This window comes from Gossypium hirsutum, chromosome A08 (genome assembly GCF_007990345.1).
Source record: "Gossypium hirsutum isolate 1008001.06 chromosome A08, Gossypium_hirsutum_v2.1, whole genome shotgun sequence".
NCBI lineage: Eukaryota > Viridiplantae > Streptophyta > Magnoliopsida > Malvales > Malvaceae > Gossypium > Gossypium hirsutum.
Genome location: NC_053431.1, coordinates 62,813,838 through 62,958,016, shown reverse-complemented (window position 1 = coordinate 62,958,016; position 144,179 = coordinate 62,813,838). Strand labels below are relative to the sequence as shown.

At 33.7% G+C, this 144,179-nt stretch overlaps 7 protein-coding genes and 1 non-coding gene across 13 annotated transcripts; 5 read left to right on the top strand and 3 right to left on the bottom strand.

The window, feature by feature from the left end:
- Positions 1–35,883: 35,883 nt before the first annotated feature.
- LOC107907962 (short-chain dehydrogenase TIC 32, chloroplastic) lies at positions 35,884–38,447 on the top strand. The gene is made up of 6 exons (XM_016835276.2): positions 35,884–36,051; positions 36,312–36,543; positions 36,982–37,060; positions 37,405–37,489; positions 37,998–38,053; positions 38,140–38,447. Exons 1-6 carry the CDS (start codon positions 35,946–35,948, stop codon positions 38,314–38,316), a joined length of 735 nt encoding a protein of 244 aa, XP_016690765.1. The 5' UTR covers positions 35,884–35,945; the 3' UTR covers positions 38,317–38,447.
- A 9,529-nt stretch (positions 38,448–47,976) lies between these two features.
- LOC107908036 (BAHD acyltransferase DCR) lies at positions 47,977–50,272 on the bottom strand. The gene is made up of 2 exons (XM_016835333.2): positions 49,658–50,272; positions 47,977–49,009 (listed from the first exon to the last, which is right to left on the bottom strand). Exons 1-2 carry the CDS (start codon positions 50,105–50,107, stop codon positions 48,134–48,136), a joined length of 1,326 nt encoding a protein of 441 aa, XP_016690822.1. The 5' UTR covers positions 50,108–50,272; the 3' UTR covers positions 47,977–48,133.
- Positions 50,273–63,780: 13,508 nt separating this feature from the next.
- LOC107908112 (rRNA 2'-O-methyltransferase fibrillarin 1) lies at positions 63,781–66,613 on the top strand. Of its 2 annotated transcripts, XM_041074453.1 has the most exons (7): positions 63,781–63,962; positions 64,101–64,405; positions 64,598–64,693; positions 64,811–64,888; positions 64,983–65,159; positions 66,072–66,140; positions 66,232–66,613. In XM_041074453.1, the coding sequence occupies exons 1-7, from the start codon at positions 63,947–63,949 to the stop codon at positions 66,409–66,411; spliced, it is 921 nt and encodes a 306-aa protein (XP_040930387.1). In that variant the 5' UTR covers positions 63,781–63,946; the 3' UTR covers positions 66,412–66,613. The 2 variants fall into 2 exon arrangements, with proteins under 2 accessions (XP_040930387.1, XP_016690892.2); XM_016835403.2 differs by lacking the exon at positions 64,811–64,888.
- LOC121205467 (small nucleolar RNA snoR60) lies at positions 65,434–65,506 on the top strand. The gene has a single exon (XR_005900544.1). It is a non-coding gene; the product is annotated as a small nucleolar RNA snoR60 (small nucleolar RNA).
- A 1,348-nt stretch (positions 66,614–67,961) lies between the features above and the next one.
- LOC107908222 (deubiquitinase DESI2) lies at positions 67,962–71,742 on the top strand. Its single transcript, XM_016835487.2, has 4 exons — positions 67,962–68,576; positions 69,725–69,986; positions 70,581–70,648; positions 71,100–71,742. Exons 1-4 carry the CDS (start codon positions 68,442–68,444, stop codon positions 71,304–71,306), a joined length of 672 nt encoding a protein of 223 aa, XP_016690976.1. The 5' UTR covers positions 67,962–68,441; the 3' UTR covers positions 71,307–71,742.
- A 13,833-nt stretch (positions 71,743–85,575) lies between these two features.
- Positions 85,576–88,236, bottom strand: LOC107908333 (uncharacterized). Of its 4 annotated transcripts, none has more exons than XM_041074452.1 (3): positions 87,601–87,745; positions 87,310–87,418; positions 85,576–86,830 (listed from the first exon to the last, which is right to left on the bottom strand). In XM_041074452.1, exon 3 carries the CDS (start codon positions 86,416–86,418, stop codon positions 85,858–85,860), a length of 561 nt encoding a protein of 186 aa, XP_040930386.1. In that variant the 5' UTR covers positions 86,419–86,830; positions 87,310–87,418; positions 87,601–87,745; the 3' UTR covers positions 85,576–85,857. The 4 variants fall into 4 exon arrangements, with proteins under 4 accessions (XP_040930386.1, XP_040930385.1, XP_016691038.1 ...); XM_041074451.1 differs by having other exon boundaries at positions 87,333–87,418; XM_016835549.2 differs by lacking the exon at positions 87,310–87,418 and having other exon boundaries at positions 87,601–88,236.
- A 169-nt stretch (positions 88,237–88,405) lies between these two features.
- LOC107908590 (putative septum site-determining protein minD homolog, chloroplastic) lies at positions 88,406–91,639 on the top strand. 2 transcript variants are annotated; one of them, XR_005899474.1, is made up of 3 exons: positions 88,406–89,553; positions 89,887–90,563; positions 91,016–91,639. XR_005899474.1 is itself a non-coding variant. In XM_016835842.2 (2 exons), exon 1 carries the CDS (start codon positions 88,520–88,522, stop codon positions 89,504–89,506), a length of 987 nt encoding a protein of 328 aa, XP_016691331.1. In that variant the 5' UTR covers positions 88,406–88,519; the 3' UTR covers positions 89,507–89,553; positions 89,887–91,639. The 2 variants fall into 2 exon arrangements, 1 of the variants encoding a protein (XP_016691331.1); XM_016835842.2 differs by having other exon boundaries at positions 89,887–91,639.
- Positions 91,640–92,155: 516 nt separating this feature from the next.
- LOC107911609 (uncharacterized) lies at positions 92,156–95,651 on the bottom strand. Its single transcript, XM_016839836.1, has 9 exons — positions 95,603–95,651; positions 94,777–94,933; positions 94,470–94,533; positions 94,234–94,365; positions 93,901–94,152; positions 93,512–93,817; positions 93,273–93,439; positions 92,454–92,919; positions 92,156–92,344 (listed from the first exon to the last, which is right to left on the bottom strand). Exons 1-9 carry the CDS (start codon positions 95,649–95,651, stop codon positions 92,156–92,158), a joined length of 1,782 nt encoding a protein of 593 aa, XP_016695325.1.
- Positions 95,652–144,179: the final 48,528 nt, after the last annotated feature.

The following is a 144,179-nucleotide window of genomic DNA, read 5'->3' as shown; positions in this document are numbered from 1 at the left end:
GAGTAAGGGGTGTTACAAAATATCCACCTTTACTAATCGAGAATATGCCTCAAAGCTTCCAAAAAATCTATTTTTTCCAACAAAATTCTCCCAAATTCTAGTTCTAGAAATTTAGGTTTTTAATTGACAAGATTAATCAAGAAATTGAAGGAAAAAAAGACCTTACACAATCTAATTGAAAGATGCAACAATGGCAATTTCTTGCCAATGTTGGAATTGATCTTGGAGGTTCAAGATTTCAAATTTGGGGCCAATTCAATTGGGGAAAAATGGTAGCAATATGATAGAGAAGATGATGCAAAATCTTGTGGCAAAAAAAAATATAAATATAAATAAACTAGGTGTTATGGGCGATGGCAACAATGGAGGAAGAAAGAAAAATTAAAGATCAAAGAAGAGAAGAGAGGGGAGGAACGACTAGGGTGAGTAAAAATGGAATAAAATCTTATTATTTTGTGTAAAATTAACATTTATACCTAGGGTTACAAGGGTATGGATGGCACACACATTAAAAATAAGGGATTTTGTAAAAATTTTAATTATTTTACATGGAAAGGATTTGAACTTGGGACATTAATTTAATATTTATGCTTCCCCATTTATCAATTAACCATTGGGTTATTACCTTATTTTTTAAATAATTTTGTAATATTTATTTAAAAAACAATGTGTGTCACATTCTAGGGTTTGATGCAAAATTTGCAAAATAATAAAAATGGTGCGAGAGAAGGGATTTGAACTTGGGTTACAAGGAACGTTTCACTAACACTTATCCAACAAATCAATAGTCGTTTATTTCCTAAAGATGCATACATAATCTCAAATTTTAGGGCATGACCACTCTCTCTCAATTCAAAACCCAATTCTACTAACCCCCGATTTTTGGGATGTTACACAAACATGGATATTTTTTTATCATATCAATCATTCAATATAATATAGAGCTATATCTGAGCCTAAATTGAGCTTATGTGAGCTCTAAAATGAACCTAAGAACAAATAGGCATCAAATTTCAATATTTTCAAAAGTTAAAGACAAACATGCAGAACAGGGGTCACATGGTCGTGTGCCACACCTGTGTAACTCTCTATGACTATGTGGACCAAAAGGTTACTATTCTAAAAAACATACATGATCTACCTTAATTTGATATGGTAAATTAGGCTTTGCGATACACTTGAGGAGCTTATTCTCAAGAAAAGTAGAGTCTTTTCCCTAGTTTTTCGTAGTTTTTTAGATTTTAAGTTAATAAGTGTAAATGCCTTATTTTTGCTCATTTTAAAACCCAAATTGGCCAATAGTGTCATTGGGGTCCTAATGTAGGTTGAATGATGTAAGGACATATTAGAGGGTGAAATCAAGTGAAATTGGCACCAAAAGAAAGGCTATTGCGATATTCAAACCTTGGAATCATGATACCTCCAACAAACCTCAGATTCAAGATCACCCTTCAGTGGTATCACAATAAGCACTTTGCGTATCGTGATATCCATTTGCCAAGAAGCACCCCAAGTTCAAGACTGTCTGAGCTATTGCGATATCACATTCCTTGTATTGCAATACTGATATCGTGTGGGGATAAAAATTAACAAAAAAGGTAGTCTTTATCCACCCGAAGCACCAATCATTGAAGGCTCATTCAACGGTATTTTGGGCAAAGAATTAGGTCAGAATAGCTACTATATCAGCCAAAATTTGGTTTAGGGAAAAGAAAAGCCACATTAGCTTAGTTTAGGTTTTGTTTTCTCTAGGTTTTAACTTAGCTTTACTTTCTCCTTTTCTAAGGTTTCTTATTTTCATTTCCTTAGCTATAGATTTAACATTTCTTTTCAACTTTTCTTCTTGTTTTTGTTGTTCTTAGTGTTAGTTAAGTTAGTTATCATTGTAGCTTAGGTTTATTTTAACTTTTAGTCCCTGTACCTTGGTTTAAGAGATTTTTAAATTTAGTTTAATGTATTTCAATTTCTTTTACTTTGCACTTGTTAAAGTTTGTTCCTTTTATGTTTACTACTTTAGATTTCTTAGTGAATGCTTCTCTTTATATGACTTTTAAGTTTTCTATAATAAAAATCCCAACTTTTAACTTTTTCTTAAGTTTTTCTTTAATGGCTTCATTACTTTTCATTTTCAATTTTATTATCTTTTCAGCAGGACTAGCTAAACCTTTAAGGAAGTTAGTTAACGAAGATGTGTTGTGCTGATTTTTGGATAAAGGACCTAATTGTAATAAATTGGACTAATTTGAATGAACTTAAAAACTTAGGATTGACAACCCTAAAGGAACATCAATGCAAGTGAGATCGAGAGATTTTGTTGGGCACCAATTCATTAGTCTCAGGTTAACCGGTGAGATAGTGAGATAATTTAGATTAATTTGTCTGACTTGGTAAAATGGAGATCGATAGGAAAAATAGAGCTATTTTGGGAGTTTAAGCGATTTGGATCGCTTATTTTAAGATTAGTGAATGACATCAAGATCAACCAACCAATGTTTCTTATTCAATTGTTAATTTCTTAGTTTCGCACGTTTTACAATTAAGTCCTTATTGGCTAGGTAGTAAATTAGTTTAGTTTCTCTTGAATTTATGAATTTCCATAAGTTAGACTCTTTATTTCGCACACACGTTATTTTGAAATTATTCAATTGACAATTCTCTTAGGTTTGATTCTTGGAATACTCTAGTATTCCATTGTAACACCACAAATATTACAACTTACTTGTCACACTTGCAGTAAAGCCGTACTTTTTACATTTTATTTTAATTCCCGAGTGTCGATTCATATCTCTCTTTTTCTTCACGAGAATAGAGAGAGAAAGAAGCGATCAACACACGAACGTGCCTACAGCCCATGCCCCTCGCATAACCATGTGGCCACTTTAGTCCCTTTTTAAAGTCATTCAAACTTGAACGTTTTGGTGCATATTTAAACACACTTTTACCTGCATTAATACAAGGCAAAACATGTAAAATTCATTCACCTAAACTTGTGCCTTAAACAACTAACCAATATGCCTTAATGGTACCATTTCACAACAAAAGTTTTTTAATCATTGTAAACCATTCAAGCATGAGTTTCAATCAAAAATTATCATCTAAAATCAACCATGATACAATCAAATACTAACCATTCAATACCATTTTCATATACCAAAACTTATACTACTATTTCACATTCAAATCCAAACAAACCCATCAATCAAAACATGTTATGTCAACCTACGAGACAATAAAACTTACCCATTTACTAGTCTCAAACATGGATTACAACAATGCAAATTCCATTATGTCTTTCATAACATTTTAGCACATACAAACCACAATCAACTTGGTCATTATACATCTATTATCTCGAGTAAGTCACATTTAAATTTGGTTATTCGCTTGCACATACATATCTCATAGTAATACCAAAACATCCAACATCACTAACATCATTAAACCAATATCATGAATATCCAAGATAACTAAACAAAAATACAACCCTATATGCATGCCACATAACTGAGTCCGAAACAAATAAAAGACTTTTGAATCAAAGGCTGGATAGTGTGAGCTTCAAGTTGATCCGATCAACGCATTCCACAAAATGCCAACTACAAAAACAAAAACAAAAAATGCCAACTACAGAAACAAAAACAGAAAATGTGTAACCTTCCAAACCTGGCCTAGACATTATGGCTAGATTGAGAAGGCTACATTAGCCACAGAAATGGCTAAGCTAACTTACATTACTTTTGAAACCTTAAATAAACTCATTTTAGAGAAAACCATAGTTTTACTTCAAGTTAGCTTAAAAGCATTCAATCATTAGGTTTTATTTTATTGTTGATAGTGTTGTTTTAGAAAAACCCTTTGCTTGTCGCTCTACTTTAAAAAAAACTCAATTTTAAACTAATTCAGTAGAAAAACCATTTTTCAAGTCATTTTGGAAACTTAGTTGCCTTATCAATTTGTTTTTCAAAAATGAATCATTTGCGATGTAGCGGAAACTAGGGAACAATATCAAATTTTACTTAAGCCCGATATCATACATTATCCAGTTATTATGCTTGAGTAATCCATGCATGCAAAAATCCCAGAAGAAAAGTTATCAAGCCACAGACCAGAAGCCACTAAAAATTACAAACCAAAACCATTAACGACTGATTAATACTTATAAAAAATATTTCGAGGACTAAGGTGATTCTCCGAATGCTAAGTCTAGTCCTAATTTCGAGGTTTACCTAAAAAGTTAAACACTGTTAAGGGTGAACTTATGAAAAGCTCAGTTTGAGTCAAACAATTATTTAAACAAACATAAATGTTGAATACAGTGAAACAGATTAGCTTTAACAGAAGAAAACAGAACCATCATAGGAATTTCATATCGTTACATAACCATTATCAAATTGATGTCAAACGGTGTATGAGCATAGGTCATCATTCATTTGAGTGACAATCATTCATTTCGATACCATTCAATGTGACAAAATACAATATGTAGCATAAATCAATGACATTCGAATATGTCGTACACATGATGCAATGCAAAAAGGTTCCTACCCATACCATCCGCTACGCACCATGAGTTCTCCAGAATCCATCATCCGAACTCCAAAACATTATGGGCTTAAGCCCGTTGTGGTTAAAACCACCAATAACAATATGCAGAAAATTCTGCCAGTAAAAATACAGACAAGCTGCCAGTAAAAATGCAATAAATTGACATTCCCCTCTGTGCTTCAGGTGTAGTGCATTGACTATGAATAATGCAAACTTAATATGCCGCTGGTACTCCACAGAACTCCCCCGTCAACCACAAAATCTCAAACCAATGCATATGCAATATGTCACACAATCTCATACATAATCATATCTCAATACTTTTCAAATTCATTTGACATGCTCAGCATGTCCTCAATAATCACATACTTTCAAAGAAAGGAAACAGTGTTCCAATTTTCAAATTACCATTAAGATGCTATCTATCAATATCATTCAATTCACATACTTTACGAATTTTATTGTGCACCAATAGCAACCTCACGTATATATATCATAGTAAATATTTCATGTATCTAAATCATGCATAAAAAAATATCTCAATATTTCATACCATTCTATTAAACATTCTCATATCACTTAATATAAATATGCATAACAATCTCAATTACACATTCATACAGTCAAACTAGCAATTTTGCCAACACGTCAATCTTTTAAGGCTCGAAACGTACCGGTTTGGCCACTCACAAAACTAATATTTTAGCTACTATGCCAAGCCAATAAGCAATATAATTATCAAATATAACATAAAATTTATCATTATCAAACAAGTTTTACAAGTTTAGGACCCACACCTTATTTTTCGCTTCCTCGCAGCACACTAGGGAATCTTCCAATTTTCCTTAATAATTCCTTAAATGAACCTAAACCAAAATTCAGTATATATTCAATCAATTTACCATTAAACCATCACCAAAACACCCACTTATGAATTCAAACCAATCGTTAAAATTATAACTATTTTATGAATCCAAACTAGTTAGATTCCTTACACTGTATCGATGCAAACCATGTGTACAATCGTTCTTTGCCTTTACGGATGATTTGGGGTATTTGGGTCAGCACCTAATTCAATAATATACTTTAAAATCAGTAGGTAATTAATGATTAAATTCCTTCATTTAATCAATTCAAAACCTTTACCCAAAAACTATGTCGAAGTAACAAACTAGTTACCCTTAATTACACTTACGCTTCACGATTTGTGGGATCTGAGTGGCTAATCAATCAAGAACATTTTTCCCTAATTGAAATTGGTTTAAAATATGATTAAAAGGGTTCAAGAACTCAAATTAATGCTCTAAAAATCTAGCAAGAACCAAGAAACAAAACAGCCCCTTTTCTTGCCCATAGGTGGACGCACCATCGCCCACAGTAGCCAAAATTGGGGCTGAATTTTAAAACGTTTGAGATTTCATTAAAATATGGAAATATACCTTTGAAATGATTTAAAATCCACCAAATTCCATATCTAGAAATTTATGTTTTTAGTTGTAACAGCTCGGTTTAGGGCCTAGCCGGAATAGTGGTCTCGGAACCACAAATCTGAATTTAGAAAAAAAAATTATTTTATTATTATTTTTATGTTATAGCATGTTTTTAATAGTGCATGAAAAATTTGGTGCAGTAATTTTAGCGTTTGTGAGCTTAATTGAGAAAAAAAGTACTAAATCGCATAAAATGTAAAAGTCCTAAATTGATAGCTAAAGGTGTCAAATTGCTATGAATCATAAATTGAGAGATTTTAAAGAGAAATTAGGCCAATAAATAGGTGATTTCTGGCCATAAGACAAGGAAATCAAGATAGTCAAATAGTTGGTGGAGTTGGTGACTTATTTTATCCAAAAAGAAATAAAATAAAAGAAAGATAATATCATTCTATTTCCCCATTTTCTTTTCCACCGATTTTCAACAATTGATGGGGGTTTGAAAGCTTAAAAATTTCAGCTATTTGACTCACAAGTAAGCGATTTTAATGCTTTCTTGAATATTTTTATACTTTTGAGACCCTTGAAACACGGGCTTTCAAATGAGGGTAATATTTTGCGAAATGATTAAGAGTTTAGGGTTTTCCCATGAAAGGATTTTTTATGGTAGCTAAGTTTTTATGAAAGAAAAATGAGTCTTGGGTGTCTTACAAATAACTTTTGTGAAAGGTGTTAGCATGAAGACACCTAAAAGGACTATTTTGCACAAGTTGTAAAATAGATGATAAATATGTGAAATAGTGGGAATTTGGAGTTGCTATTAGGCTTAAGATATAAAGAAATTAGATAAAATTCGATTTTCGAGCCTAGGGGTAAAATGGTTATTTTGTCAAAATCGAGGGGGAGAATGATCATTTTACCAAAGATGTGAATTGTCGATTGCTTAATTCTATTTAGTGACTAAATAAGTACATTTTGCTATTACCAAGTCTGAATCTAGATCGAGGGAAAACCAAGCAAATCGACTAAACCTTCTAGTCCCTACATTTTGAAATTCGAGGTAAGTTGTATGTAAATAATATAATTACATTGATAATATATGTGTTTGAATTGTATCGAAATTATTATAGCATAATTTGCTTGATTGTGGAAATGAGAAAATGTGATAAGAATAGAGATAGTAGAATTCCCGTGGGAACCTTAGGAAATAAATCGGATATTCATGCCATGATGATTGGGTCACTTGTGTAAACTAGTGTAAGACCATGTCTGGGACATGGCATCGGCATTGAGACGAGTGCTAGTGTAAGACATGTCTGGACATGCATCGGCCTCTAGATGTAAGCCAGTGTAAGACATGTCTAGGACATGCATCGACTATGAAACGATAGTCAATTTAAGACCATGTCTGGGACATGGCTTCGACTTGAGATATGAGCCAGTGTAAGACCGTGTCTGGGACACGGCATCGGCACCTTACCCTATGTTTGAGGCTATGGAATATCTGATGGCATTCCGAATGGTTCAACGATGAAAGTTCTGATTTCTAGTTAATGAGGAAAGTATAACCGTGTTGTGAGTGATACAGGTACATATTTGGTATGTATAAAATGTGAGCCACATTATATGCTATATGATGTGTATTGAATATTGATGAGTAAGTTTTGCTTATGCCTACTTGTGTATTGTGATACTTGTTTATGAATGGAAAGGTATTGTTGTATAATTATTTATATGCAACTTACTAAGCTTTATGCTTACTTCCTCTCATTTCCTTCTTCTTATAGTGTCTCCTATCTAGCTCAAGGATCAACGGAAGTCAGAGATATCGATTACACTATCAATCGAAGCATTCGATATAGTTTGATTTGTATTTTTGAATATGGCATGTATAGGAAACTAGACTTGTGTTTTGTGTTGTTATTAATTTGGCCAAATGTGTTGGCTTGGGATAAACTCCCCATTTTGTATTAAGCCTTGAATGATGGCTAATATTCATTTTGATATATGCAAATGGTGTTATGTTCGTGGATAAGAAGAATGCACAAATGAAATGTTGTTTATTGTGGCTGATTTTATTGCATGAAATAGTCTTGTACTGGTTTTGGTCGTTTTTGTGTAGGTTGTGTAAGTAAGGGTGGCAAAGAGGCTTGGTAAATAGCCTGATTTTGTCCACACGAGTAGACACACGGGCGTGTGTCTAGCACACGGCCAGCACCATGGGCGTGTTGTCCAGCCATGTGTCCCCTGCACATAAAAATTTCAAGTCAGTATGCATGATAGTAAACATACGGGCAGGGACATGGCCATGTGTCTCAGCCGTGTGAAGGGCACGATCTAGCACACGGGTGTGTGTCTCTGCCGTGTGACCCTTAAGAAATGCTGAGGTCAGAAATAGAATGTCTAGGTTTTTGCACACGGGCTAGGACACGGGCGTGTCATGGCCGTGTGAAGGACACAGGCCATGGATACGGGTGTGTGCCAGGCCGTGAAAACTCCTGCAGGTGTGCATTTGAAATTAATTCCACACGGGTGGAGGACACGGGCGTGTCCTTGTATTGCCTAGGCTGTGTGAGCTACACGGGCTAACCACACGACCATGTCAAATTGATCACACGGGCGTGTTGCCCCTTTCACACGGGCATGTTGTCCCTTCCACATGGGCGTGTGCCCCTGTGTCAAGTGTCTTTTTTCTAAAGTTGACTAAAGAACCCAAGTTGTTTTCGAATGATTTTCGATGGGTGTTTTGGGTCTCGTAGGCCCATATTAAAGACGTGTTGATAAGCTTGAGAAAGTTTTAAATTTGTCTAAGTCTTGGAGACTCGGAATTGGTAGTAAGAACGAGTTTAAGTTAGGTAATGCCTTGTACTATGTCCCAGCGTAGGATACGGGTATGGGGTGTTACATTAGTGAATAAGATTAATTAAGAAATTGAAGACAGAAGAGATCTTACCAAAGCTAGTCGAGAGAAACGGCAATGACACTTTCTTGGCAAAGTTTGGGGTCGATCTTGGAGTTCAAGATTTTAGATTTTGGGCTGATTTTAATCAGAAAAATTACAGCAATATGGTGGAGAATATGATTACAAATCTTATGGCAACAAGAAAAAGAAAAGAAAGATATGGTAAAACTAGGTGTAGGTGACGACAACAATGGAGGAAAGGAAAAAAAAATTAAAATCAAAGAGAAGGAGAGGAGAAGAGGAACGGCTAGGGCAATGAGGAGGAGGGTTAAAGGCTGATTATTAGTGAAAATTTAATATTTATACCTAGGTTAACTAGGCTTGGATGGCCCACACATTAAAACAAGGGGTTTTTGTCAAAAAATTTAATTATTTGCGTGGGAAGGGAATTGGAGTTAAAACCTTAAAGATAAATACACTAATGTTTAATCATCAAACCAATAACTCATTCTTGATATAATTTGAAATACTTATTTTAGAAAACAAGGCATGTCACATGCTAGGGTTTAAGGCAAAATTTACAAAATAATAGAAATTGTGAGAGAGAAGGGATTTGAACTTGGGTTTCAAGGAAACTTTCACTAACACTAAACGAACAAACCAATACCTCATTTATTTCCTAAAAATGCAAAGATAAATTTCAAAAATTAAAGCATGACCACTCTCTCTCGATTCACAAACCCGATTCTACTAACCCTTGATTTTTGGGATGTTACAAAATGAAACTGAGTAAGCGATGTTACATTTTTCGCCCCTTTAACGATTTCCATCCCCGAAAATCTCACCATAAGAGTGGTCTAACTTTCATATAGATTCTTCTATCCCATATTTGATAAGGAACTTTTACTCATGATGTACTTTTGATACTAGCTCTTTAATCATTCATACTGAAATTATAAGCGATTCTTCGCTATACGACACATTAATTGAACCTTGCTCTCAATCCACTTAAAGAGAACAAGCATACTAAGAAATCTGACAATCTAAGAGATACATGATTCCATTGATCCGTTAGGCGAGAATTCAACACGTACCGAAATGATTTGCAGATTTCATCAAACATTTATGAACAGGCCACAAAATATTTTTCTCTTTCAAATGTAAGAATAATCCGAATAACACTCTATGTATTCAAACACAAGGATCAGAAATGTCGAGTTCCAAACTCGAGTACCACTACATTGCTCTTGTGAGTTTTCTCGCAAACTCTCTGTATAAACTCTGGATTTTCTACCCAAGCACTTGTAATCACATTTTTCTTTACTCCAAGATCATACAATAACTATCTCATCATCTTTTAACAACCCTAACCATCTATGCTATCAAATACTCAGATCTGGCTATAATATTGGATACGTTGAGTTATTAAACTACCTTTTTTTGTTTTATAATGCATCATAAACCATTTAACAATATATCGCTAAAAATCTAGAAGTCTCTGCCCAATGCAGACTAAACTAGTTCTAAGGCTTCGGTTAACAATGTTCTCGTCTATTTAAAGCTTTACTAACATGCTATAAACCTTTCGACTTTCACAAGACAAAAATTTTATCATTCAAAGTAGCTTTAAATCATATCAGAATCTGCTAGGAAATATACACTTTTCATTCAGACTAACCGTCTTTTATCCGTAAAGAAATGAAATTTTATTCCCAGACATGAATAACTCATTTCATCTTTCAAACAATAACCATTACCAATTAAACCACCAAGTCGGTCTTGATCATCAATAAATGATATTTCAAGAAATCTTTCCCTTCTAGTCGATAAAACAATTTAACAAGTAATCATCCAAAATTCACTTATCATGCTAATCAAAAGACCACTTTAAGTACGTTAACTCATAATAACATAAATATCCCGACTAAAACCATTAACTTGATTAACTTACTTGAGAAAAGAAATATAGGTACTAGAATCATTCATGTTGCTATAATCAAACCAAAACGTGGTCATAATTGACACAGTCATTAGGCCAAAAAACCCACTTTAGAGTACGGAATAAAGATGACAAGAAATCCAAAATAAGTAAATCCAAAATAGAGGAATCCAAGATACCATACCATTCAGATCCACTGGAAACAGATGCAGCAAGGACAATATAATTTTCTTCATATATACATCGAATAGAGCATCAATTTGAAAGGAAAAAAATCATAATATCATGTGCATTTCCTCATAAAATTCTAATAAATGGAATGTAATAGAGTACCAAAGAGAAATAGAGTAATACCGATTCTAACTCAATCAGACTGACAATGTTTTCGTCTCATATCGAGATTTGAAAACATTCTAATATAACAAAATTTATAAGGTAAATAGTGCAATAACACTTTCGAGAACAAAAGGACTCATAGAGTGCTTCAAGAGAGACAATTATAATTTGCTCACTGTAATTATCACATTTAGATATCTTACATCTCGAATATTATTCCTCCAACTATCTCATACTAGCTCCACATTTACGTATCAACCCATTTTAATCTCTGATCATATTTGTAATCGTTCTACCACTAAACCCCGTGGTCTCATACTTGTGAGCTTATTCAACTCTAATCCCATAAAATCCTTTACCGAAACACCACTCTAGTAAGGGGTGGGGTCGTAAGGTCCCTAACTCATCTCTCATACGCATATGCATATCATATAATGCTATGTCATCATCATAGTAGCATTTTCACAAACATAGATAAGTGTACTACAATCTAAGCTCTCATCCAGCACATCATCATATACATATCATTATAGTCATATAACTCGATTCAATCAATTTAGCACATTTATTCAAACAAGCATACACGAACATTCGTTCTATCAATAAGGGTGGTGAGTTACTCAAATACATACATTCACTCAAGCAAATCAGTTATATACATCATAAGGCTATCAATTAAACAGAGACAAACTCATTACAATATATCCCTTTATCTCCCTCATGGATATCATTGCAATCCATCAACATTCAATGTCCAATCGGGACAATGACATTTTTATCCTTAACATGACATTATAAACCTTTATTCATACCTTTATGAAATTCTTTTTATCACATTCACTTAATCAAACAAGTCAAGTGCACAATATCATATGAACATCAAACAAGCATAGGTACTCATCGTAACATGAACTTTCATCTCACATGTTATCACATATATCATGAACTTTTATTCATAATTTTCTGAATCCAGGCTTATCATGAGAATCGACTAAACCATAGCTCTGATACCACTAAATGTAACACCCCCTTACCCATGACCGACGTCGGGATAGGATACAACGCATTATCGGACTTAAACACAAACAATCATGCAAACCGGGCCATAAAATTTCTTCCAATTCAAAATCATTCATAAACGTGTATATATCCCCTTATTTAGGTCTACGAAATCCAAAACATACTTTAGAAAAGGTTTGGGACTAAGTTGAGAACTTTGGAAAGTTCTAGGAAAACTTAGAAATTTTTCTCATGAAATAGGGCCACACGCCCGTGTAGACACAGGGGCACGCCCGTGTGCCATCAACACGCCCGTGTCCTCAGGCCGTGTAACTCCCTGTTTATGATGTCAGCAAATAAATTGAACTACACGATCAAGCCAGACACTCGTGTGCTAGGCCGTGGCATCCACACGGCTGAGACACATAGCCATGTCTCTGCCCATGTGGCCAACACTTAGGCTATTTTCCAAGCCTTTTATTGCACTTAATCTCTTTCATACTTAAACATATCATAAACACATGTTATAACATCATTTCAATGGTCAATCATTCTTTAATAAAACCCAATTAAAGCATTTGCATGTTGTCATACATGTGTTTTTCAATTTCTCATGTTACACCAAGTTAGACATTCCAATTCATGCTCAATAGCCTTGTCATATTGATAACCACTTTTACGAATTAACCACAACATTTTACCCAACACTCAATCTCTACCCATTCGGCAAATGTTCATGTTCAATCATTATCAATTTATTACCATGTCACGCATTTATTCCATAGCTATGACCACTTCGAATGGTCCTAAGGCATTCATTATGCACATATGCCATACACTTCTCATTCATAGTAATCTAGCAAAATCACATAACCACATCTCACGACATTAACACATAGCATGGATGAATAGGCTTACAAGCCATAACCATTATAAGCCACATCTCATGGCTATATACAATGAATCAACATAAGCCAATACATTTGGCTAATCATAACAACATCTAACATAAAAACTAAGTCCTTATACATGCCACTCACTTGCAGATATTAAGACTCATCAATACTCCAAAGGTGGTAGCTTGATAGTGTGATGCTAGCTCCGACGATCTCTAACCCCGAGCCGACCTAACAACACTAAAGAAAATGGAGAGGAGGGAGTAAGCTTAAAGCTTATTAAATTCGCATGAAAAAATAATAAGCATTGCATTAACATGCTATTTTTTAATTTCTCTCTATTTATTCAAAGTCCAATTATGTTGTTTTCTCGAGTCATAGTCACTAAATTATTTATATCCAGGGATACGGGACTCCATATTGAGAAATGTTAAATTTCCCAGAAACTAGACTCATATATATTCTTATCATGAAATTTTTAAAATTTTTGGTCCAACCAAATAAGTACAGTTTATTCTTTAAACTCTCCCCTATTTTGCTATCTAGCAGTTCTGACCTTTTGTGACAGTCCTAATTCGACCCTAGTCGGAATGTGGTTTCGGGGCCACAAGACCGAGTCCCAAAATTTATTTAAAATTTGGTTGCATATCCTCTATGTGTATTAGTGCATGTGTGAAAATTTGATGTTTTAATTTAGACTTATGAATGTGAATTTCATGTGATTGACTTAGTTGAGAACTTAAGAAAATATGATAGGGGAATATGTAAGGATCAAATAATAACAAAGTGAGGAAACTTGGGTTTGCATGTCAAATTGCCCAAAAACACAAGTAGTGGCCGGCCAAGCCATGATGCCCCATCCACTAGGTTGAATTTCAATGCAATTCTTTTATTAGTTAACAATTAAATAAATTAAAGAAAGGAATTAAAAAGAAAAGATGAATAAAATAAGGAAGGAAGAGGGAGTATTCATCTTCTTTCTTTTTTTTTTTTTGCAATTGCCGTGAGTTAGGAGAAGGAAGGAAAAAATGCTCTAGACATTCGGCCAACTCAAAAGGGGTTGATTAAGGTAGGATTTATGTTACTTTTACTAAATTCTTGTGAAAATCTAGTTAGTAGCCAATGGCTTATTACAACCCATATGTTAATTTTCTACCTAAAGGGGTACTTAGATGGCATATGGTTAGGAAAAGGTAAATGCTAAGAGTATGGTGCTTTTGATGTTGTGAATGGAAGTAGTGGAAAAGTGAAAGAAAATTTATGTAGAAATGTGGTATATGTGGATTTATAGGATGTTACAAATAGATGTGAAGCCATGCTAGATTAGGAAAAATTCGGTCAAGTGTTCTTGAGATGAAATTTTGTGTTTAGATGAATTAAAGATGATAGTATAGTTGATATCATATATATATGCATATTCGGCCATCAAATTAAGAGCATAGGTGATGTTGAGTCTAAGTTTTGCACATTCAGCTATATATATATATAAATGTATGCCCATTCGTGATATTACTTTTGGATTATATATATAATCGACTAAAAATGAGTAATTAGCAAGGGTGGTTGCCGAATGTCCAATTATATATATATATGCATGTGTGATTGGATTATTGATAGTAGGGTGATAGCATATGGTTATTAGCCGAATAGCTCAAAAACATATGGTAGGAAGATAAGAATTAGTCATGTATCTCCTATGATATGAAATCATTAATATTTTGATATAAATATTTAGCAAGACGGTTAAACTAGTTAATTTATTGATTAAGCTCAAGAAGTTAAAGGAGGAGAATCAAGCAAAGGCAAAGGAAATAACATCAAGTAGCCGAGTTGGAACCGTTTTACCCAACACAAGGTAAGTTATTAAGCATATATTTTGTATTGATTTAAATAATCATAATACTTATGTACTTATGCCGAATGGAATGATATATAAATGCATGTAGTGACAAAATTATCGAGTGTAAAAAGAAGTGAGATGTATTGAGTTGTTGATTTCGGCACTAAGTGTACGGGTATAAACATTTACGATAATGAGATTGGCACTAAGTGTGCGAGTTTAATTGTATAGCACTAAGTGTGCGAGTTTGATTATTAAGCACTAAGTGTGCGGACTTACTATATATTTTCGAATAATTATTAACGTTAAGTGTGCGACTTTATCGAGTAGATCATGGACAGCGGAATGAGTAGATACTTTGAGTTCATGAGGAATAGACGTTATGTTTATATTTGGAACTGAGCTTGGTAAGTCTTGAACCTATGTGGTGATTATATTTGAAGTTAGGAACATAAGATTATTGTGGAATAGATGAAATGCTATTATTAGTATAATCTAAACAAAAATAAAATGATGTGTGGAAATGCATCGAATATCATACGAGATGTCAATGGAGGCTTGGCTAGTTGAGAGCATGTAATGATAAATGTGCGTGAAATTATAGCATAGTCGGTATGGATGGAGTACCTAATCTTGCATTATTTGTTTTCTTTTATGATACTTTATAAATGGACGGCAGTGTAATGCTTATGACTTACTGAGTTATATACTCATTTGGTGTGTTTATTTGTCACTTATTTAGGTTCCTTTGATCCATTTTTGTGTGCTCGGGACCATCGTCGAAGTCATCACACCAGCTTGCAACTTTTTGGTATCTTCTTCTTAGTTGGTCTAAGAGAACATTTCGGCATGTATGGGCTATTATGTTTTGTTTGAGCTTTGGTATGTATACTTTTAGCCATGCGAAAATGGCATAAATGTTAAGTTGGATTTGGTCTTATGATACTTAGTTATAAGTAATAGTTAAAGTCTATTTGATTATTATGCCGTTTGTCATGGCTAATCATTTACGGTGTTACACTCATGATATGGTTATTGAGTAGTAAGGAAATGTTTGGTAATGATTAGCCTTTGGTATGGCTAGTCATGATCATACTTGGGGATATGTATGTTAAATTACTCTAATAGGTAAAATTTACTCTAATAATAGATGCAAACAGCAGTAGTGATGTGAAATTGAAAAATCACTAAAAATAGTAGAAATGGAATTAAATAATGAATAAATTATTTAATCGAAGCTGGATGTTCCTATTTTCATATGGAAGAAACGAAACAACCATATGAGCTATATTTTAGGAGATGTTTAAATTTTTGTGAAACAGAGCCAGAGCGATTTCTGGATCCCCTATTCTGACTTTGGAAATTCACCATAAATTTTGTAGAGATAATTAGAAGTCATCCTTTATATTTGCAGATTCATTATTGAGTCTTGTTTCATTAGAGACAAGCGGCATAGGCATTGAAGCCCTGTGTAGGGAGATATCTAAGTCGTAATGCTCAGAGGTCAGAGTAGTCAAACCCTGAAATAGGGGATACTTTAACAAATAAACTGTACTAATTGGCCCAACCAAAAATTCTAAAAAAAATTTATTAGATATATATATGAGTCTAGTTTCAGGAAAAATTTACAAAATTTGATTTCAAGTTTCAGAACTCAAGATACGAATTTTTAAGTGACTATAATGCAAATTGACAGCTTGTCTGGGAGTTTTAAAATAAATTGTTTGAGCTGTATAAATGATGAATTAAGCCCGATAACACCTCGTATTCGACCCCGGTGACGGACACGGTTTCGGGGTGTTACACCTTCTTTTACTAAAAATCAATTATCTCATAGTACGAACTCAGACGATGCTACCGTCTATTTACATTGAAAATAGACTGATTAAGGACTTAGTAATATCAATTATAGCTCATAATTATTTTTGTAAAATTTCTAGTTATTTTCCCAAGTCAGGATAGGGGATTCCAAACTCATTCTGACTCTACCTCACATGAATTCAAATATCTCGAAATGTGAGATTCTTATGCTTACAAAGTTTCCTTTATACAAAACTAGACTTATTAAGCTTTAATTCTACATCTTATTCAGCCTTTAATTCAACTTTCACAATTTTTGGTGGATTTTCAAAGTAGGACTACTGCTACTGTCCAAACTATTTTAGTGCAGCAAAAAAATTATTCATATATGAATCACTCATTCATTTGCATTCTTATCACAAGTTCATTTCATTTCACAGTCAAACATCTGTTCATGGGTTTCGAGTACGTACCTGTGCTATCATTTAGCACAACACTCATCCAAACATGACAATTCATATGCATCATAATAGTATCATATAATATGAATGATGTATCATGGCGAGGACTCTTTATTTCATTTCTCATATCAAACTCGTTGAATTTCTCAGAATCTCAATGGATATCAAATTTATCGTCAAGTCATGTAAGTGATCATTTCAAGTACGCACTCCCGTGAACCTCACTCATTACGGTGGGATTACCAGTCCAGGCTAAATCCCCGTATCATAACTCACAGAGTGTTGTCGGGATTACCAATCCAAGTTAAATCTCTTACGATGACATACACTCTCATAAGTTCAGATCTGAATTACTAGTCCAGTCTAAATTCAGTCCTTAATCGAATTAGCCGTCCGGGCTAAATCCTTAATGCACCCATATTCTTCGGGAGGCTCGATCACTTAAGGAACACCCTTCCGAGCTAGATCCTTTTTATACTGAGATCAACGGATTACCCTCCGGGCTAAATCCTTTTCTGCAACACATGCTGGATCTCATGTCATGTAAACAATGATTTATCCATCGGATATCATTTTTTATTCAACCGGGATTTTCTCTTTTCATCAAGTTTATCAATGTCTCATAATATCATTCATGTTTCCATGGTAACAATTAACATATAATACATGAAACATCAAGACACATAATACATAGTAGAAATGAAATATTTACATTTCACATAATATCAAAGCATTAGAGATATCATACAATGTCACATTAATTATGTACTTACTAATCATGTATCATTATTCTCTTGAATTTCATGCATCATCGTTTCATATCATATTTTCACATCACAAACTCATTCCATCATCTTTCAATGTATTCACTCATTCCATTCATACAACGACAATAAGGCATTTTTAATTTAAACAAGCATTGCATTATTATTGACACACGAACTTACCTCGATTCCGAGTAAGGCTAATTATTTTGAATTAGTCCTTAACCTCGTTCAACCTCGTTCTAAGCCCGAATCTTGTTTTCTTGATCTAACATTATAAATATAGCTCATTTATTACTCACATTATTCAAGTGGGTCCATAAACCATACTTTTACACATTTGTATTTTGACCCCTAAACTTTCCCTTATTTACACTTTGGCCCCTAGGCTCGTAAAATGATTTTTATTCGATTTCCTTGCATTTTAAGTCTAGTCGAATCATTTTAATAACTATAGCAGCCCCCAATTTCCACTAAATCACCCTTTTATGACTAATTTTATAACCTTAGCAAAACGGTCCTTTCGGACATTTTAATCGAAAATCACTTAGTAAAAGTCGTTCCTCTAACCATAAACATGCATAATCTACCATTAAACCTCAAAACACCAGCATGTCACTCATGAGTAAATTTTTAAACATAAACCCTAGCTCAAAATAATGGTAGAAATAGGTAAATCGGGTTACCGGGACTTCAAAAATGTAAAGAACATTAAAAACGAGGCTTGGGATCACTTACAAATGAGCTTGGAAGCTTGAACCAAACCCTAGCCATGGCTTACATGGTATTTTCAGCTAGATGAAGAAGATGGGCATGAATTTTGGCCTATTTTCCCTTTTTATTATTGTAATTACTAAAAGACCAAAATGCCCCTAACTTAAAAATATTCTATTTCACCCATTTCATGTCTATTTTTGTCCAAAAAATTAACCAATGGTCTAATTACCATACAAGGGCATCCAATATAAAATTTCATATCAATTGGGCACCTCTAGCATGTAGAACTCAACTTTTGCACTTTTTACAATTTAGTCCTTTTGACCAAATTGAATGCCCAAACGTCAAAATTTTTGAATGAGATTTTCACGAAATCTAGAACATAAAAATATAATAAGAATGAGTTTTCTTATGTCGGATTTGGGGTCCCGAAACCACTATTTCAATTAGGCCCTATTTTAGGATGTTACAGATGTATTCAACGAGAAATAACTAGGTGTAATTGAATATGACTATGTGATGAATAAGTGAAGGTTCATGTGTGTAAACTTATGAGAAATGTACTCGATATGTGATCAAACTTTGGTAAGATTGATATGGAGTAAGTGTTACAATGAAAGTTACTACAAAGAAAACATGAAAGAGTGAAATTTAGTAATAAAACAGTTTTGGACAGCAGTAGTTGTGTGACTTTGAAAAATCACCAAAAATGGTGGAAATCGAATTAGAAGTTGAACAAGATATGAAATAAAATACTATTGAGTCTATTTTCATATAAAGGAAATGATGTAAGCAAAATAAATTTATATTATGAGATATTTGAATTTTCGTGAGACAGAGTCGGAATGATTTTGGAATCCCCTGTTCTGATTTGGGAAAATCATTAAAATTTGTACAAAAATAATTATGGGTTATAGTTTATATGCTAAAAATCCTTAATGAGTATATTTTTTAAAGAAACAAATGGGAACATTATCCAAATCTTGTATGAATAGATAATTAATTTTTAATGCAGAGGGGTCGAAACTGTCGAACAGCAAAACAAGGGTGACTTTAAAGAATAAACTGTACTTATTTGGAGTCTAGTTTCTGAGAAAATTAGCAGTTCTCAATTTGGAGTCCCGTAGCTCCAGATATAAATAATTTAGTGATCGTGACTCGAGAAAACAGCTTAACTAGACTTTGAATAAGTAGAGAAAAATTGAAAAATAGCATGTTAATACATTGCTTATTATTTTTCATGCGAGCTTACTAAGCGTAAAGCTTACTCCCTCCTTTCCATTTCTTTTAGTGTTGTCAGATCGGGTCGGGGTTGGAGATCATCAGAGGCAGCATCACACTATCAAGCTAATACCTTTGGAGTATTGATACATATGTTAGAAATATCAAGTGAGTGGCATGTATAGGGACCTAGTTCTATGACATGTGTTATTATGATTTGGCTAAATGTATTGGCCTATATCGAGCTATTGTATATGGCCATGAGAGGTGGCTTATATTGATTATGGTTTGTAAATCTAGCTAATCATGTTACGTTTTAATGCATATGATGTGATGATATAATATGTTTGTTTGTCATGCATGGTTGGTAATATGTCATGTGTGTTGAATGCATGTTTTATGACCAATCAAGATGGTCATGACCATGAATTAAACGTGTAATATGGTAATAAGATGATAGTGCCTTGAACATGGATGTTTGATGTATAAGTTAGTAACCATAGTTTAATGGTATAAGTGATTAATGAGATGACAAGGTCAAATGAATGTGTAATAATATGGCTAGACTAGTTTATCATGAGTAGGTGGAAAATATGTATAATGACGAGCTAATGTTGAATGTGTCTTAATAGAGGGTGTTTAATCACTAAAATGATGCCATGAGTTGTGAGTTTGATGTGTATCAGGTTGTAAGGGTTTATGGGAAACATGAAGGCTTGGCAAATAGCCTAAGTGTTAGCCACACAGGCAGAGACACGGCCATCTGTCCCAGCCGTGTGGAAGACACGGCCTAGCACATAGGCGTGTGGCCTGTGTAACACCCCTCACCTGTATCCGGCACCGGGATAGGGTTCGAGGCATTACCGAAACTTTTCACGTAAAACATGCTGACTCGACTCACTAGGTTTAGCTCCGAAATGGAACTTACAAGCATTCACATCTCGTCCATTTAATAGGCCTCCAAAGCCTTAAATATACAGAGAGATGATTCGGGTTAGGACCGGGAACGTTCCATAACTTTAGAAAATTTTCCTTATTTAGAAGTGTTACACGCCCGTACATGAGGGGCCGTATGATCACCCACGCCCGTGTGGTCTGAGGCATGTCCATGCCTTTAACCCATGGGCAACACTGACTTTTAGACACAGCCAAGGCACACACCCGTGGGCTCACCCTGTATCTAAAACTTGAGCATTATGTAAATTAACACGGCCCAAACACATGCCTGTGTGTCCTACCCGTGTGCTAATTTGACTTAAAGTTTTAGGTGCAAGGGACACACGACCATACCACACGCCCATGAGGATAGGCCGTGTGTCACATACGGCATAAACACACGCCCGTGCATTTAACCATGTGGACTTTAATAGGCTATTTACCAAGCCTTTAATCACCCCCTTTCTACTTCTTTTTCTTAAAAGATACCAAATTCAAAGTAAAACATGATTAAACACTTGTAAATGATCTTGATGAAATTAATTGTATGGAAACCTCATATCATTGGTTTCATTCAAAAGGGTTATTTCCCATCTAGTATTTATGGGTTCTTATGTTATTGTAACACATTCAAAACTTGGCTCATTTTTGAACTCATTGCCACTTGAAGCAACCCATCATAATGGAGCATAAACATGCATATAAAGGCAGGTCATAGCCTACTTTCAAATATGCCAATTTCCATGGCCTTGTACAAAAAGATGAATGCATCTTTACATGCCTTCATTTGGCAATTCAAATGACTCATATGACAAAATACTCAAAGCCCTATACATGCCATTAACAAAATAGAAGTGTCATTATACCAAAGCTTGACTAGTTGATAGTGTGTTGACTCTCCAATCGTCTTCCAATCTTTATGAGTCCTCGAGCTCTGTAAAATAGGGAAAAAAGAGGGGGTAAGCATTTTCATGCTTAGTAAGCTCAAATAACCGAAAAGTAAACTTATCGAGTAATTAGCATACATCCATACTTAATTCATGAAATCATCCATTATGAAATGATTTCCTATCACATGCACTCAATCAATGAGTTAGTCACATAATCATGTATCATATAATCTAACTAGATGAGCTCATCATTCAACATTTCATTTATATATGTATATCCCATGTTAATGTCGTTAAGTTTCTAGGAAATCTCGATGCAATACCCATTATCCATCAATTCATAAGAATGATCATTCCATATATGCACTCCCGCGAACCTCACATCATATAGCAGGATTACCAGTCTAGGCTAAATCCCACATATCATAGCTCGTAAGATGATGTCGAGATTACCAGTCCAGGCTAAATCTCTTATAGCGACAACACCATTAATGAGCTCGGATCTGAATTACCAGTCCAGGCTAAATTCAGACCCTAATCAGATTACCCGTCCAGGCTAAATCTGTAATGCATATATATTCTTTGGGAGGCTCGATCATTCAAGAAACACCCGTCCAGGCTAGATCCTTTTCATAATTGAGATCAACGGATTACCCGTCCGGGCTAAATCCTTACTGCAACACATGCAGGATCTCGTTACACATATCAATCAGGGTTTATCCATCGAATCCCCTTTATCAACCTCAACCGAGATGATTATCAACAAGTCATTACCAAAGATGCATTTCATGCATCTTCATACTATCAATAAATGAAAATTTCATACATTCATAAATCATACAATTATGCATATTAGGGGTTTACTTTAAGTTATCCGAACTTACCTGGTATTCTTTTCGGGATTGTGTTTCGGTTATTCCGAAACCTTACCTCCGAAACTTGTTCCTCGGGGTCTATCACAGCAAAATTAACTCATTAATACCCCACATAATACATTTCAAGTTTAACATCCACCCCCGATCCAATTGACCATTTTGCCCCTAACCTTTGACATTTTGACAATTTAGTCCCTAAGCTCGTATAATGAAACACATGCAATTTCTATCTTACCCAAGCTAACCGAACATTTTTTCTCTCTTATGGAAACCCACATTTTTCATTATCTTCCCCATTTCTACCACACATTTACCTCTTTTGTAAAATAGTCCCTATAAGGGTTTCTCATGAAAACCAACTTAGAAAAGATGTTTAACACACATTAATCTTTCATATTCCTCCATAATCCATCAAAATACCAATAAATCATGCATGGATAAATTTTTTAACATAAACTCTAGCATAAAATATGGGTAGAAATAGGAAGAGCAAGCTACCGGGATTTCAAAAATACAAAGAACATGAAAAACGGGGCTTGGGAGCACTTACTATTTAGCTTGGAAAGCTTGAAAACCCTAGCTATGGTGACCTTTGAAATTCAGATGGATGAAGGAGAAAATGAGCTGATTTTGGTTCATTTTTCCCATTTTATTTCATTAAAAAGCCTAATGACCAAAATGCCCTTATGCCCTTTCTTAAAATTTCCTCCATGCAAGCCTATTTTTGTCCAAAAATTTAGAATTTAGGAAAATTACTACCCAAGACCTACTAATTCATAATCTAAAGCAATTTCATACAAATTCCTTCTAGAATCCAAGTTTTACAATTTATTCAATTTAGTCCCTAATTTCCAATTGGACACCTTATGCTTAGAATTTCTTCATGAAACTTTAACACATGCATATACTCATATTCTAGGCCTCATAATAATCATAAAATAAATATTTTGGTGTCATATTTGTGGTCCCGAAACCACTATTCCTACTAGGCCCTATTTCGGGATGTTACAGCTTGGCCGTGTGGTTCAAATTGTTTTGTTAATGTCACAAACAGAGAGTTACACAGGCTGAGGACATGGGCGTGTCCCAAGCCACATGGGCGTGTGTGACCACACGGTTCAACACACACGAGCGTGTGACTCTCCAAACTAAGAAATTTGCTAAGTCGTCCAAAGTTTATCGAAAGTTCTCGGTTTAGTCCCGAACCACCCTGATGTATATTTTATGCCTCGAAGGCCCGTATAAGGGACGATATACATGTGTTTGAAAAGTTTTAATTTGGACAAAAATTTTATGGCCCAATTTTGGCATGAATGACTGTGTATGTGTTCGGTAATTTCTCGTATCCTATCTTGGTCTCGGGTACGGGTAAGGGGTGTTACACTCAAAATAATTTAAGCAATTAAATCAATTTGGTAGTTAATGGCATTCTTGGCATACTTGTACTTTCATATTCATTTCCATAAAATGACCAAAGTGTTAGTTTACTCAAACATCAAACCTTTATAAAGCAACTCACTTATATACATACAATAATTCAATATAGCATAACATGATAATTCTTTAACATACTTAAGCATTCTTGTACAAGTCCACAAAGCAACCACAAGTTAGTACATTGGCACAGATCAAAGTATTCAAATCACAATCATGTGCCACCATACAAACTATTTTCATGTTGTTCTCACATTTACATTTTATAAACATATCAACCAAGTTCATAATAACTCCTCCCTACCGTTTGCACCTTTAGTGCATTTGTACACTTCCAACCCTATATAAAACATGTTCAAACACATTTCAAACTATACATTTTAAAAATTTCAAATCAGTTCAATCCAATATCAACTTTTCATTACTATATGCATAATCAATTCAACATTTAACCATTTAAAATATAAAAAAAAAACCATATCATGCAAAATTATATTGTTACCCCTGTTATCCGAGCTGAATGTATTTATAAGTATACGTTAGGTTATCTATCCAACCTCAGCCTTTTAAAACAACATCAGATTACTCGTCTGACCTAAATTTGTATCCTAAGTATCTTTGATTTATCAATTGCTTGTCCGAGCTAAATGTATAATCGTGTTAGGTTACTTGTCCAGGTTAAACCTTCAAAACGACATCAGGTAACTCATCTAAGCTAAACCAGGTCACATGTATCTTTGGTATATCAATTGCTCATTCGAGTTAAAAATATATAATCATGTCAAGTTACCCGTCCGGGCTAAACCTTTGAAGACAAATCAATTTGCTTGGCCAACTAAAAATATACATGTAAGGCTACACATCTGGCTAAACCTTTAAAACAATAGTAAGTTACTCAACCAAGCTAAACCTGTGTCACATGTCTCTTCGAGTCCACGACAAATGTTAGATCTCAAAAATCATCAGAATTGACCTATAACCTTGTGCGCAAGACTTTATTAGGTTCATTGGGACAAATTTCAACAATTTGTACTATTTTAAATTCTTATAACCGTATACACACTTTTCACAATTCAAATAGCAATTCAAATACATTTTAAATATTATAACATCATTATATACATATCATCCGATCACATAACAATTTCACATCCACTCGATATCACGCATCTATTCATATTTAAAACTAAAGAGCAAATAAAAATAATACAAACATACCGTGAATTAATAAAGTAAGCCCCATATGAACTTACCTGACAAAATCAGCAATACACAAAACATCAAGGATTAACTTGCAAATTTAAATTTTCCTCAATTATCCCCCGATTAGCTCAAATCTCGATCTATAAGGACTCAAAAAATTATTATTTTATCAAGGTTATTAGTTTATCGATATATGAAAAATTTATTACTTTATCGATACATTAATATTTATTAATTTAAAGAATATTTCATACTTTATGCATAGGTTTTTTTGTCAAAATCCAATATGCATGTAGGTGAAATGATTAAAGTTAATTGGTTCATGTAACAAAAAAAAAGAGTTAATTAATTGGTTCATGTAACCAAAAAGAAAAAAGAGTTAATGGTTTCAAAATCCAATACATATATATTCATTGGATAGATTAAAAATTTTATTATAAATAAACACATGTACGTATCAAAATATTGTAATTCATATAATCTTTTCCTCCATGGCTTCCCATTTGGAACGTGTAAAAAAGTCTACATTGACAGATGAGATGAGAAAAGCATTATGTGAGTACAAAAATAAGCATCCCTCTTCAAGTCAAAAAGATTTGCAACACCAAAGGTCTTAATACCTTACTTGTTCAGTGGATTCTCAATTTTTTTGACTCAACCCTCACAATCACCACTCCATGCAGAGCTTCTCATAATTATCTCTTCTTTGAAGCAACCAGGGAAGAAGATGAAGAAAGTGAAGCAGGTAATAAAAAGAATTCTCTACTCAAGAAGTCATTTCCTAGGTATTTATAGCCCTTCTCGCTCAGTTATCAACCTTATAGAGACCATCCGTTAATAATCATTATGTCTCCCACTAAGGAACCAATTGGTTTTAATATAACCAAACTAGATTTGGAATTCAACTATTTCTAAATCAGCCTTTATATTTCTTTGATTTTTTAGTAGAGACTGCCAGCTTACGATTTCTTTCAAGTTAACCCTGAAATTGTTCCAAATTTTTCGGTTTAAATGAACTGGGTGCAACAAAACCATTGCAGCCTATCATTTGAACAATTATATGCCAACCAAATGCTAAGAATTTTCCTAGCCTCCTGGTGAGTAAGCAATGCCTGCACCACATCTGCTTTCCAAGTACTAATAGAATTGTGGATTAAATTCGTAACTTTTTTAGCACCAGTAACCCTTGAGGATTCAACTATGCAAGGTGTAACATCCTAATTTTGGGCGTAGTCAGAACAGTGGTTTCGGGACCACAAATTCAATGAGAAAATTTTCATTTTTATTATATTTTTATGGTCTACAATTTCACGGAATGATATCGTGTAAATTTCGTTCGAAAATTTTGACGTTTGGGCACTCAATTTGGTCAAAATGACTAAATTGTAAAAAGTGTAAAAGTTGAGTTCTACATATTAGAAGTGTCTAATTGTTATGAGTTTTTAAATTACAGGTCCTTAAATGGTAATTAGACCATTTTTAAGTTTGTGGACAAAAATGGACATGGTATGATAGGTTTTTAAAAGTTTTTCATTAAGGGCATTTTAGTAAATTGGTAATTAAATGAATTAAAAATGCCAAAATAAGCCAAATTTGCTCATCTTCTTCCTCATGGCTGAATGTCTCATGAAAAACACCATGGCTAGGTTTTTCAAGCTTTCCAAGCTCATTTTTAAGTGATTTTGAGCCCCGTTTTTAATGTTCTTTACATTTTTGAAGTTCCCGTAACATGTTCTAGCTATTTCTACCATTTATTTGAGCTAGGGTTTGTGTTTAAAAATTTGACCATGAATGATATGCATGTATTTTGATGTTTAATGGTAGAATATAACGCTTGAAATTGTGTTAAACACCTTTTGCTAAGCGATTTTACGTGAAAACGAGTAAAATGACATAATCGGTAAAAATACCTAATGTTCATAAGTACATGTTAGAGTGAGAATTTGATGTTTCCATAGAATGGAAAAATGATTTTCATGTCATAATACATAAGAAAATAGGATGAATTTTAATTTTCGAGCCTTGGGGAAAAAGTGAAAATATGCAAAAGTTTAAGGGTCAAAATGCAAATTTGTAAAAATATGATTTTTGGACCCGTATGAATAATGTGACTAATTATTAGGCTAAATGTGATATTATAGATCAAGGAAATTGAGATTCGGGCTTAAATCGGGAAAATACGAGGTTATGGACTAAAATGGTAAATTATCGTTTCTAGATCGAGGTAAGTTCATGTGTTAATAATGATGTAATACCATGCATGAATTGTAATTCTCTATTGATATGGAATAAATTGTATGATTTAATATGTTTAAGAGAAGTTGATGGATGGTGTGTATGATATGGAAAAATGTAATGCTTGTTGTGTCATGTGAAATTGAATGGCAAATTATTGTTACATGAATTGAGTGTTAAATTACTATTACCCGGGTTCTATGAATTGCTACACAGTTTTACTTGACGAGATTTCGACAAGTAAGTTTGGATAACTTAAAGTAAACTCGTAACATCCCTAATTGTATGATTTATGAGTGCATGATAAGTGCATTTATTTATGGCATGAAATTACATAAAATGCATCTTTGGAAATGATTTGTCAAAAAATGTATTGGTTGAGGTTTAAAGAGGGAATTTGATGGATAAACCATGATTTACAAGCAAATTGAGATCCTACATGTGTTGCAGAAAGGATTTAGCCCGGACGGGTAATCCGTTGTTCTCAATTATGAAAAGGATCTAGCCAGGACGGGTGTTCCTTTGGATGATCGAGCCTCCCGAAGAATATATGTGCATTGGATTTAGCCCGAACGGGTAATCCGATTAGGGTCTGAATTTAACCTGGACTGGCAATTTAGATCTGAACTCAGTAAGGGTGTTTGTCGCAATAAGGAATTTAGCCTGGACTGGTAATCCCGACATCACCTTATGAGTTTACAATACGGGGGATTTAGTCTGGACTGGTAATCCCGCCGTAAGATGTGAGGTTCGCAAGAGTGCATACATGAAATGATCATTCTTATGAATTGACGGTAAATGGATAATCCATTGGAATTTCCTAGAAACTCAATAGGATTAATATGATGTATATCAATGAAATGATAAATGATGAGCTCTTCTAAGACAAATTTACATGGTGCATTGTCATGAGACTAATTTGATGATTGCGTGCATGTGATAGAGAATTATCCTATACTTGGAATGTATGACTAAGTATGCCCATGAGAAATAATAACTTTTATATTGAGCTCCATTGTGAAAAAAATGAGTAAGGGATCCATGAAATGGTAAGTTCATGATAGTTGGAAATCATCTTATGATAGTGATCATTATATTGTACCAAAACAGATTTGGACATTAGCATTAGTCTGACTTTGAAAATCCACTAAAAATTGTGGAAATTGATTTAGAAGCTTAATAAAATATTAAATTAAATCTTAATGAGTCTAGTTTCACATTAAGAAAACAGTGAAAGAAAAGAATTCTGTATCATGAGATATTTGAATTCTTGTGAGACAAAGTCAGAGTGATTCCAGACTCCCCTGTCTTAACTTTGGAAAATCACTATAAATTTTTAAAAAATAATTATGAGTTAAAATTTATATGACTAAAATCCTTAATGAGTCTACTTTCAGGATAAAAAGATGAGAACATTATCCGAGTCTCGTACTATGAGATAAATAAATTTTAGTGAAGAAAGGTTGAAGCTATCAAATAGTGAAACAGGGGAGACATTGAATAAAAAATTGTACTTATTGGCTAGACCAAAAATTCTGAAAATTTTATGATAAGACGAGATATGAGTCTAGTTTCTGGAAAATTAACGAATCTTAATTTGAAGTTCCGTAGCCCCGGATGTAAATAATTTAATAAATATGACTTGGGAAAACAGCTTAGCTAGAATTTGAATAAATAAATAAATAAATGAAAATAGCATGTTATCGCATTGCTTATTATTTTCATGCGAGCTTACTAAGCGTAAAGCTTACTCCCTCCTTTTCATTTCTTTTAATTTTTTCAGGTCAGCTCAAGGTTGGAGGAGGCAGCATCACACTATCGAGCCATTATCCGTGGAGTATTGATATGTGTATGTTAAATGTTTTCAAATGAGTGGCATGTATAGGGGCTTAGTTTTTCTATGATGACTATTGTTGTGATTAGCCAAAGGTATTGGTTTATATTGATTTGTTGTTTATAGCCATGAGATATGGCTTATAATGACATATGTTAATGTCTTGTGATGTGGTTATGTGATTGTGCTTGCTCACTATGTATGAGAAGTATATGGCATATGTACATGATGAATGCCATTGAAATCTTGTATTTGTGTGTATGTAAAGATGACAAAAAGGCTTGGAAATTAGCCTAATTCTTGACCACACAGGTAGAAACATGGCCGTGTCTCAGCCGTATGGAGGACACGGCCTCTGGCCACTGGTGTGTGCCTTGGCTATGTGCCCTTAAACGGTTGCTGACGTCATAAACAGAGAGTTACACGGGATAAGGACACGGCCGTGTCCCAAGCCACACGGCCGTGTCCCAAGCCACACGGACGTGTGCAACCACACGGGCATGTGACTCTCCAAAGTTAGAAAATTTTTAAGTTGCCCAAAGACTTTCGAAAGTTCTCGGTTTAGTCCCGAACCACCCCGATGTATGTTATAGGCTTCGAAGGCCTGTAGAAGGGACAATATGCATGTGTTTGAAAATTTTTAATTTTAGGCGAAATTTGGTAACCCAGTTTTGTATGTTTGTGAATGTTTAAGTCCGGTAACGCCTCGAACCCTGTCCCGGAGCTGGATACGGATGAAGGGTGTTACACAAGGCCTATCACTTAAGAGTCATGGCATGTCCCAAATAGAGATCATCGTACCATCACCCACCTGTCAATTGATTCTTTTGGAAAGGAGTCATTTTGTCAACCATATGCTTCATCAAATAACCAAAGGTTGATTCCACAAATTTGATTCTAGAAGTTATGCATGTGGGTAACACTTTTCTTTAAGAAATTGTGCCATTAAAGATAAAGGATCACACGCTAATCGCCAACCCTGTTTGGCCAACAACATGATATTGAACTTGGCAAAATTATGAAACTCTATACCTCTGACCTCCTTCGCAGCACAAAGAGTCTCTCATGCACACCAATGAATTCCTTGTTTGGTGTGGGATTTCTACCACCAATAACGACCAATATTGACTCCAATTCCTTGCAAAAAGAATTAAGTAGTAGAAAATAAGACATAATGTAACACCCTTCACTTGACCCGACCGCCGAGTCCGGGTACCAAATGTCATAATTAAAACTGTATTACCTAACAACATTTCTAACTTGACTTATTTACCAACTTAAAAAATGTCAAACTTAATCTTTATTTACCATATAAATTTATTTCAATTTATTAGTTATCGAACACGTTCTAGGAATAAACATCTAATAAAACTTCTTATTTTACGAGTAACAAAATAAGTTTATTATAGTTTTTACAATCATTTTTACTTTACTAGGCATAAATATATATATCTACTATGTACTTAAAACTTAGATTAGATTTATTTACACTTATTAAAACCTCGAGGAGTAGCTTCTAAGGGCAGCCCTCTATATGCATGACACCGCAACAAAACATCCACTTGGATTCTGCAAGATTTGGCTTGGTCTCTTCCTAGTAATCCTATGTTAGCATTTGATCATGCAATCAAAGCACATCACTCATAAGTTTGAATGAACTTAGTAAAATCCCATACATAAATTATGGAATAATAAATCTTAATATTACAAGTGACAAGAATTTATACACATAAATAACTCTCTGAGTTTCATATAAGCTTTCACAATTTATCTAGCATGGTTGACGTCTATACATCCTTCTTGAACGAATAGTACTCTCTCTAACAACCTTTTTTCAAGACTTGACTTTTCAAGCTCTGTCCCAGACTTTTATTCTACCTCACTGGTTAGACTCATCAAAAAACAGTCACACCAACAAATATACCGATTGTCGATTAACTTCGACGGACTTGCAAGTGTTTCACCAATAAGATGGATTCTTACCCTGGTTTCCTTCATTTCACAGTGAAACTCAATATTGACTTACTATATTATCCCAAAATTTAATTTCCTATAACTTAGCTTGTGCATATACCCTTCCAGAGGAAACTCTTTTACTTACATCCTCGTATGTGGCCTTTGAATATAAGATTTGGCGAATACTTTAAGCACCACACTTTTCTTGCAAAATTGTACTTGTAAGATAGTCCTACTGGACTTTCCTTTTCAAGATAGCCCGAAAAGGTATTCCATTAATCAGATAGTCTTAATGGACTTCCTAGTAATAGACAATCCTTAGCGGATTATCTCCTCATTAGATCGTATAAGGCAAACTTCCCAACACTAGATAGTCCTCATTTTCATTCGTTAGTCCCTTATGGACATTACAAAATAGATAGTCATTGGCGAACATTCCACTTAAGATTGTCCATGGCGAACTTCCCTTTTCTAATGACCCTTTGTGTCAAGAAACACTTAGAAATAGAATCTAGAGAATTGTCTCCCTTTCTCATAGCTAATGTTTGCTTATTCGTTACCTCTGGCAGACTCTTAACGGCGGATACATATTTGCAATTACTCTAAAAGAAAACCCCTTTTTTTTCCATGTATACCCACATACAAGATGCTTTTACACACTTCTCCTGCCTTTACATCTTGGCGAAGCCTCTTATGTGAAAGCTTGTCGACACTCTCATACACGTCATAACCGTTACGATGGACTTTTCATCACGCGAGTCACATAGTGGATTTCACATATATGCCTAACGGGCTTTCATGTTTACTGTCCTGGCGAACTTCATTTTTCTATAAGCGTAGACTTGTTTCTCACTAGATCATGTCATGGCTAGCCATGAATTTTTGACTCCAGAAAGTCAGTAGACCATTTCCATGGTATCACTCCGTAAAGCCAATAGATCATTCCTATGATGCCACTTGGTAGAGCCAATAGATCACTTCCATGATGCCGCTCCATAAAGCCAATAGATCATTTCCATGATGTTGCTCTAGTCGGTAGATCATTTAACGAATCAAGCCTTCTTAAATCCCCTTTGTTAATTCAAACACCTAAGTGTTCACCAATAATGTCAAGCCATTTCATATTGCAGTGACTCCAATTCCCATTCAATCATTTCATTCCTCCATTATGTCAATTTTCCTATTTTCAACTATTCCGTCAAATAATTCCCTCCGTACTCTACATTTTATAAACATACATTTCATGCAAAACATTACATTCACTATTATAACATGGAGTATGCCACATGTCAGTTCATCAATACACAACCATATCAAGTATTCAAAGAACATTTTTCAAACACTCATATAAGTGCACAACCATATGCATGCATAACCTTTCCAGTCAACAACAACCATATATATTCAAAGAACTCAAATTGAACTTAACGCAAAACACATAAACAGCACAACAACTAGAACAACACCAAAGTAGTTGAGTACAGGAACTCACCTACTGCCATTCCTCCCCACTAGCTTAGCTTTTCCAACAACCAGTCTCCTCCATCCTAGTTAGCTAAGTATGACAACAAAAAATATACAGTTAACCTGAAGGCATTCATGATTTAAAATCCAAAATCCAGAAACTTACAGAAACCTTTTAAATTTTGTCGAAACTCTCAACTTTTTTTCTCAAATCCACGAGTACTAAAAGATTAGGAACTTTACTAGCTCATCAGATTTCCATCCTTTCATAATCAACCCTCGTATTCATCACTTCATGCAGAGCTTTCCTTAAACTTTTTCTTCCTCGGAATAGCTAAATAAAAAGATGAAGAGGAGAAGAAACTGAAATAAAATTGAGAAGAATTTCCCCCTGTAATAACACTTCTCAGCTATAAATAATCTTACACGCACGGTCAACTAAAAATCCTATCAAAACCAATGGTTGACATCATTATGTTTCCCACTTAGGAACCAGTCAATTCCAACATAATTGAACCAGAATTAAAAGTCAACTATTTGCCATTCGGCCACTAAAATTTTTAAATTTTACTGTTGAGGTCACCAAACCTACAGTTTCTTTCAATTAACTCCCAACTCTTATCTAAATTTTGAACCTCTCTTAAAAATCAGGTGTGACACATAATGTATGTCGGAATGGATTGCAGAACTAACTTTATAAAGACCTCTTTTCCTCCACTTGGCAATCCCACCCTAAATCCATTAATGGTATAGAATGCCACCTTCTTATTCTGCCCCACCATAATCGGCATACCAAGATATTACTCTAAATCGGCTGAACGTCGAACTCCCAACTCCAACAACATATAATCTTGCGCCATAGCATCAATATTGGGACTGAAGCAAATAAGAAACTTATCAAAGTTAACTACATGATCCGAACACCCTTCATATTCATTGAGAATACTTTTAATGTGTCGTACCTCTACCAAAGTAGCTTCACCAAAAATTAAAATTTTGTCCGTAAAGAATAAATGGGAGACTATCGGTCCTGATCCACCTGCAACAGAGAAGAAAGTCCTTCGACACAAAAAAGAAACAGAAAAGGGCTCAATGGATCCCCCTTCTTAGACCTCTCGTCAAAATTATAAGCCCCTGCTTTATTCCATTAATCAAAATAGAATATCTAACTAATTGCACATAGCGCAAAACAAGATCCACCCATGTTGAGGAAAAACCTAATTTACAGAATTGGCTATTGTGGATAGACACTAGCTATTTAAAGTTGACAGTGAAAGATCTGGTTGAAATCGGAGGGAAATGTTGAAAAATATAGTGGAGATTGGAGGAAATAAATATGGGGACTCCGGCGAACTCAGATTGGCCAGGAAGATGCGGTCAAGAATACGATATGTTAAAGACGGTTGCAAGAATGGATTTCACTAATAGAAGTACAAAATGGGAAAGGAGAGGAAAACGATTCATATGCTCGTAGTTTCCATCACTTGGTGAAAGTTTTAATATGTATACATTGTATCAGTTCATTTTAATTACATAACTAAGACATTGTGGAATGATTGATGCATAAAAATGTTCAAAAAATATATAAGATTACTAATTTTTTTCATTATTTAAAGTAATAAATAATAATAAAAATAATATTTAATTGTAAAAGTTGACTTTAAACTTCAAACTTTATCCAATGTAAAGTTTAGCAACTTTAAACTTTAAAATAGAAAAAAAATTTAATAAGCAATAAAAGAAGTAAACAACTTATAGAACAAATAAACAAGAGAAAAAAACCCTTAAAATATTCAACTTTATTTTAACCTCATTTATTTAATCACATTTAATATTTATAAATATTTATATATATATAATTTTTCTTTTTACAAAAACATCTTTAAATTCGAAATGATACATCAAAATGATAGATACTAATATGTATTAGTTATAGTAAAAACATCCAACGATGCAATAATAACTATTTTAAGTTCAATTCATGGGAATAGGTTAGCTAATATTCTTCTTCTTCTTTTTTAATTCTTCTTGATCTTATATTTGAGCTTTATTGGATTTGGGTGCTTGACATATCTCAATAATACACTTTCGATGTAAATAAAAAAAATAAAAGTAATATATATTTATAAAAAAGTATATAAAAAATTAAATAAGAGTTTGAGTGAAATAATAAAATTGAAATTTAAAGATTACAATATAATGAAATAAAAAAAAAGATAAAAATAATCTCATAGTAAATAAATAGAATGAGTTTTTAGTAATTAGGATTATGTCAATTAGATACACCATGTAAACTATACAATTAAATAATAATATATGGATATATAAGAAAGGATTGTATGAAACAAATATATTATTCATTTCTAATGGTTTAATGGCATATTAGTAGTTTCATTTTGAATTTTAGGATTTTCGTTTGGATTTAATTTTTTTTTAAGATAAAAATGTTAATGTGGCATTAAACTATTGGAAAAGGGATACAGATGACGTGGCGTTAATATTTCATACAATCATTTTCCATGGATATAATATATTAAAAAAGAATGGCATATTAGCTCGAATGAGATTAGCATTATTGCCAGTACAGGAGGATGTGGGTTTGAGTGCGTTAAACCGCATTATTCTCCTATTTATGGATTGAAAAGGACTATGAGTAGTTCTAGGCATTATATTAAAAATGTGATCAGAATCTATAATAAGATTATTAAAAAAAAGATATGATAAATTTAGCTTTTAATGTTTAAATTTTTTGTCAATTTGGTTCTTATTCATTTTTTTAGTTAAGTTTGATCGATAACTTAAAAAAAATCAAATTGCTTTTATTGAATAGAAATGTTAACTAAAACATTAATTTTTTTAATGAGTTGGCATCGCAGCCCTTACGATAGCCTACATACAATTCATGCTAATATAATACTAATTGTTTTATATGTTATATCACTAAATAAATTAAAATTTTGAAAATAAAAGTTCATAAAAGAATTTTTTTTAAAAAGGCATTAAGTACATATAAATTATCATGTAAACTGTTATGCTTAAAATTTTAATGTTTTAATCTATATTTATGTTAAAAAATCAATTCAAGTTAACGGTTAAATTTGGCACTTTAAAAAAAATCACAAAATTTAGCTAAAAATTTAGAGGCAAATTGGAAAAAGAAAAAGTAAATATTAATAGCTAAATTTGATATTATAATAAAAAAAATTGATTGCATTTCCATTTAATCCAACAAGAAAAATAGAGCGTGGGGAGCTGTGTTTAGCAGGAAATGTGGTTGTTTAGCAGGAAAGGGGCGTCTGGGTTTTCAGCTTCTTCTACAGCTGAAGAAGTTACACAAGGGATTGATGGCACTGGTCTAACCGCCGTCGTCACAGGTCCTTGCTTTTTTTTATTTTGGGTTTAGAAATTTTCGTAAAATCTACTCTCTCTCTCTCTCTCTCTCTCTCTCTCTCTCTCTCTCTCTCTCTCTCTTTTCTTTTAATTATTGGAAAGAATAATTACTCTTATATCTGCAAATAAATATGTTTGGAGATGTTATGTTTTTGGATATACTTCACTGCGCTTGTTAAAGCTTCACCAACATAAAAATCATTAGTGTGAAATGAGGATAAAATTTGTGATGAAATTGCATCAGGGGCATCAAGTGGTATTGGCACTGAAACTGCACGAGTTCTTGCACTGCGCGGTGTCCATGTAGTTATGGCGGTCAAAAATATGACTGCTGGGAGGGAAGTTAAAGACACAATAGCTAAGAGAAATCCCAATGCCAAAATTGATGCAATGGAATTAGATCTGAGTTCATTGGCATCAGTGAGGAAATTTGCTGCTGATTTCATATCCTCTGGTCTTCCACTCAACATCCTCATGTAAGTGTATTTGCCAGTGTATGCTAATGTTTGTTAGCTTTGAAAATTATTTAAGAGGAATATGTACTTTTTAAAGTAACAATGCATGAATCATGGCTACACCCTTCATGCTTTCAAAAGATGGAATAGAATTTCAGCTCGCCACAAACCACGTAGGTAAGGTTTCGTGAAAAGAGACATAGTAATGGTTAGATGCCTACTTGATTGTTTGAAATTTCCAAAGCAATGATTTGAAGTATAAACAAGCAAGAAGGAAAGAAAATGACAGAACAGTGCAATGAAGAAAATCTGTTTCCCTTGTTAGGACACTTCCTCCTAACACATCTATTGCTGGAAACCATGAAGAAAACAGCACAAGGAAGAAGGACGGAAGGAAGAATTGTAAATGTCTCGTCCCGCGTTATCCTAATTACCTCTTTGTGAATTGACAATTTATAGGTACAACAGCTTATCTGCATATGGCCAGTCAAAGCTTGCCAATGTCTTGCACGCTAAAGACCTTGCAAGACGTTTAAAGGTGACTTCCATGTCCAAGGTTCCTTATTACGTCAGTAACATTACTTTTAACAATTTAGTGGTTTTTTCTGTAGTTATATAATTTAAAATCTTTATATTTTTCTTAGCAAAAATTGAAATTATGGTTGTGCTTATAAAATGGGAAGTATGATATAAAGAGCAAGGGTTGATTTAATTTGGTTTGTTAATTAGTGTTATTTCATCTGCCACCTAGGACTTGTATTCTCGCATATGACTGAATTAGTGCACAAGAATGTCAAACAATGGAACTTATTAGATAAAGTACATGGTAGTCATGACAACCAAAACATGCTGCTATATTTTGGTGGTATGCTCTTTAAACAGGAAGATGAAGTGGCCATAACTGCAAATTCGCTTCACCCAGGTGCCATTGCAACCAACCTTTTTCGTCATTCCAACCTTATCAATGGTATTGATTTACTTCCTCTCTTTCTTTCTTTTTCCTTTTTTTTTTTCCTTCTAGGGTTGTGCATATTAAAAACAATATGTTAAAGTGATCATCTTTTTATGCTTCAAAGCTCCCATCATTGCAGTTCATTGTAAAGATGCTAGCTTTAAACCCAACCAGTTCGTGCGTCCACATAGTAAAACACGTGTTGTAAACCAAATATTCTACGATTAGAACATGATGCATTTGACCGTCTCCCTTTCTCATCCCATGTACTATTATGGATGATGAGTCTCAAAATTGGAATCATGAACTCCATATAAGCATATACTCCAAGAGCCTGTTAGCAATTAATATGTCCTGTTTATTATAAGGTTGGTTTCCTCTTACTAGAGTAGCCCCTTTGTATTTTATTGAAACTGAGATGCTTTCAGTTTATATCAGCATGTACCCTTTATTTTGAATAGTTTTTACACTTGTACCAAAGAAAGGAGACGATTATGATTTATTTAATCTGGTTCTGATGTAGGTCTTGTTGGTCTTGTTGGTCTTGTTGGTAAATATGTCATTAAAAATGTAGAGCAGGTATAGCCTTTGAAATTTTTAGCCCCATTTTGAAGTTGTGTAGAAAATGTATAACTACATGTTTGGATTGATTGAGGTGGTTTCAGGGCGCAGCAACTACTTGCTATGTGGCATTGCATCCACAAATTACAGGGAAGACTGGCCTCTATTTTGCAGACAGTAATGTAGCTGAAACTAGCTTACAAGCTAATGATAATGCCTTGGCAAGGAAACTCTGGGATTTTACTTTCACGTTGATCAACAACTGTCCTAACAACACTTGATAGGCACCAGCGAAATTTATACTTGTTTTTTTTTTTTTTGGATTTTTTTAATGGTTTTAGTGATTTGGATTAAGGTATTCCAAATTAAATTACGATATAGGAAAATACAATATATTTTCATTTTTCTGTGATTTTAAATCCATTGACCTACAGATAGTATTTAAATAGTGGTTTAGAAACAGACATTAACCGTTAAAGAAGGCATTTCAAGAGTAAAATTAGACAATATCAAATGTATAACTGAACACAAGAAGCCTGGAGCTGGAAAGCGTATTCAACAATCAAAACATCCTTGATTTGTTTCAACAATGGAAATAAATTCATTAAGTTATCAGACGGTATATTACAAGGATGAAGAAAGTAACTAAATGGCATTTAACCTCGAGAAAACCAGTTCCTTTTCAACTAAACAATCATTTGCTTCTTCAACTGCACCTCTTTTATTATATCAGACTTTTAAAGCAAAAAATCTCAAATTTTCATACTTATCCATTAAAAGAAGTCGGATAACTGTTGAGGATGAAGTTGCCTTCTTTTAGGAGCCATATTAAGTGTACCAAATTTCAAAATTTATCAAGCATTAGAAAATCTCCCGATCAATTTCAGTATGAATGCTCAAATGAATTGTTGTCTTTCAATAATACTAAAATAGTTTTTATAATAAAAATCCAACTTTTTCCGATAAAATTGTAGGTTTTTCCTTCTATTAAGGTTTTCAAAATCGGACTGACGGTGGAATTGGTCAAACCACTGATCTAATTGGTCCATCTAGTTCAATTAAATAAATTATTAATTATTTTAATAATAGAAAATTTGGTTCAACTGGTCCGTACCAATTTTTGGGTCAATTGATCTAATAATTTTCTCCGAACCAATACCTTAACTGGTTTTTTATCCGACCAATCTGACCAACTAATATGGTCTGATTCAAACATCATTGCCTTTTACTAAAAAACTAAAATTTATTCTGACAAAAAAGATAAAAATAAAATTTACTTTTAAAAAGATAAAACGAGTGAACAAAATAAAAATTTATTAAAGTTGGGTTGTAACCTCCCAAAAACTCCTTTGGTTATAAATAATACGAGATAAAAATATTGGTGAAGTAAGGTATAAAATTAAAGAAAGTTGAATCAAGAAGTATGACATTATGTATTAAATTAAGAAAGGGGTTAAATCATAAAAAAATGAAAATTTGTGGCCCTAATGTAAATATTTAAAAATTATGAGGATAAAAAATAAATACGAAAAGGTTAAGGGGCCAAAAGTGCAAATTTACCATTTAAAAAATGGGTGAAATTTTAATAAATATTTTTTAATGAATCTGAAATGGAGACTTATTGATATATAAAGTTGGAAAACTGAGATATGAACTAAATTGAATAAAGTGAAAAATATATGGACTAAAGTGTAATTTTTCCAATTTATGGGTGAAGGACCTAAGTGTATTTTTTTCATTATTAAATGATATTTAGAGAGATAATCATAAGGCGTAAAGAAAAAAAGGGGAAATTTATAGAAATAAAGCTTGAAATGTTGTGAAATTTGATTAGTTGATAGTACAAAGATTAAAATTGAAATGAATAAAAAAAAGTATAGAGGTTTCTAGAAGGGAGAAAGATAGGATGGCGGCAACAAGAAAGCAAAAAAAGAAATAAAAGGGAGAGAAGAAAAAAAAAAGAAATAGATGAAGGAAAGCTTTGGATTAAAACCAGAAATGTTGAATTCAATGGAAAAAAATAGGTAACTACTTTATTGAATTCATGAAATTTTAGAAGTTATTATAATGAATAAAGTTTAGAAGTTATGTGATTAAATTAAATTATTGTAAGATTCAAGTTTAAATAACAGAAAATCGTGAATGTCAACAGTTACAAGTGAGTAAGTATGATATTTGAATATGATTATTATTATTGAGTATGGATAATGAAATAAGAAGAATTTACTTAATCAAATCATGGAAAAATAAAATGTTTCACTAAACAGTACATGGACAGCAGTGGTAGTTAGGGGGTGAGCGTTCGATCAAATCGAATGAAAAAATTTCGAGTTAATCGAGTTGACAAATCTTATTTTATCATTCTAGCTCGATTTGAAATTTTATCAAATCGAGTCCATTGAGATTGAATTCGAATCAAATTTGATATCAACTTTCATCTCCTTATAATTTATTTATTAATCTTTTATATACGGGTTAGCTTTTTTGCTCATTTAGTTACTTCAATTATCTTCTTATTTTTGTGACTATGTATTTTGAAATTAAAAAAAATATATTAAATATAACAAATGTGATTTTTTTAATAAAAGTTATTTTAAAGATAAAATGTGAAATTGATACCAATATAAAATTTTAACACAAATAATTTATGGCATCATCAATAATCAATTTTAATAGAAATCTATAATGATTTAATGGCATCATTAATAATTCAATTTTAAACAATTCAATAATATAAATAGCATTCCAAGGATTTTTTTTTTTGATATTTTTTTATTTGAGGGTAAAGAGTAAAAAGTAAAAGTTTAAAAGAAAAATAAAAAATTTTAAAAGTTGGGGAGTAAAATTTTGGAGGGAAAGTAAATGGGAGGAAAATATTCAAAAAAACAATGGGGTGGGGGGAATGGGTTTGGGGTATGCTAGAATTAAGTGACCCAAATCCTTATTTAAATAAAATACAGTAGTAAAATAAAAGAAAAGAAGAATCCATATAGAATTACACTTCTTTTATTTTATTTTAGAATAAGGTTTTTTAAACCTTATTAAATTCTATCTATTTGATATTGATTAGAATAAGGTGTTTCAGTCTTACTAGAATATGGCTTTACAAGCCTATAAATAGACATAGTCTATTCCTCTTGTAATTATTCGAATTCGACATAGTGAATTTTCTTTTCCTCTACCCGTGGTTTTTTTCCAAAAGGATTTCCACGTAAAATTTGTGTGTTCTTTATTTTATTTTATTTTATTTTATTTTATTTTATTTTATTTTATTTTATTTTCACAAATTGGCATCAGAGCTTTCGGGTTATTCATCTCGATCAAGGTAATGGCGTCTTTGAAGTATGAAATTCTACTGTTGGATCGCAACATCAGATTTGCGTTGTGGCAGATTAAGATGCAAGCAGTTCTTGCGCAGAAGGATATGGAGGATGCCCTGCTAGGGATAGATAAGATGCCTTCGACATTAACAGATGAAGAGAAGAAGCGTAAGGATCGAAAGGCGTTAACACAATTACATCTGCATTTGTCCAACGAAATTTTGCAGGATGTGATGAAAGAGAAGACCGCCACTGCATTATGGAAGAGGCTAGAACAATTATGTATGCCGAAAACTCTAACAAGCAAGTTGCATATGAAGCAACGTCTTTATGCTCATCGTTTGGAGGAAGGTGTGTCTGTACACGAACACTTAACAGTATTTAAAGAAATTCTCTCAAGCTTGGAGGCCATGGAGGTTCAGTATGATAAGGAAGATCTAGGGTTGATTCTACTTTGTTCGTTGCCCCCGTCTTATTCAACCTTTAGAGACACGATTTTATATAGCCGCAAGTCTCTCATAATTGATGAGGTTTATGATTCTTTGACCTCGTATGATAAGAAGAAGCATCTTGTGGTTAAACCCGACTCTCAAGGAGAGGGTCTCATTGTTCGTGGGAGACAAGATCGGAATGTTGATGATGATCATAGAAGGACATAGGAACAGAATCCTCGCGATAAATCTAAGGGTAGATCAAAGTCTTCAAACAGAGGTAAAACTTGTAACTTCTGTAAGAAGAAATGGCACATTAAATCTGAGTGTTACAAGCTACAGAATAAGATTAAAAGGGAGGCTGTGAATCCAAAGGGAAAACAACCAGAAAATTTCGGTGAAGCTGATGTTGTAGAAGACTACAGCGATGGTGAACTTTTAGTCGCTTCTGTCAATGATTCTAAAGTAAGCGAGGAGTGGATACTTGATTTCCCAATCGGAATTAGTTTACAACTTACGAAACAGTGTCTGAAGGTGTTGTTTTGATGGGAAATAATACTTCGTGTAAAATCGCAAGTGTTGGAACAATTAAAGTTAAGATGTTTGATGGAGTTGTCAGAGCACTTAGTGACGTATGACATGTTCCAGAATTGAAAAGAAATTTAATTTCGTTGAGTACTTTTGATTCAAAAAGGGTACAGATACACAGCTGAAAGTGGGGTTTTAAAGATTTCCAAAGGTTCCCTTGTTGTGGTGAAAGGGCAGAGAAAGATTGTCAAGTTATATGTTTTGCAGGGTTCTACTATTACTGGTGATGCAGTTGTCGCTTCCTCTTCTTTGTCAGATGATGATATTACTAAACTTTGGCATATGCGCCTAGGGCATATGAGTGAGAATGGCATGGCAGAATTGAGCAAAAGAGGACTTCTTGATGGGTAAGGAATTTACAAACTGAATTTTTGTGAGCACTGTGTTTTTAGGAAGCAAAAGAGAGTTCGATTCACCAGAGGAATCCATTACACAAAGGGAACGTTGGAGTATATTCATTCTGATCTATGGGGGCCATCCAAAGTGCCTTCGAGAGGTGGAGCTAATTATATGCTAACCTTTATTGATGATTTTTTTAGAAAAGTTTGGGCGTTCTTCCTGAAGTAGAAAAGTGATGTGTTTTTCGTATTTAAGTATTGGAAAATTATGATCGAAAAACAGACTGGAAAACAAATAAAATACTTTCGTACAGACAATGGCTTAGAGTTCTGTGCTAATGAGTTTAATAGATTATGCAAGTCAGAAGGGATTGTGAGACACTTGACAGTTCGTCATACTCCACAGCAAAATAGCGTTGCAGAACGAATAAACAGAACGATCATGAAGAAAGTTCGATGTATGTTGTCAAATGCCAACTTACCAAATTCGTTTTGGGCAGAAGTAGCCTCTACTGCATGTTTTTTGATCAACTGATCTCCATCCGTTGCCATTGAGAAAAAGACTCCACAAGAGGTATGGTCTGGTAATCCTGCTAATTTGTCTGATTTAAAAATTTTTTGGTGTTCTGCGTATGCTCATGTTGATAATGGAAAATTGGAACCGAAATCCATCAAATGAGTTTTTCTTGGTTATAAAGCTAGTGTAAAAGAGTATAAGTTATGGTGTCCTGAAAATAAAAAAGTTGTGATTAGCAGAGATATTGTTTTTTATGAAACTGCTATGCTACCTAACTTATCTCTTAAAGACTCTTCCAATAAAGAAAATCAAAAGCAGGTGGAGCATCAGATTAATACAGATTCAACTCCTCAAGCCAGTAAAAAAATTAAGAATAGAGTTGCTTCTTCACTACAATACTCTATCGCCAAAAACAGAACTAGAAGAGAAATTTAAACCTCTAAAGAAGTATGCCGAGGCTGATCTAGTTGCTTATGCTTTAAATGTGGCTGAAGATATAGATTCAAATCAAGAGCCATCTAATTATTCTGAGGCGGTTAGCTGTGAAGACTCGGAAAAATGGATGTTTGCTATGCAAGAGGAGATGGAATCACTCCACAAAAATAAAACATAGGATCTTGTGAAACTTCCTAAAGGTAAGAAGACTGTTCGTTGTAAATGGGTGTTTAAAAAGAAAGAAGGGACTCTAGGAGTTGAAGAACCTAGATATAAAGCAAGACTTGCTGCAAAGGGTTACGTCAAATTTCAGGAGTGGACTTCACAGATGTGTTCTCCCCAATTGTGAAGCATAGTTCGATTCGAGCTTTGCTTGGTATTGTGGCCATGCATGATTTGGAGCTTGAGCAGTTAGACGTAAAAACTGCATTTTTGCATGGATAACTTGAAGAGGATATTTACATGCAACAACCAGAGGGTTTTACAGTCTCAGAAAAAGAGGACTATGTTTGCTTGCTGAAAAAGTCCCTTTACGGTTTGAAACAGTCACCAAGGCAGTGGTACAAGAGGTTTGATTCCTTTATGACTTCTCATGATTTCAAAAGAAGTAGTTTTGACAGTTGTGTTTATTTTAAGAAAAACAATTATGGTGCTTTTGTGTATCTACTTCTTTATGTTGATGACATGTTGATAGCAGCAAAAGATAAAGGAGAGATAAAAAAGGTCAAAGCCCAACTAAGTGAAGAATTTGAGATGAAAGATTTTGGACCAGCAAAGAAGATACTTGGTATGGAGATTCTCAGAGATAGAAAAGCAAGTAAATTGTACCTAAGTCAAAAGGGGTACATTGAGAAAGTTCTTTGCAGGTTTAATATGCAGAGTGTTAAACCTGTAAGTACTCCTTTAGCAGCCCATTTTAGACTTTTATCGGCTTTGTCTCCATAATCAGATAATGAGATTGAGTACATGTCACATGTTCTATACTCTAGTACAGTGGGATCTCTCATGTATGCTATGGTTTGTTCACGTCCAGATTTATCATATGCAGTTAGTGCAGTTAGCAGATATATGGCGAATCCCAGTAAAGAACATTGGAAAGCAGTTCAGTGGATTTTAAGATACTTACGAGGTACTACAAATGTTTGCTTACAGTTTGGAAGAACTAGAGATAGATTCATTGGGTATGTTGATGTTGATTTTGCTGGAGACCTTGATAGAAGAAGATCTCTCACGGGTTATGTCTTTACAATCGGAGGTTGTGCAATCAAATGGAAAGCCACTTTGCAATCTACAGTCGCTTTGTCTACCACTGAAGCTGAGTACATGGCGATTACTGAGGTTTGTAAAGAAGCTATTTGGTTGAAGGGAATTTTTAGTGAACTCAATGAAGACCTTCAAATCAGCACAGTATTTTGTGACAGACAGAGTGTCATCTTTCTTACAAAAGATCAAATGTTTCATGAGAGAACAAAACACATTGATGTTAGGTATCATTTTGTTCGTGATATTATTGCTGGTGGTGATATTGTTGTGAGCAAATTAGTACTCATGAAAATCCTGCAGATATGATGACTAAGTCACTTCCTATAACCAAGTTTGAGCATTGCTTAGACTTGGTTGGTGTTTATTGTTGAAGTTAAACCCTTAAGGGGTTTTATGGAAAAGGTGGAGAACTTTTTCGTTGAGAGTTCGTGATTAAGAACTTGTTTTATTGAGAATTCGTGTCAAGGTGGAGATTGTTAGAATTAAGTAACCCGAATCCTTATTTAAATAAAATACAGTGGTAAAATAAAAGAAAAGAAGAATCCATATAGAATTACACTTCTTTTATTTTATTTTAGAATAAGGTTTTTTAAACCTTATTAAATTCTATATATTTGATATTGATTAAAATAAGGTGTTTCAGTCTTACTAGAATATGGCTTTACAAGCCTATAAATAGACATAGTCTATTCCTCTTGTAATTATTCGAATTCGACATAGTGAATTTTCTTAAGTGAATTTTCTTTTCCTCTGCCCATGGTTTTTTCCCGAAAGGGTTTCCACGTAAAATTTGTGTATTTTATTTTATTTTATTTTCACAGGGTAGATTAGGATGGGATGAGAGGGAAGTAAAAATATTGGGAGTAACGTAAAAAGGTTTGGGGGTTTGGGTAAAAATGTAAAATATTATAGTTTGGTATTCGGTTTGTTTGAATTATTTGAGTTATTCAAATCTGAAAAATAAACTTGATTTGAACTCAAAATTTGAAAAAAAAATTGAGTTGACTTGAATAACTCAATTTGTTTAACTCAAAATTTGAATTTTTTTTATTTTTTCGAGTCGAATTGAGTGAGCAAATGGTAGTACAACTTTGAAAATTTACCAAAAAATGTATAAATCGAGTTAGAGGTTAAATCAAATATGAAATTAAATATTATTGAGTCTAGTTTTGCATAAAAGTAACAATGTAAACAATGCAATTGTAGATTATAAGATATAATAATTTTTATGAGACAATGTCAGTATGATTTTGAGTTCCCCTATTATAAATTTGAAAATTCATTATAAATTGTAACAAAAAAAAATATATGTCTAAAAGATTGATAAGTCTATTTTTAAGGGAAACATACGTAAACATAATATGAGACTTTTAATGAAATATATTTATTTTTTAGTGAATAAGGGTTAGAGTTGTCTAGCAGCAGAATAGTGGAAGACTAGCTTAAGTAGAAATTCTGAAATTTTTATGGTAAAAAGGTTATTTAGTCTAGATTCTAAAACAAAAAGTGGGTCTTAATTCGGAACACTATAAAGCAATATATAAATAATTTAGTGACTATTACATATAAGCATGTCATACTGAAGTTCAAAGATTCTTATATAAATACATATACATATAAGATGTGGAATGAAGATGAGGGAAGAAATAATAGAAGAGTTATAAAATGAATTAATGAAGTCCTAGTTGATAAATTGAAGAATGGAAAACAGGGCAAAAACAGAATTGAGGTCACGACGTCAAAGGCCTCAAAGTCGCGATAAGCACAAGTCAGACAGTCACGTCATGACATGGAGATTCTTGAAATCACGACATTACCCCTAAAGTTTTAAAAATTTTACAAATTAGTCCCTACTTGACTCGAAAGTATTGAAATAGCTAACAAAAGCTCAATTAAAGCCTAGAAAATCAATTGAAACTTTATTATAAACACCAATTGATCATGTTAGCTTAAAATCATAAAGGAATTGAACCGAATTTCTTTGAAGTTACTTTGAAAATGAATGTGACATTCCAGTATCTAAACTCGACGATCGGGTCAGATATGAGGGTGCTACATGGGTGACTAAGATGAGTATACAATACATTGAATTAACAGCAAGTGACCAAATATATAGTTTGCCCTTTTATAATTTGTTACATAATTTTTTTTTCACTCTTATTATGGAGTACCATAATTTAATATTATATTTAAGTATTTGGCTAAATTTGTGTGACAAGTCAACTATAAATCAATTCACTTAGTAAGTGACCAAAAAGTCAGTCTTTTTTGCAAAATAACAACTATCACTGTGAGTGTTTTTTTTTAAATTATAAAAAAATTAATTTAAATTCACAATAAATCTAAAAAATCACAAATATTTTAGAGATTATGATTTTTAAAATATGCATTTATGATTTAAATCAAAGCTTAATTTAGTTTTTGCATAAATTTTATAAGGTAAAAACCTTTTATGGTTCTTCTTAATTTTGAAATTAAGCAAATTGATCTATCTAAAAAAAAATCGGACTAATTTAATTACTAACAATTTAGGAAGTGAGTAATTAAGACAATTAATCATGGTGTTAATGTCTTTCGTCATTTACATAATTTTGATTGGTATAATAACAATTTTAGCTCCCGATGTTTGTATATTTTGTTAATTTGGTAATTATCCTAAAAAATTTAACAAATTTAGTCTCAATATTTACACGTTTGCACAAATATTGTAAGCTAAATTTATTAAATCATGACCAAATTGATAGAATATATAAATTATGAGAGCTAAATATGTTATTATACCAATTAAACTTAAGTAAATTGACAGAAAAATATTAGCATTATGATTAATTGTCCTTAGTTGCTCATTTTTTAAATTGATAGGGATTAAATAACTTTGAGAAGATACCAATTTGCTTAATATTGAAATTGAGAGGGACTAGAGAGTTCTTTTTACCAATTTATAAATATATATATATTCTTGTAAATGTATAACAAAAACTCGGTATTTCTCCATCGAACAAACATGAGCTACGTTTGTATCGTCCTAAACGACAGCGTTACCAACATAAGACATAAGTTCAGTGTTGTTATTGACAGCACAGCATAACCAAAGACAAGCTAGTAGATTTGAAGTAACAAACTAGGGATAGCGTAAGAAATGTTAACAAACAAAACATTTGTTGTGATCAAAACCACAAATGATAACAGAGGTCTTGATTATTGATCTAAACTTCCAACACAAACGCCTTATCTTTCTGCAGCTTCTCCAATGCTCCAGCTTCCAAGGCGATCTCCACGTCAATGCTCCGCCCACCACTCTTCCCTTGATACAAATACACCATCCCATCAAACCTGTTGTTGGATCCGCTCCTCACCCCTTCCGGTTTTCCCCACCCGAAATCCACATCGTATACCTTGAACCTGGGAGAGCTCCCCACCGCCACGCAGTTCACACCAGCATCCTTGTACTCGAATATCTTCGGCGCTGCTTCCCACTCCTTGTTTCGTTCTTCGATGGCCTTCGCGTTGTGCGCTTCTATAGCTTTTTGTACCAACGATGCACCGAATTGCGGTGGATTAGCCAACAATAACCCGGCTGCCGTGACGGTGAAGATGGCATGAATCAGGTTTCCGAAGTAACTTTCTGGCATGGGTGGATCAACCCTTTTACGACAATCTGCGAAGAGAGTGAAAACTGTGTAATCTTGAGGTTTGAGTTCACGTGCTAGGGTTACGTGGTGCCAAACGTGATAAGCTAGAGATTGGAAAGTTGAGAATGGTTTAGAGGAGTCGGATGGTGGGGTAGAGTTGACTTTTGACTTGATCTTGTCGATGGCAGCTTCAGAAAACCTGAAGAGTTTCTCCCTCAGCTGGGGGCCTTGGTTGGCGTCACCGTTGACAGGGTTAGGTGGGAGCGAGAGATCCAGCTTCACGCGGGTGTTTCGGACTTTGGTCCGCTCGAGAAACGGCGAGACTGAGACGGAGTTGGACCCGCTACAGATTTGGGCCCATGAGCTCATGAAATGCCAAGTGGAAGTTCCATCAAGGATGGCGTGGTTGAATGCGCACCCCATTGCCACTCCGTCTTTCAACTTGGTTACCTATCCCACAATATCATTATGAATCTATGCACTTCCTTTTTCTAATATTTATGATTTGATATATTTTATAAAATGGGTTAGTCTCTTTTTTTTAAATATTTTGTCATTATTTTGATTTTTTTTTGTCTAATGGGTCCATTTTATCAAGTGGACTACCACTACTTTGGATCTAGCCCATGAACTTGAGAGGGAAAAAAGGCGAGTGGAGAGGGTTGAAGCTTTTGTTGTATCAAAATGAAATAATTGCAGGTGGGTTGGCATGAGACACTAAATGCTCCAATCACATGAATGAAATTAAGTTATAGGAAAATTTCCTTTTATATCCAACATTATGCTTTTAATGGATATCAACACATATTTGATATGTAATGGAATACGAACCTCTCCTTGACGTATAGATAGAAATAATATATATATACACACATGATATTTAACAGTATACACGTGATATTTAACAGTATACACGTGAGATTTAATGGTAAAAGTATTATGGAGTTCTCTGTATGAAAAATTTAATGTATAATGATTATAGAAAGAACAAAATGTAGTTGTACTCCTAGTGAGCTCCATAATAGTTTTTCTGTGATTTAACGTAACAATTTCATCAATTTAATGGACAAGAAACAGCAAGTTAAAGAAAGTGATTACCTGCACAGACAAGAGGGGTCTGTGAAGGCCCTCCAAGTTCAAAACACCATTGTAGGGTATCAAGTCCTTGAAAGAGGCAGTGCCGTCTTCAGTCGCCAGTTCCTCTATGCCGATCTCCATGGCGGTGGCTTCCACCACCTCTACACCGTCCATATCATCGTCGTATTCCACCCTGAAAACCCCATTCTCATCTTTACCAAGCTTGCCTGCTAGCTGATAAAACTCCTCCAAAACCACTCTCAGCCCATCCTTGAGTTTTTCCACCTTCGCCTCAAACTCCCCACACTTGTAAAACAACAGCTTCTGGTTATAATAGAATGCCAAATATGGGAGATCAAAAGTAACCAATTGACATTCTTTTCTTCCTATCATCTTTCCAGGCTTCACATGACTTGTGCTGATGATTTTCACCTTTGACATCTCTTCCTTCTTCCCTGAATCACCTGCCATATATCCTAATTAATATTTTGTTGTATTTTTAGAAAGAGAATATAGTTCTCAAAGATGCAAAAAGTTGTAGATAGAAAAAGGAGATTAGACAATGGAGATACTTATAGAAGATGAGATAGAAACATAAACACCTGATGATGTAGTTGGGGGTTGCATTAATATGCCTGCCTGTGAGAGCAGTTGTGACCCATTAATATGCCTGCCCCTGCCTCTGCCTCCGTCCCCTCTTCTGGTTTGAAGCTACAAATTTATTAAGTTGTCGATCGAATTATAATTTTACACTTAAAAACACCTTAAAATTAGTTGAAGTATAATTTGTAATATTATATTTATCATAATTTATTCATAAATATGTTTAATATTTTTTAAATTATAAATTACAATTATATCAATAATTCTAGTTCATATAATATTTAATGTCTTCTTCTTATCATTCAGCGAATGTCATTTTCTATGATATATTTTTTTTCGTAGAAGACTAACACTAGTAAATTAAGGCTAATCCCACAGCTATTAATTCAACTTAAACCTTCCACACATGCCAAATCTTCCGTCATTACAATAAGATGTAATATAATAAGTAATATTAAGGTTATGTTTCAATTCAACCAAACTCTAATTATTTAGACATGTTTAGTTCGCAGAGTGTAATTATATTATAATTTTTTATGTTATGTTTGGTACTACAAATTATAATTATACATAATTACATAATTTATATTTTTTTTAAATATTAGTTACTATAAAAAAATTATTATTATGATAAAAATAATTTCTAAACAAGTTAAAATTAAACCTTCTTAAAAAAGTTGTTGATATTCTATTATTACTAATAAAATAACAAGAAAAATAAACATTCTATGCAATTTTATTTAATTGTTCTAATACATATTTGTTGGGTTACTCCCTCTTTAGTATTTAATATGTACTCCTTATTATCATATGCTGATCCTTAACTGAGTTCATCATTATCTGAATTTGAATTTGAATTTGCATCATTAAAATTATTAAGATTTTCTTTTTCCATGTACTCTTCAAAGTATGAATCATCTCAACACTACTTATATCTATGATTGAAGTTATGAAATATGGAACATAATAATATTAAATATAGCTCTTTCAACAATTAGATTCATGTAAATTGGTTGATGGGCCATCCAAAGAATTAATGTGAACTCAACAAACCAGTCCACAATATAAAACAACTCAAATCTAACTTACTTGAATTTACTAATGTTTACCTGACTTAAAATTTTGAAAGTAAATAAATTTAAAAATTTATAACATAACCATTTAATTATTCGATTTTATCTTTTTAGTTATTTAATTATTCTGAATTTTTGAATGTTTTTTATTTTTATATTAATTTACTGGTAATAAAAAAAGAGAGATAAAATTAAATAATAAATAGATGATTGGTGATGTATATACTCAAAAGTAAATAAAAAAAATTTGGTATAGATGAACATAATATAATTAAATGTACCTATTAAAATTTATATGGCGTAAAATATTAATGTATATAAATATATGACGGATAAGATTCCCACAAATCCATTCTATCACTGTGTAAATGTAATGTTGTTATCATTGTTGAAGGACGGAAGGGAAAGGCAGCTCCTGAGGAAACAGAGCCAAAGGGGACCATTGAAATACTATTTACCATGTTTTTACCTAAAAATTAGGTATAATAAATTATTTGTTTTTAACTTTACAAAAAAAAATTATTTTAATTTATTTTGAGATTGTATTATTTATCAATTGATGAAAAATTAATGTTTTCACCTTAAACTTTTTAATATTTTTAATTTAAAAAATTAATTAATTTTTTATTTAATAAAAATTAAAAATAATATTTATTTTTTTATAATTAGTAAGAAAATGGCAGTGGTACATCATATTTTATGGTTGTAATTGACAGAGGAAAAGGTGGGAAATAAGAGGCGAAAACTGAAACATTAAATGATTGCATAAAAGAATTGTGATGGACAGTTCATGATGTGTTAAGGTAAAGTGCTGGGAAGCAATAAATGTTGATCACTAGAGCTGATAATTGTAGGTAAATTAAGTCTGGCCAGCATTAAATATTCATCACTATAGCTTAAAAATGTAGGTAAATTATGGTGCCATTGCTTCATTTTCACCTGTGGGTAAGAAAGAAATATTGTTGGTGTTGTTTCAATAGGGTTGGAAGCGTTTAATTTATTGTACTAAAAAATTATTCAAAGTTCAATTCTCAAGGAAGAGAGGTGGATCACATGAATCTCTTAAATACCAAGTCTTTCCTTAATTAGAATATCCCTTCTATAGTAATTTGATAGCACAATTAATACTACTATTATACCCTCAAATATTGAAAGAAAAATAGGACAAAAAAGAACACAAGAGTTTTAACGAGGTTCGGTAAATTATACCTACGTCCTCGGCCACTAACACCATATGATAACTTTACTATCTCCAAAATATTACAAACAAATAGAATTCCTTAAGAATTCTCAAATGGGAGAAGAGAGAAAACTAAGAGAGAAAACTAAGAGAGAAAGATTGGTTGGGATGATTGAAATGAGAAATAAGAAGGCCTATTTATAGTTGAGGTTCAAGGACCAAACAATAAATAGCCCATTATCTCAATGACCAAAAAAAATTATCCTATGCCACTTTTTCAAAGTCAACTTTAGGTTGCTAAACTTGCACCACTTTGTATTGTTTGTCATTAATGTTGTCTCCCATTAATGTTAACAATCTCCACCTTGAAGATTTGATTAGAATAATCACATCTTCACACATTTCCTTCAACTCCCCAAATTCGATAAAGCTATCTTTTGTAGTGCCTACAAATGCGCTCTCGAGCGCCATACACCTAAAGGTGCTCAAATTCTCAGGATGTTAATCAAGTTCAAACAATGATTAAACTTGATTGTTGTTACCACCTTGGTCATCATATCTGCGGGATTATCTGCTGTCGGAATCTTCTAAAGTAGAATTTTTCCTTTTTCAAAGACTTCCCGCACAAAGTGATATCTTACGTCGATATGCTTGGTTCTTGAATGATAGACTTGATTTTTCGTTAAATGAATAGCTCTCTGACTGTCACAATATAAACTAATGTGACTTTGAACAACTCCCAAGTCTTTCAACAATCCATTAAGCCAAATAGCCTCCTTAACAGCTTCTGTAACTGCCATATATTCTGCCTCTGTAGTAGACACAGCTACTGTAGACTGTAAGGTAGACTTCCAACTCACTGGGGCTTTAGCAAGAGTAAACAGATACCCCGTAGTTGAACGACGTTTATCTAAATCACCAGCAAATTCGGAATCAACATATCCAACTACAAACTGACCAAGTGTTTCATCCTTCTCAAAAACTAAACCAATGTCTACGGTTTTTCGAAGATACCGTAGAATCCATTTCACAGCTTGCCAATGTCCTTTTCCAGGATCATGCATATACCTGCTCACAACTCCAACAGCTTGTGAAATGTCAGGCCGCGTATACACCATCGCATACATCAAACTCCCAACTGCATTAGCATATCGGACTTTTGCCATATATTCTCTTTCTTCTTTAGTTTTCGGAGATAATTGAGCACTAAGTTTCAAATGAGAAGCAAGTGGGGTACTTACATGTTTTGTGTTTTCATTTACACCAAAACATTGTAATACATTTTTCAGATATTACTTCTGATTCAAACAAAGCTTGCCTCTCTGTCTATCTCTACTTATCTCCATGCTGAGAATCTTATTGGCCTCACCTAGATCTTTCATCTCGAACTCTTGATTCAACTGAGCCTTTAGCTTATCTATCTCTTTTTGGCTCTTCGAAGCGATTAACATATCATCAACATACAATAGTAGATAAATGAAAGATCCGTCATATGCAGCTTCTGCAAATACACACAATTGTCATATTTGCTTCTTGTGTACTTCTGCCTTCTCATAAAGCTATCAAATCGCTTGTACCACTGCCTCGGGGATTGCTTCAATCCATATAGTGATTTGTTCAGCTTACAAACCCAATTTCTACCACCAGCATCTGTGTATCCTTCGGGCTGAGTCATATAGATCTCCTCTTCTAACTCACCATGCAAGAAAGCCGTATTAACATCAAGTTGAGCTAGCTCCAAATTCAACTGTGCTACCAAGGCTAACAAAATTCTAATGGAGGAATGCTTCATAACAGGGGAAAATACATCATTGTAGTCAATTCCCTCCTTCTGAGCGTAGCCTTTAGCTCAATCTTGCCTTGTAGCGAACATCTTTCTTGCTAGGAGATCCATCTTTCTTTGTGAATACCCACTTGCATCCGATTGCCCTTTTACCTTTCAGTAATTGCGCCAATTCCCAAGTATTGTTCTTCTGGAGAGACTGCATTTCTTCATCCATGGCACTTTTCCATTTGTCACTTTCTAAGCTTTGGATTGCTTCTTGATAAGTGACAGAAATATCATCATCAACAACGGGAAGGGCGTAGGCCACCATATCAATAAATCGAGCAAGTCTACGAATTTCTCTCCGTGGCCTTGCAACTGCAACTGGTTTTGGTGTACTTAATGGTTCTTGGGTCAGAACCTCTTCAACCTCTAATTCCTCCATTGTGACTGGAGAATTAGACTTATTAACTGGGCAAATCCCCATCTGCTCAAACTCCACCTGTTTTGGAGTACACTCCACCTGCTGTGGAGTATCGCTTGTCTGAATATCTTCATCTGCTACCTTTTTCAATGTGGTAGATTCATCAAAGGTAACATCTCTGCTACAGATCATTTTCTTTGTGCTTAAGCACCAAAGACGAAATCCCTTCACTCCAGAAGTGATTCCCATAAAGAGAGCTTTCTTTGCCCTCGGATCTAACTTTGACTCCTTCACATGGTTATAAGCAGTGGATCCAAACACATGTAAGGCATCATAATCTGTAGCCGGTTTTCCAGACCATACCTCCATAGGAGTTTTTCTTTCTAATGCAGATGATGGCAAACGATTAACAAGATGGCCAGCGTATGTCACAGCCTCAGCCCAAAATTGCTTGCCCAACCCAGCATTGGACAACATACATCGAACTTTCTCCAACAATGTTCGATTCATATGCTCTGCCACTCCATTCTGCTGTGGTGTATCCCTAACTGTGAAGTGTCGAACAATACCATACTCTTGGCACACATCGAAGAACGGATCACTTTTATATTCCCCTCCATTGTCCGTCCTAAGCTGCTTGATTTTCTTGCCAGTCTGGTTTTCGATCATAGTTTTCCATTTAAGAAAAACTCCAAACACTTCATCCTTAGTTCTCATGGTATACACCCAAACTCTTTTGGTAAAGTCATCAACAAAAGTAACAAAGTAGTATTTTTCTCCCAACGAAGGTGTTTTGGAAGGCCCCCACACATCTGAGTGAACATATTCCAAAATACCTTTTGTATTATGGATAGCAGTGCCGAATTTCACCCTCTTTTGCTTTCCCAGAACACAATGCTATCAAAATTTTAATTTGCAAGCCTTTGCACCTTTCAACAATCCTTGCTTTGCCAGAATTTGCAAGGATTTTTCGCTGGCATGTCCCAACTTCATATGCCACAACTGCATTGAGTCCAATTCTTTGTTACCGGAAGCTGCAGCGACTGCTCCAATAACTGTACTACCTTGGTAGTAATACAAGTTATTTTTCCTGATGCCCTTCAATATCACAAGTGCGCTAGATGTCACTTTTAAAACCCCATCTCTCATAGTAACAACTGAACCATTGGATTCCAGGGCTCCCAATGAGATAAGATTTTTCTTCAAACTGGGCATGTACCGAACATCAGTCAGAACTCTGGTTGATCCATCTTGATTCTTTAATTGGATTGAACCTATCCCAACAGTTTTATAGGCATTGTCATTGCCCATATAAACAACTCCTCCATTTAGTTCTACTAAATCAGAGAACCACTCCCGGTTAGGGGACATATGATAGGTACAACCCGAATCCAAAATCCACTCATCTGAATGGAACGACGATGATGATGCAACCAGTGATAGTTTAGAGTCACTAGTATCATGCTTTGCAACACAAGCATCTACAGCAGCTTTTCCCTTATTCTTCAACTTTGGACAATTTTTCTTCAAGTGGCCTTTCTCATGACAAAAGGCACATTCATCTTTTCCCAAATCTGGACTTTGACTTTGATCTCCCCTTCTGAGTTTTCTTCCGAGGGTGTACGAACGATCTCGGACTACTAAAGCTTCTGTATTTCTGATTGAGTTTTTCTGTTTGTCCTTCTTTCTCTGTTCATAACTGTATAAGGCTGCACAGGCTTCGCTCAGAGATATATCACTCCTGCCATGAAGTAGAGTAGTTTCTAGGAACTCAAACTCCTCAGGAAGTGACCCCAACAGCATCAAAGCCAAATCTTCATCTTTGAATGTCTCATCCATATTTAGCAAATCAGTGACTAACTGATTAAATTTGGTGATGTGATCATTCATTGTGGTATCTGGGACGTAAGTGAAGCGAAACAGTCTTTTCTTCAAGTGGAGCTTATTTTGACTGTTTTTCTTCAAAAAAATTTCTTCAAGTGCCACCCACAACTTATTTGCAGAAGTCTCCTTTGAAAAAGCATACCTCTGCTCTCGAGAAAGGCATGATCGAATTGTGCCACATGCCAACCGATTGATCGCCTTCCAATCTTTCTCCTGTACATCATCTAGTTTCTCTTCATCAATGGCAATGTCTAGACCCTGCTGAAAAAGGGCATCTAGAACCTCACTTTGCCACATACCAAAATGGCCTGTGCCATCAAAGATCTCCACGGCCAATCTTGCATTTGCAATTGTCGGTCTTGTCCACATGGACAATGTTGAAGCTCCTAAACTGACTATTTTCTCCATAATCTTTCAATATACCTAAGGAAATCTTTTCTGATGTGGAAGATCAGTTTAAACTGCAACCACAGAGCATACTACGATTAACCTTCGACTTTGATACCACTTGTTGTTCCAATAGGGTCAGAAGCGTGTAATTTATTGTACTAAAAAATCACACAAAGTTCAATTCCCAGGAAAGAGAGGTGGATCACATGGATCTCTTAAATACCAAGTCTTTCCTTAGTCAAAATATCCCTTCTATAGTAATTTAATAGCACAATTAAATACTACTATTATACCCTCAAATATTGAAAGAAAAATAGGACAAAAAAGAACACAAGAGTTTTAACGAGGTTTAGTAAATTATACCTACGTCCTCGGGCACTAACACCAGATGATAACTTTACTATCTCCAAAATATTACAAACAAATAGAATTTCTTAAGAATTCTCAAATGGGAGAAGAGAGAAAATTAAGAGAGAAAGATTGGTTGGGATGATTGAAATGGGAAATGAGAAAGCCTATTTATAGTTGAGGTTCAAAGACCAAACAATAAATAGCCCATTATCTCAATGACCAAAAAAAATTATCTCATGCTACTTTTTCAAAGTCAACTTTAGGTTGCTAAACTTGCACCACTTTGTATTGTTTGCCATTAATGTTGTCTTCCATTAATGTTAACAGTTGGGCATTGTAATGTCAAGTTGATGGAATGGAGATTATTGAAATAGAGGTTGGAATAGGGTGTTTAAATGTAAGTGATGATAATAATAGTGGTTTTAGATTAATAGAATAGAAAAATAAAATGCGTGATTATTTACGTAAATTGACCTCTCTTTTTTTTTATGTGAAATTCAGTTCTAACGTCAGGAGAATTTTGGAGTAAAATTTGATAGTAGAAATTAGTGGGGATTAAAATTGAGTAAGGAGAAATTTAAAGGAAAGGGAAAAAAGGATGGTGTGTGTGTGTGTTTATTATTATTTCTTCCCCTACCGTCCCATTTAAATTTGGGTAGTTTCACTATAGTCAACATTGTTCCACCAATACAAAAATTCTATTCTCCTTCTTAGCTGACTAAAAAATCCAATTTATTGCTGCTCGAATTTTTCCCCTTTCATCCATATTTGCTGTACCAATCCATCCAAATATCAACTGCTTGTCGCCCCTGCTATGCCGCCTTCTCCTTTCCATCTCCTTCCAATAATAATAATAGTTGCTTCTTTTATTTCCTTTTTTCATTAAATGAAATTTAAAATATAATTTGAGTTTTGAAAAATAATTTAAATGGATTGAAATTTGGAATTGAGTTTGAACATTAAAATTTTATGGTATATTTTTTTGTTTAAAAAAGAACATTAGAGTCAAGTTCACAAGTCTCTGGATGTTTTTCAATGGCATGAAACTTGACTTGAAAATATTATTAATTTAGTTTCAAGAAACATTGAAATATGTAATGATCTGACTTTGTTTGGTTTGGTTTTATTTTTAATTTGTATAATGATTTTCTTTATTTCCCATATATATTTGTGCTTCAAAAATAATATTTTTGAGATTTTATTTTTCTAGAATTTTTATATGAATTTTATATTTTAAAAAAATAATTTTTTAATTTTTTTTATAATTTTTATATAGAATTAAGGTCAAATCAATAAAAGAATATAAAAGTTGAAGACTAAAATTGCTAATATACTAACTATAATTTCAAAAAGTTGAGGACTAAAGGGTTGAAGAGGAATTATACATTATTCTAGGCATTATATAAAAAATCGATGCTCAACAATCATTGAGCTTGGGAGCTAAGTCGTTGTTGTACAATATTTTTATATTATAAATGACATATTTATAAATTATTCAATCAATTTTTAAGATATTTACTTGCCCATTTTAAAAAGATTATTATTTTTTACATGTTTACTTTTTTTTACACATAAGGTAAATATTTTTATTTTTAAAGCGGTGGGTATTTGGCACATTGATAATATATATATTTTTTATTCTACAAGCAACTTTAAAAATTGACACGTCTATTTTTTAAACTCCACAAGTATGATTAAAGTGTCTCGTAGGAGTCTATTAGAATATTAAAAAATAAATATTTAAAAAAAATGATAATTTTTTAAAGTTGTTTGTGACATAAAAAAGAGAGTACATAGTCTGTGTACCAAATACTAACTCTATGTATTATATTATATTATTTTGGCTTAAGAGTGTAAAAAGCCCTCAAACTTTTTCAAGAAATGTAATTAAGCCCCTACTTTTTCTTTGCACTCGATTGGGTATTTGAACTTTCAAAATGCAAAAAAAAGTCATCAAACTTTTTCAAAAAAAGCAATTAAGCGCTTACTTTTTTTTTCACTCAATTGAGTACTTGAACTTTCAAAATGCATCAAAAAGGTCTTCAAAATTTTTCAAAAAAAAGCAATTAAGCCCCTCTGTAACAACATGTTTTCCAATGGTGCTCAAAATGATGGTTTCGAAACCCCGTTCTCTGATGGTCAAGTCTGTAAATATTATTTATTAATATTTACAAGGTCGTTATAGTATTATATTGAATTATGGTTTATTAATTTTGGTTATTTAGAAAGTTAGTCAAGGTACACGTGTATCGGTTCAAAAGTCAGTGATTTTAAAAAATGAGGTATCGAGACCTCATTTCTATAAATCGAGCTCATAAATATTTTTACTAAATATTTACGGAGCTGTTTTATAGGTGAATTGAATTTTTATCGAGAGATTTTAATAATTGGATGATTAATTGAAGTACAAGGACTAACTTGTAAAAACTAAATAAATTAATTGCTATCAATCTTTATTAGCTAAATGAGTCAAACAATATTATTGAAGGGTTTTAAATGGAAATTATGTCATATTCTATTATAGTGGACGGTCATAGCATGGTTTTAAGAGGAAATATGTTAATTATAATATTTAATTAATAATAAAATAAGATAAAAACATAAAACAAAAACAAATAAATCTATCATCTTTTCTCATTTTTCTTCTCCCAATTGAATTCACCATGGATGAACTAAGGAAACATTCGACCATCTTCTTCTCCTTGCATGGTAATTAATTCTAAGCTCGTTTTTCATAAATTTTATATTTTTGAGATCATTGTAGCTTAATCTAGCTAACCCGAGTACTAATTTTAAAGTTCTTAAAGTTTTGAAAGGTTTCACTTGATGTTTTTTTATGTTTTTTCTGTTAAATAGCTTGGTTATAAGTTTAGATTTGATTATGGACTAATTTGTAAAGTGAAATTTGTTAAATTTTGAGTATAGGGACTAAAGTATAAATAATTCAAAATTGGCTTTATTTTTCTATAATTATTGAAAATAGAGAGATGTAGATGGATGAATTTGAAATGGGTATAAAAATTGGAGCTCAAATGTGAAAGTTATGCTAGTTTCGGTTTTAGGAACTAAATTGAATAAATTGTAAAAGTTTAGAAAACTTTCAAAGTGAAATTAATAGGTAATATGCATGTATTTCAGCTTTTTCAAGTATTTGAATTGATAAATTTAACTTAGTTATCATATAGGTCAAGGATTGAACCAATCGGAGTTTAATCGTAAAAAGAGGAAAAAATTGCAAAATAGTCCTTGGTGTTGCATTTGTTGTTGGGCTAGTTAGGTAATTCATGTGCCCGCATTTAGAACAGTGGTAAAAACAATGGGCTTGTTGGACTATATCAATGGCTGGGAGTCTCATAGCCCAAGTTCCTCGTTTTGGGGTTTTTTTTATTTAATTCATAATAAATATTTTAAATTTTAAATTTATAAAATTTATTTATTCTGCAGAAATTTTTTTAATATATTATTTAAAAATAATAGGCTTAATATTGTAAAAATCTCTCAAAATTTGAAAAAAAAGGCAATTAAGCTATTGTTCTTTTTTTTTTTCACTCAATTGTCAAAATGCATCAAAAATGTCTTTTGACCGTAAACTTTAACAGTTGACTGTTGAAGTTAACTGTCCCTAATTTTTTTAGTTAAAGCCACCCTGTGCCACAACCACAGCGTGACATGTGGAAAAAGTTTATAAAAAATAAAAATCAATAAAAGTTATAAAAATTACTAAATTTTAATAAAAATATAAAATATATTTTAAAATTATTAAAAATTATAAAATGCATCAAAAATTCTCTTTAACCATTAACTTTAACTATTAATTGTTAAAGCTAATAACCCCTAGTTTTTTTTTTCAGTTAATACCATTGCGTGTTGTAACACAACATGACATGTGGCACAAAATGATAAAAAATAAAAATCAATAAAATTAATAGAAAAATTATAAAATGTTTCTTTTTGGTGTGATAATTTTTATATTTTTTTATGAATTTTATATTTCTTTCATTTTTTATAATTTTCTTACGACTTTATAAAATTTTATAATTTTTTCTATATTTATATATTTTTTATAAAAAAATTACAATTTTTTACAATTTTTTATGATTTTTATAATATTTTTTATAATTTATAATAAAAATTTAAGTATTTTTTATTTTTTATTAAAATTTAATAAGTTCTATTAATTTTATTTTTTATCATTTTTTTGCCACATGTCACGTTGTGTTTGTGACACATGGTGACTTTAACTTAAAAAAAGTCGAAGCGATTAGCTTTAACGACCAATTGTTAAAGTTAACGGTCAATGAGTCTTTTTGATGCATGTTGGCAATTGAGTGTAAAAAAAAGGGGGCTTAATTACTTTTTTTGAAAAGTTTGAGGGCCTTTTTAATGCATTTTGAAAGTTCAACTATAAAATTGAGTGCCAAAAAAGAGTAAGGTGTAACATCCCATACCCGGTCCGGTCATCAGACCCGAGCTATAAGGTGCTACAAGAAAATACGAAACATTCGATTACATTTCATAGTCCAAATACCAATTCAATATCACTTTGTTCATATAGTATCAAGTACAACATTCAATTCAATCAATTTGGGGTTTATATTGAGCTTACGAAAGCTTAAAACTAATATGGTATCAATCAGGGATCAAATAAAAACAAGAATAAATAGATAAGAAAATTTACAAACTGGGGTCCCATAGTCGTGTTCCCTAACAATATGAAAAGCTGAGGCTGTGTAGGTCAAAAGTGCAAATACTCAAAAGATGTCACACGGCCGTGCCGTTAGATCGTGTAACAAACTGTGATCGTGTGCACTAAAATCCCTTAAACGTGCAGATCACACCGCCGTGTCATATGCCTGTGTATGGCACACAACCATGTGTTAGGTCGTATATTAGGCTGTGTCTACTTGTAGATATCTTTCAAAACAAGCTTTCTAACCCTAAATCACATACACCACAAGCAACATTTTATACCAAGTTTCAACTAGTTCAAAAGCATTAATATTATACCAAAAATATCACTTATAACAATCAACCTAAGTGACTAACCAATATGCCACATTTGGCACCTCAATCCAACAAGTCACGTCCAAACATAACATTATATTCAAACAAATCCAATATGTCATCCAAGGCACCTCAAAACAATTAATATAGCCTACATCATTTGACCATTTTAAACACTTTATAATAATGTTTCCATTCAACCATTCAAATATGCACAAACCTTACCAAATCCATTCAAACTTAGCATACACATACCATTCATTTGCTAGCACATTTATAACATATTACTTTATCACCACATAAGCATTATAACATACATACCTATACTATCAACAAGAATTACCCAATACCAAGATTATTACCAACTTATAATTATATACATATTCACATAACGTTCAAATTGTTATATTCATACAACACATGACATATTCAACCACAAAACTCTCCTAGGTACATACCATGACCAAACCAAAATTATTGCCAACTCTTGAGTCTAGGATTGCCATTGGATGCTGAAGTCGTTATACAGGATCACGTATTTAATCTAACCCATGCATGGAAACAATTGAACGTTGAGTAATCCATACAAATACATCACTATAAACAATATCAATATGATAGGATTTTAAGAGAACTTTAAAGTTTTTATTAAAACATAACATTATACCAAATGTGTTAATTATACCATGATGACATACCATACCCCAATTTCATACCAATCTTTCGAAGTGAAGAATTTACTCCTGACGCTCATCGATACGATTAGCACCCAGTGCCTCATCAGACAAATTAAAGTGATCCAATTATGCCCAGTGCTCATCAATTTAATTGGCACCCAATGCCTCATCGGGTAAGTGAAACATTACTTGTATATTCACTAAGTAACGAATTTTTCCATAGAATTTTCAATTATATCCCCACAATCAAGATTCATAACTCAATTCAACAACTAGTCTCAAAACATAACATTTTTCAATTCAATACAATTTAGTCCTTCATCAGGAGAATCAACATTTCATAGCAACTTGATTCCATCAATTATTTTCTAACTTACTTTTACCTCTGATCATGCTAAACAATGAAAGTATATAGAAATTTAAATGAATTAATTTATGAAATTACAAACCATAAGCCCCAAGCTATGCATATACATTTAAACTTTGTAATATCATTATATACATATCAATTTCACAATAAAATTCAACATCCACTAATTTCCATTCAACTAAACCGATATACCTTAACCCGAATTATACCAATACAATTTGTACAAATCTAACATATATTATATAATATTCACCCTTTTATAATCCATTCAATTCCATAGTATTTACTTTACACCATTAATCAATTGCTACCTCGTCAATATCTATTTCACATAATAATATTTTATATTTTTCGATTTAATCTTTTTTATGCCAAAAACATCACATAATAACAATTCAACTATAAAGCAAAACAATATAATACAAATATATCATCAATTAATAAAGTATAAACCCTTCTCTTTTTCGCCCCTTCCCAAAACCCTAGTCATCATTCTATATAACGCAGAACCCCTAGCCCTCACTCCCCTCCCCACTATCATTCCATTTGCTTTGCCTTTAATTCTCCTTGCTATCGAACTCTACCAAGTATGAGACCTCCAAGAGGTAACCATTTTCTTTTCTTTTATATGGTTAAAACAGCTGGGTCTGATAGTCTGGAGCTTATAAGCATCTTAGTCCTCTGTTTTTCTTTAAATGATTTTAGAGTCATGTTCTGTTATTTTAATGTTTGATTATGGGCAGGCCGTGGTGGTGGTGGTGGGTTTAGGGGCAGAGGTGATGGGGGGAGAGGGAGAGGAAGGGGTGGTGGTGGTGGTGGAAGAGGTGGCGATAGGGGAGGCAATGGCATGAAGCCCCGTGGTGGTGGCCGCGGTGGAGGAAGAGGACGTGGTGGTGGAAGAGGAGGAATGAAAGGTGGGAGCAAGGTTGTAGTTGAGCCCCATAGACACGAGGGAGTTTTTGTTGCCAAGGGTAAAGAAGATGCTCTTGTTACTAAGAATATGGTTCCTGGTGAGGCTGTCTACAATGAAAAGAGGATTGCTGTTCAGGTCATTTTGTCTCTCTAATTACTCAATCCATTTCCATTCTCTTATTTACCACGATAGGATCAGTGATACCATGTATTGAATATACTTCGTTTTTGGCTATTTGTTTTTTTTTTCTCTAAAACTTGCTGTCAAGATTATGATAAATTTAGCAATGAAAAATTGAGGGTCTTCATGATTTTTTTCACTTAACAGAATGAAGATGGAACCAAAGTTGAGTACAGGGTTTGGAACCCTTTCCGATCCAAGTTGGCAGCTGCAATTCTTGGTGGTGTTGATAATATATGGATTGTAAGCATTCACATTTCCTTTTTTATGCTTGTTCATATAATGTCATGATATCTCTTAGGAAGACTTTTAAATACCTGACAACTGTTTAATTCTGTTTCTTTTTGGGGTTTAATCAAGAAACCCGGTGCTAAGGTTCTCTACCTTGGAGCTGCTTCGGGTACCACTGTTTCTCATGTATCCGATGTTGTTGGTCCTGTACGTATAGTATTATTCCCCAAATATCCTATTGTCATTGTATGTTTATTCCTGGCTGAGTTGCTTATTGTTTGTTCATTTCATTTTCCTTCAGAATGGAGTGGTTTATGCTGTGGAATTTTCTCACAGAAGTGGTAGGGATTTGGTCAACATGGCTAAGAAGCGAACGAATGTTATACCTATCATTGAAGATGCTAGGCATCCTGCTAAATACAGGATGTTAGTTGGCATGGTGGATGTGATATTTTCTGATGTTGCGCAGCCTGATCAGGTTTGGTTTTTATGTATTTTTGCAACTCTATTTTTGATTCAGGAAATATTGGAAAGCAATCAGTTTTATGTGCTTAATTAATTGGTAGTTTGAGATCATGTAGTTTGCATCTCTATGACCTACATACATTTCAAATTTTTTATTCTGAATATGCCTCTACGTGTTTTGATTGGTTTCTTTCTCTTTTGGCTTCTTATGTGATGATTCTTAAATCTTTTGTTTTCAAAATAGTTCTTTTGATCTTCAGACTTTGAAAAAGGCTGTATTTGTTAAAATGCAAATGATGAACTCTACTCGGATTCCCCTTCAGGACTTCATGGATGATGCAAAATCGAGTATCTGATGCAATATTAAATGCAAAATCGAGTATCTGATGCAATATTAAGTCATCAACCTTAAATAATTTGCAAATTTGGTTTCAAGAAAGATTTTCCTCTTTTGAGAAATGTGTTTTGGGTTTTTATATACTATATCAGTATCAAGTATTAAGCCTACAAAGAGTTGAAAATTATAGATACTCTACTTCTTTACCAGGAAGTATGTCTATGAAACTCTTGTATAGCAGCCTAACTTTTTAACAGTCCAACTGTTAAAATTTTCAATATAATTGCATTTGGTATGCATGAAAATTTTCAAATCAATCTGATATTTCTATCCCATTGATGTATATTTTAACAGTTGAAACGTTTTTTAAATGCAACAAAAAGTAAATTTAATTTATTCCAAACTTGACATGTATGATTTAGGAGAATGGAACATGAAATATGATGGTTTTCTCTTAGTTGTTTTTATTTGACTTTATAACCAAGCAATGGTGAAATACTCTGATTGTTAGTCTCCAGCCTGCTGAAATTATCTTTCATATCCTTTGATCCGTGGAGATGAATTTAAGATGATTCTGTTGCTTTGCAGGCAAGAATTCTGGCTTTGAATGCATCGTATTTCCTGAAGGCTGGAGGTCATTTTGTTATTTCAATCAAGGTTAGTGAATTTTAAACGTAGTTGAAGTTGAACAAGAATCCTACAGCTGTGCATTTAGACATCAACTTGATTAGATTTTTAATTTGTTCAGGCAAACTGCATTGACTCAACGGTCCCTGCTGAGGCTGTATTCCAGAGTGAAGTTAAGAAATTGCAACAGGAGCAGTTCAAGCCTTTCGAACAAGTCACTCTCGAACCATTTGAGCGTGACCATGCATGTGTTGTTGGCGGCTACCGCATGCCAAAGAAACAGAAAGCTGGTGCAGCCTAATGTTTGGAGCTAGCCCGGCTTTTTAATCTTATGGTTCATGTTTGATTGATGTTGGGTAGAGTTTGAGAAAATAGTTAATGTAATATCAACTTAGTTGATTTTACGAGTCAATCTAATATCAGCTTCTGTTGGAATATCAACTTATATGGAAAATGACTACAAACATCATTAGAATATTATGATTTATGAGTGTGATTTTGTATTTTAAAGATTTTTTAAAAATATAAAACCAATAGAATCAAACATTGTGAGATTTAAATAATATGATTTTGTTTGCACAACTCATGCACCACGAGCAAGTGCAAATCACTATCACATACACACATCTACCAACGTGAACACGAATAAGCACTCTTAACAAAAAAATGTATATGATTGTTACATAAAACTTAATAAAATTAAATATCAAGATTCGAATTGACTCCAATATACCCACATCAATGAACATCGATAATCAACTATGTGGGAAACAAAAATGGCGTAACGTGAAGACGCGGAGGCAACTCAACTCATTTCCAATTTGGAGTTGCGATTTGTTCACATAACTCAGTGCGTGAAATTGTAAAAGAAAAGTTTAAATATTTCAAATTAAAATTTACTTCTTAGACTTTAATTTTGATACATTGAATCCTTGTAATTTTTTTATTTAAAATTTTTGATCTCTCTATTTAATTTTTCAGGTAAAATAACTTTTTTAACCCTCAACATTATAGTTTTTTATTAATTTGGTCATAACCCTTTAAGATTACATAAAAAATTTAAAAGTAATTTTTTTATATATTAAAAAATTAAATTAAAATATATATAATTTTTTTGAAATAAAAAATTATGAAAAAATTAAAAAAATTAAAATAAAAAATAAAAAACAAAAAACCTTTTTATTTTTGTTTTTAAATTTTAAAGAGTTTTTATTTTGTAAAAAATCATAATTATTTAAATTTTATTTTTTAAAAAAATAAAAAAAATATTTTTTAAAATTACGTTCTTTTAAAGGGTATAAACCAAATTGACATAAATTTGTAAATGTTGAAGGTAATAAAAATTTAAAAATTTTAAAAACCAGCTGGCCCGTAAATCGGTATGGATTGATTGAACTGGACTAAAAAAATTAGTCGAATTGGCAATTGAACTGGTTTTTATAACTTTTTTAAATATTTTTATTTTTAATTTTTAATAAATTATATACTTTGAACTGGTCGGATTGCTAATTCTAAGAACCAATTGGTCATATTAGTTTGAAATTGGTTAAATTTTTGGTTTAATAATTTTTTTTTAACTTGGTTCAACTAGTTTGTATTGTTTCGTGGGTCAATTGATATTTTACCTCTCATCAGACTGATACCCCAACTAATTCTCGATTCGACTGGTCAATCCAATCCGATTTAGATAATATTGAATTTTAGAATTTTTGTTTACTTTTGACATTGTTAATTTTAAGATGGAGCAAGAATTTTAAATAAAAAATTCAAGGACGAAATTTTAAAATTTGAAGGAGTAGAGGTAGCTTTGAGAAATTTGAACTTAAAAGAAACGAAGTGCGTGGCATAACTAACCATCTGCCCGTTTCCGCAATTTTCTTCATCTTCTTTCAAATTGCAGTCAAAATCAAAATGTCCTCTCTCTCTCTGTCTCACAACTGAATCAACAACAGTTCCATAAATTGGATTTCATTTTATGAACAAGAATTTTCCCTCATTCTCTCTTTTATCTAAATCTTAAGATTTGACCTAATCTTGAGAATCATAATTAGAATTAGAATTAGTATTAGAGAGAGATTCTAAGATTTCAGCATTTTCGTGGCAGAAAAAAAAAAAAACTACGTAAGAAAATTGTATATTAAAAATCCCTATACAGAGGGGAAAAAAAAAGAAGCAAAGTGCGAAAGAGTGAGGCGTTTTTATTTTTAAATAGAATGAATTGTTGGATTTCGAAGCTTAAGGACAGAAAAAGAAAGAGAGAGTAGGGATTAGGGTTTTCTGGTGCGCCGAAAGTTTCCAATCGACGGAGGTGTTAGGGTTTTGTAGGTGAAGATGGCAGAGGTGATATTACATATATACGATGTGACCAACAGCGGATCGGATAAAACGAACAACACCATTGTTCATATCAACAAGATCTTCAAGGATAGGATAGGCCTTGGCGGTATCTTCCACAGCGCCATTCAGGTCTCTTCTTTCTTACTCTCTTTGTGAATTTTGCATTTTTATTACATTCTTTGCTATTGTGCTAAACGAGACCTAGGTTTTACGGTTTGGAAAATTCTCTTGGAATTTCTAGGGGTTAACTTGTTCAATTACGTAATGCAAATATTTTGATGTTGATTTTGGATAACATGTGTTCTGCTTGTTGCATTTAAACTATTGCAAATATTTATTAAAGAAAAGGGCGCTTTAAATATTTATTTTGCTTAAAAGGAATAGTTTCAACTTTCAAGGTAGATCGGAAAGGAAAGGAGAATGCCACAAAGAAACAATTTATGGTTACCCGTTACCCTGCAGAGGAAATGTTAACATTTTTATGTCATCCTAATTTATCGAATTTGATGCGATTGGAAATTTGGATTTCACAAATAGTGAACGATGTGCGATAAAACATATATTAATGTGATATTCATGATTATTTTTCAAATTGTAGATTTTTTGGAAACCAATATAGTGGTGTATTTTGAATTTATGTTTTTATAGCTTTCAAATAGACAATCATTTTGAACTTTTAACTAATTTATACATAATGTATTCATTTAATTCTCAAATTTATATGACAAATGAAATTCAAATCCAAATCCTCAATTCATGTTTCCAAACATAGCACTAAAGAACTTTCAATGAGACGAGTTGCTAGGCTTTGGCCAAAGTTTTTACATAGTAGAGGGCTTCTGCATCTTTTTTGCTACTAGATGTGAGGTTGTTGTCAATTCTTTTTATCTTTTTCTAGTTTTATTTGAAAGAACTTATAGAACCTTCCCACTATTCCACTTTATCTTGGGGAATCATGCATCTAAATTATGTTAACTGGGGATAGATATAGAGAACAGTATCTCTTCTGGTTTCTTGTAGTTCTAAGTAGTTAAATTTTCATTGTTGTTTTCTATGGTCTACTTTCTTTTATCTGAATGTTTCTTTATGGATATATCACATGTTAGTTCTCCAAAGTGAACATTTTCAAAAAGTATTTAAGTGGTCAAACTTTGGCATACTAGAATGGATATAAAAATTTTTGTGGTCAACTTTACAGTACCCTATTTTTTTTTTAATCATAAATTTGTTATTAATGCCTTTCTTTGTCAAGCTAACTTTATTTGCCTTATTGACAGGTATATGGAGATGATGAATGGTCTTTTGGATTCTGTGAGCAAGGGTCTGGTGTTTTTTGTTGTCCTTCTAGAAAAAATCCATTGTATACATATCGTGAGTTCATGGTCCTTGGAAGAACTAACTCTTCAATATTCAAGGTAAACCAGATCTTGCATGAACTTAGTAGAGAATGGCCTGGAACTTCCCACGACTTGTTATCCAAAAATTGCAACCACTTCTGTGACGAGTTATGCGAAAGGCTGGGTGTCCAAAAGCTTCCAGGTAAACTTAAGATTTGTTGAACTTGAATTCTTTTTGATGGATTGAACAGCTGTAGGAAACCTTAATGATTACTGCTTTACTTATCCCTGTAACTTTGTAGCCCACTGGCAGATGGCCAAGTTCTTTAATATAGGTTTTAGTTGACTTGTCGAGGAGAGGTATCTTTTTCTTTGATGAGCATTATTCCATTATTGGATGCTGTTGTTCATCGGATAGCAAGTATGATATCAAAACGTTATTATATGCCTCACCTCATGTAACTCATGTCTGGTCTCTTGCTTGAAGTAAAGTGGTGAAGAATGTTGTGGTTAATGGTACCTATTAGCTTGTGAGCGGTAAATATGAGTTGGGGCTGTACCGCTCCTGTTCTATCATCCATGTATTTCAGTGATGAGCCTGAATATCTGAGGAAAACTGTTTGTATTAGGGTGTGAAGCTAGGGGCAATCATATACTTTCATTTCACTTGGCAGGCAGGTCAATCGCTGGCTTTATTTGAGAGATAAGATGTGACCACTAAGAGTGAATAGGGCACGCTTTTTATCAGTGCACTTCCAATTTAGGTGGCTTGCTTGTTCTTACAATTTTTGAACAGGTTGGGTCAATCGTTTTGCCAACACTGGTGATGCTGCTATAGAAATGGCAGAAAATACTGCCTTACGGGTAAGAGTCCCTTCATTAGTTCACAATTGTAATAATCTGCCAAAAGTCACTACATTTCCATGACTAGACAGGCAATGCTTGTCAAGATAACTCGTATGACTATTACATAAATATATATCATATATATTTGCACTTTGCATGTAGATGATTTTGTACATGTAATCATGTGCTTCCTGACATAGCTTGGTCTCTTTTTCTGTATATCGCTTGAGTTTATTATGATATTTAATTGATGAATTCGTTATGAGGATTCTTTGTCCTTTTCAAAGGCGTCTTTATGGAGGTGTTTGCCTTGGAAATTTATGAAAATAGAAAAAAAATAAAAATAACGATGGTTATAAGTTAAAACTTGAATCTAAATTCTATGCATGTTGTGAATGGTCCTACAGCTTTAAGTTTAAATCCTCACTATGGTTGGTGTTTGAAATTGCTGTCGTGGTAATTATTGCAGTTTAAACAAGCCAAGACTGAGATAGTATCAGCCAGCAAAGTGGCATACCGTTTCCTTGTGGGCGTAACATCTGGATCTACCGGTGGTGATAATCCCCATCCCCCTCGCAATTCAAACAGTGGAAGCCCAAGATTCCAATCAGCTTGCTTTAAAAACCTCATCACTGCAGGTGCTAAACCATCTAACAGTTCTGAAATTGAGACTTAGGAGGGCGATGTCGTTCTTCAGCATCAACGGCAACACAATTCTGCACACACATTGCAACAAACTTGTCACAATTCCGAAAGACCATTGCGACAAAGTTCACATCAATTGGAGCAAACATTGCGACACAATTCACTCTAATTGAAACAACCAATGCATCAGAGTTGATTGCTTGATATGTGACAAATGATTTTGTGGAAGCGTCCTTTGTTGGTTTACTACTAAAAAACTATGCATATGGTCAGTTAGTGTGTATGTATGAAACCAAATTACTTACTAGGATGAAACCCAAGAAGTGTGGGCCGGTAGTCAGCGATATAATAATAGGATATTCTAACTATAAGATGTGTGGTTGATGCTCACTTTATTCCTTAATCATATGATTAGGGGTTAGTTCTTTGTTCATGGGAATGAAACACGTTTCATAGTTAGTTATTTATCTCTTTGGAAAGTACTTGCAATGAGAGGATTAATCATTTTGGTTGTGGTGTTACGACAAAAAGATAATAGGGTACTATTTTCTTTCTTATTACAAAGCTAGGAAATTTACCCCTATTGATATAGATTATAGTGGTTGATATTGAATTCAAACATATAAATGTAGTTGAACTGATACAAAGTATAGCAAGTATGGAATTAGAAATTTGTACACCCATGTTGTAGTAGGTCGAAAAATATTGTACAACTGATTATTTTAGGCAATGCTTTAAGTTGTAGTTATTAATTGTTTTTTTTTCAAAAATGAATTCTTAAATATTTTTGATTTATAATTATCATACAAATTATGTATTTTAAATTAATTTTGTTTTAGTTAATTGCGAACATTTGTTGAAATCAAGGTTTTGGAATTGAATTAGTGGTTGAATTGGTCAGATCATTGGTTCCTGATTTGATCGGTTCGATTGGTTAAATCAATTTGTCTAGTTTAAATTAAAGAAATTATTTAAAGTTATAAAATTTGATTCAAACACCAATCATTCAATTTTCTTCTCGATTTAATTAATTTGTACTGTTTCACAAGTCAATCAATTTTGTTAGCTCGATTAATCAACCGAAATAGTCAAGAGGGGTGAATTGGCCTTTTAAAAATTCGTGGAAGTAAAAGAAAAAGTATGAAACAATGAACATAAAAATTTATAGTGGTTCTATCTTGATTGCCTACTCCACTACCTTAGCTTTCCACAACTAAGGATTTTCTCAAATTCACTAATTTGATGAATCTTTGAGGAGAAGGTTTAACCTTACAACTATATTAAGATTTCTATCCAAATCTTAAGATACAAACCTTTTCAAAAGAGCAAACAAAGAAACAATCTTTACAAGATTAAGATGTTTGCCAATTAAGCACTAAGATAAAGAAAACACTTGAGTTGATAGAAAAAATTAAATGCTCACAAGTGTATATAAGAAAAATATGAAGAATTGAAGCACTGATAGGATTACTTTTTGACATTTTTACTCTCTTGTTATTGTTGAACCTTTGGAAGCTGGTATTTATAGTCCCAAATTGATTTCCAACCGTTGTGGTTGTTGTGGAATTGAATAGAGCCATTGGAGATGTAAAAATCAATGCGTTAATGTCATGTGCAACAATAGGTATTGATACCTTTTGATGGACATTGATACTTATGACATTTAATGTTCAATTTAGTGATCGTTGACCCTTTTCACATTGATACTTGGAGAATTTTATTGATACTTGATTAAAGATATCAAAACATCGAACCTTAAAATGATATTGATACCAGGGGAAGGTATCGATAAATTTTTGGTAGGTATTGGTACTTAACACTTTTGCTCAATTTTTCCTCGAAGTTAGAATGCCAATTTTGTATCGATACCAGAAAAGATATTGATAAAAATATGACGGAATCGATACTTAATGATAAGTATCGATACTTTTTACTTTTGCTCAAAAAATCCTTGAAGTCAAAATAGTAATTTTGTATCGATATTAGGCATGAGTATCTATAAAAATGTCTAGGTATCGATACTTAATGATAAGTCTTGATACGTTTGATTTTTGCTTAATATTTTTGAACCTCGAAGCTTAATATAAAGTATCGATACTTTTTGGTAGGGACCAATTTTTTTGCTTGTTTTAGTCCAAAATATTTTCTAAGTGTTCAAAGTAATTTTTAAAGTGCTTGAAAATGGATTAGAGTTTAGAAAAATTTTGAAATAGATTTTTACTTTAAACTTCATTAAGTCTTTATTCAAAAATAATTTTTATTCAAAAACATTATCTTTATTATATAAAAATATTATATATAAAAAAAGCTTAGTTCAACCAAATCTAAAATTAAAATAAAATATTAATTGATATTACATCTTAAAATAAAATTACAAAATTTTTGAGATAAAATGACCTGCTATTATAAAAAGCAAAGAGTGGTAAAACAACCCATGGTTTTCGGAAACCAACCACAGGAAAGTACAGGGTCCAAAAAAATGAATAATGAATTGGAAAAATAAAAGCAGAAGATGGAGGGACATTTAACAGCTTCCTTTCATTTTAGCGTCACCGAAAAGAAAACTCTTCAACTATCTCTGAAAATGCATTGTCCATCGAAACCAGTTGAAGCAGCTTGTCCATAGCGCTAATTCACAGCATAGTCTAGTTCTGCACAAAGTAGGAAATCAACGATTAAGGGGAAACGAATCCGACCTCGCTCCCCGCAACACTTCCGCCTGAATCAACGCCGGACCATCCTCAATCCAGTAGACATAATGTTTTCGGAGAAAGCCTTCCCTGTTAAACTATATTAGAGAAGAACTAAAAGAGACAATAATGATCAAGAAGAATACACCTTTCATATATCTTGACTTCTGAATACATCTACTATTTAATAGAGAGTAGGAGCCAACTTTATTATTAACAACTAACAGCTAACAGACTTAACAGCCTATAACAGCCTAACTAACTTATTAGTTACACTAACATTCTCCTGGTCTCTTAAAAAAATCTTTTGCTTTTAAAACACAGTCATCACTAGATAAAACTCGGAGAGCATGGCGAAAGGTTGCAAACTGCTTCGGCGTGATGGGCTTGGTGAGGACATCTGCAATTTGTTTTTCAAATGGAACAAAGTTGACCAGTAGTGTTCCATCAAGAACTTTCTCTCAAACAAAATGATGATCAATCTTCACGTGCTTAACCCTGGCATGATGTATGGGATTTGCAGCCATTGAAACAGTAAAGGTGTTGTCACACCAGACCACCGGAGGTTGACAAAGGAGCATGCTGAGCTCATCTAACAACTGCTTGACCCACAGTAACTCAGACACACAATTGGCTAGGCTTCGATATTTAGCTTCAGATGAAAACCTGGATACAACTGGTTGCTTCTTGGACCACCAAGCGACAGGATTTGCCCCTAAGTAAACAACATAGCCAGTGGTGGAACGACGATCTTCAACTGAGGACGCCCGGTCAACATCAGAATAACAGACTAATGCAAATGGACCCTTGGAGAGATATTGTAACACCCCTAACCCGTAACCGACATCGGATTAGGGTTACAAGGTATTACCAGACAGACAGAACATTTCGGACCAATTCAGAATCACAGGTATTATTTAACATCATTTCATAAGCAATCATCTCTAAATATGGTTTATGAGACCTAAAACATACGTTTAAGAATGGTTAGAGCTAAACCGAACACATTCATAAAATTCAGAACATAGAAAATTTTTCCAATTCTATTGAGGTCACACGCCCGTGCGTCCAGGCTTTGTGCCTCAACGGGCATCAGACACACCCATGTGAACCAGCCGTGCCAAATCAGGGTAACCATACTGACTTTCACCCACGGCCAATAGGCACGCCCGTGTGCTATGGCCGTGTGATACTTAGCTAGCTACTGACTTTAGCCCACGGCCATATGACACGCCCGTGTCCCCTGACCGTGTGGCACCAAGCAGGCTTGATTTAAGCCAATTTGCCACCTCTTTTAGAGGTCATCCCTACAAGCCATAATAGACAGCATTTGTACTTAAATTTTCAACCAATTCCATACTCATAACATGCTTCATTATAACAGAAACATATTATCATACTTTACTCCAAATATATTCATCAGACACTCAAGGCCATCCAATACAGATTACAGTTTATATGTGCAGACTTTATTTCAATTAACACGTAATTGTAATTTGACTTACCTCGGACGGATTTCGGATAAAACGAGTCGACTATTCAACTATTTTGGACTTCCCCCGATCTAAGTCCATTTTTCTTTGTTCTTGATCTAATACAATACAAATTCAACCATTCAATCATTCATTTCATTCAATATAATCCATATACACATATTTAGGGCACTTTACATTAGCCCTTACATTTTCACACTTTGACAATTTAGTCCATTTTTCATAAAATCACAAATATGCAAAATTTCTTTGCAACAAGGGCTAGCCGAATTTTCATGACTCTCATACAAGTCCATACATTTCCTTTATTTCACATTTTAGTCCTTTAAAATAGTATTTTTACAAATTAGCTCAAATAGCTCTTTTTCATCAAAATTTAAGAACAAAGTATGATAATCTCACATATATCTTTCATAATCTATATAAAAACATCACAAAGTTCATATAATCATTAATGAAACATTTCATAATCTTCAAAAAAAAAATAGAAATTCAGACATGGGTTTTGAAGAACACGAAGCAACGATCACAGAAACGTAAAGATTATAAAAAACAGACGAAAATTCATACCTTAATTAAGGATTAAGTTAGCCGAATATCAAAACCCCATTTTTGCTCTTTTTCTTGCTTTATTCGGCCATGAGAATGATAAAATGGCCATTATTTTATGTTATATTTTATTTAACACATATTATAATACTTTTTCCCATTTTGCCCTTATTATTAACACATGAAAATCCTTTTACTAATGTCCATCATTGTCCACCATTAATACAAATGTTTAATTTGACATGCAAGGACCCTTATTTTAAAAGCCAAGCCAATTAGGTGCTTTAACATTTAGCACTCAACTTTTACACTTTACGCCATTTAATCATTTTTTCATAATTAAGCACAGAAACAGATAAATTAAATTACAGAAATTTCACAGATGTAAATTCACATATCACAGACACAGAAAATAATATTAAAATATTTTTTAAACTCAAATTTGTGGTCCCGAAACCACTATTCTGACTAGGGTCAAAACTGGACTGTTACAGATATAGTCAATGATCTAAAGTTCCAAGAAGATACCTTAACACGCATTTGACAGCCTTCTAATAAGATTCACTTAGAGAATTCATATACTGGCTAAGTTTATTAGCACAAAAAGACAAGTCAGGTTGTGTAATGCAAACATATTGAAGCATACCAATGACACTATGATACAAATGCCCTTCAGCAAACGGAAGACTGCCATCAGAAGCAACTAGCTTAGGAAAGCTCACCATGGGGGTTGGTGTAGCGGATGCTCCTGTCATCCCAGTCTTATGTAGTATTTCAGTGATGTATTTTTCCTGATTCAAGAACAACCCCTGAGAAGTATGTCGAATAGTGATACCCAAGAAAAAATTGAGCTGGCCCATGTCTTTAAGAGCAAACTTGAGATGAAGTTGGTGGACAACACTAGCAATCTCCTTATTGGAACTGCCTGTAAGAACAATGTCATCTACGTATGCCATAAGTAACAAATAAATCCCTAAAGTGGTTCAAATGAATAGTGAAGGGTCAGCCTTTGATGCACGAAAACCAAGTTGACCAACCAAATACTGTTTGAACATTTTTGAAACCATGCCCTAGGAGCTTTCCTTAAGCCATAGAGAGCCTTGTTGAGCTTACAAACTAACTTCTGACCATTTGGACCTGTCTCTTCAAACCAAGTGGCTGGGTCATGTAAATCTCCTTAACCAACTCCCCGTTGAGGAAAGCATTGTTGATATATACTTGTCTCAATGGCCGCCCTTTCATGACTGCAACAGTAAGAATGGTTCGAATAGTTGCTGCTCGAACTACGGGACTAAGGGTATCTTGAAAATCAACTCCAACGGATGCTCCAGATTTGAGCAGAAGTATCTATACCAATAAGATGGGGAAGGACAGCTTGACTGACAGAAGACAGAAGCCATGAAGCAAGTGCACTGTCTTGCTGCTCAAACTTAGCAAACTCAGGGTTCTCCTAAAAGACACCATCAGCATCTGGAATAAGCAAAGGAGGAGGAACAGTACATGTATCCAAGAACTGTTGAAGTTTGTATGTCTTGATTGCCAAAAGAACTTGCTAATGCCATAACAAGAAATTAGTGTCATCAAGAAGAACACTTATTTTCTTGGTAGAAAAGAATCGACTATCAACAACTCCATCAATAAGAGTAGAAGACATCGCTGAGGTAGTGGAGTGTACGGCTAACGGGCTAAAAGGATGATACATGAAGAAAAAAAACTCTAGGAATCAATGGCCGTCTGATACCATGTTAAACTATATTAGAGAAGAACTAAAAGAGACAATAATGATCAAGAAGACTGCACCTTCCATATATCTTGACTTCTGAATACATCTGCTATTTAATAAAGAGTAGGAGCCAACTTTATTATTAACAATTAACAGCTAACAGACTTAACAACCTATAACAGCCTAACTAACTTATTAGTTACACTAACATTCCCCAGCAAAAAGGTGAGCAACCCTGTTACCACTATGCTTAATATGTTGAAATTTGAAATGTTCAAAACCCACAACTATCTATTTTGCATCCCAAATGTACCTTTTTTCTATCGGATTTGTGATTGACGTCAATAACATCTCTATTCTTGTCAAGAATCAGTATGTACATCTTGTTTCAGAGGTTTAGATCCCGAATTTTTGTAATATTACTATTCGACGCTAATCTTACATTTGGTTAATCATTCATTTATAGTTATTGCTGAAATATTCCATTAATCTTAATTGAATCTTGATACCTAATGTTAATTCGTGTATAAATATCGTTTGAAGAACCCATTTTAGGTACGTCGAATCAAATTTGAACGTGAATGATGTCACTCGATATCTTAGTGAAATGTGTGTGTTCTTTTACAAGTGAATTGATGCCCCTATTTTTTAGATTTTATAATTTTATCTAAAATTTTTGTTTTGTTCAGTTTAGTCCCTGAATGGTTCTAAAATTTTTTTAGTGTTTATTTTATTCAATTGAGTCCCTGATAATATGAATAATACTAAAATCCATGACCTAATTGACTGAGTTAATGCTATATAAACATTTTGCATAAATTGTAAATAATACACATGTCTATTGCATTTTTATTTGTGATTGTATGTACAACATGCCTTATGTTACCGTTAAATAGAACAATTAATAAGCATGACTTTTTCTATTGAGTTGATATGGTATAAGCATATTATTTGCTACTATATTGAACTGTTATAAGCATATTGATTCCTATCGTATTGTTCTATTAAAAGTATAATTGAATGTTACCATGTTGATCTATTTTAGTTTTTCATATTACATTGCATATAGTGGGACTATATGTATAGAAGAAGTGTTAGCAGCTTGTCTGTACCGTTTAGTGGTTTACCCACATCATATTAGCAACTTTTTTCCGCACCATTTAGTGTTTTATCCACATCATATTAGCAACTTTTATCTGCACCATTTAGTGGTTTATCCATATCATTTAGTAGCTTTTATCTGCACCGATTTGTGGTTTACCCACACCGTATTAGCAACTTTCATTTGCAAATATGTTATGCATCCACAACCTACTAGCTGCTTGTCTGCAAAAGAAACTATTTTATCAAAAAACCCCGATAGTTCATCCACCCTTTTTATTATTAGTGGTTTATCTGCACTGTACTAGTAATCCATCTGCAACGTTAGTGGTTCATCCATACTATAGTGTAAAGGTAGAGGAGTTCTGGAGAACTCCTACTGTGGAGTGTAGCAGAGTTGGGTAAGACTTATTCTAATTAATTGAAATTGCATTGCATTCATAAGACATATACATGTTTTGAACACTGAGATATTATATAGATGAATTGATTTGATTTATTGATATTCTGTATTGCCAATTAAATTGTGATTTATACTATGAATTAATATTCTTTATGTTTTATCTACTATTTGTACTGGTTTTCTTGTGATTGAACTCACATTGAGCTTTATAGCTCACTCTCCTTTTAATTTTTATCTTTATAGATAACCCATCAGGTTAGGACGCAGACGTGACATACAGAGAGCTTGGAAACATTTTATTTTTATGAAAGTATTATTAGGCTTATTTTTATAATTCCTATTATTTCATAAATGTATTGTTTTATTTATTTTATGGCACGGGACACGCATTTTGGGTTTATTTGGCATGCATAACATTTAAACTTAAATTTAAATATGATTTTTATTTAATTAAGGTATGGAATATAGTTTTATTAAAACTAAATAAAAATCACTTTTCCGCTGCCAAATGAAAATTAAGAATTGTGAGTAATAAATAAATGGAAAATTAACTAAGTTTTCTTAAAGTAGTCGCCGTTACATAGGAAAGTTAAATTAAATCAATTTTTGATAATTCGTGAGTTTTTCTGAAAGTAGACTAAAATTTTCTTCTAAAATAAATGTTTTAAATTGAATGTTTTATAAAACTTTGATCTTATTAGGCTATTTCGGCGGTCGATGTAATCTCTCGAATTCGGGTCTAATGTCTTGGCCAGGTTGGGGAGGTTACACGACCTATGGCCATGTTTACTTTTTATCAACCATGTAATGCCGATGAGAGGATATCATTTACCCGTATCTAGGGCTATGAATTTCATAGTTGTGTATGAAGCTACATATTGCAAAAGTTGTATACCCAATACACTAACTTTCAGTTCCTTATCTATTCAAACTCATGCTTTTACTTACACTGAAGGATACAAGTCATACATACATAGTCCGTCATCCACTCAGGATTAAGGTATGCCACACTTTGAATGTCACAAGTGAATAAATCTATAAACGGATTCAGGATCTATTCTTCTTGGGTCTAGTTTAATGTACTGTTAGTCTAGTCAATCACATCTATGTTTTTATATTCTAGAAGTCATCCGCTTTAATGCCCAAGACAAGGTATCTCCCTAATAGAACTTGATAGATGACATATTAGTCATTCAATTGGTTTTGTAACACCCCTAACTCGTCTCCGTTGCCAAATTAAGGTTATGGAGCATTACTGTATAATCAAAAACATTTACCTTCATAATCTTAATTATCTTAAACATATCATAAATCATTTATTCACATGCATTTTGTCCCTAAATCAAGCCTTCGAAACCCTAAAAATAACTTAAAAATAATTCAGGACTAATTTGAAACAAAATGGAAGGTTAAAAGTTGCAAAAAATGAAAAACATGGGTCACATGGCCGTGTGGCCAGGCTGTGTAACTTTTGAACAAGGGACACACGGCCGTGTCCCAACCCGTGTCCTTACCTGTGTAACTCACGGAGTAGGATCACACGGCCGTGTGCCAGGCCATGTGTTAGGCCGTGTAACTTACTGACTTGAAACACTAAGAAATTCCAAATGACACATGGTCGTGTGGCAACCCATGTCTCAGCCCGTGTGAACCCAAAAATATACCTAAAATCATGCCAATTCAAGTCTAATTCATATCTAACCAATCAATCCATTTAGGCACACGTTCAAGGGGTTCAAACACTATTCAAGCATACATAAACATGCCATTTCAATCATCTTAAATTACTTAACCAATATGCCACTCAAAGACACCACAATAGCATCAATGCCTCATTTACCTACACATGGTAACATTACCTCAATTCATGCATAAAGACCTAGTTCAAATATGTGCCAAAACATGTCTCAAATTGACCATTTGTAAGCCATCATCAACATACCAAAAGAACCTTATTCACAAGCACTATAAAGTACCAAAATGACATAGCTTAACAAGCATTACAAGTCCATCAACCAAACATAATCTTCAAAGCATAACATACCAAATCACCATTACATTACATCCTATACATGTCATTATTAACCTTGGCCAAAATTACTCAAAATCTACTGAAATAGTTGCTTGACAGTGTGATAGATCTCCGACGAGCTTCCAACTTATCGAGCTTCTGATAATATATAAAACAAATGAAAGTAACAACGTAAGCAACGAGAGCTTAATAAGTTCGTATAAACTTAAACTAAACTTACCATTTCATTTGCATAATATAAAGCATAAGTACAATATCAACCAAAACCATAAGCTTGGCATAAGCTTATACAACATCATCAAAGTCACAAGTTAGTACTCTTGTACATGATTCAAATGAATTCATGCATAAAACAAGTAGATTTACATATGTAATCACATAATTTAATTCATAAATTCTTTTCATAAGTTCATGATTCATTCCATTTGAATATTTACCATTCTGTTTCCTTTTTAGACCCGTTGAACCATATAGAATTACATTGGATACTCGAGAAAGCTCACACATAGTATGCCTTTACATATAATTGTAACCTTTCCTTTACATTAATGCTCACACGAGCTGTGAAATGGGCCTGCTCACACAAGATATGGGTCGGAATGTAAGCTACACGATGCTGCTCACACAAGCTGTGAAGAATCCGTAACAAATGTAGGATCTTAGCAATTGGTAGGACATTCAAGACCAACACTTGAAACATGTCATTTGTATCCTAAGAATTCTTAAGCTTCAACTGGGACTCGATATCCATTAATTTGTCATATCATGAATACATCTGTATATTGATTCATTTGAATTAAAACAACATAATAAACATTCAATTTAGATAACATTAAAACGATTATAGTTCACACGAAATAGTTCACACGAACTTACCTCAATAATTAGGGGCATACTAGTTTAGTCAAGCTAATCCAAAGCTTTTGCTTTTCCTCGATCGAAGTTCGTATGTGGTTTATCTTGATCTAAATAAATATTTTCAATCAATTAAGTACTCATATAATTCAATTTAATCCATAATTCATATTTTAAAAAAATTATAATTTTCCCCTAACATTTTAACTTTTCACAATTTAGTCCTTAAGCTCAAAACTTAGAATTTAACCATTTTAATCTAAATCCAACTTAACCCATGATGCAAGGGACCTTAAAGAAACTCATATTTATCAAAAAATCGCAATAAAATCCTTGGACTTATACCTTTAACAATTTAATCCTTATTTCCAAAATTCATCAAAAAACATTTAACAAAACTTGTTTAGTTTTCAATAAGGACTCATAATCTATCAACTAACATCAAAACCTATTAAAAAACATTAATGGAAAAGTCTCTCCTAGCTAGATTAAGAACCGCAAAACCTAAAAATCATTAAAAATGGGCTCAAATACACATACCATGCAAGAAGAAATCACAACCGAAGCTTTTCTCTTCTCCAATGGTTAATTTAGGTTCTAAAATGAAAAAAATCTTGAAGATGATCACTTTATTTTCATCTTTTCTTATTTAATTTTCTTTTAATTGATCATTTACCATTTTAATCTTTAAAAACTATCATAATTTCATTTAAACCATGCCCATGTACATCCAATATCACCTTAAATGGAATATTTACCAATCAAGTCCTTTAGTTTAAGATTTCAAAACTTTTGGATCCCTTTGACTAATAGAACTCAACTTTTACCCTTTTAACAATTTAGTCATTTTCACTTAATTAACGATGTAAACTTCAAAATTTCCTAACAAAATTTTAATACGACCTTAGTATAACCTTGTAGGCTTTAAATAAATAATAAAATAATAATTTAATCATCGAAATTATGGTCCCAAAACCGCTGTTTCCGACATCAGTGAAAATGGACTGTTATAGATTTGCTCATTTTTTTATTAAACTAAGGATATGTTTATATTTGTCTACTAATATAAGTTGTCTTTCCATATTATTATTCGACCACGTAATATCGTTTAGTATTAATTTAAACATTAGACAACTAGTAAGTCAATATTTGCTTTTATTTTGCTTTGCATGCAAAAACCACATGAGGGCATAATACAAAGAATATTAATGTAATCCATGAATTATTTTATTAACCAATCTGCTCAAAAAAATTACAAATTTAAAAATGAATATACTACACTTAAGGCACCACATGCAACATATGTGTCGTCTATGTGGTAATCCATATGTATGCCACATCAACAAAGTTAAGAAATGTTAACTTTTCCATCCATTTTAGGGTGTTTTGAAAAAAATGCAACTTTAAGTGCTAAAAGAGATGAAAAATTAAATGGAGGGCTAAAATTACTTTTTTTGTATAGTTGAAGGGATATAAAAATCATTATACCATTTATATTTAGTTTAGGATCTAATTAGTACCTGAACATGTATTCCATCAACCAGGCTGGTACATCTGTACTAAGATTGTTAGTATACAAATAGCCAATTCGGTGGTATCACGTGGCAGCCTCTAAGTATGCCATATGAAAAATTTAAATTAAAAAATTAAAAAGTCTTTGAAATATAAAAATAATAAAAACTATTTTTTTTACATCAAGAATGAACCTAGACAAACAATTGTCTAAATACATCTAATTTTAGACACCTATTTGTTCTGATTTATTCCATATATATTTAGCAAGTTTATATATTTTTAATTTTTTTTATAAAATATCATGTTATTATTATTATTATTTTAAAATAAAAAAATATATAAAATTTTATAAATTAATAAAAAAGTTTTTACGTCAAGAATGAACCTAGACAAATCAGCTGTCCAAGTTCAAATGCATCTGGACAAACATATGTTCAAATTCATTCTAGACGTGTTTTTAGTTCTTTTATATATTTATATATATTATAATTTTTTATATATATTTCAAAATATTTCAGGCTTTATGTATCTATATATTTAGTTGTATATATTTTATATTTTTATAAAATTCTAAATTTATATTTTATATAATTTTCAAAATAATAATAACCTAAGAAACTCATATTTTATTTTAAAAAGATAAAATATACAAAATTACTATAAATACATTTGGAATGAGTTGCTCAGATTCATTCTAGATGTAATTTTTTTTCTATTAATTTATAAAATTTAAATATTTTTATTTTAATATATATTTGACATGTGACATACTGAGAAACTATCACGTGTCACTGTTAGATTGACTACCAATGTCACGCCAACTCAAACTAGAGGTGTTATTGCAAAGGTAACAATCTGAGAGACGAAATATAAGTTTAGGTACCAATTAGATAAAAAAAAATACCAACTAAGTAAATTAACAAATTCAAGGGGAAAAGATATATTAACCCAAAAATTTAAAATTAGGCATTCATCAAAATATCTCAAAAAGAAGAAAAAATGTTTAAAGATACTTCCATGTCAATTTTTATAATTTGTATTTCCTTACCATGTACTCATATGAAAATCAACACAGAGATCTCTTTTAAGTTATATATATTTTGAGATATTTTGATGAGGACTCTATTTTTAGTCATTTTTATGATTTTCTACTCTATATTTTTAAAAAATAATTATTAATACTTTTATTAATTTAATAAATTTTTATAATTATTTACAAATTTTTAAGAATTTTTATAATATTCTGAATCACATTCAAAATGAAATCTAGACAACTATTTGTCGAGATTCACAATAAAATCTAGACAACTATTTGTCGAGATTCACGTGAGCTTAGATGTTCTTTTCCCTATGTTATTTTTAAACTTTCATTTTTACTAGTTTTTAAATAAAATTTTAAGATTTTTTATTTTTTTAATATATTAAGTTATAGTACACCTATGATGATGATGTGAATAAAAATATTATGTAACAAATACTAAAAGTTTATATAAAAATCAAATGGCACTTTGATTGAATCATTTGATTGTAATTGTGAAGTTAAATATTTAACCAGGTCTTTGGATTAAATATTTTTATTTGTAATTTTTTTAATGATTTTTAAAAATATAAAAAAGAGAAAAAAAACCTCATAATAATGTAATTTACATCATAAAAAAATGACTTTTAAGTAAATTTTCAACCGTGTATTATAGTAGAGATTTTGAACCAATGAGTAAATAAATAGTTATCTAAATACATATAAACTTAAACATCCATTTATCTAAATTCGGTCAATGATAATCTAACATAGATTAATATCCATCACAAATGACCTACATAAGAAAAAACCAGAGACATGTCCAAATCGTGAAATAAAACTTGGAACTATAAGAAGGTTTCTCAACAAGGTAGAAGCGTAACATGGTTAGTATTCGGTGGAGTTGCAGGCAAAGATTAATAAAAGAAATACAATAATAACATTCAAACATCTGTGTTAATGGCATTTAGATGGTGGGACTAACTGCATTCATGCCTCAAAATCAATGATAGGGAAAAAGAAAACCATCAAGAAACAGACCATTTGATGGTATGGTTAACAGACAGGAGAGAGCAGGATAGGATAAGTTCAATGCACAGAAGCAGCAACCACAACATATGACTGACACATATACATACACATATACCAGAGAGTCATTATTATTCAGAATTATGACCACACAACAAAACGCTTTGTCTAGCCTCAGTGGAGGACCTTTGCATCCTCTGTGATTTGGAGTGCTGAAATAGCCTGTGCTGCAATCACACCAACTGAAAGTCCGCCACTTCCTAACCCTCCATTCTCCAAAAATGGTGCTTGCACCTCCCTTCCATATGAGAAGGACCAGTCACCGTCCCCAGTTCTATATGCATTTGAGACCCAGCCTTGACAGTTTGGGTGAGGTTGATGGGGAAGATAGGCCCTCTCTCCATCCATATATACACCATAACCCCAGCAGTTGAACCCCTCTTCCCTGTTTAGCATAATGCTAGCGGAGTCATCAGAGTCCTCACCAAGTAGGACGTGCAAAGCGACGGCCTCAGCAATTGCAGCACCTTCCTCATCAAGCCTCTGCTGTTCTTCCTTCTTTTTCTGTTTCTTTTTTTCTAGCTCAGAACGGATGGCTGCGGATGTAGCAAGGGCTTTCTCCAACCGCCTCTTTTTCTTCTCAGCCTGTTTAATACGTTCCAACTCATCCTTCACCTGCTTCTTTTTCGCTTTACTCACTACTGTTTGCATTTTGTTACATGCCTTGTTATCCATGAATACTTAAAATGCTTTAAAACCCAGTCTTCAGTTTTTGCTTTAACAGGTTCCTCTAACTCGTATACATTTCCCTATAAAGCTTTTCTCTTTTTTACTTTTTAGCCTTTTCCCTAAAATAGAAGTTTTGATGCTACCTATTTCTAATTTTATTGTCTTATTACGAACTAATATAACACCAAGACTACTACACCCACTCAGGTCTATAGGAATATCTCATCTTGCGGACAATGCAATCCCAAACAGACACAACAGGGGAACACAGTAGAGATGAATAGTAAGCATTCACAGGCCCATCTCTTGGCAACATCCTCCCTAATTTCCCACAACCCTTGCATTTTCCCATCTTCTGCACACTAACAGGACCAATATCCTTATCCCTGCCCAAGCGTTACTCACATGGCCTACCCAACTGCAGTCAACAAGCAGAACATATGAGTCATTAAAACATCCAACCAAACTTCAAAGTCTGAACTTAAATCATACAAATATGTAAAGTTGGATGAACTAAAAGATTGATGGTAATGGTGAGACAAATTACTAGCATGTATTTAGAATGAAGCATACAGCCTTTCCCAAGCACTTAACAAGTGGAGTCTCAGTGTGTAAATTGAGAGTAAATCAGAGCCAGACAAAATATCCATTAGGAAGTTAAAATTGAAAATTCAGATGAATATCAATGAGAACATAGTATAAGCGAGCATGAAGTAAATTTCCAGAAACCTAACCCATCACACAGTTCAGTAGGACTGTGATTCAAGAGCAAAACAAAGTCAAACTTGCTAAAATATCATCCAATTTTACCCCCAAAACGATCTGATCCCAACGCCCAAAAAGGGATGAAGAGGATAAAAACAACTTTATTCAAATTTATAATAACAGAGTTCTTACTTTTACTGTGAAATTTGACTTACTTCCAATCTAAAATTCCATTTTTTCCTATCTTTGGTAACCCAAACAGAAGGTGCATCGAGTCTGTCCAATTGTTTGTCCTAAAACCCTAAATTTAGATGTAAGTAGCAGAGTACCATTACCGAAATGGGAAAGAAAATGCCATCTTTAATAAAGATAAATAACTTTAAATCATTAATCGGCATCAGATCCAAATACCTATCGTCAATCAAAAGAGGAAAATCACTGCCTAGAAAACCAAGAGATAAATAAAATATAGATGAACCAAACCTTATCAAGACGAATATTAAGAGAGAAAAAGGGTCCTCTACCAAGAGTCGTTGTAGTATGGACAAAAATGGGAAAGGAAAGAAAAGGTGCGTGTTTGGATCTGTAGAAAATCAGAGATAAAGTGGAAAAGAGGATATAAAAAAAAACAACAACGAGGGTGGAAAGGAGGGTGATGGAAATGGTTGTGACCAGCCAACGAGATACGGACACGTGGCATATACATATGAACCATGAGGGGGTAACCGGTAACATTGATCTTCCATGACTTTTTCTCTTGTGGGTTTGTTAATTGTCAGTGGATTGGGTAACTGTGGAGGGTGCGGTGTCACGACTGATGTCACGCCACTTGGCAATTATTGCGTGATGGATTGATTGCCTCTCCCTTTCATCGCCCCCAACTGATTTTTTTATGGGCAAACTACAACAGAGGTCACCCAACTATGGATTGTTTCTTTTTTGGTCATCTAATTATGAAAAGTTATAAAATGATCATCTAACTATTTAATTGTCCTTTTCTGTCACCAGCTGGCTAACTTAAAAATGAAAACACCCAAAAATATAAGATAGTGAGTTGACCAAAAAAGATAAAATTAAATAGTTGAGTCACTATTATGTAACTTTTTATAATTGGATGACTAAGAAAAAGAATACCATACTCGGGTGACTACTAATGTGGTTTACCCTTTTTTGTTGAAGGATTTGAATCCCAACTAAATCTGAACAGAGGCCCATTTAGAGCCCAAATGGCCCAAATACCATTCCATGCTCTGATTTTTGATGGCATTCCTCTCTTTCCATTTGTTGCTGTGCTTCTCTCTGCTAATGTCTCCAATCGAATGATTTTTCATCTCCATCTCCATCTCCATCTCCATCTCCATCTCTATCTCCTTCCTCTTCCTCCTAAAACCCTAAAATAGAAATGCTCTCCTTGCAGCTCTTCTCCTCAAATCCTAAGCCCACTCTCCTCGACTATCCGCTCAACCCCCTTTTGTACCCCAAATGCCTAAAACCTCCAAAACCCTACCCCAAATCGAAGCCCGCCCCCATTTCTTCTGTCCTTCAATGGAATAGAAAGCCTGAGCTGGCCGGTGAGACTCCACGCGTCGTCGTTATAACATCCGGAAAAGGCGGGGTCGGAAAAACCACAACCACCGCCAATGTGGGTCTTTCCTTAGCTCGTCTGGGGTTCTCCGTAGTGGCCATCGACGCCGACGTTGGCCTCCGTAACCTAGACCTCCTGTTAGGCCTGGAGAATCGCGTGAACTATACGGTCGTGGAGGTACTCAATGGCGATTGCCGACTGGACCAGGCATTGGTAAGAGATAAGCGATGGTCGAACTTCGAATTGCTTTGCATTTCCAAGCCCAGATCGAAGCTCCCCATTGGATTCGGTGGGAAAGCGTTGGTTTGGTTAGTGGACGCACTGAAAGCGCGTGAGGAAGGGTCACCGGATTTCATACTAATAGATTGTCCGGCGGGGATTGACGCAGGGTTCATAACGGCAATAACGCCAGCAAACGAGGCGGTTTTGGTGACGACGCCGGACATAACGAGTTTAAGGGATGCGGATAGAGTGACAGGGCTGTTAGAATGTGATGGGATAAGGGATATAAAGATGATAGTAAACAGAGTGAGGACGGATATGATAAAGGGAGAAGATATGATGTCGGTTTTGGATGTGCAAGAAATGCTGGGGTTAGCATTGTTGGGGGTAATTCCTGAGGATTCCGAGGTTATCAGAAGCACCAACAGAGGGTACCCACTTGTTCTGAATAAGCCTCCCACGCTTGCTGGGTTGGCCTTCGAGCAAGCCGCTTGGAGGCTTGTTGAGCAGGATAGCATGAAGGCTGTTATGGTTGAGGAGGAGCCCAAAAAGCGTGGGTTTTTCTCATTTTTTGGAGGCTAATAACTGGAGTGAGCTTGTTGGAGCCGGTCTTTGTACAGTCAGTAAAGGTTGGTTGCCTTTGAATTCTAGCTATATCAGTTTTAAGTTTCTTATGGTAGATAAAGGGTTTGGTTTTTAGGGAATGTGTTTGCTTGCTTTGAGATGAGGTTTTACTCAAAATTGTATTCTAGGGGCTTGTTTGAAATTCTTTGTTGGTGTGTGTGGATTGAGTTGAAACATTTCAGTGCTCAATCAATCTCTTAGAATCTGGTCAATGAATCAATATCATTTCATTTGATTGACTGTCACATATCGGTCATTCAGTACCATAACTTGCTCTTTATCTTATCTGATGCCTTAACATAGAGGTGAGCTGATGATGGTTAACAATATTGAATCAGGGTATTGCGCATTTGGAAGTGATTGCTTCAACCTACGACATTTAGCTTGTATCACACCTGTTTGTAACATTTACATTTTACTCATTCAGCTGTTACACAACATCAAAGGCATGACAGAAATCTCAATTGACAGAAATCTCAATTGGTAAAAATATTGCTGTTAAACCCCGTGTCTTCCATGTCCTTTGATTTGATTCTCTTTCTTTATTCTTTCTCCTCCTTTCACGAACTCTAGCCGCCATTCAAAGTCTCCATTGCCTGTCACCTCTTTCGGCCGAAGCAATCGTGGCCTCCAGTTTTCTTCTTTTTATCCCTTAGAAAACCCTAACTGTCGCCGTCCATCACATGTCTTCTCCGTCAAAAAATACTGACGAGCCGTCCTTTTTCTCCCCTTACATTTCACTGAAGAACAACTGAGAAAACCATGAAATCCAAAACAAATCTAACATGGTTTTATTATTGCGTTGGGTTTTTTGTGTATGATGTGTGGGAAATGTGTTTTGGCATTTAATGTTGGTTGGGTGATGGTGGATTGAAAGAGAGGTGAGGCTGAAGGTGATTGAGATAATGGAGGTGTGTGAATTGTGAGGGGGAGAGGTGGTGAGATGATGAATACATGTCAGGCAATGTCTGTGCTACGTGAGGCTTTCGTCAAATTAAAATTTAGTGATTACAAGGTAACTTATTATTTCATTAACAAATTAAAATTTAGTTATACAAGAGTGTGAATATTTTTAACAAAAATGTAGTGTTATTAGTAAATGATCTTGAACTGCAATTCCTTTGGGTTCAAGAGTTAAAACCAGTTTATAAAAGCTAACCTACTCATTCATGCCGAATTTACTTAAATTAGTTTTCGGTATTTATTATTTAATGAAATATTTTTATTTCCTATAATTGAATATGGATTGTTTTAATACTTATTAAAACAACAACTCTATTTTCAAAATTGAATTTCAATAAATGAAAATTGATTTAATTTTCATAATGATAGATAAAATTAAGGGTAAATTACACCAACAGTCATCCAACTTTGGAGTAATTGACAAAACAGTAACCTAGGTTTCATTTTAGTCACTTAACTTTCAAAAAGTAACAAAACGGTTTTTTTTGTCGTTTTTCGTCACAGACGTCACAGTAAAGTGACATGGCAGGTGATAGAGTTCTTGTTGTCAACCTTAAGTCTAGCTGGTCGGTTATTAACACTTTAACAATAGTACCAGCACCATTTTAGGGTTTGAGAAAAAGAAAAATAAGAAGAAGAGAAGGAGGAAGAGAAGGAGAAGAGGAAAAATGAATATGTCTGAAGTGATTCCGGTGTGCTATTGTGGAAACTCAGCCAAATTAAACACGTCTTGGTCAATGATAACCCAGGAAGGATGTTTTTTGAATGTAAGAAATTCGACAATGAATTTCAAAAACCATGTCGATTTTTTAGCTGGTTTGATCCACCATTGACGCCCCATTTAAGAGTTGTGTTGTTGGGTCTGTTGAAAAAAGTGAAAACATTAGAGGATGCAAGGAAGAGGGAGAGAAGAACCTGGTTTTCTTTTTGTGCTTGTAATTGTTACTGTTTTGCTGTTTTCAAAACCTTAAAAATCATTTTATGTTAATTGAAAACCAGCTTATGTTTTGTAATTTTGTTGCTAGTAAATTGTTACTTATGTTGGTATAGATGGCTACTGTTATACATGGCTAACCATCTCATGTTGTTTGCAAACACTTGAATGAAATGAAAAATTTTTGTTGATTACAAATTGTGTTGGAATATTTTTGTTGCTTAACATGTGTTAAAAATGGTTGCTGGTATACATAGCTAACCAGCTCATGTTGTTGTTTACAAATTGCTTAACACTTGGTATACATGACTGCTGGTTAGAAAAGATAACAATTGATATACAAATTGCTTAACAGTTGGTATACATGGCTGCTAGTTAGAAAAGATAACAGTTGGCATATAAATTGCTTAACAGTTGGATAACAAATAGCATGGATAAATTACTCATATATTAAGGCTAAAATGCCAAACTGTTTACAAAAGGAATGAGGGGTAAAATATTGCCAAATTTTCCTACAATTCATTACAATTGAATAGATGTGAATTGTAGGGAAATTTACAAAAAAAATTCAGTTACCATGCTTAAATTTATCAACAGTAGCAATCATAGGCAAATTTCCCAAAAAATTATCTGCCTAAGTTAATAATCAGTAGTAGACAAATTTACACAGTTTTAAAAGGTTAACAAAATGCAGTCTGTTCACATCATCATCAATGGTCTGTCATGGATGACTCTTGAGTAGAAGGCATCCATCCAACAGTGGTTGTGATTGATTTTGTCTTTAATGGGAACTTTTGTCTTAGGGCAGCTTCTTGATGAGTTGGGGCAGTAGGTATCTGAGTTGGGGTAGTAGGTAACTGAGTTGGGGTACCCTTTTGCTGACTGAAGGTAGCCTGTTGCTGGGTTCAGACACCAATTTGATGTCTTTTAACCTACAAGAATAAAAGAAATGTGAACAGATACCTACTAAAGATAGAAGTATACTATAAGTTAAGGCAAATTACTTACTAGAATGTTTTGGCCAACTTCCCCTTTGCAACTCCTCTTGTTGTGGCTTATTATTTTGCATTTACTGCACCTCATTTCCACCCCTCTCTTGCTCAACCTTTCTGTTGTTTGAGATTTATCAGGTTCTTTCCTTCTCACTTTAGTAGGTCTGCCAGGTGGCCTTCTTAGTGGAGGAGGTAGTATTGGTAGCATGTTTGACAAAGAGACCCATTGTTTAGGACCCCTTACTGGACTTACAAAGTTGGAGTAAATTTGAAGCTGGGTTTGCTTGGTGTACCAGGTTTGTACATAGGTCTCTGGGAACTCATTTTTTACATGAATGACAGCTAATGCATGCATGCAAGGGATGCCAGTAAGATCCCAGTTCCTGCAAGAGTAGGAATTCTGAACTAAGTCCACCACATGCTGGCTGCCTGGACCACATTCAACCTGATACTTGTCCCCACCAACATGTGATGGAACACACCTAAAAAACAGTGAGCATGCTTGGTTAAAACATACAATGACACCCCCTAAAAAAGCAGTCACTATATGCATATTATAAAAAAAACTCATTGCATGCATATTAAAAAATAGGCAACACACCAACAATCATTGCATGCATATTAAAAAATAGTCAACAGCTTTCCAACAATCATTGCATGCACATTAAAAAAAGTCAATAGCTTTCCAACAATCATTGCATCCATATTAAAAAATAGTCAACAGCTTTCCAACAATCATTGCATGCATATTAAAAAAAGTCAATAGCTTTCAAACAATCAGTGCATGTGATCAGCAACATTAAGTCAGAATATAGGCATTAGAAAGAATCTTTACCTTAATGAATCTTTTATATTTACATCCAGCTTTTTCTTAATCTTTAGACACAAAATTCCTTTCCATTTGTCAGCTTCTTCTTTCTTCTTGACAATAAGTAACATAATCTTGGTCCTTATTGTTTCCATCATGGTCTGAATAGGTTTACCTCTTGCTTCCAGTATCATCTTTCCATAAACCACATAAATGATTAGTGAATTGCTAATGATCAGTAAGAAACATAAAACATAGGGATTTACCTTGTTAAATGATTCAAATAGATTATTCACCAACATGTCAGAATGACTCTTAATTGAGAAGTGAGACATTGACCAGTGAGTAGGGTTCTTCTTCTTCAACCAGTCATAAGCATGCTGATTGGTTTTTCTCAGTTCATCCATGACATCATCGAACTCTCTTGTAGTGCTTGCTCTGGCAACTTTCCAAAGCAAATCTTTCAACTCCTTTATTCGAAAACCAGCATTCTTGAAATTGGAATGTAGGTGTCTAACACAGTGTCTTGTTTCTGCATTAGGAAACAACATACATATTGCTTCCAAAAGTCCCTGCAATTAGGAAAAAAATAGTTTAATTCTTTGACAAACCCTAAATAGAAACAACATAAAAAAATATATAAATAGAGTTTTACCTTTTGTTTGTCAGACATGAAAGATATCTTGTACGAGCTCATAATTTTCAAGTCTATTGCAAGCAACTCCAAGAACCAAAGCCATGATGCTTGGTTTTCACTTTCAACAGCAATATATGCAAGTGGATAGATGCTATTATTTGCATCTATCCCAATAGTTGCAAGTAAGTAACCACCATAGTAGCCCTTTAAGAAACATCCATCTAAACCTACTATTCTCCTACAACCAGCCCTATAGCCATCTTTGCATGCCTATAAACAGACATACATCATTTGAAACAATCTGTTATCCAAATAACAGATTGTTGTTGTTCCCTCATTTTGGGTCTTAACCTCCAACAAGTACTCATAAATCTTCTCATATTGAGCCTTATGAGCTCCTTCAATTAATTCCAATGACCTAAGTTTAGCCCTCTTACGTTTGGTTAGTGAGACCAAGCAACAAAAATCTCTTTTGACATCTTGCTGTAATGATTTTAGAGAATAATCAAGATCAGCAATGAATTTTTCTTTATACTGTTCACCTATCCAAGCTGAGGTTACATTCATATTTTTATAGACTTTAGAACAAGTATGGTTAGGGTTTGAACTCCTAATTTGCCAAGTTTGATCAGTAGGTCATTAGGGTTTAGCCTAGAAGCCCATATGAACCAAGAACATTTTTCATTGCAGACTGCCTTAAACCTTCTTAAATCATTTTTTGGAAACTTAATAAAATAACTATTCAACCTACCATACTGCTTGGCAGCTTCTTTTAGACTATCTTTAGACTTAAATAACATTCCAACCTTAAGTCTAGGATTACTCATGTCATTCTCTAAGTTAAACTCAGGCTAATTTTGGCCATCTGAGTCAGATTCATGTGCACTATCTAACCTTATAGAATCATCACTATCACACAGTTCATCTACTTCTATACCATCCATGTCTAAACCATCTAAACTAACTCTTTCAGATGCATCACTATCACTACCAGACACATCACTACTAGACATGTTTTTTTCATTCTCATTAAAATTTTCATCAATTAAACCTGCCAAACAAAGTACTCATCAATAAAGGCAGACAATATAGGCAAACACTTTAACCATTTATGTCAGAAAATAACCAATACAAAATGCCCAATAATTTAATACAAACACTTCTGTCATGCACATGGCAGATAACAACCAATACAAAAAATAATTTAATAATGGCAGACAACAAACACAACCATTTTTTTCATGCACATGGCAGGCAATAACAGGTAATAACCAGTTTGATAATGGTAGATATACACAATATACGCAATAAACATCATGGCAGATATACACAATAAACATCAGTTTGATAATGCATTCATACAATGGCAGATTTACACAATACACATCAATTTGATAATGGCATTCATACAATGACAGATATACACAATACACATCAATTTGATAATGGCATTCATACAATGGCAGAAACAAGCAATAAACATCATGCACATGGCATACAATACAAAATCGAAATAACCCTAAATCAAAATCCAAATCCAAATCAAAATCAAATTCTAAATCTAAATCGAGATCAAAATTGGAATCAAAATCAAAATCAAAATCAAAATCCAAATTAAAATCGAAATCAGAATCGAAATTAAAATTGAAATAGAAATAACCATAAATCGAAATAGTAGCATTGAAATCCAAAAAATTTAAAACTAAATGCAACAACTTACCCGTTAAAGTGGATGTAACATCACTAGTAGCTTCTTTTCTATTGCCCATTGTCGTTGGCAATAAAAAAATTGAATGGTTTCTGGTTCGTCTTCTTTTCTCCCCAGACAAAATAGACAATCGTACCCTAAACCTTATACCCTATTAATGGATTATTGAACGAATTTCTAACCCTAAACCCTTCTTAATCAATTTTTAATTTAGTTTAAACCCTAAAAAACCCTAAATCAGGATCGAAATTTCCCAAATCGATTTTCCTTTTTCTCCCCCCCAAATCCCTTTTCCTAATCTATTTCTAACCCTAAAACATTACATTAACTCATAACCCTTACCCATTTTTTTCCCTAAACCCGCCCCAATCAGCCATTTCGCCAACGTGGCAAGTTAACTTCCCACATCAGCTGGTTAACTTGCCACGTCAGCAATCCCGTTAAAAACCTAACGACAATCGTTAATCGGTGACTATTTTGTCACTTTTTAATAATGTTGGTGACCGTTTTGTTACTTTTTGAAAGTTAAGTGACTGAAATGAGACCTAGGTGACTGTTTTGTCAGTTACCCCAAAGTTGGGTGACTGTTGGTGTAATTTACCCTAAAATTAATTATGATTTTAATGTATTAAAATTATCAGATTAATTATTAATTTTAAAATTTAGCATTAAAACATAATTTCAATTTTAACATTTCATATTTTCAATATTTTTCTATTTAAAATCAAATAGCAATGTTATTAATTCAAATTGTATGAAATATAATCAAATTAAATTGTTCAGAATTAGGATGAGATTATTATTATTATTATTATATATTTTTCAATTTTATAATAATTTATTTTCATAAGTGATATATCATTTAATTGTATTATAAAAATGATATGAAATAAATTAAAAATATATTTTAATTTCTTTTTTGAAATGAAAATGTGGCTAAAGAGCTTTATACCTCATTATGTATACATTAGATAAAGCAACCCAATATTACAAATTTCACTCTGAAGTAGCCTTCACAACTTAGGACCGGTTGATCAGGCCGCTCATTCCTTACTAATTTCGCCATAGAATCAGCTACTTGATTCCATACTTTTGAAATATATGTCTAATTGTTACTTCCCACACGTTCTTTATATGTCACTCAAGACAACCATCCTCATTTGTTACTAATTAAAAAACTCAGCATAATCACGAATGCTTTTATTGTAACTCACTTTCAACTCATCTCAAATAGCTCATAGTTAACAATAATTGGATTCAACTAAATCACAATGCACGTCAAGTTGATGGTGCAAAGGATAGAATCAAAACAACAAACAAATACTATCATTATTATATAAAGCAAAGTTGAGAAAACAAAACCTATCGTCCATCTTAAAAATGACTTTGGTCTTGGCACTAAAGTATTTCATCTTCAACCTTTAAATTTTGTTTTATACTTGTGAAGTTACATGATTAATGCAACTATTTTTTAGATGCTATTATTTGAAAAAGATTAAATATTGAATGTTATTTATAATCATAAATCTTAATTTTAATTGATATATAACTCTAATACTAATTAAATTATAATTAATTTTAAAAAAATATTTAAAATAAATAAATTAATATACACAATTGTGTAGTTTAAATAAATACAAAATTCTATTATTAAAAAATAAAACATATTCTTAAAACTTTTGTCAAACTCGTGGTTTTATTTATATATTATTATAGATTATAGATAATGAATACGTTACTAGTATAGGGGTATAGTAAAATATTAAAAAATAAATATTTAAAAAAAAGACGCATAACAATTTTTTAAAGTTGTTTATGAAATAAAAAAAATACACTGCCAACTTACCAAATACTAACCCATTATATTATATTATTAATTTTATTGATTTAAAAAAGCATGTAAACAATTAAACATTTTAGGTATGTATTTAATAAGTAAATAAAACAACTAAGTCTGTTCTCTAGCACATTTTTGTCTGTCCTTGTTGACATGGTTTTGTTTTTTTAGTTTCTTGTGGTTTTCTTTAGGTCATTCTGGTTTTCGGTTCCGATTGGTGCTCAATAGATGATGATCTAGCGAATCTTCACCTTTCGGATGAGGAAGAGGATGCTTTCAAGGAGGATGCCAAAGTGATGGAATGAGATCTGGAGTTTTCTCTAGTTGGAACCTATTTGACAGATAGCGTGGTTCATTTTTCCTCTCTTCAGAATACTATGGCTGGTTTATGGCATCCTATTAAAGGTATTGCTATAACTGATATAGGGGAGAAACACTATTTATTTAAGTTCTTTCATGCGGTTGATATGAACAGAGTTTTAGAAAGTCTTCCGTGGTTTTTTAATAACCATTTATTATTACTACATAAACTGCAAATGAAAGAAGATTCACTCACAATCCCACTGAATTATGATGTGTTTTGGATTCAAATCCATGATCTGCCTCCGAGTCTTATGTCAGAAACAATGGCTAAATGTTTTGGGGCGTTCTTGGGTGAGTTCATGGAATATGATACACGAATTCCATCTTTAGTGTTGCAACGGTATAAGAGAATAAAAGTTCGACTGGATGTGAGCTCTTGAAAGGAGGAAAAAGGTTCAGGTGGATGATCAATTGTATTATGCTCAGTTTCAATATGAAAAAATTAAACTCTTTTGCTTTATCTGTGGAAAGCTTGGACACGGGGAAAGTTTTTGTCTGGTGAGGGTTCATGTTGACCCATCTAAAATTGTGTTTGGTTAGGATGCTACTTTGCGAGCCATGGTTAGGGAAAGACAGGTGAAAATCAATCGTTGGCTACGTCAGCTAGATTGTATGGATTTGCAATATGCGAAAAAGGAAAAGGAATCAATGGTACATAATATTAGGGTCTCAGTGCATAATTCGGGGGGTAATATCAATCAGAGGAATTCGATTATCAGTGAGGTGATTCTTTCTGGATTTACTAGGGATTGTAATGATGGTATTGGGCCGGGTGGTGGTATTGGTATGGTTGCTGGGTTCATGGACTTTGGTTCTGATGGTGAAAACAACCCCATTCACTCAGATAATGGGAAGAAACGACAATGAACAATTTGAGGAACATATGTGTCTGAAGGCATTGATGAATTATTTATTGGCTCTGCTAGATAGGGCAGCTAGGCATTATGAAAATACTAAGCTGGAATGTCCGTGGACTGGAGAATCCGCAAGTAGTTTATCGTTCTAGGAATAAACTGAGAGTCATTTATCCCTAAATTTTGCTTCTAATGGAAACAAAATTAAGTGTGAGGAGGATGGAAAGTATCCGAAGGAAATATGGATTTCACAATGGAATAGAAGTTGGAGCCGATGGTTTAAAAGGTGGGTTTTGTTTAGGGTTGAGGCAAAATGAGGTGGTGATTCTACGAATTTTTTCTAACCACCATATAGATGTGGAAGTGCACAAGGACTATAGTGGAATTTAATGGCGCTTTATTGGGTTTTATGGCCATTTTGAGGAATGCTTACGAGATTCTACCTAGAATCTTCTTTGCAAGATAGGTCAGGATAAAAAATTATCTTGGTTAGTGGTGGGTGATTTTAACGAAATTATTTTCTCTTTTGAAAAAATCAAGTGGTCGAATTCGAGCAGAAAGCCAAATGGAAGCTTTTTGTTCTACATTGGCTGATTGTGATCTTAGTGATTTGGGTTACAATGGGAAATGGTACATTTGGGATAGGGGTAAATTTACAGCAGCAAATATCCGGGAATGACTTGATCGGGGTATAGCAAATGCGACGTGGTGGTGTCAATTTCCTGATGTTTTGGTTAATCACTTATTACATTCCATTTCTAACCATTGTCTGAATTTAGTGGCAACAAAAAATCAAGATATAAAAAACCATGGGATGGGGTAGAGGAGATTCAAATTTAATGCTGATTGGTGTTTGGAGGGTGAGTGTGAGACAGTTATCTAAGAGTACTGGGGCTCTATTTCAGAAAATTTACCCGAGAAATTAAATGGTTTGGGACATCGACCTATGGATTGGAGTTCTAAACTAAAACAATATCGCATGGCTTGTAAGAAACACTTGGAGGATAGATTGCGCGTGCTAGTAACGAAGGAACCGAATGATGATACTCTCTCGGAATTGACAAATATTCAGTTAGATTTGAACTTTGAGGCAGACAAAGAGGAAATGTATTAGGAGCAAAAGGCACGTATTAATTGGCTGAAGCATAGGGATAGTAATACTACTTTTTTCCACAAATCAACTATAGGAAAAAAGTAACATAACTATCTTATCCATCCCTATAGCTTAGATGAAACCACTTAATCTCAAAATTTGGCAAGTTAAATGTAACATCCCGACTTTGGGTCTAGTTAAAACAGTGGTTTCGGGACCATGAATTCGACGTAGAAAGTTTATTTATCTTATTATATTTTTATGGTCTGCAGTATGATTGAATGATTGTGGTGAAAATTTCGTTAAGAAATTTAATCCATAAGGTGTCCAATTTGACTAAGAGGACTAATTTGTAATAGGTGAAATGTGTGTTCTAGAAGCTAGAGGTGTCTAATTGCTATGAAATTTTAAATTGGAGGTCCTTAAATGGTAATTAGACCATTATAATTTGAGTTGGACAAAAATGGACATAGGAGGGTGAAATTTTAAAGTTTGACATTAAGGGCATTTTGGTCATTTGGTTAATAAAGAAAAAATTTAACAAATAAAAGATGTCATCTTCTCAATTTCATCCTCCCATGGCTGAAAATCACAAGAGAAGACATAGCTAGGGTTTTCCAAGCTTTCAAGCTCAATTGTAAGTCCATTCTAGCCCTGTTTTTAATTATTTTCATGTTTTTGAAATCCTTGTAATCTAATCTAGCTATTTCAAGGACTAATTTGAAAGAAAGATGAAGTTTAAAATTTTACCCATGTTAGATATTTGTGTATTTTGATGTCTAATGGTAGAAAATGCATGTTTGGTGTTAGATAAACAACTTTTGCGAAGTGATTTTTTGGTAAAAATGTCAAAAGGACTTATTTGTAAAAGTTATAAAATGAGTAGTAAAAGTGTGATTAAGTGGAAAATGTGGGCTAATATGAGTATGAAAATGGTTCAACTAGGCTTGGGTTTTGAAGAAATTGAATGCATTTCATTTTACGAGCCTAGGGACTAAATTGTAAAAATGTGAAACATTAGGGGAAAAATATAATTTTGTCATAATGTGATTTTTGGGCTAAATTGAATAATGTGAGTGTTAAATGAGTTAAATTTGTTATTATAGATCAAGAAAAATGAGCTTCAGACCTAGATCGGGGGAAAAACAAAGTGTTTGACGATTAGGTCCAATTCTACTATTTTTCGTACTAAGGTAAGTTTGTATGTAAATAATGCAATGTTATATTTATGTTTTAAATGTTTTAATATTGCATGTATTGTGTGATTGACTCTCTGAATTTTATTCGACAAAGTTTCGACAAGCAAGGAATCCCGATTGAACCTTAGGAATAGAATCGGATAATAATGACATGTCACTAGGAACCCATGTGTATATGTGTTTATGTGATCCGGGTGCTGGTATCGTACGTCCTAATAGTGGCTGGGAATTCCGACATATGTTGCGAATACCTGACAGCTTGTGTGAACAGCACTATGTAGCTACATCGTGACTGACAGCTTGTATGAGTAGGCCCGTGAATAGCTCATGAGCGAGCCTATATGTGTTATGAGATATGAGGTAGCTTTAGCTCCATATATGACACTTATGTACAAGATTTTTCGGATAATATTCCAAGTGTTCAACGAGAATGTCAAGATGCGAAAGGATGTGGTTATGTTACGAGTTGGTACAGGTATGTACGTAAAACTCGTAAGTAATAAACTCGATAGGTGATAAACTCTTGGTAAGGTTGTGATTGAGCAAGTTATGACTATAAGATATTAGTAATATTTATGTTATCTTACTTTATATAATTGCATGATTAAAGTGTGGTTAAGATACTTATTATTTGCATATGAACTTACTAAGCTATATAGCTTACTCACCTTTCTTTCCCTTATCTTATAGTGACACCAAGCTAGCTCGGGTTTGGAGATCGTCAGAGATCCATTCACACTATTAACAAATATTTTGGTATTAAGGAATTCAACATTTTGAGTTATGGCATGTATAGGGGACTTGGTCATTTTGTTATGTGCCATAATTGATTTTGCCAAATGTGTTGGCTTATATTGGTTAGAAATTCATTTTGGATAAGGCTATTGAAAATGGGCTAATATCGGTTATAAATATATTCATATAATAATGTCTTTCATGAATGATGTGTTGATGTCTTAGTTATGGATGTTTGGTTGTATGTATATGCTTGGATTGGTGCTATGTTATGTTGTGTAGTGTGCATAAAAGAGTGGCAAAATAGCTTGGTAAATAGCCTTATTTTTGTCCACATGGGTGTGTCTAGGCCGTGTACGACACTCGGTTTGCCCCATGAGCATGTGTTTAGGCCGTGTGTCCCCTGTACCTTAATTTTGAGAAACAGAATGCTCAAAATTGAGCACACGGACAGAGACACGGATGTGGGCTTTAGCCGTGTGGACGGTATGGCCTCGAACACGGGTGTGTGCCTTAGCCGTGGTAAGTCTGCACCTATTTTATGAAAATTTATATTCCACACAGCCTAGCACACGGGCGTGTGACTTGGCCATGTGATCTCAATTTGTTCATGAGTTACAAGTCAGAGAGTGACACGGGGTCGGGACACGGGCGTGAGTGACCACATGGCCTTCCCACACGGGCGTGCCCTATATCCACACGGGTGTGTGACCCCTTTTTAGTGGAAAGTTTTCTAAGTTCTGTAAAATTTTCTAAAGTTCTCGGTTTAGTTCTGAATCACTTCCAATGCACGTTTTCAGCCCCGTAGGCTCGTATCAAGGACTTTATGATTAAATGTAAATGGTTTTAATTTGGACGCAAATTCATGACTTAGAATTGTATGGTTGTTCGTGTGATAAGTTCGGTAATGCCTCGTACCCTGTTCCGGCGTTGAATGCGGGTAAGGGTGTTACATTAAAGGAATGAGAGAGTATACAGTCCAAAAGTGGATACAAGCTACTGTTACATGAAATCTTTTCCAACCAGAGAGCTCCAAACAAGCCTACTATAACCCTGGGTACAAGTTTTTTCTCAGCTCTATGGGCTTACAAATTTCACAAAAAAATAAAAATTCAGTTGTGGAAAGTCTACAATGACTACATACCTACGTATGCTAACCTAACTAAGAGAAATCTCCTTAGTCCTGGTGCTTGCCCGTTGTGCCTTGAAGGTACTAAATCAGTGGACCATCTCTTTAGGTTTTGTTCAATTACAAAACAAGTTCTAGACTTTTTGCATGTTATCAAATTGCCTGTCTCAAAGCACTCAGACCATAGATATTGGTTAATGGAATCATTCAACATGGCAAATGACAAAAATAGGAAGTTATTGACAGTAATAATATGGTCTATTTGGTTTGCCAGAAATTGATTGGCGCATGATGGCATCAAACAATCAATTCAAGATATATCAGGGTTTATTTTAGAGTATACGAAAAAACTAGAATCACTATTAGAGGAGAGCTCATCTGTTTGTATATCTAAGACTACTTATTAAAGGCCACCCGAGTAGGGCACTATAAAAATTAATTTTGACTCTTCTTTTAATGTGCATGAAAATAGATCCTTCTCAGGCATTATTGTATGAAACGAAATGGGTTTGATAATAGAGGCTTGTACTTACACTCACTCTCATGTTGCAGATACGTTTGTGGCAAAGGCTCAGGCATGCGAACAGGCGATTTGGTTTGCGAGGGAGCTTGGGTTCCAGTCTATTCAGATCGAAGGGGGCTCTTTTGCGATTATGAAAAACTACAATCGGACACACTAGACAGGTCAATTTTAGGCCTAGTCGTTGCAAACATTAAGCATAAAATGGGTTTGTTTGCCACTGTTACCTTTCACCATGTGGGGAGAGATGCGAATGAGGCAGCCCATGTGTTGGCAAGAGAGGGACGTCGATTATCAAATGAACGGTTCTATATCAAAGAAACACCAGAGTTGGTCAAGAGAGTGGTTGCGACGGGGTGGTCAAATTACTGTCTTTCATGCTAATTGGGTTTTTGCTTTGGTTCTTGGAAAACTTAATTTTTTCAATTCGATAATCTACTAAATCTTGGCTCTCCATAGGGTTTTTCTCTTTTACTGATTTTCTTCTCTAGTTTTGGAGAGTTTGTGTAACAGCCCAATTTCAGTGAAATCAGAACAGTGGTTTGGGACCACAAATATGAGCCGAAAATAAAATTTATTTTTATTTTATTACATGGTCCGTATTATGTTAGAAATATCATGTGAAAGTTTTGATAAGAAAATTTTATCGATTATGTGCTTAATTACGAGAATGAGCAAATTGCATAAAATGCAAAAGTTGACTTCTAGTAGCTATAAGGATTAAATAGCTATGGAATTAAAAACTTGAGGTCTTTATATGGTAATTAGACGATTAAGGAAAGTATGTAGATATTTTGGTGACTCATCCATGGAAATTTAGAAAAAGGGCAAGGACTAAATTGGAAAGTAAAATAATTTAGTTAATTAAAAGATGATAAAAAGAAATATCATCTTATTTTTATCATCTTCTTCCACAAAAATACATGGAAACCCTAGGAGAGAGAGAAGAAACTTTCATGGCTAAATTGGGTAAGTTTTCTTAGCCCGTTTTTAGTAATTTTGATATTTTTGAAATCGGGATAGCTTAATCTATCTATTTGGGGGATTAATTTGAAAAGTTATCAAAGTATGGAAAATGGGTCATTGATGAATATGCTGAAAATTAGAAATTTATGGTAGAAAATGAAAGGTTGTTGATAGATAAACAACTTTTACAAAGTAATTTTTGATGAAAACATGATTTAGGGACTAAAATGTAAAGTTGTGAAATTTGATGAAAAATGCCGAATTTTTATGAATACATATGCTGTAAATTTTGTAATGGGATTTTGGTTAGGCCTGAAATAGGGAGTAAATTGCAAAAATTTTATTTTCTGAGCCTAGGGACGAAACGAGAATTTATGGAAAAGTTAGGGGCAAAATGGTAATTTTTCCTAGGATGATAATTAAGTCCACTTGAATGCGAAATTGATGTTAAATTTACTTGTATAGCTCTGGATAGACGAAATTTAGAGATAGAACAAGGAAAGAGGAAAATGTCGGATTAGTAGATTTTACACACACAAACATTGTCAAGGTAAGTTCGTGTAACAACCTAATTTTGGGCTTAGTCGGAACAGTGGTTTTGAGACCACTAATCTGAGTTTAGAGAAAGTATTTTATTATTATTTTAGGATTATAGCTTGTTTATATTAGTGCATGAAAAATTTGGTGAAGCAATTTTAGCGTTTATGAGCTTAATTGCGAAAAAGGACTAAATCGCCTAAAACTCAAAAGTCTTAAATTGATAGCTAAAGGTGTTAATTTGACATGAAACTTAAATTAGGATCTTTAAAGGGCAAATAGACCCTTTAGATATAGGCTTGGCCGGCCATGAGACAAAGAAAATGGAAAAGTCAAAGTTAGGTGACCTAATTTGAATAAAATAAAACTTAAGAGAAAAAGGCTATCATCTTTTTGTTTTTGCTATCTCCTTTCCCACCGATTTTCTCCCAAGAAATGGCCATGGAAGCTTGAAAAGTTTCAGAAACTTTAAGCCTTCACATTTTTATGGAAGAATATGACTCTTTGGTAAGTAATAAACAACTTTTGTGAAGGGATTTCTCATGAAAACCCTAATAGGGAGTTGTAAAATAGTTGATAAATGTGTGAAATAGTGGAAATTTTGGATTACTATAAGAGTAAAAAGAGTTCGACTAGGCTTATAATATGAAGAAATTCAATAAAAATTGATTTTCGAGCATAGGGTAAAATGGTTATTTTGTGAAAATCTAGAGGTAAAATAGTCATTTTGCCCAATTATGAACTTTCGGGCGTCTAAATTGATATGCTGATGAAATAAATGAATTTTATTAATTTAGATAAAGAGAAACGTGATTCGAGTCTTGATCAGGGCAAGAACAAAGTTTACGAGGATTAAGCTCGTCTTCATAATTTTGTATCGGGGTAAGTACATATGTAAATAATATGTTATTGAAGCTTACATTGATATATTTTAATAATATACATGTGTAATTAGCTTATGGTTGTTATGTATCTAAATTCTAATTGCTGCCATGAATGTATGAATGACATGTTATGCGAATACATTACAATGTGAGCAAATGCGATGCTATTCGATTTGATATGAAGCCCCGTTGAACCTTAGACATAGCATAAGATACAAATGAGCATGTTATGAAAATTATGTTGTTTGAACTCATGAGTTGAGTCTGTGTTCATGAGATAAATGCTATAGGTAACGTGGGTCCCAGGTACTGACATTGTGTATAGACCTATGAGTGGCTCAATTAGCATACGTTACATGAAAGCTATGGGGTATAAAAAGGCCCGTGAGTAGCTCAAGTATGAGTGTTTCATAGCACAAGGTAGCCCTGATTTCTTAGATGGCATTTAGATGCAAATTCCCCGCGTTTCCATATGTATTTCGAGAGTTCAACGGGTAACCCGAAGATTTAGTTAGAGAATACTTTGATGAGGTATGTATATCGAAATCATGGTTAGAACCTGAGTAAATGTGACAGCCCTAAAGTGACCCTAGTCGGAAAGCGGTCTCGGGACCGCTAGACCGAGTCACCAAATTATTTGAATGTGATAATTATTGCCTAAAATATGTGAATATAAATGTGTGAAAGTTTTAAGCTTCGATTTAGTTAATTGCATGTGAATTTAGTTGATAGGACTTATGTGAGAAAATTTAGAAATGTGCTAGGCAAATGCAAGTGGCCTAATAGTGCATGTAATCAAAGGGGTGGACTTGCATGTCAATTTCCCCCATTTAAGTACTAGTGGCCGGCCATGACAAGGGATGATGGGCAAAACATGTCATGAAACATGTTGTGTTAATGGAAAAATAAAATAAGAAGCATGGGCAATAAACTAATAAGAAATTGAAGGAAGAAAACAAAGAAAAAAAATGTGTTCATCATTCTCATGCATGACCGAAAAAAAAAAGAAGGGAAAGGCTTCATACTTTAGTTCTTCTTAGCCGTGTAGAAGGGGGAAAAGGGAAAAAAAAAGAAAGAACAAAAAGTCTTTCTCATTTTGTTCTTCTTGGCCGATTGTGAAGAGGAAGTAGGGAGGGAGGCATTCGGTCATCCTAGGCTAATAGCAAGGTAAGAAGTTTATATTAGTTCATGAAATTTTGGTTAATCTTGAGTAAGATATCAAACTACTTTTGTAACCCATGTAGAAATTTTGATTTGTGTTATGGACTAGGGCTTTCGGCTATGGTATTTGACAATGGTGAATTTTGTTGTTCCATGTTAAATTTAGATGAGCAAAGATAGATGAGTGTTTGAACTATACAAATAATCATATGTGAGCAATGGGTGCTAGAGGGAAAGAAATCGGCTACCTTATTATGTACCAAGGCCGAATGTGTACTTGGTAAAGGAGGGGTTGTTATTGAACATTAGGTCATGTCCCTAGTGAATGGATGAATTGATAACCATTGTGTATGAAGATTTGCTTTACTATGTTTTTGTTAGCAAGATGAGAAACGAGTTAAGATGGTCTTGGTGTAATCGCCGAATGCATGTTTAAGGAATTGGTTAAGTACATTGTTATTAAATGCTTGTTGTTAAGGAGTTTTGAGTTGGTTATAAATTGGGTTTAGTGTTCGAGGAACATTGGTTTGGACACCTAGTGCCGAATGTGTTCAAACGCAACTTACCAAGTGCATAAATATGATAATGCTATGATGGTAGACTTAATTGGAATTCGGCATTGTAAGTGATGCTTTGGGCTCTTGTGTTGGTTAGGGACAAAATGTATGTTATGAGGAACTAAATGATGTATATGAATTCGAAAATGCAAGGTATTAAGCTAGTCCTATTATTCGGTGGTGCATGAGTAGAGCACATGTATAATGCTTGAATAACTAGTCAATAAAATTATTCGCACCTAATTGTATAATATAAATGTATTTAATCGAATAGTTAAATTGATAAATTATTAAATAAGCTCTATCTGTTTGAATTAAGCTCAAGAGCTTAGAGGACCAAAGTTGGATAAGGGGAAGGAAAAAGTGATCGAATAGCCGTCGAAACCGTTCGACAACATCCGAGGTAAGTCTTCGAGTAATGACCCTACTTGAATTATATCGAAATGATTAGTCATACTATGATGGATAGCCGAATGTGCATAGAGACTATGTTATAAAGCCAATTGAAATCATGCTCTTTGTGTGTGGCTATTGAGCCGAAATTGGAAAGGTTTAATAAATGTTTTGTGTTTGAGCCTTAGTAACGAAAATGAAATATGGATGTGTCATGATTATTGATATATGTGTGCATGAGCATTTGAATGATATCCGGGCTAAGTCCCGAAGGCATTTATGCTAGTGATTTTATCCGGGCTAAGTCCCGAAGGCATTTATGCTAGTGATTTTATCCGGGCTAAGACCCGAAGGCATTTGTGCGAGTTGATATATCCGGGCTAAGACCCGAAGGCATTTGTGCGAGTTGCTATACCAGGGTTAAGACCCGAAGGCAATTGTGCTTGTGGTTATATCCGGCTAAATTCCGAAGAAACTTGGGTTTGAAGGTGAGCGTTTTGTGCTGTAATAAATTCAATTAATACGCTCGAAAAACCCAAACGATAAGGTATGTTTGCATGTGCATCGGAAAAGTCGATTCGTTTTAAATAGTATTCGTTCAATCGACTAACGAACTTTCGGCTTTTAGATAGGTTGATACCTTGTGTGTGTATATGTTGATGAAGTCTGAAGTAAGTATGATTATGAGAATGTGTATTAATAAAGTGATTCATTTAGCTATGTGAATGTAATACTTTAGTCAAAGCCGATTTCATTACTTGAAACTTACTAAGCTTTAAAATGCTTACCCCGTTGCTTTGGCTCTCTGTTTTATAGATTTTGTTCGTTAGCTATCGGATTCGGGATCATCGAAGTCGAAGTTATCCACACTATCAAAGCCCTTTTGGTACTCTTTTAGTTGAACTCTGGATATGGCATGTATATGACTACCCTTTGTTGTTTTTTTCAAGTACTTTTTGTGATGTATGTGTGTACAGCCATGCGAAAATGGCTTGTAGAAGTGGAGTATGGCATTAGACCATTTGTGTTTATGTATATATATATGGTTTCATGATGTGACTATGGACTGGAATGGAAGTGTTGGGCAAATGATCAGCCATTGGAATGGCTAAATATGATCATATGTGGACCTATGTATGACAAAACTCTAGTTGGTCCATGGTAACCACGAAATAGGTAAAGTTTACCTTGAAAACAGATGCTGACAGCAGCAGTGGTGTGGATTTGAAAAATCACTAAAATTTGTAGGAATAGAATTAAATAGTGAATAAATTATTTAATCGAACCTTGATGAATCTATTTTCATATGAAAGTAACGAAACGATCATATGAACAGTATATTAAGAGATATTAAAGTTCTCGTGAAACAGGGCCAGAACGGTTTCTGGATCTCCTGTTTTGACTTTGAAAATTTACCATAAATTATCCAGAGACAATTAGAAGTCATGCCTTATATTTATAGATTCCCCTTTGAGTCTAGTTTCATTAGAAACAAACGGCATGAGTATTGAAGCTCTGTACAGGGAGATATCCAAGTCGTAATACGTGAAGGTCAGAGTAGTCGAACCCAGAATCAGGGGAGACTTTAACTAATAAACTGTACCAATTGGCCCGACCAAAAATTCTAGAAATAAATCCACAGATGGATATATGAGTCTAATTTCAGGGAAAATTTACGGAATCAGTTTTCGAGTTTTGGAACTCGAGATATGATTTTTAAGGCGACAGTGACGCGGTTAGCCAGCCTGTCTGGAATTTTTTTTTAAATGGACTGTGAAAACAAAGTAATTAAGTCTGTTAGCACCTCGCGTTCGACTCCGGCAACGGTCTCGGGTACGGGGTGTTACAGTAAAGAACGAGGTGTATTATGTATACATGAATGAAAGGAAGAGTAAGATAGAGACGTTAAGTAATTCATATCTTTTAAGCATGACAACCTACCATTGGGTGACTATGATTTTCTTATAATTACACTTTATTTGCATATATGTACTTACTAAGCTCCCACACTTACCCTCCTTTCTTTTCTTTCCTGTTAGTGCTGCCAAGCTAGCATCGAGGATCCAGTGACATCAAAAGCTTCGATCACACTATCATTCAAGACCTTGGTATAACTAGTTTCATCATTTTGTTTTTTGGTATGTATAGGGACTCAAGTCTTTGTTTAGTGTTTTGTTAGTTAGCCATAGTGTGTTAGCTCATATGATGAATATGATACTCATTTTGTATAAGGCCGTGGATGATGGTCAATATTCATTTTGATTTATAAATAAAAGATGATGTTTTCATGGATGAGTAAATTGCATAAATGAAATGTTGTCCATTGTGGTTATTTTGGTTATGTGATGTGCCCTTATGTTAGTATAGAGTGATTTTTGTGTAGGTTACATAAGTAAGGGTGATGAAAAGGTTTGGTAAATAGCCTTATTTTGTCCACACGGGTAGGCACATGGGTGTGTCTCTAGGCCGTGTGTGACACACGGTCCACCACATGGGCATGTGATAAGGCCATGTGTCCCCTGTACGTAAGAATTGTAAGTCAGTATGCATGGTAGTAAACACATGGGCAGAGACACGGCTGTATGTCTCAGCCGTATGAAGGGCACGGCCTAGCACACGGGTGTGTGCCTTGGCTGTGTGGCCCTTAAGGATTGCTGATGTCAGAAACAGTTTGTCTAGGTTTTTGCACACGGGCTAGGACACGGGCGTGTCATGGCCGTGTGAAGGACACGGGCTAGAGACACGGACGTGTTCCAGGCCATGTGAAAACCTCTGTAGGTGTGCATTTAGAATTAATTCCACACGGGTATAGGACACAGGCGTGTCCCTGTATTGCTTAGGCCGTGTAAGCCACAGGGGCCAATAGCACGACCATGTTGAAATGTCACACGGGCGTGTTGCCTCTCCCACACAGGTGTGTGCCTCTGTGTTAAGAGTTATTTTTGAAAGTCCTTTAAAGGACTCGGATTGTTTCCGAATGGGTTCCAATGGATGTTTTGGGCTTAGTAGGCTCTTATTAAGGAGTTTATAAATAAAATTGAAAAAGTTTTAATTTGACCATGTTTTGGTGCTATGAAAACATTTATATGCATAAGTTCATGTTAGGTAATGCCTCATATTTTGACCCGGCGTGGGGCACGGGTGTGGGGTGTTACAGTTTGTGTAACTAAATTGTATATGTTTTTATGCTTGAATTAAATGTTGCATTTTTGAATTGTATAAATGCCGTAAATATGTGAAATGATCACATACACGTTAAAGCCCGATAAATGAAAGTGCCCGATCAATTATAATTCCCGACAAATGATAAATGATAAAAATGTTGACTGTGAACATTTGAATTGAATAAATGCATAAATATATGAGATTGACCACATGCTTGATAATGCTCGAAAGATGCTAAATTCCGTTTGAATTAATAGAAAATTCAATGGATATGTGATTTCCCAAAATAAATGTCCTGCATTTTGTTGCAGATGGGATTTAGCCTGGACGGGTAATCCAGATATGAGTCCTCTCGAGCATATGTATAGATTAGATTTAGCCCGGACGGGTAATCCAGATCAAGCTCTTTAGAGCACATGTCATGAAAAGGATTTAGCCTGGACTGGTAACCTGTTGTATATGTGTAACACCCCTTACCTGTATTCAATGCCGGAACAGGGTACTAAGCAGTACCGGACTCACATCACAAGCAATTTTACAATTCCAAACCATAAATTTTGCGTCCAAATTAAAACCATTTGTAATGAACCATAAAGTCCCTAATAGGAGCCTACGAGGCCCAAAACATGCTTTGGAAGTGGTTTAGAACTAAACCGAGAACTTTAGAAGTTTTTACAGAACTTAGAAAATTTTCCACTATACAGGGGTTACAAGCCCATGTGAATATGGGACATGCCCGTATGGGCAGGCCGTGTGGTCACACACGCCCGTGTTCTGACCCCGTGTAACTCTCTGACTTGTAACTCATGAACAAATTGAGATCACAGGGCCAAGTCACACGCTCGTGTGCGAGGCCGTGTGGTCAATTAATTTAATTTGAATTAGGTGCAGGTTTCACACGGCCAAGGTACACGACCGTATTCTAGGCCGTGTGGCACACATGGTGGAGACATACGCCCGTGTCTCTGCCTGTGTGCCCAATTCTGAGCATTCTATTTCTCAAAATTAAGGTGCAGGGGACACACGGCTTAACCACATGCCCATGTTACCAGGCCGTGTGTCACACACGGTCTAGGCATATGCCCGTGTGGACAAAATAAAACCATTTCCTAGCTTCATTTCTCATACAAAATTACCCAAAAACCTGCTCATGAAACACTTAACCAATTCCAACCATTTCAAGCATTCAATTTGGCAATTTCATCATTCATCAAGGCATACCATTTCATGCATACATAGTTACAAACTCACCTTAGCTTAACTTAGGCATTAACAACATTTGAGCACATGAACTTAGCATAAAACATGTGTATATGTATATCACAATAGCTTACTAAATCATACCCAAAATGAACCATCACTAGCCATTCCAATGGCTAGGTTACAAAATAACATCTCAAGCCACCACTGACCAAGTTTCCCTGTAAATGCCATTATACCAAAATGATTTTACTAAGTATACCCAAAATGCTAGTTGATAGTGTGACGGTGCTCCAACAGTCTTCCAACCTTCACGAGCTTCCTAACATTATAAGACAAGGTAAAAATAAAAGGAGTAAGCATTACATGCTTAATAAGTTCGTATAATAGAAATTAAACTTACCAATCTTGATTATTAAATCTAAACATACAATATCATGTTTCCATCCATTTGGCTAAATTTGCGTAAGCACATCCATTCAATGAAACATGTTAGTTACCAAAATCTTGATATAAATCAAGTAACATAGATGAGCTCATCAAGCAATATTTGTAACACCCCGTACCCGAGACCGTTGTCGGAAGCGACCACGAGGTGCTAACAGACATAATTCATGTATGTTCACAGTCCATTTTAAAAATTTCCAGACAGCTGGCTAACTGCCTCACTGTCACCTTAAAAATCATATCTTCAGTTCCAAAGCTCGAAAATCAGTTCGTAATTTTTTTCCTGAAACTAGACTCATATATCCATCCACAAATTTTTTTCTAGAATTTTTGGTCGAGCCAATTAGTACAGTTTATTAGTTAAATTCTCCCCTGTTACAGGGTTCGACTACACTGACCTTCCTCCATTGCGACTTAGATAACTCCTTATACAGGGATTCAATACTTATGCCGTTTGTTTCTAATGAAACTAGACTCTAAAACGAATCTATACATATATGGAATGACTTCTAATTATCTCTGGTTAATTTATAATGAATTTCCAAAGTCAGATCAGGGGATCCAGAAAATTGCTCTGGCCCTGTCCCACAAAAACTTAAATATCTCTTAAAATACGACTCATATGACCGTTTTGTTTCTTCCATATGGAAGTAGATTCATCAAGGTTCGATTACATAATTTATTCACTATTTAATTCCATTCCTACTATTTTTAGTGATTTTTCAAATTCACACCACTGCTGCTGTCAGCATCTGCCTTTAGGGTAGACTTTACCTATTACATAGTTTCCATGATTTAACTAACCCTTTAGCATATATAGCACAAAATATGATTGTGATTAACCATTCCAATGGCCAATCATTGCTAAGCATATCCACACCTCTCAATAACCATATACATACAAGATGATTATAACATTATGCTCAAAATATATATATAAGCCATTTTCAAATGGCTATCCAAATTTATACAATACCGAAAGGTACATGACCAACATCAAAAGGGGTAGTCCTATACATGTCATTTCAAAGTTCAACCAAAAGTGTACCAAAAGGGGCTTTGATAGTGTGGACGAATTTGACTTCAACAATCCCGAGTCCGATAGCTGACGAACCAAAATCTATAAAACAGAAAATCAAAGAAACGGAGTAAGCATTTAATGCTTAGTAAGTTTTGAGCCATGAAATTAGACGCAACTAAAGTATAACATTCGTATGGCTAAACGGATAATTTCATATGCACAAATTCTCAATATCATACTTACTTCACATTACCGACCCTTATATTCATACACAAAAGATCAATTTAGCCAAAGGCCGGTAGCTCATTTATCGACTGAGCGAATACTATTTGTAAGGAATCAACCAATTCAATGCATATACGAAACATACCTCATCGCTGGGATTTTACGAGCGTATTAATTGAAATTATTACAGCAAGATCGCTCATTCCCAAGCCAGGTACCTTTGGGATTTAACCGGATATAGCTACTCGCTCGAATGCCTTCGGGACATAGCCCAGATGTAGTAACTCGCACAAATGCCTTCGGGACTTAACCCGGATATAGTAACTCGCACAAATGCCTTCGGGACTTAGCCCGGAACTAGTCACTAGCGCAAATGCCTTCGGGACTTAGCCCGGTTATCATCCGAATATTCACGCACATATCAATAAATCATGACACATTTATATCTCATTTTCATAATTAGAGTTCAAACACAAGTCACGTATTAAGCATTAACATTTTCAGCTCAAAAGCTACATACAAAGGGCATGATTTTGATTTGCTTATAACATAATCTAATCGAATCATAATCTAAGTTTCATTACTCGAAAACTTACCTCGGATGTTGTCGAACGATTTCGGCGGCTATTCGATCACTTTTTCCTTTCCCTTATCCAACTTTGGTCCTCTAAGCTCTTGAGCTAATTCAAACAAATTTAACTTATTAAAGTCTCATTATGCTAGCTTATGGCCGAATATGACAAGGAGTTTGATAGGTCATATGGCCGCTTTTAGCTCAAATACAAAATGGTCATACACATTTTTAATCAATTGAGTAATTTAATACAATTAATCTAACATTTCCTCATGTGCACCTTTATGACCGAAAACACACATCATTAACCTAATATCAATTACTAAGCACTTTAGCAATTTCTCCTTGAGCCGATTATCCAAGTCAAGATAGATTCATCATCATGCTTACCTATAACCGAACACATGCAACACCAATCCATCTATTCATTCATGCGTGCATCTTATTCAAGCATGTATATCTACAACCGAATTCATCATATAAATGACTATGAATTTACTCAAACAATCTCAATACCACACATGGTGCTCAAGCCCTTTTTCAATTTCAAAACTTGGCTAGTACAACTATATACACTAGTAAATCAAACACTAACAATTGCACTTCACCTTACTACCATTTCTCATCCAAATAACGTGTCCAACAACCATATTTCTCTTCTACTTCCTACCATGGCCGAATGCATCAAAACACCATACCATTTCAATTTTGGTCATGGTTAAACAAAGAACTTAATGTCTAACTCAAAAATGCTAAAAAGAAAATTCAAAAGTCATCAATCCACCCTCACATGTATCCTTACAAAGCTTCACTTTTAGCATGCGAATAACATCAACACCAATCCACCTTAGCCGAATATCATCTCCATGACATAGCAAAGATTTGAACCATGGGCTAGGTAGAACTCAAGCTAACAACTATAAGCATGCATGAATCTCATGGAACAACATCAACATACCTTAACCTAGATACAAGTATGGCCGAACCTCTTCCTAATCCTCTTCCAAGCTGAACATGAAGCAAGAGAGCACCTTCCTTCTTCTTTCCTCCTTAGAACTTTCGGCCAAAAAAAATGTAAAAGGATGGACACTTTTTTTCTTTCTTTGTTTTCATCATTTTCCCTTCCATTATTTTATTACCATGCTCCTTATTTTATCATTCCTCCCATGAAACACCAACATAACATGTTTATGACATGTTTTGCCCATCACACTTTGTCCACCCTATTTGTCATGGCCGGCCACTACTAATTAGGGGGGAAATTGACATGCAAGTCCACCCTTTTTATTACATGCACTAATAGATCCTTATGTTTTGACCTGCCACATTTCAAAAGTGTCACACATAAGTCCTATTGACTAAATTCACATGCAATTTACTAAATCGAAGCTTAAAACTTTCACACCTTCATATTCACATATTTTAGATAATAAATATCATATTCAAATAATTTGGTGACTCGGTTTAGCGGTCCCGAAACCGCTTTCCGACTAGGGTCACTTTAAGGCTGTCACAATATTCTATCTAGTCATTTCTATTTCATCTCAAGATTTTCATGCCAAGTCAAGAGTTATATGTCCTTTGAATCATTGAATTCCAATGAATGCTCAAGTAGTACATTCGAAGTGTACAATTCAACAATTCGTCAATTTCTTATTCAAGGGTACGCATTAGGTCACTTAACCAAGAAACACTCTCTCGAGCCGCATATCGTTTAAACGGATTACCAGTCTAGGCTAAATCCTAATCATAATGTATGCTCGGGGGGCTTAATTATGATTACCAGTCCAGGCTAAACCTTAATCATAACATATGCTCGAGAGGTGTTACACTGGAAATAACCATCTGGCCTAAATCCTTTATATAACAAGGTCATTGGGATTACTCGTCCGAGCTAAATCCCATCCGCAGCAAATACAGGACCCTACTTGTTTCGAGAAAGCGTACATATTCATCAGAATTCAATATCCAATCGGGAGTAACCCTTTTATCACCATTTCAAGCTTATTTTCATTTTTCATCATAGCATACAAGTGAAGCACATCAATATAAATCACATTACATACAACACAACATTAATTAACATAATTACATGTCCGATTAAGTTACACGAACTTACCTCAACACTTGTTCGTGTAAAAGTCTACTAATCCAAAATCTTTTCTTTTCCTCAATCTAACCTTGAATTAGTGTTGTCCAGATCTATATAAATGAATTTAACATCAATTTCACACATTTCATATCTAAATGTACTCAATTTACGTTCTAGGAAAAATTACTATTTTGCCCCTAAGTTTTCCATAAATTTTGATTTTGTCCCTAGGCCCCAAAAATGAAACTTGTACAAATTACTCCCTATTACAAGCCTAACCAAAGCTCCATTACAAATTTTACAACACATGTTTACATAAAATTTTAGAATTTTTCCTTCAATTTCTCAAGTTTACATTTTAGTCCCTAAATCAAGTTTTCATAAAAAATCACTTTGCAAAAGTTGTTTATCTATCAATAATCTTTCATTTTCTACCATAAATTTCTAATTTCCAGTACAATACAACCATGACCCATTTTCATACCTTGATAAATTTTCAAAAATACCTTAAGTAGATAGATTAAGCTATCCCCGTTTCAAAAATACCAAAATTACTAAAAACGGGACAAGAAAACTTACCCAATTAGGCCTTGAAAGCTTTTTTTCTCTCTCATATGGTTTCCATGTATTTTTAAGGTTGAAGATGACAAAATAATATGATATTTCTTTTTTATCATCGTTTAATTTAATTAATTATTTCAAATTCTAATTTAGTCATTGACCTTTTTCTATATTTCCATGGATGAGTAATCATGAAAAATCTACATACTTTTCTGAATGGTCTAATTACTATATAAGGACCTTAAGTTTTGAATTCCATAGCTATTTGATCCTTATAGCAACTATAATTCAACTTTTGCATTTTATGCGATTTAGTCGTTCTCGTAATTAAACTCTTAATCAATAAAATTTTCATATAAAAAATTTTACACGTCATTTCTAACATATTAGGGGCCATATGATAAAATAAAAATAGAATATATTTTGGGTCTAATTTGTGGTCCCGAAACCACTGTTTCAATTTCATTGAAAAATGGACTGTTACAACTCTCCCCCCTTTAGGAATTTTCGTCCTCGAAAATCTTACCAGTAAAAAGATTCGGGTATTGCTTCCTCGAAAATCTTACCAGTAAAAAGATTCGGGTATTGCTTCCTCATAGTATCCTTCAGTTCCCAAGTAGCTTCCGGTTCCCAAGTAGCTTCCTCTATACCATATTGTTGCCAAAGAACTTTTACCAAAGCTAACTTTTTATTTCTTAACTCTTTTGTTTCCCGAGCTAAGATTTTAATTAGTTCTTCACCATATGTCATATCAGGCTGGATCTTTATCTCTGTTGGAGAGATAACATGTGAAGGATCAGATCGATACCGTCGTAACATTGACACATGAAAGACATCATGAATCCGATCAAGCTCTGGTGGTAAAGCTAACCGATATGCAACCGGTCCAATTCTTTCTATAATATCATAGGGTCCAATAAACCGTGGACTCAATTTCCCTTTACGACCAAACCGAAGTACTTTCGTCCAAGGCGACACATTCAAGAATACCTCGTCGCCAACCTGAAATTCTATCTCTTTTCTTTTCAAACCAGCATAAGACTTTTGTCGATTAGAAATTGCTTTCAAGTTGTCTCGAATTACCTTCACTTTTTTCGATCTCTCGGACTAAGTCAACTCTGTGTAACTTTTTCACACTGAGTTCTGTCCAGTATAATGGAGTTCTACATTTGCGACCATACAAGGCTACATACGGTGCCATTTTAATACTAGACTGATAACTGTTATTATAAGCAAATTCAAATAGAGGAAAATACCTTTCCCAGTTACCTTCAAACTCAAGTACACAACACCGAAGCATATCTTCCATGATCTGTATTACTTGTTGAGATTGACCATCTGTTTGGGGATGAAATGCAGTACTAAAGTGTAACTGGGTACCTAGAGCTTCTTGCAATTTGCTCCAGAATCGAGAAGTAAACCGAGGATTTCTATTTGAAATGATGGAGATAGACACTCCATGCAATCTGAAAAATCTGAAACTTACCCAATTAGTGTTACACCCCTCACTCGTATCCAACATCGGTATAGGGCTCGAGGCATTACCAGACTTAAACATTCATAAACATACAAAACCGGGTCACCAAATTTCACCCAAAAATTAAAACTTCTAGAACATATGCATATCGTCCCTTATTCACGCCATTGAGGCCTATAATCTACATTAGGGAGGTTCGGGACAAAACTGAAAACATTCGGTAAACTTTGGGCAACTGAAAAATTTCTAGCTTAGGAGTGTCACACGCCCGTGTAGATGGGCCGTGTGGACTCACACGCCCGTGTGGCTTGGGGCACGCCCATGCCCTTAGTCTGTGGACAACACTGACTTTTAAGCACGGCCATGGCACATGCCTGTGTGGACTGCCTGTGTTCAATACTGACTTTGGGAAATGGCTATGGGACACGCCCGTGTGGCCTACCCGTGTCCTATACTAACTTATAAATTAAACATCCATGTTCAGGGAACTAACAACTTATTACCATATCACACATTTATTCCATGACCATGACCACCTCGAATGGTCCTAAGGCATTCACCATGTACATATGTCATATACTTCTTATACATAGTGAAAAAGCATAATCACATACCCACATCACAAGACATTTACACATATCATGGATGAATAGGCCTACAAGCCAAAATCATTAAAAGCCACATCTCATGGCTACATACAACAAATCATTATAAGCCAATACATTTGGCAAATCACAACAACATCGATCATAGAAAAACTAAGTCCCTATACATGGCACTCACTTGAACACGTTTAACATATACATGTCAATACTCCAAGGGTAAAGGCTCGATAGTGTGATGCTTCCTCCGACGATCTCCAACCCTGAGCTGACCTGTCAAAAGTAGAAAAAAATGGAAAGGGGGAGTAAGCTTTACGCTTAGTAAGTCCATATGAAAATAATAAGCATTATAATATCATGTTTCCTTAGGTAAAATAACTATAATTATGCTTTTATTCATATTCTGGTCAAGCTATCTACTCGAGTCATAGTCGATAAATTATTTATAACTAAAGCTAAGGAACTCCAAATTAATATCCATTAATTTTCCCAGAAACTAGACTCATATCTATTCTTATCATAAAATTTTTAAAATTTTTGGTTTAGCCAATAAGTACAGTTTATTATTCAAAATCTCCTCTGTTTCGCTATTTGACAGCTTCGACCTTTCTTCACTAAAATTTATTTATCTCATAGTACGAGATTCAGATAATGTTCCTGTCTCTTTCTCATAAAATTAGACTCATTAAGTTTCAGTAATATGAATTTTAACTCATAATTATTTTTGTACAATTTCTAGTGATTTCATAAATTTGAGACAAGGGAGTCTAGAATCACTCCGACTCTGTATCACAAGAATTCAAATATCTCATGATAAAAAATTCTTTTGCTTACACTGTTTCCTTTATGTGGAACTAGACTCATTAAGATTTGATTCCATATTTTATTCAGTATTTAATTCAATTTCTAAAATTTTTGGTGGATTTTCAAAGTCAGACCAATGTTGCTATACCAAATCTATCTTAGTGCAACAAGATAATAACCATCACAAATTTGTCAAAGAAATTATTCTCATAAATATCATTCATTCATTTGCACCATCGTCATAAGTCCATTTCATTTCACATGTCAAACACGTGCTCATGGGTTTTGAGTACTTACCTGTGCTATCATTTAGCATTGCACTCGTCCAAACATGACAACTCACGTGCATCATAATATTATCATATAACATACATTATGTATCATGGCAAGAACCTTTTATTTCATTTCTCATATTAATCTCGTTGAATTTCTAGTAATCTCGATGGGTATCCCATTCACCATCAATTCATACAAGTGATCATTTCATATGCACACTCCCACGTACCTCACATCTTACGGCGGGATTACCAGTCCAGGCTAAATCCCCCGTAATATAAACTCATGGAGTGATGTCGGGATTACTAGTCTAGGATAAATCCCTTGTAACGACAAGCACTCTCAATGAGTTCAGATCTGAATTACCAGTCCAGGCTAAATTCAGACCCTAATCGGATTACCCGTCTAGACTAAATCCTTAATGCACACATATTCTTCGGGAGGCTCGATCACTTAAGGAACACCCGTCTGGGCTAGATCCTTTCTATATTTGAGATCAACGGATTACCCGTCCGGGCTAAATCATTTTCTGCAACACATGCAGGATCTCAAGTCATGTAAGGCATGGTTTATCCATCGAATTTCCCTTTTTATTCAACCGAGATTTTTTTTATCTATCCATCAAGTATCTCATTAGGCATACCCGCTCATGCAATGTACATCCAATTTAACACATTTCCATGTTTATTTAGACATTAGTCCATAAGATAAACATGGTATTGCATATAATTATAATTTGGCGTTTGTTACAATATATAATCTTCATATCAACTAAATAAATATCCATCACACAATGTTAACACATCAATTTAGGTTCAAGTATGAACAATAATAATATCATTGCATTATCATTGACATATGAACTTACCTCAGTTTCGAGTACGACTATTTATTTCGAGTTTGTGTTTAACCTTGTTCAACCTTGTTCTAAGCCCGAATCCTGTTTTCCTTGATCTATAATATCACATGTAGCCTAATTTTTAGTCACATTATTCATAGGGGCCAAAAATCATATTTTTACAAATTTTCATTTTGACCCCTAAACTTTTGCATATTTGCACTTTTGCCCCAATGCTCGAAAATTAAAATTCATCCTATTTTATTATGTTTTATGACATGCTGATAATTTTTCATAACTATGAAAGCCCCTAATTTCCACTAAATCACCATTTATGGCCAATTTTACAACTTTTATAAAACGGTCCTTTCGGACGTTTTCATCGAAAATCGCTTAGTAAAAGTCATTTATTAAACACCCAACACTCATTTTCTACCATTATACATAAAAATACAATAATTTCATTCATGGGTAAGTTTTTAAACACAAACCCTAGCTCAAAATAATGGTAGAAATAACTAGAGCATGTTACCGGGATTCCAAAAATGTAAATAACATTAAAAAGAGGGCTCAAAATCACTTACCATTGAGGTTGGAAGCTTGGCCAAACCCTAACCATGGATGCTCTAGGTAAATTCGACTGAAGCAAGAAGAAAGGGACACATTTGGGTTTTAAAATTTGTCTTTTAATGCATTTTACCCCTAAATGACCAAAATGCCCTTTTTGCCTTTCTTTGAAATCTTATCCATCCAAGGCCATTTTGTCCAACAAGTTATAAAATGGTCTAATTACCATTTAAGGACCTCCCATTTAAAATTTCATAACAATTTGATACCTCTAACATTTAGAACTCAACTTTTTCACTTTTTACAATTTAGTCCTTTTGACCAAACTAAGTGCCCAAACGTCGAAATTTTTGAACGAAATTTTCACGAAATCATTCCGTGAAATCTTAGACCATAAAAATATAATAAAAATAAATTTTCTTATGTCGGATTTGTGGTCCTGAAACCACTGTTCCAACTAGGCCCTAATTCGGGATGTTACAATTAGGCCTTGAAAGCTTCTTTTCTCTCTCCTATTGTTTCCATGTATTTTTAAGGTTGAAGATGAAAAAATAAGATGCTATTTCTTTTTGATCATCTTTTAATTTAATTAATTATTTCAAATTCTAATTTAGTCATTAACATTTTTCTATATTTCCATGGATGAGTAGTCATGAAAACTCTACATACTTTTCTTAATGGTCTAATTACTATATAAGGACCTTAAGTTTTGAATTCCATAGTTATTTAGCTGCTATAATTCAACATTCACATTTTATATGAGTTAGTCCTTCTCGTAATTAAACACTTAATCGATAAAATTTTTATATCAAAATTTTCACACGTCATTTCTAACATATTAGGGGCCATATGATAAAAAAAATATTTTGAGTCGGATTTGTGGTCCCAAAACCACTATTCTGATTTCACTGAAAAATGGGCTGTTACAATACGTGTGTAGCTCGAGAGTGTACTCTCTGAAATAGTACCTTGTGAGTACCATTGAATATGAATTGACGGATTATGATTTATACACTTTGGGTGTACTACATGTGTATCCATCAATGTTCCAAACAAATTCAACGAGTAAAAATCTTGACATGAAAGGACATGAATAAGAAATGAGTTATTACAAGTAGTTGTCTGAAATCCATGAAAATGATGCTACATGAAAAATGGTATATGAAAACATGAGATGATGATAATTGTACATGGACTTTATTTGATGAATATATGTTCATTCTTGATTATAGACTTGTACACCTTGAGTGTACTAATCGTGACCTTGATATTCCGAGTAATATGAGTAAAGTTCTGATATGAAATGATCTGAACTCAAAATAAACTAGTATGAAATTATACTTGAGATATAAAAATGTGAATTATACATGTTATGGAAAGCATAGGTGCATAGAAACTTGATTGTTATTGAGCCCATACATGTTTTTGATGTTATTATGGAATATATGACTAACAAGGGCAATGAGGGTATGTGTAGGGCTTGAGGTCAAATTGAATGAATGTGCCTTACATAGTTACCTCAAAATAGAATGAATGGTAATTTAAGTACCATGTTATACGAACTTACTAAGTATTTTATGCTTACTTATTTTTATTTCCCTATTTTATAGTAAATTGGAAGCTCATTGGATTAGAAGCTTGGCGGAGATCACTCATACTATCCATCGGCCCATGTCGGTATATTATGGTGAATAAATTATGGTTGTAATGGCATGTATAGGTTATATTGGCCATATTGACATGTAAATGTAAATGATGCTTGTAATCTAGCTATTGGAATGGCTAGTAATGGTTTGTTTTGATATACTTTTAATGTCAAACTATGTTAGCTACATATATGTTAAGTAGTTGATCAAATTATGTCTAACTTTAGGACTTAACTAAGGTAAGATTATAGATATGTATGCATGTAATGATGCCCCATATGAATGATGGAATTTGATAAATTTGAATGCTTGAATTGGTTGGTTTATGGATGTGAGTTTAAGTGCAGATTATTGGTGTGAATTTGAGTGAGAAATGAAGCTAGAAATGACTTTATTTTGTCCACACGGGTAGACCCACGGGTGTGTGTTTAGACCGTGTGTGACACACGGCCAGATACATGGGCTTGTAGTTAGGCCGTGTGTCCCCTGCACCTTGAATTCAAGAGAACAAAATGCTCAGAATTGAGTAGACAGGCAAAGACACGGACGTGTGTCTCAGCCGTGTGCTACACGACCTAGAACACGAACGTGTGTCTTGGCCGTATGAAACTTGCACCTAATTTCGAATTGAATTAATTAACCACACGGCCTAGCACATGGGCGTGTGGCATGGCTGTGTGCACAAGTGAAAGAGTTGCACGAGGTCGAACATGGCCTGTAGCACGGGTGTGTCCTAGGGTCACACGGGCGTGTCCCTTGGACCACACAGGTGTGTGAGTCTTACACCTTGAAAAAATTTTAAAATTGTGCAAAAAATTCTCAGAGTTCTTAATTAAGTCTCGACTCGACTCTAATGCTCATATTGGGCCTCGAGGGTCCAATTAAGGGATGTTTTAAATGATCTCATCTAATGAATAGTAATTTACATAAATTATTTGTAAAGTATTCTGAAAGTTCTGATAATGCTCCATATGTAACAGCTCGATTTTGGGTCTAGTTGGAGTAGTGGTTTCAGGACCAAAAATACAAAGTCAGAGAAATTATTTTAATATTATTTTGGTATTATAGCACAATTATACAAGTGCATGAAAGATTTGGTGAATTAATTTTAGTGTTTGTGAGCTTAATTGCGAAAAAAGACTAAATCGTATAAAGGGAAAAAGTTTTGTTTTACTATCCAAATATGTTAAATAGCTAGATAACCAAAATTAGAGGTCTTTAAAGTGAAAATAGGCCATTAGGGGAGTGATGGCCGGCCATAGGGGACAAGAAAGTTGAAAAGTCAAAATTTGGTGGACATTAGGTGATTTTTTTAAATAAAATAAAATAAAGAAAAAAGTTTTCATCTTTTTCATTTCTTCTTCTTCCACTGAAAATGGTAGTAAACACGAGAGTTTAAAGAGCCTAAACTTTCAGCCACTTAGTTCTCTTGCAAGTAAGTGATTTTGATGACTTTTCTTAATGATTTTTACACTTTTGGGACCCTTGTAGCTTGATCTAGCTAATGAGGGGATTATTTTGCAAAATGGTTGAATGTAGAGGGTTTTGCCATGTGAATACTCATATTTTTTACTGAATTTTTGTGGAAGAAAATGAGTCATGTTTGTGTAATAAACAACTTTTGTGAAAGAAGTTTGCATGAAAACACCTAAAAAGGGCTATTTTGTAAAGTTGTAAAATAAGTTGTAAATGTGTGAAATAATTGAAATTGTGAGTTGCTATAGTTATAAAAAGAATTCAGCTAGGTTTGATAAAGGAGGAAATTCGATAAAAATTGATTTATGAGCCTAGGAGAAAAATCGTAATTTTTGTAAAGTCTAAGGGTAGAACGGTCATTTTGCCAAATTGTGAATTATAGAATGTTTTAATTAATGTAATGATTAAATGAGTGAATTTCATCATGTTAGATCAAGAAAATCGAGATTCAGGATTAAATCGAGAAAGTACGTTGTTAAGGACAAAGAGAGAATAATTAGCTGAAATTACATTCGAGGTAAGTTCGTATGATAAAATAAGCATGTTGTTAATGTTATTGTTATTTATGGCTGAAATCTAAATTGGTATGTTAATTTAGTTGTTATGAATTATATGTTTACGATGGTAAGTGCATATGCAAATAATGTAGTGTTGTAGCATGTTTTTAATGTTTTGATATTAAGTGATATATGTGAAAAATCCGAACTTGTTGAGTTGGTCCAAGTTCATGATATATGTGAAGCATCTGAGCTGTTGAGTTGGTCTGAGTTCATTATCGATGCGAGCATCCGAGCACGTTGAGTTGGTCTGAGTTCGTGATATATGTGAGAAATCTGAACTTATTGAGTTTGTCCAAGTTTGTGATATACGTGAAGCATCCGAGCTCGTTGAGTTGGTCCGAGTTCGTGATATATGTGAGAAATCTGAACTTGTTGAGTTGTTCCAAGTTCGTGATATAAGTGAAGCATCCGAGCTCGTTGAGTTGGTCCGAGTTTATTATGGATATGATGCATGTAATTAGGTTCCGGGTAATAGTCTTGTGTGTCCTACCAGTGGCTAGGTAATCCTTGATTTGGTCGAATACCCGACAGCTTGTGTGAGCAGCCCGTGTAGCTACACCTTAACCGATAGCTTTTATGAGCTAGCCGGCGAGTAGCTCCATTGCGAGCATTACATGTTATGAGGTAGCTTTGGCTAAGTATGTGTATGTGGCACTTATGTGCAAGTGTTCTGCGTATCCAATAGTATTCTGAGTGTTCAACGGGTAATACAATGGATGATGTTAGGAAAGTCTCGAAGAGGACATGTTATGAAAGGTATAGTTGTATACTATACTACGAGTGGTACAGATATGCACACTAAGCTTATGATTATTGAGACTTTGAAATGTTGAGACATCAGTGAGCTAAGATGTATGAATTATGATTATAAATTTTGTTGCAATATCATGTTAACTTACATTGTGCATTTGAACATGGAATTCATGAAATGGTGAGTTCATGATTAGTTGAAAGTGAACTTATGATAGTTATCATTATATTGCACTAAAACAGTGTTGGACAGCAGCAGTTGTGTGACTTTAAAAATCCACCAAAAATTGTGAAAATTGAGTTAGAGACTGAATAAAATATGAAATTAAAGTTTAATGAGTGTAGTTTCACATAGAAGCTCATAATGATTATGGCTTGTAAACCTAGCTATTCATGTCATGTCTAGTGTTTATGATGTGATTATGTTTGTTTCCCATGTAAGGTTGGTAATATGACATGTGTGTTGGATGTATGCTCTATGACCAATTGAGGTAGTCATAGCCATGTAGTAATTGCATGTTATAAAAACAACGTGATAATGGTTGAACATGAGTGCTGGATGGATAAGTTGATAACCATAGTATAATGGTAAAAGTGATCATCAAAATGACAAGTCTTATGAATGTGAATTAAGGAAGCTAGACTTGGTATTATATGAGTAGAGGCATTGCTTGTAAGAGGACACATTAATGTTATGAATATATCTAAATAAAGAGTGTTTAATCACTAAAATGATGCCATGATTTGTGGTTTAAATATGTATAAGGTTGTAAGGGTTTATGGGTAACATGAAGGCTTGGAAAATAGCCTAAGTGTTGACTACACCGGCCAAGACACAGTTGTGTGTCTCAACCGTGTAAGGGACAAGGCCAGGAGACACGGGCGTGTGGCCTGGCCGTATGGCTCGATTTTCATGCTGACGTCATAAATGGAGAGTTACACGGCCTGAGGACACGAGCGTGTCAAAGGCACACGGGCGTGTCCCTATGTCTACACGGGCGTGTGACCCTGTTTCATGGAAAATTTTTCTAAGTTTTCCTTAAACTTCTCAAGTTCTCGGTTTAGTCATGAATCAATTTCGATGTATGTTTTGGGCTTCGTAAACCCAAATAAGGGATGACATGCATGTGTTTGAAAAGTTTTGATACGAATGAAATTTTATGGCCCGATTTTATGAAATGGTGTACGTTTAAGTCCAGTAATGCCTCGAACCCTGTCTTGGCATCGAATACAGGTAAGGGGTGTTACACTGTAACCCTGTTCTGACGACGGATACGGGTTAGGGGTGTTACAGTTTGCTAGTTTATTGGCTTGTTGTTCTAGGAGGTTTTTTTATGATGTTTCGATTCTTTCTTGTTTAAGTTTTTCCGTTCCATTCTATTTTCTTTATTGAGGCTTTAAAATTGTTTTTTTGCTTGTTTCCCAATGATGGGATTGTGTAACATGTGGTAGGTTCACCTCCTAATTTGTTTTATGGAGGCCAACTATTTACCATTAAAAAAAAACATGTAAACATGGATAATACAAAATACTAGTTCTTAATTGATGGATTTTTTTATTATTTATTTAATTAAAAATTAAATTTTATTATTTTAAATCATGTTAATTAATATTTAACTAATATTACTTTTATTAACTTGACGATGGAAATAACACAAGAAGCACACTGACCAACTAATTACAAACTCAATATGTTTCTTCGAAGGATAGGTAAGCTTAATGCTCACGAGTATTGCAATAGGGACTCCCCATCCATTTTGGCTTTAAAATTAAACATCTAATGACCAACATGAAAGTGTAATCTAGTTTTTGGAGCCCATCAGGAAGTTGCTTCATTTTATATCTCATTCATTAATATCAAAACCCTTAACATTTCTTTTCATGGTAAAATAATGCCTTACCAGGTTAAACTATCATGGAGGTCTTTACACTAAAAGTCGAATTACATTTTGCTTTTTCTACTCAAAAAATGAGAAAATCAGTCTTTATAGATCAAAGAGCAAACTAATTCTTTTGTAAAAAAAATTCATCCAGTTTTACTGTCAAAAATTGGTCCCCCTATGTCAGCATGAGGTACACGTGGCATCTCGCGTGTTACTGTCTAATTCTTATGTTAGTCACACTAGTTTTTAATAGTAAAAATGTATGAAATTTTTATTAGAAACGATTAATTTGTTCTTTGATCTAATGTATAAAGACTAATTTTCCCATTTTTTAAATGAGGGGCGGGGAAATGCAACTTGGCTCCTAGTACAGAAGCCTCTATAGTACTTTTATAGGCTTTACGGGAAAAGCAGCATATTATTGGGTTTGGGCTACGAATCTATAAAACCCAAAGCAAGCCCATTGTAATTAAGAGTGAGCAAAAGCTAGTTCAATTTGACTTAATCAATAGACTTCGATTAAGTTAGATTGGTTAATAGACTCTTGATCCAGATATCCATCTCGAACCAGTAACAACCACTACTTAGAAACATAATTTCACTATTACTACTATTGTACATATTACTGATCATATCAATCGCTGACAATCTTATGCAAAAACCTTATACTTACAGTCTTACTATTCAATCACCACATATAGATTTACTCATAACTTAACATGCAGAGCTAAAATACTTACCCTGATGCGAAATAATCATTGATTATAAAAGAACCATAGCTTCTAGATCATTGATGTAAGATACATTCAAGCTTAAGGAAGGTATCAGTAAATACCACCTAAGGAAGAAGAGAGAAGAACCATTTCAGAAGTCATCTCTCACATATAAATACGACTCATCTTACTTGGTAGAATTTAACAAGTGTCATCTATTTCAGAACTTGCTTTCTTAATGGCCAACAGTTTCTGAGAGAAATATAAATAAGTACCCTTCATCATACTTTTCAGGCTAGGCTATACAGTTGGTTTCTATCCAGATTATTTAAAGTCTAACTAACACAGTATTTCATACAAATTAGGCACACTATACTTTTGGCGAATACTCATTCCATACATACTCTTTATCTCTTAACACAAACTTCTCCTAAATATAGCAGAATATCCTGAAATCAAATTTACTAACTCATGTGGCAGTTACTGTATGCCTACACGTATACGCCAAAATAATCATGTGGGCAGATAACACTATGCCAGATAGACTATTTACTACTATACACCCAAACTTTAGACCAGCCAGATCTGGGATGTTACATTCATTTGCCAGATCTCGTAATCGAGAGCCGTTGCAATGGATAACAATATGCAGATTGATTTGATCATGAAAACTGGAGAGAAGGTTTCTTCATAATCAATATCTTCTTTTTTAGTATAATATTTTGCTATAAGTCTGGCCTCATGAGTTTCCACTTTTCCATATGCATTTCTCTTCCTATTGTAGATCCACGTTCACCTTATGGGTTTTACCCTTTCCAGTAAGTTTACAAGTTCCCACACTAAGTTGGAATACATAAATTCTATCTCAACTTTCACAGTTATTTCCCAGATCTTAGAATCAGCTCTCTGCATCACTTCATCATATGTGAATGGCTCATCATCTTCTTATTTGGAATACTCAGTATTAGAAACACTTCTGCTAGATTGGAACAACTCAGGCCTATGCCCATTGAGACAAAGCACCCTATGCTGCTTATCGTTTGCAGCTCTATTATTTGGAGTTGGTTCTGGAATCGTTTCTGTAGGGTTTTGTATATTTCTTAAAATTTCCTCAAGTAACTCTTTACTTTGAGGTTTAAAGTCAGTAATGTAACTTTTTTCAAGAAAAGTAGCATGAGTTGACACTATAAAAGTTTTCTCTTTCGACTTATAAAAAAAACCACCCTTTGTTCCCTTTGGATATCCTACTAATATGCACAATTTTATTTGTGAGTCCAACTTCCTCACATCTTTGTCTATTATGTGGGTTGGGCATCACCAAATGCTTAAATTTTTTAGACTTGGCTTCCTGCTATGCCATAATTCGTGTGGAATTTTTGATACTACCTTAGTTGACACATCAGTCAGAATATAGCAAGCCATTTATATTGCATATCCCTAGAAAGAGATTGGTCGCTTCAAATAACTTAACATCGAACGTACGATGTCTAGCAACGTTCAATTTCTTCTCTCTGCCACATCATTCTATTGTAGAACACCTGACACGGTTAACTGGTATAGAATTTTATTCTCTATGAGGTATCCTAAGAACTTATCAGATAAATATTCTCCTCAATCAGACTGACGTGTCTTTATGGGTAAACCTAGTTGTTTCTCCAATTTCACATGAAACTCTTTGAATTTATCAAAGGTTTTGCTCTTGCGGTGCATTAGATATGCATACCCATATCTGGAATAGTCATCAATAAAGGTTATATAATACTTGTAACCACCTTTTGCACTGATTTTCATGGGGCCACATATACTAGTGTGAGCAAGTTCTAGGGGTTTTTCAGCCCTCACTCCTTTTGCATTAAAACATTTCTTAATATAACCAAGTTTAGTGATTATTTCTTGGTTAATATAACCAAGTCTCAAATGCCAAAGGTACGCCTTATTAGAGTAAGAAGTTTTAAGTCTTTTATTTGATATTTCAGTCTCAAGCAGTGTGTACATATTTAGCTTGATAAAATAAGGATTATTTGACATCCATCCATTACAGATAAGATTGCAATTTCTAGATATTGCAATTCCATTATTAAAAGTTACGGTCAAGTCATCTTTTTATAAAAATGCAACAAAATTAAGTTTCTTTTGAAACTTGGTACCTAGAAAATGTCTCTTAAAATAATCTTCCTAAAATTATTAAAATAAAGGTGTACATCTCCCACTGCTTCAACTGACAGCTGTCCTATTTTTGGTTCGCAACGATAGATTCTTATCTCTAAGATCTTTCGTCTCCTTGAACCTTATTTAGAAACACAAACATGATTAGTGACTCCCGAATCAATGACCGAATAATATATTGAATCTTCCATCAAACAAGCTTTTATCATCAGGAGTTCCATGGCTTTGCCTTTGGTAGTTAGGTAATCCTTCCACTTTTTACAGTTTACCTTGAAGTGTCCTTTCTTACTATAAAAGAAGCATTTAGACTTAGATAAGTCTTTAGGCTTCTTGGTTCTCTTCCTTCCCACATGTGATGGCCCAAAGTCCTTAGCATTGCCTTTCTTAGCATACTTTCCCTTCTCTTTTAAGGAAGTAGCAACAACTATGTTTGCTTCTACTCTTCGGATAGTTGCTAAGGTTATATGTGGCCCAAAAGCTAGCAAAATCCTTGGAAAAGCTTTTGAACACCATCTCAATTTGAATGTTCTAGTCCAAATTGGCCTCATTTTCCACTATTTTAGTAAAATATCCCATTTAAGTAATCGTATGATCTTTGACCGGAGTTTCAGGCTTTTTCCAGGCATTCATCAAGCTAGTTATAATAGATTGTCAAGCTAAGGCAGTGGCCTCCGAAAATGTCTCCTAGATTATCCAAAATCACTTTGGTAGCCTTACAGCTCTTCAGTTGCTAATATAGAATGTTGATCATGCTTACCAGTATATAACAATGAGCTATCTCATCAGAATCCTCCCAACATTTTCTAGCCTAAGCTTGAGTGGCCGGTGGGCACTTATTATCAAGAACTATTTTAAGTTTCTCGCAACTCAGGAAAATTGTCAGGTTTCTTTTCCATTCCTTATTGTTATTTTCATTCAGTTTGTTTTTAGTGAGTATGTTCAATAAGGGAGTTAGAGTCATATTCAAATTGAAAATAAAACATTCATATATTAATATCTTTGTCTTAAAAAAATATTTGAAAACATTTTTCAATATCATGATATATATTAAAATAATGCATGTGTTTTACATTAAACCTTGAAAACATTTGTAAGTCATTGCAATGACAATTGCTACACCTATTAAATCAAGCCACCTTGGGGTGATCATGATCAACTAATTTTCAATCCAATTAGTACATGAACCTAATTCCATAGGCATTCACACGTACTAACAATCGTGTAACATTTGGCCATCATTTTAAATTAAGCATAGCTCCTTGGAGAGTTACTTAAATAGATGGTCTTTAGTGTATAACCACTTAACCAGATGGTCTTTAGTGTATAACCATGAACTCAACACCTGTCGCATCATGCATCACAAATAAGTCATCTTAAGACAATCTCAACAAGTAGCATGCTGTGACTAGTTGTCCTATTTGAAGACATATTTTTTTAATGTATCGCATGATAATATCTACCACAAGGCTGATCCAACTATCATATGATCATAAGAAAATTCTGCTTACTTTCAAGAAGTCTCCTCAGTGAAATCCACATGACAATGTCTACCTTGGGGTAGACCCATTTCATGCCATCACAAGAAACCATTGATAGAGGTCGTAAGCCTTATTTAGGGACCCTCTCCCACTTAATATTTTAAAAACATGAAAGGTTTCTAATTTCAAATTTCAATCATTAATTATCAATATATGCATGGCAAGTACTTGTGGCATTCTTCCTGAAATTATATGACATGCTTATCTCATATATGCATGACTTGCTATGACAATTTTATAATATTCACATTCATTTATTCATAAAAATCAACAATTTTGATTCTCCACAAATTTTCTTTTAAAGGAAAAAAATTGAAGAAGTGAATGTAAACCGTGTACCAAGTAGGGTCCTAGAAAAGGGAGGTGAGTCATATTTGACCACTTAAAAACCAAGTCTTCCCTTGTCAAAGCCAATCCTATTCATGCACATTCTCATTACCACACTTCTTATCTTTAATCGATCAACTGTGGATCATCTCATACATATATATCATAATTATATTTTTAACAATTACTAAATAGATATATAAGGGGATGAGCAATTAAAACAAAAAAAATTACATAGTTTTTCACCATAAGGCGTTCCTTGTATCTTCGATCACCATCGCTCCATCTTCTTCTCGTTATGGACTCCTTTTGGAAAAAAAAACTTACATTTAAATCCTATGTCTGTATCCGACTCATAAGAATTCTATATATAAGAAATAATCCTACGTGGAGATGATAGTCCACGGTCTATTTCCTAAAAATCATATCATTGGCAAAAAATAAAAATTATATAACAAATATATAATATCACATTCGTTCCCATATATTCCCTTAAACATGCGAATAATTACAAGAATGTAACATCTTATAAAATACAAATCAAACAAGATGAACATAGAGATTTGGTCTCAATTTAAACTATAAACCTAGCACAACCTAGCTCTTAATACAAATTTTTGGAAAAAAATCCGTTTTGAAAATGGTTTTCTTGTACAGCGCAAAGTTAAAATTTTGAAAACCAAACCGATTTGTAATATTTATAGTAATAAACCTTAACCGAATTCATATTTGTGTTTTCAGCTTAATGGAAGTTCGTTGTTCCTAACTTTCAACTAAACGATCTTCTCTTCTATTCTCGTTCCACAAACTGCATCGAGTGTGGGCTTGAACCATTTGAATCGAAATATAGAACTAGAAAAATTCTCTCTTTTATTTGGGGTGAAAACAGAAATTCTCTTCTTTAACAGAAACTAGTAGAATTGTTATTTTGGAAAAATATATTTGATAGTTGAGAATAAATTCTCTCTATTTTTTGATAGAGTAACAATCTCTCAAAGTTGTGTTTAATGCCCTACTGGTGCTATCTATTTATATGAAGAGAAGGTAAAACCCTTATTGAGTTGTAGTGGTTTATTTCAAATAGACAAATAACTTTCTACTTAGAGTAGGAGTGGGGTGGTCGACACACCCTAGTATTCCTACTAGGGTTGTTTCCCCTTTCATGTTATATGAGGGGTTTTGGGTGTCTCTTACATCGGGTCGAATTATGAGTACTTCTTGGGCCTTTCGACCTAGTACTGAGTAATGTGATTCAACCTGATTCAATTTTTCTAATTTCTAAAATAAACTTTAATATTATATATTAAAAAACTCATCCCTATTTTACTTTTAGTAAAATTTTGATGATTTTGCCCCTAATAAAATTTTAACCATTTTATCCTTGTAAAATTTTGATAAAATATTTTTAATAATTCACAACTCAACATCTTCACTGTGATCGAATGATTTATTTTCATTTTCGGGTTTTAAAATATCTCAAAAACATAAACTCATTTTTTCGATCATTCTTAAGTAATCTGTATATAATTGCAAATGAATCATTTTTCTTTCCCTTTCTATTTTCATTTCCATTTTGGAAACCTACATTCATTTCCAAATGATTCCATTTTTTGATTTTGGAAATAACCATAGTCATTCTTGAAAGTTTCTCATTTCTCTTTTCCTATTCATTTCGTTCATTTCTATTCAAACAAACAATTCATTTCTGGTTTCAATGAGCTAGCAGAGAGACCGATTGAACATTTGTAATTAGGGGTAAAATGATTTATAATTATGTTCTGGCTTTTTACCTATTAATTATAAACTCATTTAGTCATGAAGTCATTCCATTATAGTATCGTAACTGAGTTCTCCTTAATGACATACTATTACAAAAGCATCTACTTAGTGCTCGTCCAATAACCTTGTCATAAGTGTGTTACCCTCATAGTATATCCTTGAACTCTTTGGTATAATACCTAGTTTCCCAGTATGGTCCTATTTTATCTCATGGTAACCATTACATCTCTCTTCCTAAAAAGACAATCACTATCACATAGTGATCAAGTCATTCATCACAAGATGAACAACCCGTAGCCATATTTACTTTTCATCAACCATGTAATGCCAATGAGAGGATATCATTTACCCATGTCTTCGGCTATGAACTCCACTATTGTGAATGACGTTACGTACTGCAGAAGTCGTACACCCAATGCACTAGCTTTTTGTGACAGCCCAAAATTGACCCTAGTCGGGAAGTGGTTTCGGGACCGTTAAACCGAGTCATAAAAATAATTAGCTGTCATATTTGATGCTTATTATATGTATATATGCATGTGTGAAAATTTAATATTTGAATTTTGTTTAATTGTAGGTGAATTTTAGTAAATAGGACTTATGTGAGAAAATTTTGAAATGTGATAGGTTAATTTATAAGGACCTATTAAAGCATGTAGTGAAAATAATGGCTTTGCATGTCAAATACTCCTTTTTTTATACATAGTGGCCGGCCATGATGGAGCATATATTAGAATATGTGGTAAATTTCCATGAAGTGGTCATTATTTTATGTAAAAGAAAGGAAATAATAAAAGAAATACTAAGGATAATAAAAGAAAAAAAAAGGGGTTATTACCTTGTTCTTCTTAGCCGTACAAGAAGAAGAAAAAGAGGGGGGGGGGCAAAGGCATTCGGCCTTTTGAATGAAGAGAAGGTTAGTAAATTTTGTTAATCTTTCTTTTGAAATCTTAGTTTGTTCAGGTTAATCATCACGTTTTTCTTACCTAGCCATACTAAAATTTTGAATTTAGAGTGTTGGATGGAACTTTCGGTTACGGTATGTGTGAGAAGAACTTGATTTTTTTTCTTACCTTTAAGTTTTGATGGATAAAGAAACAAAAGATTGTTGATGAAAGAAATTAATGTGTTAAGAGATTATATGAAACTTATTCATGTTTATATATGTTATATGCATTGAAAATGGTTGATGATTTTGGATGTGATTAGATTGAATCGGCCATGGTATATCCATAAGTATGATTTATGCTTGTTATGTTACTCATGGTTAAAACGATTCGGCTATGGTTCATGTAAAAATAAAATATACATGTGAATTTAAAAGATGGTATGAACAAATGTGGAGTTTTGCTAGTTTAGGATTATTCGGCCAAGTGTTTATGTGGTGGAAATTAAGTGTTAAATGGAATGAAAATGATATTATATGGGGGTATGTATATTCGGCCATATGAGTAAATATATAGATGATGTTAAATTTGATTATGTATAATGGGCCATATAGAGTACACATTGTGATATTAACTTTAATTCTCTATAATTGATCAAGTGGGTGATATTGGTTTATATGGTTGAATTTGAATTATGAATATGTACCTTGAAATAAAATATATCATCGACTATGTTACTTTGGAAGTAAGAATGCATTCGGCCTTGAGACAATTTATAAGTATTAGTTAAGGTTCTAATGTTTTGAACAAGAATGGTTATAAGATGAAATGAAAATTATTAAAATATATATGAGTAATTAACAAGGGTGGTTGCCGTGTATATAATATTTATGTGTGTTTTATTGAAATATTTATTGGGTTAATTTTAGTAATTGGATCTTAGGTGATCAATAGCCGAATGGCTTAAAGTTAGTAAAAAGCATAAGGTGAATAAAAATAAAATGTTGCCGTATGCTTCTTTTGATATGAAACTATTAATGTTATGGGATATAAATAACTAGCAAGGTAATTAAACTAGTTGATTTATTTATTTAAGCTCAAGAACCTAAAGGAGAGGCGTCCAACAAGGGGAAATCGAAGGTCATCGAGTAGCCGACTTGGAATTATTTTACCCAACATAAAGTAAGTCATTAAGCATATAGTTTGTATTAATTTAAATGGTCATAACGTCTATGTAATGATGCTGAATGGAATGATAAATATATATATACATGTATGTATGTGGTGATGAAAGTGTTGAATGAAAAGAAAAGAGGTGAGATGTATTGAGTTGTTGATCTCGGCACTAAGAGTGCGGGTATAAATATTTATGATCATGAGATTGGCGCTAAGTGTGCGGGTTTAAATTGTACAGCACTAAGTGTGAGAGTTTGATTATGTAGCACTAAGTGTGCGAGTTTGATTATATAGCACTAAGTGTGCGAGTTGATTATATAGCACTGAGTGTGCGGACTTAATATATACTTTTGAATCACTATGGACACTAAGTGTGCGACATTATTGAGTTGATCACGGACAGCGGATCGGGTAAGTACCTTGAGTTCGTGACTAATAGGCGCTATGTTTATATTTGAAGTTGAGCTTGGTAAGTTTGAACCTATGTGACAATTATAATTGAAGTCACGTACATAAGATTTATCGTGGAATAGGTGAAAGGTCGTTTAGTTGTATGATTGTAACGAAAATAAAATGATGTATGAAAATGCCTCAAATATCCTATTGATTAGTATATGGAATGTGAATGCATGACTTGGTATGAGATTGAACCGATAGGTTTGAGGAACTATGGTATGGTTCGGTATGGATGGAGTAACTAGCCTCGTTCCATTTTGCTTCCTCTTGTGATAATGTTATTAATGGATGGTAGTGCATTGCTTATGACTTACTGAGTTATATACTCACTCGGTGTTTCCTTGTCACCTATTTTAGGTTTCTTGGACTCGTCTCTTTTTGCGTGATCGGGCCGTCATCGGAGTCATCACACCGGCTAGCAACTTTTGGTATCTTCTTTTTAGTCGGTCTAGGAGAACATTTCGGCATGTATAGGCTAATATGTTTTGTTGAAATTTGGTATGTAAACTTTTAGCCATGCGAAAATGGCATAAATGTTCGGTTGGATTTGGTTTTATAACGTTAGGTCGTAAGTCTTGGTAATTCGATTTTTTTATGCCATATGTCATGGCTGATTAATTTTGGTGTTAAGATTCATGATATGGCAATAGTGTAGTAGGGAGATGTTTGACAATGATTAGCCTTTGGTATGGCTAGTCATGATTATAATTTTGTGATATGTATGATGAATTACTAGTTAGATCAATGAGAAATCACGAAATGGGCATAGTTGCTTCAGTAACAGATGCTGGCAGCAGCAGTGACGTGGGATTGAAAAATTACAAAAATTATTAGGAATGGAATTAAATAGTGAATAAATTATGTAATCGAATCTCAATGAGTCTATTTTCATATAGAAGTAACGAAACGATCATATGGACAGTATGTTAAGAGATATTCAGGTTCTCGTGAGACAGGGCCAGAACGGTTTCTGGGTTCCCTGTTCCGAATTTGGAAATTCATTATAAATTAACCAGAGATAATTAGGAGTCATGCCATATATGTATAGATTCCTCTCTGAGTCTAATTTCTATAGAAACAAACGGAATCAGTATTGAAGCTCTGTGCAGGGAGTTATCCAAATCGTAATGCATGAAGGCAGTGTAGTCGCACCCTGTAATAGGGGAGAATTTAACTAATAAACTGTACTAATTGGCCTTACCAAAAATTCTACAAAAATTCTACCATATAGGTATATGAGTCTAGTTCCAGGGAAAATTTATGGAACTGGATTTCGAGTTTCAGAACTCAAGATATGATTTTTAAAGCGACTAGTACGCAGATTGGCAGCTTGTCTGGGAAATGTCAAATAAGTGGTTTGAAGTCTGTTAACACCTCGTGTTCGACTCCGGCGACGGTCTCGGGTTCGGGGTGTTACACTTTTGGTTCCTTATCTATTGTATAGTCTAATTTATATAATTTTTTTATAGTTTATGACACTTCTAAAAATAATATTAATCCTGAGTATTTAATTACTAATTGGGTGAATTTTATTTATATTTCAATAATGAGCACGATTTATTGAAGAATGTGATTTTATGCTATTTTTACATAATTTAATTATTTTATGCTACATATTGATCTTGACATTTTATAATGCAGTTGGACAAAGGAAATTGCGCATTATTTATTTTTCAAATAAAGTTGCATGGACATGCCCAAGTTCTCTCCATATGGATGGAAAACACATATAAAATGGGTTAAGAAGAAGTTGAGTTGATCCAATTGAAGAAGGGTCAATTGATGGACAAGTTTAGCAAACAATTAGGTCACCAAACCTTCCAAACAATGGAGAACAAGCTCAATTTGGAAAAGGCATTTGGACTGATCACAAATTCACTTTTGGGAGATTTACTGAAGGTCCCTACACTTACAAATAAATCAAAAAATAGCACACCAACTTTGCCCAAGAAACCGTCCACCCCTTTCTTGATTGAAGCATGATATCATGCATGAATTAAGCAACCAAATAACTCCCTTCTCCACAAATTATGGTCGACTATGGGAAGGAGAAACCTAAGGGATTCATCATGCTATTTTTAGTAACACACACCTACCATCCTTCACTATAAATACTCACCTCTATTCCTCATTTCAATCATCCCTTTATCATTCCGCATTTCTCAAACATCATTCATCCCTTATTCTCATTTCATTTTCCCATTTACTTCCTTTCTTTCCATGCATAAATATCCATATTTCCTTTAGCCAACAAATCCTTGAGAAATTACTCTCTTGGCCGGCTACCTTGAGGAATAGTTTTAGAAGAGCAGCTGTGAGAATAGGAGGAAAACTCCACGATTAGTCACCACAATTATCAACGAGTTTCTTCTTCCTTTTTGCTCTTTCTTAATTATTCAATATGATTGCAAATTGCTTTGTTATTTTTTCATCAGTAATGGTAGCTTAATTATGTTTAGCTAGGATCATTGCATTAATTCAATAAAGTTTATTTAAATATGTTATGATGTTTTGTGCCTCAGTCGATCATGTTTTCAATTAAAATTATGCATGTATTTCATTCATTAAAATGTGATTGAATGCATTAGAATTAGTTGCTTAATTCGACCTAGATAATGGCTAATAGACACAATAATTGAAAACTGCATGCTTAATTTATATCCGACCCAGATTAAATTAAGGTTCGTAATAACTTGACCGACCTCTATTACCTTGCATAGCTTTTAGGTTTATGTGATTAAATTGTTTCAAACCGACCCAGTCCCTGTTACTTCACATAAATTCTAAGAAACCCTTAGTTAAATATGATCATTAATATGCATATTTTTTAAGTAAAATATTTCAAAAGGACTTACTATTGGTTTCAAGGTTATGAAAGATCGAGTTGCCATGGAATATTTTTCTGAAACATTATTAACATGATGAGAACGAACTAAGTTAATTGATGTGATTATCCTAACCTATTCATGTTATTGTTGTTGAAATCTTGTGAATTCTGCTGCTAAGTCCATTTCATCCATTTTATTCATTCATCATATTAGATTAATTTGCATTAAGGATCATTTTGCATTTAGTTATTTATTTTTACATCACATCACTAAAAAATTATTATGTTTTTCTCACCAAATTGTTAACTTTAATTTTACAATTAATTGATAACATAACAATCACTATGGAGACGATAACTCTTTTACTTATTACTTGATAACGACTATGTACACTTGCAAAAGCCTCGTGTTACATCTATTCAAACTCAGGCTTTTACTTACATTAAAGTGTGCGAGTCACGCATATATAGTCAACCATCCACTTAGCGTTTAGGTGTGCCACACTATGAACGTCACAAGTGAATAAATTCATAAACTGTAATGGCCTAAATTCAAGGTTATCGGAACAATGGTTTCGTAACCATAGATCCGATTTAAAGAGAAATTTATTTCAATATTTTTGCTTGAAAATTGATATGATAGGAAAATCGTATGAAAATATTGATAGGAAAATTTTATCGATTTAGCGATTAGTTAGAAAAAAAATTATTGAAGAAATTGGGTAAAATAAGGTATCGGGACCTCTATCTCGTAAAACCAAGTCGAAAATAATTTTATAAATATTTATGAAATGTTATTAATGTGGTATTAAAATTTCGTTAGGAAATTTTAATGTTTGGGTAGTCAATTAAATGAAAAGGACTAAATTGTAATAGGTGTAAAAGTTGCTAGAGTGATTAAATAGCTTAAGAGTCTAATGAGAAAGGATTTAAAAGGCAATTAGACCCAAAATTTATTTGGGCTGGACGGCAAGGGTATGAAATCAGCAGAAAAATTGATAAATTAAGGGTAAAATTAGAATATTGCAAAATTAACTAAATAAAACTAGGACTAAATAGGAAATATCTAGATTTCTCTTCATTTCTCTTCAATTCCAGCAGATAAAAACGCTATAGGAGGGTTCTCTAAGCTGGTATTTCATAATTTTTGCACCAAGTGAGTTAATCCTTGCCTTTTTCTTGTAATTTTTGTGTTTCTAAGACTTTTACAACTAGGTCCTACTATTAAATTCATTAGTTTTTGATTTCATGGATGAAATTGAAAGTCACCATGGTTGAGTGCTGTAAGTTTATGATGAAATAGAATGAAATTAAAGCTTTAATTTGTTTATGAGATGATTTTATTAGGCAATTTCAATGGAAATTGATTTTTAGGACCTAATTGTGAAAATGTTTGGAATTAAAGTCTATTGCTGAAATTATGATTCCTAAAGGTTGTAAACTAGTTTAAGGTGATAGAATAAAATGTTAATTGAGAAAAATCAGCTCAATTGAGAGGCTAATTGAGTAGGGACGAAATTATCATTTATTAAAAGCTTAGGGAAAAAATGGTAATAAACAGCTTGCACTAAAACAGTTTGGACAGAACAAGTAGACTAACTTTGACAAATCACCAAAAATTGTAGGAATCGAATTAGAAGATGAAAAAAATATGGAATTAAAGCTTATTGAGTCTACTTTCTCATAGAAGAAATATTGTAAGCAATGGATTTTTAAATTTTTAGATATAATTAATTTTGTGAGACAAGGTCAGAATGAATTCGGGTTCCCCTGTTCTGACTTTGAAAAATTATAAAAAATTGAATAAAAATAATTAGGGACTTAAATTTATATGTATAGAATTTTGAATGAGTATATTTTTAATATAAACAAACGAGAACATCATTTGAATTCTGTATAAAGAGAAAATTTATTTTTAGTGAAGAAGGGTCAGAACTGTTAGACAACAGAACAGGGGTGAATTTGAAGAATAAATTGTACTGATTGGCTTAACCAAAAATTCTGAAAATGTTATGGTAAAACTATATATGAATCTAGTTTCAGGAAAAATTAACAGATCTTAATTTTGAGTTCCGTAGCTCAAGTTATAAATAATTTAGTGACTATGACTCAAGTAGACAGCTTTGAATGAACTATAAATAATAGTTGAATTATAGAGAATGTTGCATATGAACATGAAATGTATTAAATTGATAATTAAATTTATTTATTTAGATCCAGAAGATTCAAATATGAAGCTAGATCGAGGAAAGGAAAAAGGTCGGGATTAGTAGATTTTTACTGTTTACAAACAAGTATCAAGGTAAGTTCATATAACTTGAATTATATTCATAAATTGCTTGAGATTGTATGTTATTGATGTGAATATGATTTGAATGTTCATTGTATGAAAATTAATAAAACATTGATATATTTGATAAAATGGGAAGAAATCCCGGTTGAATGAAAGGAAAATTCGATGGATCTCTGAAAAAGAATTGACGGTAAACAGGATCAAGCCCGGACGGGTGATCCTATCCTGATATAGCCCTCCCGAAGAATATGTGTAAAATGGATTTAGCCCAGACGGGTAATCCAAATTAGGGTCTGAATTTAGCCTAGACTGGTAATCCCGACAATACTCTATGAGTTTATATTGCAGGGGATTTATCCTGGACTGGTAATCCCGCTGCAAGGTTGAGGTTCGCGGGAGTGTGCTCTCTGAAATGGAAATGTGCGCACATGAATATGAATTGACAGACTCGGAATTGTGCACTAAAAGTGTACCTCTGAAAATCCATCGAAAATTCCAAGAAATTCAACGGGATAAATATGAAAAAATAACAAGGAAATGGAAATCATGGTATTGACGAGCTCATCAATCATAGTATATATTATTGGTACATGGAAATTATTGTACTAAGTTGAATGTTGAGTTTGTGCATATTAGGGTAATAATGCATTGAATGGATATATGGATGTTTATTGTATTGTATTGAAAATATTAGGTAAGTATAATTCTTGTTACATGAGCTTACTAAGCACAAAGTGCTTACCCCGTTTCCTTTTTCTCTGTTTTGTAGTGTTAAGAGCTCGGAGGTCGGATTTGGTCGGAGACACATCACACTGTCAACCTCAGGATTTCGGTATATAAAGAAACTTTATTTTGGAAATCAATGGCATGTATAAGCTAACAAAGTAAATGTTAATGTGAAATGAATGTAAAGTTAGCCATTAGTATGGTTAACAAACCTGGTTATAGATATGTGATGATGTTATCTTATATAAATGCATGAATCTACCATGAAAATATGTTGAATTGATTTGGTTGATGTGGATTGGTCTCGATTTAATATTACAGGGAAGGTTAGATATTTATAAAAGGGCTATATTGAATATAAAAAAAAATTTAATTCGTAAACTCCGGTAATGCCTCATACCCTATTTCGGAAATGAATACGGGTAGGGGTATTACATTTATTGGTATCAGAGCTATGATTTAGCCGGTTCTGGGACCGATGTAGCAAATACGGGATTAGCTATACATGCCATTTAAATTATTATTGATAGTGTAATATCTCCTGACCATTTAAAATGTGTTTTTCTTATAGTAATGCCATCCGACCGAGCTCAATCTGAGGAAGCTGGGAGTCATGCTCCGGCTTCAGTACAAAGAGAAGAAACTAACAGTAGAAGGCCCGAGATAGAGGGTCGAGGGGAGGAGGCAAAAACAGCCTTCTTTCAAATGATGAATGAATGGTTTAATCAATACTTAAGAACTAACCCTGTAGTGCAGCAAGTTCAAGCTCCCCCTCCTGCTCCTCCACCGGTTCCCGAGATCCCACAAGGTATAGGTACTGAATCTGTCAGAAAAGGGAAAGCTCCAGTAGATAAAATTTGAAAATATGGGGCCGAAGAATTTCGAGCAGCAGTTGATGATGATTCCGAACGGGCTGAATTCTGGTTAGAAAACACTACTCGGGTTCTGGAAGAATTATCTTGTACACCAGAAGAATGTCTGAAATGTGCCGTCTCACTGCTAAAAGATACAACTTACCATTGGTGGAATACTAAAGCTTCAGTTGTTCCGAAAGAAGAAATTACATGGGAATTCTTTCAGACCGAGTTCAGAAAAAATATATCAGCCAGAGGTTCCTTGACCAGAAAAGAAAAGAATTTCTTGAGCTGAAATAGGGCAATAGATCAGTATCTGAATATGAAAGAGAATTTGTTCGATTGAGTAAATATGCTCGAAATGGGTACAGTCAAAAGCTGAAATGTGCAAACGATTCAAATAAGGGTTGAATGAAGACATTAAGTTACTGATCGGAATTCTTGAAATTCGAGAG

Bases quoted from the DNA above. Each gene is read 5' to 3' on its own strand.
- LOC107907962 (XM_016835276.2), top strand. From the start codon at position 35,946: ATGTGGTTGTTTAGCAGGAAAGGGGCGTCTGGGTTTTCAGCTTCTTCT. The intron at 36,052-36,311 runs GTCCTTGCTTTT...AAATTGCATCAG, and splicing joins TCTAACCGCCGTCGTCACAG to GGGCATCAAGTGGTATTGGC. The intron at 36,544-36,981 runs GTAAGTGTATTT...GACAATTTATAG, and splicing joins CTTCCACTCAACATCCTCAT to GTACAACAGCTTATCTGCAT.
- LOC107908036 (XM_016835333.2), bottom strand. From the start codon at position 50,107: ATGGCAGGTGATTCAGGGAAGAAGGAAGAGATGTCAAAGGTGAAAATC. The intron at 49,010-49,657 runs GTAATCACTTTC...ATTGTGGGATAG, and splicing joins GACCCCTCTTGTCTGTGCAG to GTAACCAAGTTGAAAGACGG.
- LOC107908112 (XM_041074453.1), top strand. The intron at 64,889-64,982 runs GTACGTATAGTA...ATTTTCCTTCAG, and splicing joins TATCCGATGTTGTTGGTCCT to AATGGAGTGGTTTATGCTGT. The intron at 65,160-66,071 runs GTTTGGTTTTTA...GTTGCTTTGCAG, and splicing joins ATGTTGCGCAGCCTGATCAG to GCAAGAATTCTGGCTTTGAA.
- LOC107908222 (XM_016835487.2), top strand. From the start codon at position 68,442: ATGGCAGAGGTGATATTACATATATACGATGTGACCAACAGCGGATCG. The intron at 68,577-69,724 runs GTCTCTTCTTTC...CCTTATTGACAG, and splicing joins TCTTCCACAGCGCCATTCAG to GTATATGGAGATGATGAATG. The intron at 70,649-71,099 runs GTAAGAGTCCCT...TAATTATTGCAG, and splicing joins CAGAAAATACTGCCTTACGG to TTTAAACAAGCCAAGACTGA.
- LOC107908333 (XM_016835549.2), bottom strand. From the start codon at position 86,418: ATGGATAACAAGGCATGTAACAAAATGCAAACAGTAGTGAGTAAAGCG.
- LOC107908590 (XM_016835842.2), top strand. From the start codon at position 88,520: ATGCTCTCCTTGCAGCTCTTCTCCTCAAATCCTAAGCCCACTCTCCTC.
- LOC107911609 (XM_016839836.1), bottom strand. From the start codon at position 95,651: ATGGGCAATAGAAAAGAAGCTACTAGTGATGTTACATCCACTTTAACG. The intron at 94,366-94,469 runs GTTCTAAAGTCT...AAATCATTACAG, and splicing joins TTCAAACCCTAACCATACTT to CAAGATGTCAAAAGAGATTT. The intron at 93,440-93,511 runs GTAAATCCCTAT...GTTTATGGAAAG, and splicing joins TATTTGAATCATTTAACAAG to ATGATACTGGAAGCAAGAGG.